Below are 104,068 nucleotides of genomic sequence, written 5' to 3'. Positions count from 1 at the left end.
AACAAAGCCTTGATATTTTTTTAAATAATAAGCAAAATGATAATGTGCCATTTAAACAGTTCATGGCATGATCCAGCACGCCACTGTTCCCCTAAAGCACAGGTGTCAAACAGGCGGCCCGCGGGCCAGATCAGGCCCGCTAAGGGATTGAATCCGGCCCGCAAGACAACACACAGACAAGCGCAAGAGAAAAACAAGCTGCAGGTTGAAATATGTCAACTTGATGTTGCCAAAGCCAGGTGCCTCTCACAAACACACTGTACTTGTATTTCTCTCTCTCTCTCTCTCTCTCTCTCTCTCTCTCTCTCTCTCTCTCTCTCTCTCTCTCTCTCTCTCTCTCTCTCTCTTTTTTTTTTTTTCCACTCCTTTTCTCCCACTCTGTCTCTGTCTCTTTCACTCTCTGTGTCTCTCTTTTTCTCTTCCATTGTTGCTGTTTGTCTCTTTCTCTCTCTGTGTCTTTTGACGTCTTTTGCTCTAACTTCTTTTTTTTTCTTTTCTCTTTCTCTCTTCATACCCTTTGCGCTTTCTTCTCTCTTTTCTCTACTTCTGTCTTTCTATTTCTCGTTGGATTTCTTTCTTCCTCTCCCTTTCTTTTCCCCCTCTCTCACAACTTTTTATTTTTTGTTTCTCACGCTCTCCCTCTCTCTCTTTTTTATTCTTTGTCCCGCCCTCTCTCCTTTTCACAACCCTCTTTCTCTTATTTCTTTATCTCTATTTTTCTTTCTCTTTAATCTACTAGTCCGGCCCCCGACAGAATGTTTGTTCTATTGTGTGGCCCCCGAGTTAAAATGAGTTTGACACCCCTGCCCTAGAGGGTGCCAATGGCTAATGGACTTAAGAATCCCCACACCAAACCACCACTCCTGCCTCAACACATTATGCTCCATAACGACCTGCAGTGACAGCTTCTTTTGTCGATCATTGCTCTACTTACTGATGCAGACCCGCCTGGCCGTGCTTGTTTCCCAAGTCTTTAATGCCCGTACAGTGCCCCCAAAAGACTTCTCGTATTTTACCAGCCGTGAGTTTTGGAATCAGTTTTGTGTAGTCCGTTGCATCCCTTACCCCCACTTGTGTTAATTCTTTTACCCCTACTAAGCTGTCAACTTGACTTGCGTGTCTGCCATTGGATCTTCTCAGCCAAACCCTTACATCAGGTGCAATCTGAGAGCCTAAATGCAGTACAGAACAAAGCAGCTGATCAGAAAATTATTGAGACTTGATCATTATTTGAAAATGATATATATGAGGTTTAGTTAAAGCACAAAAACAAGATTTGGATTAACTATAAAAATGGTTATTTGATTGAATTTTATTTTCAAATTAATCATTGATTAAGAAATTGTGTTACAACGCTTGAGTGCATCAATGTACGATCACATATATGTTTTATGTGTACTGTCCAGTTTTTAAAATCAGAAGACTTAAAGTTACGGCCAGCAGGTGTGTCAGTTGTCCAGCTGACAGAGTAGCGCAACCCCACGCTTGATCCAGTGCTGAGGGCGCTTGGCGGTAGGCAACAACATCGGAATGACAAAATTAGTGGAGTGACCCGTTGTAGAAAGTGTGCCCCGTCTCTCACTTGTTTTATAGAGAGGGGAAACATAACGATTGTCGGATTCCCCTGGGATGTCTTTTGCTGCAGGATGGAAAAAAGACAAAGATACATTAACAACTGACAACTTGAATGTAAAGTGAGATTTTTTTTATCATTTGAAGGCACGGAAAAAAAAAAGAAATGGCAGTTTTTTCATATTAAATCATAATGCATACTGGGCTTTATCCAGATGATGGGCATTGTGTCAAAGAGGATTTTGGGATACTGCTCCGCTAAAACTCCTCTGATGGTGGAAACAACACAGTTGGAATTTTTTGTTAAGCCGCATTTAAAGTAGCTGTCTAACAGTTTGAATATTTTCATATTTGCAAGAGGTCTTTTGTACCTTTCTTTGTCCCAACGAGCTCCATCAATGAACAATCCATTTATGTAGACGCCATCTTCTGGAGGTGTGCTTGACTGTTCAATTGGTAAAACCTAAGGGATCAAATCGCACACTGAATGGCTGAAAGAAGTCAGTTATAAGCATTAAAATCAGAACATCTGGTTCATGGCTATGGAATAATAGTTTGTGTTGACCTCAAAATCAAAACCCAACAGGTCAATCGGAACATTGTATTTCCTAGCATAGTTCTGCATGGCTCCTGTAAGAAAGGCCTGGGTGAAGAAAAATCCTGATAGCCAGAACACACTGGGTTTACCAGTATTGAACCAGTCCTACAAGAACAATAAGTACGATTAATGCAACAAAAAATACATGAAACTGTTGAGTCTGTTTTGATTCACCTGCAAAAACCTGAGCCTAGCAAGAAAGTCATTAATGTAGCTGCCCAGGGGCTTGAGGCTCGGGTATGAGCGTTTAGCCCATTGCTCTGGAACTTTACTCACAGCCAAACAATTGGCAATTCCCTCCAGCTCTGCATCCATTACCACAAAACCCTTGAGGCCTTTAAGTAAGTTCTGAAGACTCGCACGGATGGTACTAGAAAGCCTGAAAAGCAGAGACAGGCCAGATGAGGTATTTGACTTGACGCTGAATCCTCTAACGGAAGTTTTTTTCCATACATGTTGTAGCGCTCCATTTCTTGAACAAGCACAGTGTTCATACTCTCCATGTGGAGCACTGGGTACTCTGACAGCGATACTTCAATGTCAAAATAATTTGGTATCTGATGAAATGAGACAAAATAATTTATCCTTCTGATGATATGATTTATGTTGAAAGACATTAGCATTTGGTAATTCCTACAGATAGACAATCATTCATCATATACCTTAGTAAGGATGTCATTGGCTATTTCGTAGAGTGCATTGTCACTTCCAGAGCTGCTCCCTCCTTTAGAACCTCCCCCATGGATGAGGAGCAGTGAATCAAACAACAACTTGGTCTGCTGCAGGTCTTTGGAAATGTCGACATTTTCATGCATCCCAAATATTTCTGGATGCTGGGTGAGTGGAAGCTCCTGGTTTGCCAGAAATTTACAGTTAAGCCAAAATAATTCTTACATGATAAACTAAGATTCCACGTGTAAAGAAATCCTTTACCTTTATGAATCGGAGGTAGTCATCATAGGACAATTTAGGGGGTGCCACATATTCACCGCTAGGTGAGAAAGCATAGGAAGGTTTTTCCACAACGTCCGGGTTGTAGAAGTCTGCCAACATGGTGTTGAGGAGTCGCCGATCCCAGTTGTCAGTTACCCGGCCTCCATAGTTGCACTCTCCAGTCAGGTATGTTATGGCCTCAAAAGGCACTTTGTCGTATTGATTGATAAACAACTACAGAAGAAGGACAAGGACAATTACCACATGAGGTGTGAGGAATATTGTAAGTGTGAATGAATACCTGGAGTTGTCTAATACTGATGTGAAGGTCGGTCTCATTAAAACCATAAGGAATATTCCAGCCAAGTGGGCCAAACTTCCTTCTCTCCTGAACAAGAGCATGGAAGAAGCAAAGACCATACAGCAGCTTTTCCCAGATCTAAAAGTCAACACAAATGAATTGGTGTCAGAAATGAACCTGTAAACTATGGCAAAGTTTTATCAAAACCCACTTACGCACCAATTCTTTATTAACACAGTTATCAAAGAAGTTTTTGTCACAAAGAGGGTCTGACATGTATGACTGCAGTATGTTTAATCGCAGTCCCGTTGGAGGCTCGTTAGTCATTTTTACTCCATTCTGTAGAAGGGTCACTGGAAACTAATTTAAAGATGAGGCAGAATCAAATCCTGACCTATGAAAGGTCGAACCGTTGTACATGATGTACTTCATGTTCCATTTTACCTTGGGCGAAGGATAGCTTGTGAGCCAAAGTCGAAAGTCTTCATGGCAAATCACAGGACTGAATTCCTCACAGATCTTTTCCAGGGTGGACATCCAGGACACAGCCAGATGGCAATTCTGCAAACACACCCATGTCCCATTCTGCATGGCTGTGGTGATCATTTTGGAAGCAATTGGGCCTTGGCCTTGCCCCAAAGAAATGGACTGAAAGTTTTTCCCATCCATTTCCTTATCAGCAGCAAACTTCAGTAAGCCTGTGAAGCGTGAATGTGTTGGTATAAATCTTTGAGTGTTTGCACTTTGTGATATTTTAGAAGTAAACTGCAAAACTTACTGGCCATGGGATCAGCACCAGGAGAAAGCACAAACACCAGCGGGATGGTGGCATTGGAGTCCAAGTAGCTCTTGCTCAGGTCGAAGGGAGGAGGCTGCACAAATTTTTTCCCCAGCTTTGAGACAACATATTTGTTCACAGCTGGAACAATCTTGTCAGGCCTAAGACAGCGGACAATGATCATCTTCTGTAGTTCGTTGAGTTTTTCGTCCCAGGGTGAGGGCAAAGAAACATTGCTTGGTTCTTTGCTGTCAAAAACAGGCCTGAAAAGTTCAGGGCTTGAAATAAGAGCATCTCTGTGGAATAAAAACAATAAATTCTTTTTATTTATTATTATTCCTGCTAAAATGTAGAGCAACTCAAAATTCTCTTTAGTTTTCTTACCTCACTCCTTTTAAGCCAGGAAGTTCGTTAGCTCTACAAATTTCATTCCAGCTCTTATCTTGTAGCCAGGTGGGATCAGGATTAGCAAGGGTGTTTTGTAGGCCCACGCCTCCCGTCATCAAAAAGATCAAGTCAGAGTACTCAATCTCACCTTTTGCTCTGAAGAAAATATCAGTATTTTACTTATTCAAAAAATAAATATAGAGAAACGGACCAAATAAGTCAATTATTTTTCCTAAACCTTTTGTGACACTCACAGAAGCAGATTACAGCAGAGGATGAAGGAGAAGAGAAGTTTATCCTTCTCAAACAGGGATCGACAAACATTGCAGAATAAATTATAGGTGAAGTGGTCCACCATGTACATGACCCTCTTTTCCAGGATCTTGGACTTTTTACTAGGAAAAACAGATTCTATTCAATATAGCACACTCCGATTTGTGAAATATGGACATATTCTGACAATTATATCATCATTACAAATTATCTTTTGACTCATGATGAAGAAACACTGCAAGGATCACTCACCTGTCATTTATCGAGTTGATGTAAAGGTTTACAAACCAGGAGAGAGAGTATTGATACATTGGGTCAATGTTGGTCAGATCGGCGATGGTGAAGAAAAGAACAGATGAATGTTTGGCAACCGATCTATAGCACTCTCGAGACTCAGCTATCATAATCTCTGTCTCCTCTGCGATCTGAAAGAATTTGTTAGACATTTCAATCAAAAAATAAATCAGTCACATCAACATACACAACTGATGTTGCTACTACATGCCTTTTGTTTTTTGGTACTCTCATTGGACATGTTTTTTGCCGAATCCAAAACCTGAATGGCACGCTCATCCTCCAGAATATTTCCTTCTGAGGACGAAAGTGTCTCAAGAATCCTGTCCTCAGTTTCCTTTAGTTGTCTGTTATTTGCAGCTGACTGCAGGATGAGTGCATTTCTCTCCTCTTCAAGCTCTGGTCTGCAAAAAAGAAAAAAACAAAGAAGACCAAAGATTTGGGTGACGACTCAATGATTACGTACCGTCTTTTAGGACCAAAAGTCGTCGAATGCAAAAGTCATTTTTTATAGTTTGGCCGGGGGTGCGACTTATCTGTGAAATTTTTGACACAATATTACCGGGTTTATCATTTTGTTATTTTCACACTGAACCGCAACCCTGGGGAACCATAACTGAAAACACTGAACAAAACTGCACCGAAAAGAAAATTATATTCTGCAGAATACAAGTTGCAAATAGTGAAATATGCAGCTGAAAAGCAGAAAGAAAGTTTGGAGTCACCAATAGACTTGTAAAAGACTAGCGAGGTGATGATGGGTGTTGATAATGAGTCTTTCAAGATGCCATGTGGGGTTTTTCCCCAGAAATGTGACTTATATTCTGGGTCCGTATCTTCACGACTATAGGGCACACAGGGTTATAAGGTCCGACCCCCAAAAATAGATTTTCGTCCTATTTTCCATACATAAGGCACAGCAGACTATAAAGTGCTACAGTAGGAACGTCAACAAAACAGTCAGATAGTTCAGTCAAACTTCCATCCATCCATCCATTGTCTTCCGCTTATCCGAGGTCGGGTCGTGGGGGTAGCAGCGTTAAAAGGGAAGCCCAGACGTCCCTATGCCCATCCACCTCCTACAGCTCATCCGACGGGACCCCGAGGCGTTCCCAAGCCAGCCGAGAGACACGGTCTCTCCAACGTGTCCTGGGCCGCCCCCGGGGCATCCTGCCGGTGGGACATGCCCGGAACACCTCCCGAGGGAGGCGTCCAGGAGGCATCCTTATTAGATGCGTGAGCCACGTCAACTGGCTCCTCTCAACGCGGAGAAGCAGTGGCTCTACACCGAGTCCCTCCCGGATGACTGAGCTTCTCACCTTATCTCTAAGGGAGAACCCAGACACCCTGCGGAGGAAACTCATTTCGGCCACTTGTATCCGGGATCGAGTTCGTTCGGTCATGACCAAAAGTTCATGACCATAGGTGAGGGTAGGAACGTAGATCGACCGGTAGATCGAGAGCTTTGCCTTTCGGCTCAGCTCCCTCTTCACCACGACGGACCGGTACAGGGTCCGAATGACGGCAGACGCTGCACCGACCCGTCTGTCGATCTCCCGTTCCATGCTACCCTCACTCATGAACAAGACCCCAAGATACTTGAACTCCTCCACTTGGGGCAAGACCTCCTCCCGACCCGGAGGGAGCATACCACCCTTTTCCGACTGAGAACCATGGCCTCGGACTTGGAGGTGCTGATCCTCATCCCGGCTGCTTCACACTCGGCTGCGAATCGCTCCAGCGAGAGCTGAAGATCACGGCCCGAGGAAGCCAACAACACCACGTCATCTGCAAAAAGCAGTGACGCAATGCTGAGGCCCCCAAACCGGACTCCATCCCCGCGAAGGCTGCTCCTAGAAACTCTGTCCATAAAAGTTATGAACAGGATCTGTGACAAAGGGCAGCCCTGGCGTAGCCCAACCCTCACCGGGAACGAATCTGACTTACTGCCGGCAATGTGGACCAGACTCTGGCACCGGGCATACAGGGACCGCACAGCCCGGATAAGACTGTGCGGTACCCCATACTCCCGAAGCACCCCCCACAGGGCCTCCCAAGGAACACGGTCGAATGCCTTCTCCAAGTCCACAAAACACATGTAGACCGGACAGGCAAACTCCCATGCACCCTCAAAGACCCTGCAGAGTGTATAGAGCTGGTCCAGTGTTCCACGGCCAGGACGAAAACCACACTGTTCCTCCTGAATCCGGGATTCGACTTCCTGGCGGACCCTTCCTCTCCAGTACTCCTGAATACTGGAGAGAAGGAAACTTTTGAAATATCAATCAAACTTATTAACTCTTAACATTCCGACGGCTCGCAAAGAAGCTAATACGTGTCTCAGACACGTACGGACACGGTGTCTGTACAATGTCACCAATAACTTAAATGCGTCATTCCAGATATTATTAAGAAGGTTAAACACTTGGGATTCAAGAAATGCCAACCATTTGAGTAGACAGCAAAGTAAGTTTTTCATTCTTTATCATGCATATTTTGGCTGGTGAAACTTATACTGGGCAGCACGGCTGCGCAGTGGTTAGGGCGTGTGCGGCACAGTTCTGAGGTCATGAGATCGAACCTTCCTGTGTGGAGTTTGCATGTTCTTCCCGTGCTTGCGTGGGTTTTCTCCGGGCACTCCGGTTTCTTCCCACATTCCAAAAACATGCATGTCAGGTTAATTGGCCGGTCAAAATTGTCCCTAGGTGTGAATGAGTGAGTGTGTTGTCTGTCCGTATCTGCCCTGCGATTGGCTGGCAACCAGTTCAGGGTGTCCCGTGCCTATTGCCCGAAGATAGCTGGGATGGGCTCCAGCAACCCCGCAACCCCTACTGAGGATAAGTGGTGCAGATAATGGATGGATGCATGGATGGAAACTTAAACTCCGGAGTGGCTAATAGTCTGGAAAATACAGTAATACCTTTCCTTGGCAACCACAATCCCCAATAGCTGATCTTCCAAGCCTTCGGGCGTGATCATGAAATTGAGCAAAGAGACCTTGGTGGCAAGTTCTGGTAGATAATGAGGGTTTCTCAGCTTGGTAGTAATGTATAACCGAAATTGGTGGGAGTACTCAATAACACTCTCCCCCAGTTGTATGCATTCCACACCACCTGAGTGAATGACAGCAATTGCAATTTCTAAATTAAAATTTCAATTTCTGTTGCCCTCGTCGCAGCAGTGCTTTATTTCTGGCACCTTGTTTAAAAGTTTGCTTAAGGAGAAGAGGCTCCAGGGAGGGATCCAGTTCCTCTCCCACATTTTCAAGCAGCAGGGGGCTTCCAAACTGAAGACAGTTTTCCAGGGTTCTCATGTGGTCATTATCCGTTAATTTGATAACATGCAGCTTGTTATCTTTCTCTAAATTCTTCACCCATTTGTTGGCCTGACCTTGAGGGTCGATCATCAGAGGCCTGAAAGAGAAGGCATACAAAACGAGGGACTTGGGACATAATAATTCAAATCTTTCACAAGATCATTATGGCAAAGACTATTCGTCTTTCCGACTTCTCTATGCAATGCATGACCATAGTCTGAATAAAGATTCTCACCATCTACGTGAATAACTGGTTATGACACCATTATCAATGGAGAATGAGTCAGTGGGAAGGCCTGCAATGATCCATGCCCTAATTTGAATGGGATTGCCCAAGGTCCTACTAAGAGAGAAGTCATCCGATGATGGAATGTTCTTACGCTACAGGATAGCAGAAAAATGGTGAAGTGAACATACAAGTTTAAAACTATACAGGCAACATAAAATTAAAACTTACTTGACACAATTTGATCCAGTGATTGGTGCAGTCCTGTCTAAAGTTGGCAGTGAAAGCTCCCAGGTAGGCCATGACACCAGCAGAGACAAGGACATCCCCGGTGAGGTTTTCGCTAGTGTTCTGAAGATCTTGAGCAGCTTTGGACCATCTGAGGTAATACCAACTACTTAGTGGCATATTTTAACCTTCATACTCCTTCAAATAAACATAATTTTGGAGGCACTCATTACCTTGTCTTTTCTCCACCCAGACCACCAATGAGTTTCTCCGCTCTCTCTAACTTCTGTTGGCATAAATCCCTTTGGGCTTCCAGTTTGGCCTTTTCTTCTGTCTTTTCCTCAGAGGTCCTTTTCAGGTCAAGCAAACGGTCTTCGACATCTTTTAGTTTCACTCGCTTCTCTGATAGCTCAGCCATGGCAGCGGATAGAGTTGCTTCTGCCTCTGCTTGTTTGGCCTTTTTGGGAGCCACAATCTGAAAGCATAAAAGTGATTGTACTGTTTTAACAGCACAAGACACTACAATTTTAAAAGAAAGAAAAAAATAAAAGCACACCTTCACCACCCGGTCATAGGATTCCATTGCTTTGATCCACTTGCAAAGGCCCTCGGCTGCTGAGGAAGCTTTTGCCACCTTAGCAGGGCTGAAGTCAGGATTAGTCATGAAGGTAGAACGTATCTTCAGCATTGATTCTTCCTGTAATAGAAATAGTGCAGATATGTATTGAATGTTTCTTGATCAGGCATTGCTAAAACAATCGTATGATAACTTACTGGTATATTGTCCTTATCATAATCTTTAAGATCCCTTAAAAAGTTCATGTCACCAATAAGCTTCTTGCTTGGACCCCAGTAGTCCAAAACCTAAACAATCAATAAGGTGTAAGTAAAACAAATGTAAGATTTTGGGTATCTTACTTTTATGACCCCCAACCTTTTTCCCTGATCCAGCAGGGTCTGCAACCTTATCTGGAGGAATTCCTCTCATTACACACACAGCTGACATAACTAGCTTCACTCCAGCTGGAGGGTTTTTCATCGACTTCACCACTGTGATGTCCGCAGGCTGTAATAAAAAAGTTAACTGAAAGTAAAAGAACAGGTCACATGCAAGTTGACCAGTGCCCTGCTCACTATGCTCTGACCTTTAGGGTGTTCAAAGCTGCAATTGCTTCCTCCAGGGCAGGGATGGCCTCAGCCAGTTCGCTGTCACATTCGTCCTTTAGAGCTTGAGCCTCAGCAGCTTGAACAGATGTAGCTTCCTCTTCAACACGCACTAGTTTGCTTGTTGCTTCCACCTCGATAGACTCCACAGCAATAATCTACCACAGGACCACAGCACACTTGAAGTTTTTTCAAACCAAAATTTGTCGTAGTTCAACTCATTACCTTCATCATTCTTTCATTTTCCATCTGTGCCACTTCCAGTTTAGGCTGTAAGTCTACCAATTCCAGTTTCATCTCACCAACCTTTGAGAGGTGCAGGAGGAAATGTTTTACACCAAGTGTAAATAGGATCGGGGGAAGAAACTGGTTGAATTAAATTGTGACAAGTACCTGAGACTCAGCAAAAGCAAGTTTCTCAAGACCATTGACGTATCGTTCCTTTGCCATAATGATGGCATTTCTTTTAATAGTAAGGAGCTGACTAAAAGCTGTCATGAGCTCCAGATACGATGTGGGCGTCACATAATTATGGCGACCTAGCTCAGAGAGAAATCTGCAAAACAAACGTTCCATCCAAAAGCCCATATGTTGAAGTAATTTTATTTTTTACGGTCATGACATACCTCTCTGAAAGTAGAGTGGCAGAAGTATGAAATATTTTGCAGATGTGTATGACTTCCTTCCTTTCATCATCTTTCATGTCAAGTGGCTTAAGAAAAGAGTTGGCAACTCGCTCCAGGGCCTCCTCCGGCCAAGGCTGTAAACCGGTGCATTATTGTCTTAAAAATCAGCTCTAATTGCAGTGGATCAAATAATAAACATGTACCTGGAACCAATTAATAGTGCAACAGTTGATAAGAGAGGGAAATTGCCGCAAACGAGTTCGAAAGGCTTCACCAATAGGGCTAAATGCCACAATGATGTGCAGGTTTTGCTTGCAGCGGGCCAAAAAATAGTTGAACAGTGTTAAAGAGCTTAATTCTACGCTCTTATCCTTGGCTTGGGCAATAGGACGCACTGTCTGTCAATAGGAACACAACAATACTGTCAACAAATAACGATGGAGACAAAAGCGACATTTCAACAATGACATAACAACTCAAATGTAATGCTATACCTCTATGATATCCTGTTTTTCATCTGTAGCAAAAATATTGGGCACTTCTCCAGTATTCAGGACATTGTTTACATCTTCAAGAAAAGCCTCATCTTTGATCTGAGTATCAGTGAGCAAAAAAACAATTCTTTCACCTTTCATCCCTGCATCTTTGAGAAGCTTCTGTAATATGTGATGAGAAAATAAACTTCAAAAGCAAAAACAAACAACGAAAAAAAAAAGAAAAAAAAGATTATGCTATATGATGATCATTGGCCACAATGCCGACCTTAAGGTCATCTCTCCACTCAAGCATGCCATAACCCTTTGAGATATCAGGTTGGAAAAGGTTCATCTTGGCCATGAATGTGCCCAAGCGAGTGATTGACCGGCGTCCGCTTCCTCCTACTCCTACTAAGAGGGCATGTCCTCCTGCCTGCGTTAACACGCGGCTTACACGCGACAAGTGCTCCAAAACATACCTGCAGTAGATACATTTTTTAGGAACCCAACATCATGAAGAACATGTAGCTGTGAATTTCATTTAGAAAGGTACATATAAAAGGGTTCTTTGCAAAGATAGACGAATGCAGCAATTCCTTGTAACACCTTTATAACATGACAACTCATTAAGTCGAATTTAATTTATTAAGCGTTGTCACGTTTATAAATTACCGAAAGATGACGAGATTCATGTGGCTCTTATTCATCTGGTTGTATTCAAGAAGGCATGCCTCCACCACTTCAACAAAACTTTCTATGGAAGGCACCTCGGCATATAGGCGGTCCTCAATATTGAGGTCAGGGTTCATATAGTTGCCAAACAGTAAAGTCTGCAAGTCTTGCTCAATCAACTGACAAGAAACAACAAAGCAAAACTGCATTAAACTGTTGCATTTTTAGAAACCTTAATGATTCTAATTTTGGGCAGCTTTAAAAAGTATAAAAAGTTACGCCTATCCAACCTAAACTAGATTGTCTTTTGAAACACTCCAAAACCAAAGCCGACATACTTTTGGGCCTTTTTTCAGATGATCAAACACTTGATTGAAGGCTTCGTTGAAGTGATCTTTGAGAACCTTGGACATCAGCTGATAGAACCATGCCCTATCTTTTTCATCCACCAGACGGTCGTAAAACACACGGAAGACCTCATGAACAAACAAACGAATCATTGTGCGCTTATTCTCCAGAGATTTGCTCTTCACAAGAAGGCATCCATGGATAACGCGTGAGAAGTCCCGTAGATTAAAAGTGTAATGAGACTTGGCTGGTGTTGGAAGCAAATTCTCCATTGCTTGCTTGTAGACCTTTGGAAAGAAATTTAGACAACTAAAGTACTGGAAAGATACGTCTTTGTTGTCCTGGAATTTCAGTGTGTTTGTCAAGTGCAGCGGACTCACGTCCAGGGTTGCTGTCACCATTTGGCTGCCGATGGTGAAATATTCCGTTGAAAATTCATTATTCTTAAAATAGAATGACACCATACTGGAGAAAATGCGAACCATGGTGTCATCACTGAATGAATTGATGCTAAATATGTTAAAGTGCCGTAAGAAGCGAGACGTCACAGCATTCCTTCCCCCACCAGGAGGACCCATAGCAGTAATGATGTGGATGTCAACTAATTTGATGCTAGAAGTATCCTTCAGGTGATACCTGTGAGGAAATAATATATTACTCCAGCTGTGTTGTTTGGTGTTAAGCTGTCAAAGGCTTCTACCACTTTTTGTGGTCCATAAGCTGCCGAAGAAGCTCTATGGGTGGCTGAGCTCCAAACTGCTCTAGTGCTGGCATATTCACATCATCGATGAAGATGAGGTATTTCTTGCCCAGGGGCGGGCCAAACACACCCTTCCGTCTCTTGTCTAATTTAGCCATGATGATTTTCTGGACAAGCAAAAGTCCAGGAGAGTCATAGTTGCAAGAATGTTTGCATTCATTAGTGGGTGCATCTAACCTGGGTTTGGTTGGCAGTGGTGCGGGCTGAAAAGTTAATTGAGAAGGGTAAAAAGACATCCTCGTCCAAACCGTTCATCAATTTTTCCATGACATACACAGACTTTCCAGTGCCAGTTGGGCCAGCCAAAAGCAAAGGCCTAAACAGAAAAGAAGATATTTAAACCTTTAACAAAATCATATGCTTTCACACAATTCGTCTGTTAGCGCACTCACATTCCATAAGTGATGCATATGTCCATTAGGAAAGTGTAGCGAACTGAGTCAATGGTGGGAACAATGATGTCCTGCACTTTGGTAGTTTTATCCCCTAAGCTGACATGTTTTAAGGTATCATTCCAGTGAACCCATTTGCCCTTTCCTTTAAACTGAACAAGACATTGAATGTGATTATAAAAAGAGTAATCCAAAGGTTACAATTCAAGAAACATCATATACAGAATTATGCCATCTGTTGGTACCTCGTAGAAATAGTCATAGACCAGGCCTTTCTCATCCACAGGGCACTCCCATTTTCCCACAATTTCAGGAATTGGGTGCTCAGCTGACTTTCCAGACTCTGCGTCCCTGACAAATTTACTAAACCTCTCCCTGCTCTCTGAATCACAACTGCCACCAACAGACCACACCAGGGCGAAGGAGAACGCGGCCTGCAATATCAAAACATACATCTGGTCCATAAAAATCCCTACAGAATCATCAACAAGGTCACTATTTGTGCAACTGTGTAATAATATATTAAGACAAATCATGTACCATGATCCAAGTGCGAATAGTCTTATCATTTTTCTCTGTCTTTAATGGTTTGATTAAGAGTATCTCAAAAAGTCTGCATAGAGAAATAGACGTATTCCAGTTGGTCGTGGGAACAACCTCCTGTGAACAAAATCATATGTAAAAATAAATGTTGATTTTGGATTGGCAAAACTCCTTTGCTCTTTGCTGTTACTTACTCGACACTGTTTACGCAATATTCTGAAAGCAGGTGGCAGCAGCCAACGAAACAGTTCTAGCAGCAGATTTTTGGAGTGAGGACTCTGCAAAATCTCGGGAAGTGTGTTTACCCAGGAAAGAACTAAAGGCTCCCAGCCCAACTGAGAAGGTTCCATATAGATCATACCACATCGACTAACTGTGGCTGGCTGCAGTAGGAAAGAGACATTTTCAAACCCTGACATTTATGAATAGGTTTGGGTAGTAAGCACTAAATTGCAATGGAAACTTTAATGATTCATTGACTTATTTAATTACTCCAAACTTACAGAGGCCTGTGAGAGATCCATCGCTTCGAAAATTAAACTCATTTGATTGGACATCTGAATAATTTCTCCACTCATTAGACATAGCTGTAATGTAAAATAAAACTCAATTTCACATGTCAATATTAACAATAAAAATCACCAATGTATGTTTAGTTTCATTGAATATGTACTTTTTTGTTATCGTCCAGTACGGTGTTCATACTCTCAATCCACAGCGTGTCTATGGGACCATCAAAAACCACCCATTTACGCTCTGGCGTTTCAGCTGATGCATACTCACGAAATGTGTTGGCCACAACCCCGTCCGTCCACTACAGAAGTAAAAAAAAGTATCAACTCTGAAAATGCATTAATTAAATACATGAAGTGCCAATGTGTAAGTCCACCTCATGAGAAACAATATCAAACTGTCCAAAGAGCTGCCCCATTGTGATTGCCTTAGGGTTCAACGTCCTGAAAACGACCTTTTCCTCCTTTCCGTAGCCTTTTTCATTCATCAAAATCAATGTGTCAGCAAGCACATGGAGCACTTTTGTCTTCCCTGAAAATGACTCTCCTACCAACATGAACCTTAAGCAAAAAAGTTGTAACTTGAAATGCCACACTTAAGCTAGTTGCGGCTAAGCCCAAATGTAAACACATAGCATCCAAAAGAGATAACCATAAAATTTAAAAATGTGCATACCCATGTCGGACCATCATCATCTCATAAGTTTGTATCATCTTTTCTAAGAAGATCTCTGTCGATTGTACATTGTGTTTTTTACAGCACTCTGTTGCAACTTCTAAAAACAACTTTAGAAGAAATAAAAGTATATTACATTGAAGTAGGTGACAAATTGCATATTAAAAATGTGATTTTTCACGATGCAAAATCAAAATAAATTGTTAAATTGTTATTTCAAACCTCATAGTCAGACACAGGAAGGGTGATGCCAGGAAACAAATCACTAGTGATTCCGTTGAAAAGTAGAATATCATGTGAAAGGAACTTGGGCTCGTTAACATCTTTTATAGATCTCAGAAGCTAGACATTAACACAGAAATCCATACATAACACAGAACAAATATGTTTGTTCAAAATATAAAGCAATGACAGTATAAAACTGAGCACATGTACCAATATGTCCTCTTTTTCGTCTGGATACTTGAGCTTGAGGTATCCTGCAGCCACAAGTACAGCTTTGACAGCCCTCATGCCATAATCGTAGTGAAACTGTGAGGAAAGCTGCTCTGAACAAAGCCTGTAAGTCATTGCAATCTTGACTGACAGAGGTTTGGCATTGAGGAATCCATAAGAATAGAGAGAGATTTCCGCTATTAAAGCATAGTTGGGCACCATCATGGTAACTGTTCGAAACAACACCTGAAAAACATGAAAACCGCCACCATGTTCAGCTCAACAGAAGAATGTTCATGAATGACCTATTTCAAAATCAATACATTCGAATACATGATTTGTGATAAAATTCCCAATATGTTGTATTTGATTGAGTAAGCAGACCTTAAGGTTGTCAGGAAGTTCAGAGCGTCCTGCATAACCAGGATTCATTGTGATGGACACAAAACAGTTGGGGTTGAGTTTGAGCACAGTTCCTTCAAAGTCAAAGTACTCCAAATTCATTTCAATGGCTCTCTGGATGCAGAGAACTTGCTGGGCCACTACAGACAACACCTCAACCTCAATGCGGTTGAATTCATCAAAGCAAGCCCAGGCTCCAGAAGAGGCCAGACCTTTGAAAAACTGACAGCGCACACCAGAACACAAATAAATGTATTAGAAACATATGAAGAATTTCAAATGACTTTTTTCTCTCTGATGTTACTTTGCCCATTGCAAGGTAGTCCAGTCCATCAGAACAGTTGAAAACCACACATTGCACAGCTAATGCTTTGGCTAGATCCTTGGTGGTTTCTGTCTTTCCAGTCCCAGCTGGACCTTCGGGTGCCCCACCCAAATGGAGGTAAAAAGCACCAATCTGCATATGTATGGAATATTTTTTTTAGATGGTATAAACCCACTTGCCCAAAAAATTGATTCCTTATCAGTTTTGTGTATACTAGCGTTCTGTAGCATCTGTCAGTAAGTGGCGTGATGACCAAACGTGGAGAGTTTCCCAGATACTCATAGGCATACTTTACATCACAGTTCATGATTCGAACTCGAACATCCCCGTTGCTCCAATAGTAGCGAAGTTGAGCTAGCCATCGGAAATCAGTTTCACTTTGGACACCTACAATATAGATAATACCCCAAATTATACTTGTATTTTCTTTTAAGAAAATGTAGTGAAACAGGAACAGGATAGCGAATTTTGGCATTTACAGTGCATCCGGAAAGTATTCACAGCGCTTCACTTTTTCCACATTTTGTTATGTTACAGCCTCATTCCAAATTGTATTAATTTAATCTCTTATCTCAAAATTATACACAAAATACTCCATTATGACAATGTGAAAAAGTTTTTTTTTACTTTATTTGAATTTATTAAAAATAGAAAACTAAGAAATCACATTTACATAAGTATTCACAGCCTTTGCCATGAAGCTCAAAATTGAGCTCAGGTGCATCTTTTTTCCACTGATCATCCTTGAGATCTTTCTACAGCTTAATTGGAGTCCACCTGCAGTAAATTCAATTGATTGGACATGATTTGGAAAGGCACACACCTGTCTATACAAGGCCCCACAGTTGAGTGTGCATGTCAGAGCACAAACACCAAGCATGAAGTCAAAAGAATGGTCTGTAGACCTGCAGGACAGGATTGTCTTGAGGCACAAATCTGGGGAAGGATACAGAAAAAAATCTGCTGCTTTGAAGGTCCCAATGAGCACAGTGGCCTCCATTATTCGTAAATGGAAGACATTTGGAACCACCAGGACTCTTCCTAGAGCTGACCGGCCTTCTAAACTGGGCGATCGGGGAAGAAGGGCCTTAGTCAGGGAGGTGACCAAGAACCCGATGGTCACTCTGTCAGAGCTCCAGTGTTCCTCTGTGGAGAGAGGACAGCCTTCCAGAAGGACAACCATCTCTGCAGCAATCCACCAATCAGGCCTGTATGGTAGAGTGGCCAGACGAAAGCCACTCCTTAGTAAAAAGAACATGGAGGCCCGTCTGGAATATGACAAAAGGCACCTGAATGACTCTCAGACCATGAGAAACAAAATTCTCTGGTCTGATGAGATAAAGATTGAACTCTTTAGTGTGAATGACAGGCGCCACGTTCGGAGGAAACCAGGCACCGCTCATCACCAGGCCAATACCATCCCTACAGTGAAGCATAGTGGTGGCAGCATCATGCTGTGGGGATGTTTTTCAGCAGCAGGAACTGGCAGACTAGTCAGGATAAAAGGAAAAATGAATGCAGCAATATATAGAGATATCCTGGATGAAAACCTGCTCCAGAGCGCTCTTGACCTCAGGCTGGGGCGAAGGTTCATTTTTCAGCAGGACAACGACCCAAAGCACACAGCCAAGATCTCAAAAGATTGGCTTCAGAACCACTCCGTGAATGTCCTGGAGTGGCCCAGCCAGAGTCCAGATTTGAATCCGGTCGAACATCTCTGGAGAGATCTGAAAATGGCTGTGCACAAACGTCTCCCATCCAACCTGATTGAGCTTGAGACTTACTGCAAAGAAGAATGGGCAAAACTGCCTAAAGATAGGTGTGCTAAACGTGTGGGATCATATTCAAAAAGACTTGAGGCTGTATTTCCTACCAAAGGTGGATCAACAAAGTATTAAGCAAAGGCTGTGAATACTTATGTAAATATGATTTCTTAGTATGGAGTATTTTGTGTAGAATTTTGAGATAAGAGATTAAATTAATACAATTTGGAATGAGGCTGTAACATAACAAAATGTGGAAAAAGTAAAGCGCTGTGAATACGTTCCGGATGCACTGTATATCAATGATGCATGGTGTTACCGGTGATGCTCTATAATCCAAACCTTGTGCTTAAATCATTTACGTACCATGCTCAATGAGCTCCGCAAGAACATCCCTGGCATGGACGTCAATTGTTACCAGTGCTCCCAAAGTAATCCGAGTTTGTTTCTCCAATGTCCCTCTCACCAAACCCACAATGTCATTCAGTTGTATCTGAAGTTGCTGTGAGTATTTTTTCAAACCCTGGTAAGGCAGTCAAAGACAACCTTTCTATATATGCTTACAAGTTTCACAAAAGGGAGGCAGTTATTCAGACGTCAGAACAATTGATTAGCATTTTTGATTGTGAAAATTTCACGTCGAGTATTAATTGTTCATTAACTTACTGGAATCCCCGCCCTGATGGCTTCATGTACCTCCAATGTCCAGAACATCTGCGAGGTACATATCACTACCTGTCCTGGCCACTCCTGCACCCACTGGGTCCGTGAGGTTTCGACATAGGCCTGTCAAGACAACACAGCTTGAACTGCATCGTATCTTGTATTTACTCAATTTGTATGCATTTTCAAGGAGTTAGAAAAAAATGTTTTTTTAGTAGTCATCTCACTGTTCTGGATCGATCCACTTCATCTTGAACACTGAAGATCATCCAGTTTTCCACCTGCACTAACCACTTCTCCACTGCTCCTTTGGCATCAGATGTGGAGATTAATTGGGTTAGCTTAACACGCTCCCCTTCACTGCTGTACATCGCCTGGGCAGGATAGTCAGTCACTAAACAAATTGCATTTGCCAACAGTTTTACTTTGATGTGCAAGTACGTGACTACTAACCTGAATATCAAGGTTGGGAAGGAAGTCTAGCTTGGCTATACCCTCAAAGCATTTCCTGAGATGAGGCTGCACACGCAGTGGATCTTTGGTCTCGGAAAGAATTTCCAGCATTTCATCATTAGACAAAAAGAAGAACCTTGGTGGAAAACAGGAATGAAAAATGAATGATACAATTTGGGATTTACAAAAACTGGTAGTCCATCTATATTTTTATTTTTTTTTTGTTCACCGTGGGAAAAATAGGCGCTTCTTCTCCAAGTAAATGTTCAGTCCTTTCATGATAGTGTCCAAGTGGCAATTGGACTCTTGAAGTTTTTGTAGTAGGTCAGGCATCGAAGTTGCTTCTAAAAGCTAGTTTAATACCATGTGAATATCTTGTCATCAATAGTCCATTAGAATTTGTAAACTTTCAATATTGCCATAATGACACTGACCTTTGAATCCTTAACACAGTGACCCATGACCTCCTTCCAGTTTTTATCAACAATTTGGAAGAGTCCTCCTTCTTCTGGAATTTGCATCATAATGTCGGCAGAAGAGAAAATGGGCTCCAGGTAGAGCCATTGAGCCTGCACCTTCAGCCACTCATCAAGCGTTTCCTGGATGCGAAGAAGATGCTCTTCCCAAATCTAAATCACAATCAAATCTTTTGAATAGTCCGTTTTGCACATACAAGTTATACCATTATAGGTCAAATGTAACCTTGATCTCTTCCTCCAAGGACTTAGAGAACGGCGAGTTCCTCATTGTCTGGGTTTTTACAATCTGGTCATCAAGCAATGCCTGAATTTCATCCAAGGCAGTCAGGATGGACACACCAGTGTCTCGGTATGGCTGATGCTGAAGAGAAACACCATCCCAGGCAGTCACCATATTTTTCATGGCTTTCTCCATTGAAAATTCCTACATAGATGTGGTGGGTAAAAACATGTGGTGAAAGCTTTTTTTCAGAGGTGGGGGTCTTTTTAGCTCATGTTGCAACACATGAATCCTTACTTTACTTGCTGCAGCACTGACTGAATCAAACATTTCCAAGTAGGGAGTCAAATTTTGCTTGAGAATTTTGCGTAGGGTTGTCCCGGCATCCGGAGTGAGGTCATACCCAACAATCTCTGACATCTGCTTCCAGTGGCGATCCCTGATGCCCGGATTACACAGGACTGACACTAATGGGATGTGCTCCTTTATGATAAAAGTAATACAACGTGAAAAAGACGCATGGACATGAACCTTTCATTAACACATTCAATAAAAAAAAATGTTTGATACCTTGAGTTCTTTGACCTGCTCCAATACAGTGAAGCACAATCCCGAAGGACTATTGGCCTTGATTGTATCTTCTTCAAAATGTCGTCTGGACAATCCAGTTGTTTTCTTGTTATCTGGTTGACTCTTAATGTTTTTCTGCTGAAAGTGTTTCAACATTTTGAATACCTCCCTGAAGAATTCGTCCACTTTTACTTCCATTCCCTCGCCATCTAAATCAGCAAAAGAGCCGTCCATCCAGCTACGCCCAGAGAGACTATTAGAGCAAAAACAAATGGGCAAAGAAGAGCCAAACACGGACCTGCTTTTTGCACGTTGCCACTTAAGGAGCAGACCAAACAACTTATGGTATTGCTCAACACTGTCTCTGATGACCTCCACTTCTGGGTAATGTGTTTGGTCCCAATGATGAAATACCTCGTCTCTATGAATGTCAGTGATTGTTTCTTCTGCCACCTGGAGAAGGTTCTGAACAGTCCTGACTTCCATCAAAAACTATAAAATGAAATACAGTTTTTTATACTTTATTAAATGTTTTAAAGTTCCCAGGTCTTACTCTTCTGTAGACGATATACAAGGTTTTAAAGAAAAAGAATACTAGTTCAAGTTATTTACATCAGCTTTTTGCTAGACTGAGAAAAAAACCACCAGAGCAAAACAATCTCCCATTACCTGCTGCATCATATCAAGCTGAGAGCAGTGAAAGAACTCCTCGACTCTTCGTTCCAATTTCGCCAGACAAACTTTGACCTTTTCTCTTTTATCAAGCATCTCCTTCTCCCCTTTCCTTTTGGCCTCTTGCAAAATCTGAAAACAAATATCGACGCTTGCAGCATTCTTAGCAATACAAAAAAGTATATTTTGACACAAACGTTGGACTGGAGAGAATTTACCTCGTCACTAAGATCAAAAACCTCCTGAATTTTCGCTGGCCATAAAAAGACCTTTGAATTGAGTTCCAAATCTTCATATTCAAATATGTCAATGTCCAGGAGGTAATTTAGCCTGCTGTGGGCTTTCTGTCAAATAATAAGAGCCATAAATAAATCAGGGAACTCAGGAATGTTAGAAACAGTTAAGCAACAGTAATCTGCACCTCAATCCTTTCATGAAGAACATCAATAGTATGCATCTTTGTTTTCTCGATGAATTCTATCATTTTACCCATGTCATCTGTGGTCTCTGGCACATTCAAAGCATTTCCTCGTATGGTTTCAAAATCAGAGCAAATCCTTTCAAAAGAAAAACGTAAAGAAAGCCTGTTCAATATCTGGCAGAGGAAGAGAATGCTGGTCCTCAAGATCCATAATCCTAAAAACTTTTCATGTTTCCTTTTGTTCAACCCAGCTGATTAGATGAACAGGATTACTAAGACTTTTAACTACCTGGAGGTCTGCTATAAGCCATAGAAAACAGGGACCATGGTTCTTAAGACACAGGGTTGTGTTTCCCTTTACAGATGGACAACTTCACCCAAAAATGAACAACTCACTGTAGATTTTGCTCCGTGTGTTCGGCTTTTATTTTTCTCAAAAGTATTTCAGCACATATTTTTGCCTTTTGAGAGAGTCCCTGGTTCAGAACCTCACAATTCAATTCGATCATTGGAAAGTAAACCTTTGCAGGTAAATTGCGGAGTTTTTTTGAAAAGTCGTGAAACTCTTCCACAATCTGCAAACGCAAGTCAGATAGCATGGCACAAGACAGTCAGCAGAAGGTAAAGGCCAAAGACATTTCTGAAATACTGTATCCTCACCTTTACATATTCGGCAAACGAGTGACTTTCTTTAATGAAGTTCTCGACTCGTGTCTGAGCAGTACCGTTGACTAACCAGTCATAGTTGTGAACTACAAAAATAATTGCACATTAGAAAGTCACACACAAATATTTCTTAAATATGTGGGATTATTTCATCACCGTAATTCTGAAAGTATCGGTTGGGTTCTTCCATATGCTTACGCACTGTTGCTGAGACAGTCAAATGAGCCCATGCCAGTGTGTGATCAGGGGCTTTGGCATCTACATACGCCAATGTTGATTCAGACAGCCACGACTGAACCGTTTGTACTTTCTTAAGATCAAAAAAATCTCAGAATAAACTTTAAGATGTACATTGAGGCAAGGTTATTTGGAAAAAAAGAAGTTAGCTCACCTGCAGTGTATTTGTTATAATGTGAAGAATTTCAAAAACATTATCTTCAAGCTCCAGTAAAGTGGGATGGACTCCCATCTTTTCATCAGTAATAGTCAAGGTCATAGAAAAGATGGGTAGGAAGTGGTCGTTGTCTGGATGAAATGGGTAAACAAACCCCTCTATGCTCCTCTGAAGCAGGTTCTTCAGCTGGCAATCCATTGGAAAGAAGAAAGAACAAAGCAACCGTCTATGAATTCCATCTTACAATCCATAAAAGAACCAAAGATGAAAAAGAGAAAGACTATGGATATCGGATTATGCGGTTTCGCAAACTTCACCTGGTTGGAAATGAGCATACATGCACAATCAAAGAAGGAATACACCATATCTTCTTTTACTGAACCCAGTGTTTTGGGGCTGGTTAATAAATTAATGGCTTTAGGGAACCAGGTATTCATGACGCGTTTCTGTGCTGTCTCACATTCTGCAGCCAAATCTCTATGCAATGCCTTGACATCAATAGGGCCCAAAGACCTGGACAAAGATGAATTAAAGCCCTGCTCATCAACACGAGAATATGCTTTTGGTCTCTTTTGCCCTTGGCTGTTTCCATACCGATATCCAGTAAGATCGACCAAGGTCATTGAAGAAAAGGTCACATGTCCAAGTTCCAAAATCGTTTGCATTATGGGATGCAAAACGTGCAAATTTGCCTTCATCAGGTTCCGGTGAGTGACAAAGCGCTCGTGTCGAGATTTGGAGAATTCAAGAATCCTAAAAAATAAATATACCTCACAAAGGTGCCATATAAACTTGATAACAATTCACTCAATGACAAATAACATTTTGGCCACTCACTCGAGTGGGAGGGATGCTAATTTTTGCAGAGGAGTTGCTTCACTTTCTGGATCCTTCAGGAATGTGTCCACTTGAAGAAGTTAATGCATTAGTTTTTGTTTTTTCTTATGTAACACACATCATTGTGAGAGAATATTATCAAAACCTGTATGTTTGATTATGACATCATGGAAGTTATCACAGACTTCAGTAAGGAGTTGATTCAGGAGTTTGTTTTTCTGAAGATTGTCTTTAAGTTTATTTGGGATCTGCCTGTCAATGGAGTCCAACCACTCCTGTGGGATTGGAATCACCGGGCGGCTTTCAACACATTGTCTCAGAAATATATAGTTCATCTGCACACAAGGCAACTGTGTCACAATTTTACTAATCACAATACTACCATACTCTTTTGAAATTTCCTTTCAAAAAGTAAACTCACCTTCTTTGTCTGGTCCTCACTTTGCATCTGTAAGGCAAATGTTAAAACACATTAATTAGGTTTACATGTATTTTGTTGTCACATTTGCATGGACAGGAATTTTTACTCTTGGAGATATTTGAGGCTCCGGTGATGGAGTGCGCACAACTCTCTCCCTCTCTTTGGTCTGTTTGTATGCTTCCACCGCTTGGGACACAGCCATTGAGCTGGTTCTTTGCAGGAAGCCAATTGGCCTGCAAAAATGATCGACATATTGGCTGCAGAACAATCACACTTTGTATGTATGTGTATCTGTTTTTTGCATATCTGTGTGTATTTTTGCTAAAGTACTACACTAAAGTTAGTTAAACTACTGAAGAAAAAGTCCAAATGATTTTTTCCCCAACATACCTCACTAGGTCTACTGAAACCAGTTTAATAATAAAAATGACCCAAAATGGGATTAAAAATTGAGAATTCAAAATATCTCTCATCTACTTTGTTTAATATACTGGACTGTCTCAGAAAATTAGAATATTGTGATAAAGTTCTTTATTTTCTGTAATGCAATTAAAAAAACAAAAATGTCATACATTCTGAATTCATTACACATCAACTGAACTATTTCAAGCCTTTTATTATTTTAATATTGCTGAATTTGGCTTACAGCTTAAGGAAACTCAAAAATCTCAAAATATTAGAATATCATGAAAAAGTATACAAGTAGGCTATTCAACTAATCACCTGAATCATCTAATTAACTCGAAACACCTTGCGAGGTTACCTGAGCCTTAAAAACACTCAGCTTGGTTCAGTAAACTAAATCACAAGTATGGGAAGGACTGCTGATCTGACTGCTGTCCAGAGGACCATCATTGATACCCTCCATCAGGAGGGTAAGACACAAAAAGAAATTTCTCAAAGAGCAGGCTGTTCACAGAGTGCAGTTTCAAAGCATATCCACAAAAAGTCTGTTGGAAGGGAAAAATGTGGCCGGAAACGCTGCACAACCAAGAGAGATGACCGCAGCCTTAACAAAATTGTGAAGAAGAGCTGCTTCCAGAATTTGGGGGAGCTTCAAAGACAGTGGGCTGAAGCTGGAGTCCAGGTATCAAAAGCCACAGTTCACAGACGTGTCCGGGAAATGGGCTACAATAGCCGTATTCCCATGGTCAAGCCACTTCTGAACTCAAGACAACGGAAGAAGCGTCTGACTTGGGCTATGGAGAAGAAGCACTGGACAGTTGCAGAGTGGTCCAAAGTCCTCTTTTCAGACGAAAGCAAGTTTTGCATTTCATTTGGGAGTCAAGGCGCCAGAGTCTGGAGAAAGGCTGGAGAGGAGCAAAATCCAAGTTGCTTGAAATCCAGTGTGAAGTTCCCACAGTCAGCAATGGTTTGGGGAGCCATGTCAGCTGCTGGTGTTGGTCCACTGTGTTTCATCAAGTCCAGAGTAAATGCAACTGTGTACCAAGAGATTTTAGAGCACTACATGCTTCCATCTGCTGAAAAGCTCTATGGAGATGAGGATTTCATTTTCCAGCATGATCTGGCACCTGCCCACAGTGCCAAAACCACCAGTAACTGGTGCACTGACCATGGCATCACTGTCCTTGATTGGCCTGCTAATTCCCCTGACCTGAACCCCATCGAGAATTTGTGGGGTATAGTTAAGAAGAAGATGAAAGACACCAGACCTACAGATGCAAATGAGCTGAAGGCCGCTATCGAAGCATCCTGGGCATCAATAACACCTCAGCATTGCCACAGGCTGATTGCCTCCATGCCACGCCGGATTGATGCAGTAATCCGTGCAAAAGGATTCCCAACCAAGTACTGAGTGCATCAATGGACATTTTCAAATGTTTGATTTAGTTTTGCTGTTATAAAATTATTTTTTTACTTGGTCTGAGGAAGTATTCTAATATTTTGAGATAGGATTTTTGAGTTTTTTTCAGCTGTAAGCCAAAATCAGCAATATTCAAATAATAAAAGGCTTGAAATAGTTCAGTTGATGTGTAATGAATCCAGAATGTATGACATTTTTGTTTTTTTAATTGCATTACAGAAAATAAAGAACTTTATCACAATATTCTAATTTTCTGAGACAGTCCAGTATATATATATATATATATATATATATATATATATATATATATATATATATATATATATATATATATATATATATATATATATATATATATATATATATATATATATATATATATATATATATATATATATATATATACATATACATATATATATATGTATATACCAGACTATACTACCAATTTGTCCAGAAATTTGAAATTGCGCTTTTCAATCTTGTGTGCCTTATATACCGAAAATACAGCAGACAATTTTGAAATGGATAGTTGCAATCACAAAATAATGTCTAGGGTAACTGTTTCCCCTCTGAGTAACCTTTAGAGCAGGGTTCAGGAACCTATTGCTCGTTTTTATGAAGACATACTGTTTGGAGACAGGATTTGACCACAGCACATTTCTCTGTGGTGTTCCAAAATTGGGGACAAAGACCCCAAATTTGGAGCATGCGAAGCCGAGAGTATTCTGAGACAAAGTGGTTTTGTCCAGTATTCATAAGGCACTTTTTTAACTACAGTTTAGCCAGGGTGTCACACCGACTTACCCTGTTTTGGCAGTAGGTCGCTAAAAAAACTTTAAAGGAAAGTTCATTAAACCATTTATGTTCTCTGTTGAGACACTTTATGTTGAAAACCTACAAACAAACTGTAAATGGGTGAAAACGCCAGCAAACCATCCAGAACAGTTTGAATGAGTGAGCAGTAGAGGTGGGCAGATATCTGCATACAGAGCTAAACACTCCCTTCTCTCGCTCAGTGCAGTCTGCGCCAAAGGTAATGCGACGATATATTTTTCATTTGCAGTATTTTTACAAACAACTTGCACCTTGTTTTGAAACCACTTTTTAAGACAAAAATGACGCTCAAAATGAGCTTCACACATTTAACTGAGGGAGGGAGACACATTTTAAATGGTTTATTATTGATATGGGACACAGGCTCTGGCATTATTATTATTTGATAAATTTGATCGAATCATCACAGGGAAATAAATTGCCTGCTTGATTAGCTTTTGTCTAGAGAGTGAGTTCAACCTTTTTTTGTTGAATTTTGTCTTAAAATGTAAGGTGTAGCTCGCTCAATTATTTTTCTCTATTTTTTAATTTTTTAAAATATTTTTTTGCTTTTATGGCTCTTTGGGTCAAAAAGGTTCCCGACCCTGCTCTAAAGTGATCTATGAGTGCCCTTTTGTGGTTGACCTGTTAATTGATGATTGTTGCTAAAAGGTAACAAAAAAGAAGGGCAGAACTTGGACGGCAGCTTAGATGTTACTTTCAACAACAACTTTTTTTGTTGCTTTTGATAATAATCGTCCTTAAGTATGAAACACATTTTTGTACAAAATTGTGTACTCTTGTTTTAATTGTTTTTAAATCATACTGCATACAGTAACTGTTTTTCCTTTGAGAAACATATACAGTCGTCTACAAGGGTCTTCTTGTGGTTAACGTGTTAAATGAACAATTATTTTTTGTGCTGAAAGCAGATGTCATAATCGTCATATTGTTGGGAGTAACGACGGTATAGATTTTTTTTCCAGTAACAGGGTAATGGTAAATGGTCTGCATTTATATAGGGCTTTTCAAGTCAATGAAGACCTCCCAAAGCACTTTACAATGTGCTTCACATTTACCCATTACAAAACAAACAAAACACAGTCTGAACACAAAATTGCAGGATAAAGTACTTCCAAATAATGGTTGTATATAATTCTCGTTACATCTGCATTGTATATGGTATGCTGGGTGCATGACACCAGACAGGAGAACCTTACACATCAACACAGCCCAGCAAATAATCATCTCTCAGTCTGGAGGACATTGCCAGCTCTCACTACAATTAAGAGCCTAAATCATTATTTAGGACTCGTTTCACCCCAACCACACCTTCTTTGACCTGCCGCCCTCTTGTAGACGCTACAGGTCCCTTAAAACAAAGACTAACAGGCCAAGAGACTGTTTCCTCCCCAGATCCACAACCGCTTACGCTTATGAATGACCTATATTTCATGTTGACATGTCAGCTTGTTCATGATGCGAGTAAAAGTATTTTCATTTCTTAGACACACTGTTTCGGGGTATGGATTGATGTTTGGGCTATACTAGAAGCAGGCCTTTTCCACTTCCACCATTTTCATGCTACACTAGCAATTAGAAACGGTAAAAAAACATTTTTCCTAATTTTTTCCACCTGTTTAGCAATGCCAAAAGTAAGATAAAAGTAGATATGCCCAGAGGAAAAAGTAAGCTTAAGGGCTTTTTTTAACTCAGTTGGACATTGTTAAAGGGACAGTGTGTAATATTTAATGCCTCCTAGGGGCACGCAAAATTTTCATTCAGTTAAAAAAAAAGAAAATCATTGATTGGAATATTAGGCAAAAAAACACGAACTATCATATATATGTTATTTATCATAAAACATAATTTGTCGAGAAATTCACATTTCTTTTACTTAGTAATCCATACCTAGAGGTCGCTGCAGTGTTTGTCATCTACACTGTGCTTTGTGGTATTTTGTTTTCATCCGCATTAGACAACAGTGTCATCTAGTGGTCAAATATTACACACCGGGGCTTTAAAACATGCTGGATAGAGAAAATATCAAACTAATTCGTTTTTCCACCGTGACAATGCCGTTATCGGTACTTACGGTCAAAGCAGTGCGTTACTTTGGCTCCAGAACGCCAACGGCGGCGTGTCTCCGCACACCTGGCGCCGTTTTCATCGGAGCAAAAGCTCTCCTCTTAGTTCATTACGTCGCGTCTTTTGGGATCATGTCACCATTTAAAATAGCAACAACCACATCGTTAAATAGTCAAGTCAACTCATGTTTATTTGTACAGCTCTTACTCACAATGAGTCTCAAACGGCTGCACAGACCATTAGGAATTACGAATGCAGTTTCTATCAGTTCACCGGAAGAAAAGGCAATATGGTGAACAAGGCAACCGACTCATGTAGTTCGCGAAAAACGGCTCAACGAGCTGTCTCTTGGAAGTGGGAGCCGGCTCCCCACCAATCTAGACGCTATTTTTCTCTTATTATTGGTCAATATGCATTTTTTCTCAGGGATTCTGTGCTGTTGACTTTGAATTTGTTGGGTATAAACGGGTTGAAATTGTTTCGTGTGTTTTATCTTTTCCTTTGTAGATGTATAAATATTTTAAGTTATGCTTCTTGAGTATTTCAGTGTTAACGTTTAAGTGTTAATTTTGCTCTAGTTTTCCTCTTTTTAAGTCATTCATAATAATACATAATAAACGGGAATATGTGGTTTTTAAAATCAAAACAAACTGAAGAGCCATTTGAGTGTCATGGTCGCCTTGGCGACCGGTCTGCCCCGCCCCCTGGGCACCAGCTGAAGCAGTTCAACTAATCGCGTGTCTGCTATTTAAGGCTGGATTGTGGGCTTTGCGGGTGCTGGCTCATTATATACACATTGTCCGTTCTGTTATGCCTTGTCCTGTTTTGTTGAGTTGGAAGAAGCCTGTGTTTGCACGTTTTGTTAAAACCTGTTTGTTCTGTCTTGTCCCTGAGTTATGGACAACTTTTATTTTGGATCGGAAGTTTTGGATCGTCACGCAATTGAGTTCTCCCTTCCTGCCTCCTGCCTCCGTTCTGGTCCGGTCACCCCTTCCACCTCGTGACATTGAGAGCATGTTTAGTAAGCCAAACTGAAAAAGCCAGTTCTATAAAAAGAGTTGGAATTCCCATCTCTAACGGACAATTTGAGTTAAATTTAATTTATTCAAATCACTTCACATTGTCTACTGCTTATTGTTATATTATTATATTATTTATTGTTCCTTCTTTATGCACTTCAAGTGTAGGATAAGTTTGTTCCTGCTGAGGTGCATTAAGTATTAAAAGATTCTATAACATTACTACCCGTTCTTCTTTATTCAACTGACTTAAATACTGCTCAGACAAATTCAAAATCTTTGACGGACAACTCTTTTTTTCTTAATTAACAGAAATGGTTAATTTCCCTTTTAGCTAGTTACTTTTACGATAGAGTAACTCCGTGACTAACTCAGTTACTTTTCGAAAGAAGTAGTATGTGACTAAATTTATTTAGTTTTTAAAGTAACGTGCCCTTCACTGGTCATAATGTTGATTTATGTTCTATCAATTAAACTATTTTAATTCAAATGTGTTGATTTATCCTTTATCCAACCGTAGCTCTTACAGTGGTTTTAATTCCATGCGCCTTATAGTTCAGTGCACCCTATACATGAAAACAATTTAACAAAAGAACTTGGGAGGGGTCATTGACTTGAAAAGCGCTATATATATATATATATATATATATATATATATATATATATATATATATATATATATATATATATGCAGACCATTTACCATTTTGCTTTACAGTCCAGTGTGGAATATACGGTACAACTAGCAAACACATAATTAAAGTTTTTGGCAATGAAAATAACTTTTTTTCTGAAAACTTACATTGGTAAATGGAGTCGCTGTTGTTGCACTTTCCTCCATCGCTGTTTCATAAGTTGATGGTGGGTCTCGTGTCTCTGCTTACTTGACATTTCTGGCACCAAATTATTTTTTAATTGCTGATTATTTCTTAACTCATTCAATACAAGAACATGTGGACATGTTTTGAAAAGCATTGTCCCTGAGTGCCAAAAAGTAAAATTATGTTTTTTCTTGTTTCATTAAAAAAGAAAGAAAAAAGTATTATAAATGGTTCTGTGGAGCTCATCTGTATGTAGCATGCCTCTTTAAATGATTTCAGTATGATAAATCACCAGAAGTGGCTTCGATCAAGATCAAATCTGTGTCCACACATCGAGGAAGCCTCTACTTCCTACTGTTGTTTCCCTTTTCTGGCAAATGAATGTGAGCGGGTGGCCCAATTGGCATAATGAAGCACTGTGGTTATAGTCGCTAGATATTGGACGAATAGTAATAGGCAGTTACTTCCTTAACGGAGCTTATTCTGTTAAAAAAAAAAGATGACCAAGTCCCATCGTCATCATCTGGTCGGAGAGGGATGACATTTCTTGACACAAAGTTTATCCATCGTTCATGCATAGTTCATGCATCTGTTCAGTGTTCCTTTATCAAAAGGATTATTTAAATATTAGAAGTATCACAAATGCAAAATAAAAGCCTTAACATGAACGCTCTGCTTGAAATGCATTTCACCCCAAAAATATCTGTTTTTCTCATACGTTTTCTTGGAAACAAGTTTCTTGGAAAGAAGTTTCTTCATGAAAGTTAGCAATGTTTAACTGTTGTTTACTAAACAATTATTAAAAAAACAGAAACGTTTTTTAATAAAGGTGGCTTTTAAAAATGGCAAAAAATGGCTGGCACTAGTTCTCCCAGTTTGAGAAAAACGTCTGGCATTGAATGAGTGAAGCGGATTAGTACCAACATTGCATTGGCATTTTTTTTTTACAATTTTCAATAAAAATGGTGATACCCAAATCATTTTCTGGAAATGTACTTACGTTTAGATCGTTTGACTTTTTTGCGGCGCCCTAATATTTTACCACAAGTCCTTCTGACTGTATCCCAGTTGACTTTAGTGCGGCGTGTTTCAGCGCGTGGTCGCCATGGATACAGCACCACTGAGTCGCTGCACAGTAAAAAGGTGGAGCCTGTCGCCTGCACGTACTTTTTCTCCATTTTGTGTTCAACCCAGGAATTTACAATGGGTTAATCTGAAAATAACCAATAAAATAACCAACGTTATTGCACTATTATTATTATTACTACCTTTTACATTATTATTATTATTATTATTATTGTTATTGTTATTATTATTGTTATTGTCATTGTTATTGTTATTATTATTATCTCATCTCATCTCATGAGCTACACCGCTTATCCTCAGTAGGGTCGCGGGGGTGCTGGAGCCCATCCCAGCAATCATCGGGCAGTGGGCAGGGGACACCCTGAACTGGTTGCCAGCCAATCGCAGGGCACACAGGGACAGACGACTCACTCGCTCATTCACACCTAGGGACAATTTGGACCGGCCAATTCACCTGAAATGCATGATTTTGGAATGTGGGAGGAAACCGGAGTGCCCGGAGGAAACCCACGCAAGCACGGGGAGAACATACAAACTCCGCACAGTAAGGCCGGGAGCTGGATTTGAACCCACTCAGGAGGTTCCCATGACCTCAGAACTGTGCCGCACACGCGCTAACCACTGCGCCGCCGTGCTGCCCTATTATTATTATTATTATTATTATTATTATTATCTCATCTCATCAGCTGCACTGCTTATCCTCAGTAGGGTCGCGGGGATGCTGGAGCCCATCCCAGCAATCATCAGGCAGTGGGCAGGGGACACCCTGGACTGGTTGCCAGCCGATCGCAGGGCACACGGGGACAGACAACTCACTCGCTCAGTCACACCTAGGGACAATTTGGACCGGCCAATTCACCTGAAATGCATGTCTTTGGAATGTGGGAGGAAACCGGAGTGCCCGGAGGAAACCCACGCGAGCACGGGGAGAACATACAAACTCCGCACAGTAAGGCCGGGAGCTGGATTTGAACCCACTCAGGAGGTTCCCATGACCTCAGAACTGTGCCGCACACGCGCTAACCACTGCGCCGCCGTGCTGCCTTATTATTATTATTATTATTATTATTATTATTATCCATCCATCCATCCATCATCTGCACCGCTTATCCTCAGTAGGCTCACGGGGGTGCTGGAGCCCATCCCAGCTATCTTCGGGCATTGGCCAGGGGACACCCTGAACTGGTTGCCAGCAAATCGCAGGGCACACAGAGACAGTCAAACTCACTCGCTTATTCACACTTAGTGAGAATTTGAACCGGCCAATTAACCTGACATACATGTTTTTGGAAAGTGGGAAGAAAGCGGGGTGCCCGGAGTAAACCCACGCAGGCATAAGGAGAACATGCGCTGCCCTTATTATCATTATTATTATTTTATTATTATCATTATGTTGTTGATTTTTTTCGGTTAGTAGTTGTAGTAGTAGTGTTAATATTAGTATTATGAGTTCTAGTACTAGTATTAGTATTAGTGTTAAGATTATAATAATTATTGTTAGTATTATTTCCGGGTAGTAGTAATCTATGTCTTGTTTTCACATCATCATCGCTCATGATTCAGATGGTTTAGTTCTGGTCGCAATGACCAAAAAATAATGCTAGAGGACAGCAAAGAACTCTCAATGCCTTAGACCGTACAATAATCAGGTGATTGAGAAGGAGAAGAAGAAAGCGCTTCCGTCGCCGAGAGCTCGTAGCAAGTTGCTAATGCTAAGAAACAACATCGTTTGAAGGTATTTATTCCCTTTGCCGTTTTGACTCAAAATAAGTAATTGTTAATTTCATTTAAGGAAAAACACCCGCATGAATGTCTTTGGTTGATTTAAAACCACCAAGCATGTTTTGCATGAGTTTGTTTTAATAGCGGCGCAGTCGTAGTCATGCTTCATTGTTGTGTTGTTATCAGAGGCCCAGCTGTATATTTCCGGTGCCGTGTTGCTTTTAAACACTATTTCCCCATTTAAAATAATGATAACGTTTTACTTTTGATTCTTAATCCAGAAAACCTATACTTTCTGTGTTTTGAGGACATTGTCATCATGAGCTATACAGACAAACCAGACGACATAACGAGGGACGAATGGATGGATAAACTCAACCATGTCCACATTCAGAGAGCCGACATGAACAGACTTATTATGAACTATTTGGTGACAGGTGAGGTTCTTTCACAAACCTCGAAAGGTAAAATAAACAATGCGATATTAAATCCTGCTGTCTTTACACAACAGAAGGTTTCAAGGAAGCGGCAGAAAAGTTCAGAATGGAGTCGGGGATTGAGCCAAGTGTGGATTTGGAATCCCTGGATGAGAGAATAAAGATCAGAGAAATGATTCTTAAGGGACAGATCCAGGACGCCATTTCGTTGATCAACAGTCTGCATCCAGAACTGCTTGATACAAATCGCTACCTTTATTTTCACTTGCAGGTAATGTCATGTATCTGTTATAAACAGTAAACACCGGCGTCACATGTTTTGATTATCTCACAATTTAGCGCTATTGTCTGTATCTACTGTACCCGTCAGTCGTGCTCGCCTTGGTTATTACACATTGCACTGAATGTTATTTTGTAATTCATGATGTTAGCCTCCACCTCCTCACAAGTTACTTCTTACAGATTCAGAAGGTTTACAAAAAAGTCTCAAGTCTCGCAATCAATTGTGATATAAACATTTGTCATTGTCCAGTAGCATTATATCATTTACATGATTGATAGTTAATAAGCTGCACAGCATACACATTATTAATTTGATCTGGTCACGGTGAGAAACTGATATTCAATTAACTCATAATGGAGTTTGGAATTTTGAGCAGTTTTAGAATTGTCTTTGTTGTCATTTATAACAACATTTGTGAAAATTGATTAGACATGGTAATCCACGATAAACTTGTAATAAAAGACAAAATTATGATTAGAAAATGGTAAATAGGAAAATATTTATAATATAGTGCTTGGAGACTGGCCTAAGTTGTAAGTGCATGAGAACAATATTGCAATGAAAAATAATGCAATTACATTAGCAGCAATATATCCCCCCCAAAAAGATGCAAGAATTGAAATATGAATGCACACTTTTCTAATTATAGGCATAGTCTTGTGTGTTTGTTTGGGGTATTGATGGCCATGGTAAATAACTATTCTACGACCCTTTTAGTCCTTGTTTTAAGGGATCTGGAGAGTCTGCCATAGGGCAGCAAGTCAGAGAGGTAGTGGCCAAGGGAGAAGGGGACGGCAATAATTTAGTTGACTTTGGTGTGGTGTCACGAGCCAATAATGTTCCCCAGACAAGGCAGAGAGCAGCCAATCATTATTGGGACTCTTAATTTGTGAACTCAACTCGCTGTCTTATTTTCCAATGATCTGTTTTGACTTATGTTAGCATATATATAATTTGCCTTTACAGCAGCAACATCTTATTGAGCTCATTCGTTTGAGGGAGACAGAAGCTGCCCTTGAGTTTGCTCAGTCCCAATTGGCGGAACAGGGGGAGGAGAGCCGAGAATGCCTCACTGAAATGGAAAGGACTCTGGCCCTGCTGGCCTTCGACAACCCGGAGGAGTCACCCTTTGGTGATCTACTTAATATGATGCAGAGACAAAAGGTAACGATCAACTATAAAGGCATTTACCAATTACTTTCTTTCAACGGTTCCATTGTAATATGCATAGATAGTTATTTTCTTAACTATAAATGTGACCTGTATTCTGGCATATGTAAGCAATGTGGCTCAAGTGCATTTTATTTTCTGCACAATACTTTAAACCTATTGGTCAAATGTAGTCTCTGCATCATTCCTATGCTAACGCTGCAAACTAGGACTTTTTTTCTATACATGAAACATTTTAGGACATTGTGTGTTCCATGGATGCACACTTCTCAATTGAGAAACGCACTGCTAGTAGTGAATGTTTGGTGGGATTTTTCTGGTGCTAGTATTTTAATATTGTTTTCAAAGACTTAAAGGTGTTTGAATTTTGATCAAAGTGATTGTAAATGCTTGAAATTGTTGCCATTTTTCTGCCTTCTCTCAAGGTTTCTTAATTTTCCACATGTTAATATTTTTGGATTTTTATTTGCCCTCATGTGGCTTTCAGAGCAGTAGATTTTGTAACGGTGGTTTGAGACTTTTTGTATTTAAGGGCTATACTGAGAAACATGACTTAACAAGTCTGAGTTAAAATTATGCTGAGACCGCTCTCTAGTGGCTCTGCCATTGCATTTCTTTTTCCCTGGTGAATTACAGCAACCCTTTAGTTTGTATGGCATTGACATTTGAAGCATCATTAACTCCCACGCTCCCAAAAGGACAGGTGCATGCTAAACCTAAACTGGGCAATATGAAATGAGTATGAGTGCAAGGATTATGTATCAACGATGGACATTTATCATTGGCCATTCAAAAATAAAAGGGACAGTGTCATAATTACTGCCTCCTAGTGGGAGAAAAAAAAACTTGCATTTAATAAAAAACACTGATTTGATTACAAGGCATAGATATATGAATTATCATAGCAATGTTATTTCTTATGCATATTCAAATCTGTATTTCTTTTACTTGGATTGTCTGCAATCTTCCTACATTTGGCACTGGTTCCGTTCACATTAGACAATACAGCTCCATCTAGTGGTCGCATATTACACTCTGGGGTAGCGTTTTCCAGTGGTAAATTGTAATGGGAAGAACCTTCTGCAACTGGAAATGTAAGCTGTTTATTACCGTCATTTTACCAAAAACTAATGTAGGAAGAGATTTGCCCCCAAAACATTGACACATGTTATTGTTCAGGTACACAAATATATTTACGATTTATTCAAGATCTAAAAATGGCATGTCTCGATAAATGCACACGCAAGATTATAAATCGCTAATTGCAGATATATTTTTAGCTCTGCAAAATACATGATTCACACCGAATGTCTTCTTTTAACTGTAACGGAGAGATTGAAAAATGTAGCTTTTGAAAGTCCTAAGTGCTTAAATTTGGCCATGAAAAAGTTGTACTAATCCTGTATATTGTTGACAATCTTTATGAAATCACAGTGTATTAAATTAGAATCACAATCTTTCATTTTACTCTCCTCAGTGATCCATAAAATGATGTACTACCTTATAAATGCTAGCAAAATATAAAGTTTGGTCTAATATGTTTTAAATATATTTGGTTTTCAGGTGTGGAGCGAAGTGAATCAATCGGTGCTGGACTATGAAAATCGTGAGTCAACACCCAAGTTGGCCAGACTGCTGAAGCTGCTGCTGTGGGCTCAAAACGAACTTGATCAAAAGAAAGTCAAGTACCCTAAAATGACAGACCTCAGTAAGGGGACCATTGAGGAACCAAAATAATTCAAGCATTAAATGGACACTTTTAAGATGTTGTTTTGTACTTCAAGAAAAACAAATACTTTTTGGGCCCCATAATATTTCACTTGCGAACTGGATTAATACAATTTTATAATAACCTCTCACTCAACAAAACTTCTTTATTTCACTTGGCGGTATAATTTAGATTCGGGGTCTCCAACCTTTTGCAAGCCTTGAGCTACTTTAAGGGTTCGTACAGGCGCGTAAAATCCTTGTAAATGTCTCAATGAAATGCTTGAAATAGGAAAATTGGCCCTGAATGTCCTTGAAATGTGCTTGAATTTGGCCATGCAAAGGTGTACAAATCCTGTACATTGTGTTACTAATTAGCGCATAAGGCACACAATTTGATATGCATTTCTAAAATAACAACTTATCCTGTTGTTACTAAATTATGACCAGGTTATTAATGAACCCTGGGTTAAATAGGCTCAGGCAACCTCTAAAACAAAAATCATTTTCCTAGTCAATCACAATGACCCAGCACTGGTGAGCGTTTTTCAGAACACGTCTGCAGGCACCTCAGCTGTGCCTACGGGGCACCCTGGTGCCTGCTGGCACCATGTTGGAGAGCCCTTATTTAGTTATATTGATTGAAATCGGTATTTTTTTTTTATATTTACATGTACACTATTTTTTTCTGTCAATTGGCAGGGAAAGTTGGTATTGGAAGGTATATAAAGCCTAAATTAGGCTCTAAGTCCTTGTGTGAATGTTAAGGGATTCTAGTAAAAATGATTAGCCGCTACACTTTGCTACAAAAATGGCTGAACATGTTTAGGCACCTGCACAGTGCATGAGTGAACAAAGCTGCTCTATCATTACGTATATCCTGTGTGCTTCCATTTACTGTTTGCAATAAATGCAAGGATTTCAGTGTACCAAAAGCGTGGGAGTATTTGATAGCAATGAATGCGTATGCGCAGGTAGGACGAGTCGTGGGCCAGAGGCCTATTACTAGGGATTGACCAATATGGGATTTTAGGACCAATACAGATTATTAGTATAGTAATATCTACTTACGAATTAAATTCTTTCTGGGAGTAGCTTTGTAACCTGAAAACCTTGTAAGAAAAGGCATTTTGAATGTAAATGTGCTGATCAGTTACGATGACACGTAAAGCATGCTGGGAGCACGCATGCTCACTGGCAGGTTTGTTTGCGTTCAGGAAACTCTGAGAGTGGCTAATAGGTGCGAGTACTGTATTTTTACTTTGTATCCTGAAACGCCTTTGTCACTAAAGGCAATATTTTTCCCATTTAAGACCTTATCGATCAGTCTCCACCAGAAATAAGTTAGCTACACTTTTTACGCTATCGATCGCACACATGCTTTTCTACCGCGGACTTTTCAAAAGCTCAATATTATCAACGGTCTTGTCTCACACGCATGTCAGGACTCAGGAATTAGCAAAGTTGCCGCTCTAATTAATGTTATTATTCCCTCTTTAGTGGCTCTGACCCTCTGTGTTCATTTGTTCAGAAGGCGCCCAGTGGGTAGGGTGTGAAACCGAAGGCAGGAGAGAGCGAGAGAAAGGCTCAGCTGTATCTGAGCCTTAATAATCGTCCGATACCAATATCCGTCAAATTCCCAAATATCGGTTTGGATAATTTGCCTGCCGGATGATCAGTCAACCTCCACATATTATTATCTGTTTCAGGGCTTAAGCACATATTTTACATATTCGGGAGGAATAAACTTTATGGTGCGCATCAATTCCAAGACGGATACTTGGGTCAATAATGCCTTCTGCCATTTACTCAAACCAACGCGTTTAGGGGCCGGTCACACAGCAGTTTGCGGCTGAATCACGGCCAGAAATTTCTGCCTGTGAGGCGGACGCTATTGGACGCTTTGAGATCGCCATAGAGACGAGATACAGCAGTGCTTAACACGCAGTGCTTAACACGCGGTCGGAAATTCCCGCGCGAAAAAGTTTTGCGCTGCTCATTTCTTTGGAGCGCGGGTACACAGCCTTTCACAGGCGTATCGAGGCTGAACCACGGCCTTCTGGCCGTAAAGCAGACGCTGTTGGGCGCTTTGAGACCGCCATATAGACGAGATACAGCAGTGCTTTACTCGCGGTCGGAAATTCACACGCGGTTAGCCGCGCGAAAAAGTTTTGAGCTGCTCAAAACTTTTGAGCTGCTCAAAACTTTGAGCACGTGTTAACCGCGGGCGGCACACGAGGTAATGACGCGGAAAGACGTGCTCTGGCCGCGGCCAGGGCGTGGTTACACATGGGTAGGACGGGAAATTTCAGCGGGTAATCGTGGGTGGAGCATGGTAATAGCATGTTCTGCGCCTGTATCGCGGTGTTATTACGTGAAATTAGCGTGTTACGCGTGTGACAGCCAAACGCCTTTCTCCGCGTATATACAGCGCGATTTGCCGAGCACACGTCAGTTGTGCTCGAGACGTCAAGGGGTGGAAATGGATCCCCGTCACCGCAGTGACCTCGTCTTAATCCATTTTTATTTCTTGACATTTATTTTCATTTCATAACAAGATAATAAAATAAAAATGAAAAACTATTACAATAATAACGTATTGGCTTCTTCGGTGCCATAGCTTGAAATCTTGATCTTCACGGGACTGTGTCTTGATCGGTTATGATTTCTAAAGCCCGGTGTTATGCCGAAAAATACATCCCTGCCGAGATTTGCATCCCCTCGCTACTACAACCACTTTTACCTCGTTTTATCTCACTTTTATATCACTTTTAGGGAACGTAATGGCGAACATATAACCAAAACCACTTCGTCTTGCATTTGTTGGAAATGTAATACAACTTAAACCATTCCGTCTTTGTTTTTGTTGTGAACGTAATCGAACGGTAATGCACACCGTATATAAAATCCTCCCCCCTCGCGTGAACGCGCATTCTGCTGCGCTTCCAACAAAATCAATCGTATTCTATATCAAACGCTTATTAAAACAATAAAGCGAGCTAATTATAACAATTGGGAGATCCTAGTCTATATAACGCGTTTATTTAAACAAAGTGCGATCGTATTCTACAAAATGCGTTTGTTAATGCGGATGAAAAAGTCACCAACGTCAATGCACGCTTCCAACAAAAGCGATCGCAGCAGAATGCGCAGTCACGCGAGGGGGAGGGGGGGTGGGGGGGTTGCGTAGGAGTCGGATACGGGCACAACACCGGCTCGGGAGCTTTTATACCCGTGGTCCACACGAGAAAATGACGCAGAAATGACGCGATGAGGAAGCGGAACAGTCCCCGGCGTCTGTTTTGCGGGCATACCACCGATGAACAGCAGGTTGGCCAATTTTGCGCATTTTCCATCGCGGGCAACCACGGGCAAAAAAAAAACGCAAAGTTTTAGCCGTGATTCAGCCGCAAACGGCTGTGTGACCGGCCACTTAGTGAAGAAGGACCGTTATTAAAGGTACAGTGTGTGCTATTTGACCACATGATGTCGCGTTATTGTGTTATGAAACCCTAAACGAGTGCTAAAAATCAGGAGGAAAAAAAACACAAACTCCGGAGACTCGGTTGTGCTTTTTAATTTTCTGCCCTAGCCTTTCGTGAATGAAAGAACAAAGTGAAAGGAATAATAAAGGGAAAAAATATATATAAAATGACAGAAACAGAAAAGATAAAAGAAACAAGAGAGAATAAAAGAAAGGGGAGGAGAATAACAAAATGGAAAATGAAAGATGAAAAAACAAAGGAAATCAAAGACAAAATAGAAGACAAAAGTAAGAGCCAAAATTGGAAGAAAGATGAGAAATGGAAAAAAGTCAGAAAAGAGAAATGTTAAAAGAAGAAAAATGAATTTGAAAAAAAAACAGGAAACATAAATGCATTTCCCATTACCATAAGAAAAAGTCAAATAAAAGGTTGAGGGGTACCCTTAGCAGAAAAATGGCTGACAAATATGTCGGCTCTCTATAGGCGATCATCAACGTATGTTAACTTAATACACATTACTCCATCAATGAGTATTTTGAAAATACATTTGGTAAATAGTAAATGGACTGCATTTTTATAGCGCTTTAAGCAGTCACTGAAGACCTCCCGAAGCACTTCACTCACACACACACCCCCACCAATAGCAGGGTCAGCCATGCAAGGAAGAAAAGGAACAGAAAGAAGAAAAAAAAAAAGAAAAACAGAGAGGAAAAGGTGAAATGGGATAAAAGAGAAACATATAAAGTAAAGCAAGATTAAAAAAGAGGGGGAAACATAGGCTTTAGTGTGTTTGTGGCAGCAAGATGGCCGACAGGGATGTCAGCTTTTCAATCAATGGATTTGATTAGTGGGAACTCAAGCAAAACCAATTGAGAACCACTAAACTAGACTATATGCTTCATTTTGAAAATAGTTTGCCTTGTAGCTTAATTTTTTATTCATTCCGTTTGACACCCCTGTTGTAGAAAGCTAAATGTGTAAGTGTGAAGTCATTTGTCATTTGTAAAGCACCTTGGGAGGTTTTCAGTGACTGTTCAAAGAAATAGAATAGAAATGCAGTCCATTTACCATAACATAATTACAATAGCTGCTGCCGTTTTTTTTTTGTTTTTTTCCCCATTTTAATGTGTTGATAAACAAAGTAAACACAAATAGTCTAGACTGTTTTTTATATTTGCATTATTCGCCTGAAGTCAACATTCTGTGTCATATAAAGCATGGTTTGATTCTGCATTTGGCTGACTAATAATTCCAATGTGTCAAACTGAGAAAAGTACACTTGTGTGTTTTTTAAGTTTTTATCGTCATAATTGGTACAGCGCCATCTGTGTGTTCAGACTTATTTCACTCAAGTGCAAGGCCAACATTGTTGACCGGTAAAGTCGAAGCATTTTTAATTTTTTCCGAACTATGTACAGTAAAAGTTTCAAAATATACAAACATTGAACCATAATATATCATGATGGGTCGCTCGCGAGCCAAACGGCTTTTTGAAGTGAACGAGGAATGCCTACTCCCTTTGACTCTCTTTCTCCCTCGCGCTCTACATTTCCTCATCTCTTTTCTTCTCCTTTTCTTTCTTTACCTCTCCTCATTTCTTTTTAAATCTCGTCCTTTCTCTCGTTTTTTCTTTCCCTGCCTCTCCCTCTCTCATTTAATCTCATACCTTCTTTCTCACTCAATCTTTCTATCGCCTCTTTCTTTTTATCTCTCTCTTTATCTCTTTCATACTTACTGCCTTCCCTCCTTCCTCTATCTCTTGAAGGCGCTCGTGACTAGTCCACATGAGTGACATCAATTCTGTGTTGTTTGCTTTGAAAGTTTAAATTAGGTACATGTTTAAAAGAACCTTAAAATCACATTTTAAGATAATAGGGAGCCAATGTAGGTTAGCTAAAATCAGGGTAATGTGATCAAACTTAGTTAAAAGTCTCGCTGCAGCATTTTGTACTTGTTGAAGGCACTTGATTTTGGACTTCGGGAGACCGGAGAGTAGTGCATTACTGTAATCGAGATGGGAGTTAACAAACGCATGAATTATAATCCCCGCATCCAACTGAGACAGCATAGGGTGAATTTTAGCAATCTTGCGAAGATGGAAAAAAGCGGTTCTAGTAATATTCTTAATGTGTGTTTGAAAGACGGATCAGGTCAAATATGACACCTAAATTTTTGATTGAGTGACTCTGGGTGATATTACATTTGTCAATGTCCAGAGTAGTTTTTTAGAACAAGTCCCAGCATTTAGATGGACCAATAACTAACATTTCGGTCTTTTCAGAGTTAAGGCGCAAGAAGTTGGGTGACATCCATTCTTTTATCTCAGTGAGGCAGGCCTCCATATTTCCACAGTTTAGTGTGGCAGATTCCTCCATCGGAAGATATAGTTGAGTGTCATCTGCATAGCAATGGAAACTGATATTATACTTGCGAATAATATCACCTAATGGAAGCATGTAAATGCTGAAAAGAAGGGGGCCAAGTACGGAACACCACAGGTAACACTAAAGGGCTTGGATGTCATTTCACCATATTTAACACAGTGCATCTGAGAGGTATGATCTGAAGGTCTACTAGTGATCCTAAGAGCCAAGAAGAGATCCGCAGGTTTGAATGCGTTCTACATTCGAGCCCCGGTGCTGTGGCATGCTCTTCCCCCCGAGATTCAATCTGCAACCCCCAGTGAAAATGTTTAAATCTAAGCTTAAAACACACTTCTATTCTATATCACATGAATAACCTATATTTTATGTTGACACTATCTGTGTACTTTTTGCCCTCATGTAGATTTTAGATCAGGGGATGGTGTCATAATCTGTGGTCTGTGCAGCCCTTTGAGATTCTATACAATAAACATGACTTGACAGTGTACTGAAACTAGAGCTAAGATTTATGGCCCGAGCCCGAACCCGAACCCGAGGCAATTTCGGGCCGGGTCGGGCCTGAAATGTCAGTCATACGGTCGGGTCGGGTCGGGTTCGGTCCTGCTTTTTTTTTTTTTTTTTTTTTTTAATTAATTAATAATGTGTTAAATGTTCATTAAAAATATATACTTAAACTATGTATGGATACTAGACCAAGGAATACTTGTTATAAAATAAATAATTTGGATAAAACGGAGAAGGAGCTGTAATTGCTTTTAACGGAGCCAGAGCATGCTCTGTGCACGTGACGTGACGTGAATGCTGTCCTCTTAATAATCTTCCCCTCCGCAAATTCGCGTGATTTTGGCCTGGTATCCCCGATATGGAGTCGGACCAACAAGAAGTTAAGGATAAACTCAAAAGAGGAGAACTGACGAGGAAAACGCACTCTGGTAAGAGTCAAGTGTGGAGCAATTTCAAATTGATAGTAGAAAATGATACACAGACTTGCGTTGGCTTCGCTGAGTGTCAATGTGGCAATTTGCTCGCATACGATAGCAAAAAGACTGGGACCTCGACGCTGATCAGACATTTAAAAAGCTGTCCTGGCAAAAGTAATGAACGTCAGACATCTATATTATCATTCGTCCCAAAGACTCTTAAGGACGTACTACTACTGCTGCTGTGGATTATGGCCCAATGATCAAGTCGTCAAAATGACGGACGCCCTTAAATGTTTTCGCTACCTCGAAAAAAAAACCGTCAATGACAGATTGTCGCTTAATGTGACATCTGCAGTGCAGACACAGAAATATAAAAGATGTAAATGTTTATACAGTTTTATTTAACTTAGGCCTAGATGTTGTAACAAAAGGCAGAGTTTAATTTGTTATCATAAATCACCCCTCCTTATAAATAAAATATGTAATTTCGGGCCCCTCGGGCCGGGCCAGCAAATCCAGTTAATTAGTCGGGCTCGGTCCGGGTCGGGTTTATTACCCCTCGGGCCTGCGTCGGGCTCGGGTGCTTTTTTTGGGCCCGATCTTACCTCTAACTGAAACTGCCTTTTCTACACTCGCATACTCATCTCATTAGCTGCACCGCTTATCCTCAGTAGGGTTGCGGGGGTGCTGGAGCCCATCCCAGCAATCATCGGGCAGTGGGCAGAGAACACCCTGAACTGGTTGCCAGCCAATGGCAGGGCACACAGCGACAGACAACTCACTCGCGCATTCACACCTAGGGACAATTTGGACCGGCCAATCCACCTGAAATGCATGTCTTTGAAATGTGGGAGGAAACCCACGCAAGCACGGTTGAACATACAAACTCCGCACAGTAAGTCCGGTAGCTGGATTTGAACCCACACAGGAGGTTCCCAAGACCTTAGAACTGCGCCGCCGTGCTGGCCCAGTCGCATACTAGTTTTGCATGTTTCATTTTTTATTGGTAATTTTAACATTGAAATAGAAAAAAAACTGAAGAACTCTCTGTTAACCGAAAGAACAGTTTTTTAAGAGCTGAAAGTGGGTTATCACGCTGATTTTGTTTGAAATGACTCATTGTTCTATTCAAACAAGCCCGCTAGAATCACTTCCTGGTTGACTGCCCTCTGCCGACCACAAAAAGACGCGCAGGCTAAAAACCTGACACGTGGATTTCTCCTCGGCGGGGCATCTGAGGGACAAACGCACTCCCTTGCTCAGTTTCCGGTTTGACGGCCGTGAACAGTTATTTCTTTCCCCTTGAAGAGAAATGCGCCCCTGAACGCCAAAAGCCCCCCCATTGTTTCCCTGTTTTTGCTGCCAGAAACCATTTTCGAAGGCGACCACCGAGGCTGCGCCACTCACATCTGGGACTGTCAGCGCGCTAGTTGAATGGCACTGGTTCAAAAACATGGCAAGAACATCGCTTCAGATTTGCTCTGTCACAAGGACAACCAAGCGACCGACAAGAACGGAGTCAGTGGAAGTCACAAGAAGTGGACGGAACACAACAATAACTGGTCAAGGTAAGCAAACGTTTAACACATGTACGGATCCTTTCGTAGCTGTGTGATCATAACTCGACGGAAACGCAAACAAACGCTTCTTCTAGCAGTAATCAATTAACTGGTTTGTAGTTGCTAAGCTAAACTTTAAGGTCGTTTAGTTGTTGCTTTTTGCTCCTCCTGATTACTGTATTTGTGTATGATAAGGACGCTAGCTTAGGCTGTGTGTTTCCTTTCAAAATGAGTCAATCCAGTGGTTCTCTACTAGTCTGACTTAAGGACCCACCACTTGACCCTAATGACAAGCTTCGAGCCATTTAAGAAGGAAAAAATACACCTTTCAAATATATCCAATGGAAGGATTGAGCAGTTTAAAGCATATATAGTATACTACTTTTTCATCGTTTTTTTCCCCTATAAACAAAATGACCAGCCAAACCAAAACGACTTCAAGTAACTTATATACAGTACACGCATACAAGCAACCCACTAAAACTGCTTTAAAATTGCCTCATAATAAAATCAATTCAAAACATTTATAAAGCATATGTCATCCATAATTATTTTACACTGTAAGTTAATAACGATTAATATACCGGTAAAAAGCTAAAAGTCCGACATTTTTAAAACATTTATGGTACCTTTCACTAGCACACCAATTCATACACAATTTTTGTATTTCACAATTGTTTCCTTCCTCGACTTGATTGTTGTGGTCGCTGCTTTCCACTTTTCCTTCCCCCTTTTCACAAACTTTCACAGGTCCAATTATAACTGGCAGAGGAGGGAAATTAAACCAATAAAATGTTAATGTGCCGATTGACTGAACAGGAAGTAAAGATCAAGCAAGAAATAATCGCCATCTACTGTGGAATCGACCCACTGTTTCTCCTTATTGTTATTTTGCCATGGCAAAGGCCCCCGACCCACCAGTGTAGAAGCACGGACCTAAACAGATTCCCAGTCTTATTTTAAACGAACTTTGCGTATTATGGAGCCATGTTGATTTGAATAAAGAGCAAAAATATGTGAACTCCTATATGAACGTGTGTTATTTTACTATCACATGTCGCTGTATTGTGTTGTGCAACCAAAAAACAGTGCTAAGAATGCAAACTATGGAGACTCCATAGTGACCAACCACAAAAATAACTGGTCGAGATAAGCAAAAGTTTCACCATGGTAAGTTTCATTTGTAGCTTTGTGTCAATTTCTCAACGTTAAATTAAACGATTCTTCGATCAATTTAATGGTTTGCAGCTGCTTAGCTAAACTTACCGGTCATTTAGTTGTTGAGTTGTGCTTCTTATATTTGTTTGTGTCGGACAAAGGCGCTAGCTTTTAGGTTATGTGCTTCCTCTTACATGAATTACAGTAGTTTTCAACTTTCCCAATTTCAGGACCCACCATTTTACCCTAATGAAATTAAAATTATTGCCATGTTTCTCAACACGTCTACTTAAATATGATGCTGACACTGGTCTCTGGTGGCTTTGCTTTGCTGTTTCTTCTTTCCTTGTGATTAACGGAAGCTGCCATTAGTTTGTATATCATCATACTGCAGAGTCATTACCCCAATATGGGTAGCGCCCGAGAGGACAGGTGCTTAGTACACCTAAACGGGGCACTTTGAAATGTGTATTAGTGCAATTATGGACCATGCAAAAAAATAGGGTAGCGTTCCCCAGTGCTAAATTGTCACAGGAAGAACTACCTACAACTGAAAATGCAATCTACATTTTATTGCCATTTTTATCCAACTCATATACAGGGAAAATTTATCTCTGGTACCAGATACATCTGTAAAATTGGATTTCAAAGTCCTCAGAAGTGCTTGAAATTGGCCATGAACTCTGAAAATTAGCTACAATGTTTTTGGGGTGTACTAAAACCCCATCCATCTATCCATTTTCTGTACCGCTTACCTTCTCTAGGTTTGTGTGGGCTGTCTTTTGCGAAATACCATCAGTTATCTTTGGGCAGTTGGCATGGGACACCCTGAACGGGTTGCCAATCAGTCATATCACACACTGGGGCAACAACCCAGTTTCTCATTCACAACTAGGGACAATTTTGACGCGCCAATCTACCTGCCATGCATGTTTTTGGAATGTGTGAGGAAGCCTGAGTGCCCGGAGGAAACCCACGCAGGCACGAGGAGAACGTTCAAGCTCCGTACTGGGAGACCAGTAGCTGGAATTGAACCCTGGACCCCCGCACCGTGGGGCTCCGCGCTTACCACCCAGCCGTACTAAAACTCAACTGTTAAAAATGAATTCAAGGAGATCTATATATCTATATATTTTAAAAGGGGATCCTTTTTCCTTTGCAGGCCAGTGGCGAGGGCATGGACAGTGGTGCTCTTGCTCGGTACGTGCCTTCTGTACTGTGCCAGGGTGGCGATGCCCATCTGTGCAGTCAGCATGGCGCAGAAGTTCAACTGGACCAAGAAGGAATCTGGCATGGTCCTTGGCAGCTTCTTTTGGGGTTACTGCTTTACACAAGTGTTTGGAGGCTACGTCAGTGACCGGTGGGCCTTGTCATGCGTTGATGATGGATCGCGACGTTGCATTTTCACAATCACTGGTTGATGCTACTGCTGTTTTTGTCCTTGCGCTTACAGTGTTGGAGGGGAAAAAGTTCTCCTGCTTTCCGCTGCGGCCTGGGGCTCCATGACTGCTTTCACTCCTATCTTGGCCCAATTTTGCTCCCAACCAATCTTCTCAATGACACTGGCCCGCTTCCTCATGGGCCTTTTACAAGGTAAAGTATTGTCATTGAACTACTGGACACCCAATATTCCAATGTTTGATACAACCCTGTCATCCAATTCAATTGTTTGTTCATTACCTAAATTGTCCCTCATTTTTTATTGGAGTTATTTAAATAGCAAATGTTTTCTAAATATGTGTATATTTAATGAAATGTATCATTGGTTTCAAGTAAATATTTCCCAAATTGATTTTTGGGGGAACAATCGTGTTACAATCTACTAAAAACTTAATTTTTAAGATATTTGATTCTCACATGACATTGAAAATGTATGTCATTCATCCCCCTAATTAAGTTGCTGCTTTGCTCCTTGTTGCAAAAGCATTGCTCTATGTTCCAGCTTCGTGTGGTCTTTTCCTGTATGTGTGTACACATAAAGAAGTACAAATTGCTGTAATTTTGCCTTGGCAACAGAAATCCTGCAAAGCAGCCACAGAGAAATTAAAGTATTCCTGAGCTTTTGTAATGCATAGCTAAATAGGATGGCTCTCCAGCATCCAAATAGTTCTGGTACTCATTGTATTCGAATGTTTGTATTTCAGGTGTTCATTACCCCTCTTTGGCAAGCCTGTGCTCTCAGAAGGTGGTGGAGAGTGAGCGAGGCTTCATCATGAGCACTGTAGGCAGCGGCTCCTACCTGGGGTGAGTCACCTCTTGCGTAAGGAACATGTTTTGCGGGGCTGGGGGTGATCATAACATGTGCGCCTGTTTCACATTTTGCAGGACCCTCGTTATCGGTGGAGCCGGTTCCCTAATGCTGGACCTCTACGGCTGGGAAAGCGTCTTTTACGTCTCAGGTCTGCTGGCAATATTGTGGGCATACTGCATGTGGAAATACTTACTCCATGGAGAAGGCAAGTCAGTTTTTTTTGTGCTGTCAGGTGTCGTTTTATATTGGCGCAAATAAGGTTAGTATCCATTGATCACCAAACACGTGTGTTCTTTTGTACTCACAGGGCCAATCATCACTCTGGAGTCCCTGGGAAGTAGTGGCTCTCAGTCTAAATTGACCAAAAGGCATTGGTCACGGCTCTTCAGGCAACCTGCAGTCTGGTGAGAAATTGATGATCGGATACGTGTAGAAGTTAAACTGGCGGTTATTTGCCCAGAGTTGCACAGTTCAAGGCTCCGTTAGATGCTGCATCCGGTTGGTTGGTTAAGACAAGAACCATATGTCTGTTTCATCGATGCCATTGTTTCAATTAGTATTTTCCCTTAAAACCATTGCTATATACAACATTTTGAATCTTAAGTCAATAAGAGCGTATGACCAGTCCTCATCAGATTTTTATGAATTGTTTGTCAAATGTCTGACTTTTCAATTGAAATATCCAACCAAAAACATTATAGTTTGTATTTTCATGTAATCGGCTTACAATTGACACATTCTTCGTACATATGATTTTTCAACTTCCAAGCCAAAGTGTCCCCTTTTTCTCTACCATATGTTGGCCTGAAGCGGGATGGGCGCCAAAAGACTGTACTTGCCCAAGACACACCACAGAAAATGGTGCCCCTATGACCTTAGTCGTTAAGGGATCCAACAAACCAACCAACCAAACATAGTGTGCGCAATTTCTTACTCTATGTCAGTGTTTCTCAATTATTCTCTGTCGTGCAATTGCATACCTGCCAAGTACTACGGTTTTGCCGTAATGAGTACTGTTTTCTTGAACCCACTACTGTGTTACGGTTGAATCACAAAAACTACGGGTTTCCCCTTAAAAAATTAAATAAGTAAAATCGTAAAAAACATTCCACCGCAAGATGGAGACGAAGTACCATTTCAAACAAAAGTCTATTGGCGCTGCCAGAATCAACTCCTTGCCCTGAAGAATTCTCGCGCCGGTGTGATGAGGGGGGCCCTATCGTGGATGCAGTGCGGAGCTAAGGCTAAGCAGAATTATAAGTCTTCGGTGCTGTCTGTAATTATGGTAAATGTGAACTCTGTACCTAATAAGACAGACGAACTGGCTGTGCTGGTTAAAAATAAAGCGCACAGGAAGTGCAGTTTGCTGTGTTATACGGAAACGTGGCTCACGTCTAGCATCCCGGACGCTAACATAGAGCTACCTGGAGCAACCGGTAGCTACCGGAGCTAACGTCCTCTCCGATTCCCGGCTGCGGGAATCGGAGAGGAGGTGAACTCGCTAACACGAGGTGGTGTATGCCTGGGCACAAATATTTAAAATATAAGTAAGTAGGGGGAGCCTCTGTACATAGAGAAAATATCCAACTTTCAACTTTTTAAGGACACTTCAAACGACACAATGATTTGATTGAAGATTAACAGGCGAGAATGATGGATTTCAGACCAGGTTTGAAATTAAACTGAAAACTTGAATATTTAATACCAAAATAAAACGCAAGATACTTCACACCCTGTGTGTGTTTATACAGCTATTTATCACGTTCTATCAATACCTGTTTATGATTTCATGTATGTTTCTCTATTTTTCTTTGCTGGACAGCGCCGTGATCATTGCTCACCTTTGCACAGCAAGCACCTTCTTCACTTTGTTGTCATGGCTGCCTACCTTCTTTAAAGAAACGTTCCCTGATTCAAAGGTAACCTGAGGACAAACAAGCACGCCCAAATAGCTTGTGTTGATAAAATGACATCATCCCCAAAAAAATCGGCCCTTGTTCTTGCTTGTCCATTGTAATATAGTCTGGCAGTTATGTTGCCATACCTACATTTCCGCCCTTTATTGACAACAAGTTATACAGCTAACAAATTGTTATAATTCAATATAGATATAATTTATTTTGTACGCAGGTAGACGTGCCCCTCTAGAAGAATGACATGTCGGTAATTCTCAAATTTGTTTCAGGTCCTTCTTTTGTTTAAACTTAAATACAAAACTTTTTCTATACGTTTCAAACAAATTCAAAATTTTACGAGAAGACATTAAAAATGAAGCTAAAACGTATCTAAACTGATAAACAACTAAATGTGTTTTATGGTAAATTGATATTTTGCCCCACCAGGGTTGGGTGTTCAATGTCATTCCTTGGTTGGTGGCAATCCCCTCATCAGTCTTTAGCGGCTACCTGTCTGACCACCTCATAAGTCAAGGTAAAAGAATCAACACATTTTTAAAATATTTAAAATATCGTTGTTTTGCTCAAGTGTCTGTCTGTATGTAACCTCAATAGGCTTTGACACGGCCTCAGTGAGGAAGTTGATGCAGGTATAATCTTTGTCCAACAATCTAGCTCTGAATATGTGTTGTAACCTTTATAGATTTGATCCAGTTTATTCTTTTTTGCTAGTTTTTTTCAATGGGGATCTCCAGTGTGTTTACCCTGCTTTTGTGCGGGAACAGCACTTTCTCCTGGGCCATCGCGTTTGTGTCGGCCACGATGGGCCTCACCACGTTCAGTCACAGGTATGGCCATTCTGCGGACATTATTGTGTCAACATGATGAAATCTGTGATTTGTTATTTGAGTCATAATTTTGCTTTTCTTTTTTTGTGTATGGATATACCCTTGCTCAGCAATATGGTGCATTTACCGTGGTTTCCCCACACATTTACAGGGGGGGGCTGTTCCACACATTAGTAGCACGGTGTTATCCAACTATAACTAAATTTCTTATTTTTCGAATATGAATAATCGATAGTCTTTTCATTTCAGTCAAAAATCATTTTTGTATGTTGAGGCATTCCAGAATAGCTCATCATGTCCCTCTCTTTAGGAGAACTTGTGTCAAATGCTCATTTTCTGTAGGATTGATTGAAGTGGAGCTAGATAGATATTCTTTATTCATCCCCGCAGGGAAATTCACATTTCCAGCAGCATCCCTGAGCTGAGAACAATACAATAATAAAGCAAAAAGAATACAATATACAAATACCCAAAGTGACGTGCAAATGCCCACTGTAGCGTGTTATACAGAATATCTAAATAGTGCTACACAGAATACATATTGCAATAAAATTCGGTAATATGCAATGTAGGGGGTGTGGGAAGCCTTTGGGTTGTAATCCTGCTACGTTATTTTTTTCCAGACAGATTTTTGGAGAGAAAAAAATAGGCAAACACATTTTTTTGTGTGTGTGTATTTAAACTCTCATAATTCTGTGCCAGTAGTACTGTTTTTTCCAGACAATAAGTGTACATCGGACACTGTGGTTAGCAGCACAGGATCTCCGCAGAGGACCGTGCTCTCTCCGTTCCTATTCACTCTGTATACATCGGACTTTAAGTACAACTCTGAGTCCTGCCATGTGCAAAAGTTTGCCGATGACACTGCGATCGTGGGATGTATCAGAAATGGGCAGGAGGAGGAGTACAGGAAATTGATCCAGGACTTTGTCCGATGGAACGACGCAAACCACCTGCACCTGAACACCACCAAGACCAGGGAGATGGTGGTGGACTTGAGGAGAACTAGAACTTCTTGTAACCATCAAAGGAGAATGTGTAGAATTTGTCCAGACCTACAAATACCTGGGTGTGCAGCTGGACAACAAACTGGACTGGACTGCCAACACAGAAGCTCTATGTAGGAAAGGCCAAAGCCGACTTTACTTCCTCAGAAGGCTGGCCTCCTTTAAAATCTGCAAAAAGCTCCTGAAAATATTCTATGAGACAGTTGTGGCAAGCGCCCTCTTCTATGCGGCAGCGTGTTGGGGAGGCAGCGTCAAGAAGGAAACCTCTCGTCTCAATAAACTGGCGAGGAAAGCGAGCTCTGTTGTAGCTGAGAGACGGGCACTGTAAAAGCTGCGGTCAATCATGGAAAATCCATCGCATCCACTACACAGCATTCTCTCCAGACAGAAGAGCAGTTTCAGCGACAGACTGCTGTCACTGTCTTGTACTACGAACAGACTGAAGAGCTCTTTTCTTCCTCATGCCATGAGGTTCTTTAACTCTACCCGGCAGAGTAAAAGCCCACATTAAACCACACCCCCTACATTGCATATTACCGAATTTTATTGCAATATGTATTCTGTGTAGCACTATTTAGATATTCTATATAACACGTTACAGTGGGCATTTGCACGTCACATCGGGTATTTGTATATTGTATTATTTTTGCTTTATTATTGTATTGTTCTCAGCTCAGGGATGCTGCTGGAAATGTGAATTTCCCTGCAGGGATGAATAAAGTATCTATCAGTAGTTTGTTCATAGTTAGGCCGGTGTGCAACTTATTCTCCCGTGAGACTTGTATGTGAAATTATAAACGCATTATTACATCATTGAGTTTTAAATTGTTATTACTGGTATCTCTTCACATGTTATTTTTACTCTAAACCGCAAGAGGGCTCTCTAGGCCTGTGTCGCTAATTTTAACCTTGAACTGCTGTCGGTGGACATTTTTCGAAACGGAGGAAGTGAAAACTTATAGTCTTGTGGTAGTGGTTTACCGGTAAAAGTAACACAGAGGATGAATATTTAGATTTAGTAATTTGGAGTGGAGCTGATAGTTTGGTAAGTATGCTCTTTATGCTAGAGTTAACTGAATAACCCTGAATTTGTTATTTTGTTACTAACGTGCGTGTCTAAGATATGCATGTATATGTAACATTGGTATACCATGTTATATATTTATTTTCTTCTTTTTTTTAATTGCCTTTCAAGATGTCATGCATGTGTTTAGTGTTGGATTTTATCAATTACGTTTATCCAAATAATTTATCTTGTATTCCAAGTACGACTTAACTATTTATTTTTTGGCTAGTGCGACTTATAGTCCGCAAAATACGGGACCTAAAAAGATTTTCACTGCAGTTAAGAAAACATCAAAGTGTTAGCTTCGTAACTATGCGGATACTCCAAATGGTTAATATACAGCTGTAGTTGTATTTTGGGTGCACCTTTTTTAGTGTAGTGTGTAAGGGGGTTAAAAACAAATTTCAGATCGTATCATACCAAAATCCAAGTATTTATCTTTTATTTTTTTTATTTTTAAAATTTAATCAATTTTTTTTTTTTTTTTTTTTTGTTAGTAGCTCAAAAAACCCACCAACCACTAATTGACAAAAGGAAACACTCAAATATTTGCACAAAAAAGCTATACAATTATACACAAACATGTGCCCTAAGGGAGTAGGCTGAAGCTTTTAAGTGCTTACCTCATTTCATATTTCCCTTGAGGAGAAGACTTCTTCAAAATCAAAACAAGAAAACCAAATCTTGCCCGACTTAAAGAAAATTAGAAAATAAAGAAGTTACATTTGAAACCTACAATTGTAATGGCTCTTACGACATAGTACGCAAAGAAACTCTTAATATACGAATCCTCTTTAGCATATTTGAAATACGTATCATGTATGATTTTATTTTAAATTAATATGAATTAGGGACAGTTTGGGGAATCATCCAAATATTTCCATAAATAAATTCCTTTTCAGGGGGCTGTAAATGCCAAATAACATGATATTAGAGTTGACTCCTTTTCTTTTGCTGCAGTTTCTCAAGGACAAGTACATTTTTCCAAACTATATTCAAAACATCCATCACAATCAAACATTTTAAAATAAGAATTGTAAATATTCATACCTCCCACAAAAATGTAATATAATACAGTATTCTGTTGTATAATAGGGGTAGGACGATATGCTTCGGTCACGATTTGATTGTATCACGATACAAAGTTGCCGATTCGATTTATATCCCGTTTCTCGATAATTGCCATTCTACAAGTATTGCGATTTCGATTCCTTGTAGAACTGTCAATTTTATCAATCGCCCAAAATAACCTCACGATATATACATGAACATGTACCTGTATATGTTTTTTTGTCCCACCCTCTATTGTAAAACTGTAAGAAGATCAAAATATGGTTACAAAATCTATTTTGACTTGTACCTACATCACATCTTTGAAATACAGTACATTTAATCATGCATTTTGTCCCTCTTTAAAAAAGTGTTTTGAACACTGATTAAAACAGTAATTCCTATTTATTTTTCTCTGTTATTATGTGCTGTCAATTTCGTGTTTGTACACCTGAACATTTTCTATATTTAACTGTAAATTATGCAGAATCTTACAAATTGGACCTGATAAACTAACAACGTGACTGCTTTGCCTTTTTTTGTTGCACATCTTGCGTCCGACATTTAGACACAAACACTTTCAAGATGACCTTTTCAGATGGTAAGTCATTTTGAAACCGCTAAGTGGACCCACTTTTCAAGATAAAACTCGAAAGTACCGGTACTTAAAATTGGTGAATAGTTTTGACACTGCACTGCAGTTGCTTTTTTGCATAGCAACATCTGACATTCCATAATATTCATGTTTGTGTCATCATTTCTATACTGGATGGGGCACATTCCTATGGCGCAAGAAATAAAATGGTGGCGGGGTTTTCCGTTCTTGCATTCCGTTCTAGGGTGGTTCAATAACAAATACCAGCTCCGTGGTTTTCTTCCGCTTCTGTTTGAAAACAGTTGCTGTGATATAAATAAATGAATTTCGGTAATGGTATAGTAAAATCTGAAAGCAAGTAAAACTATTTGGCCTTTTTTAGTTTTCGATTTAGAATTGTCTTAACTGTCATAGATTTCAGTGTTCTTTGTTAACAAGATTAGACAGGGCACTTCAGGCTGAAAATGTAATAAAAGACTAAATAAAATTAGGTGGTGCTTGGAAACTGGCCCACGTTGTTCGTGCATCAAAAGAAATTGTGCAACATTGTGCAAAAAATCTAGAAATAGAATTTACAGTATACATTTTTGGGCAATATGCTTTTTCACAGACTCAAAAGTTGTATACATTATTTACGCTTGTTATTCATTGTTTTTTTGTCGATCAATTAACACATCGAGTGGCATTAACGGTTTTAGACATCAAAGAGCCATACCTTAACATAGGTAGGGGGAATCCTATCTATTCCTCCCCAGAACATGAAAAAAACAACTGCTTCTTATGTATATTAATTCTTTTACAGATTTCTTTTAAACACATTGAATGCCATTGACAGATTTAGATGTCCATCCGTCATTCTTGAACTAGGGAAAGCCTATTTTTTTTCTCCCACAGACATGAAAAATATGAACATTGCTTCATGATAAATGTTATGCTTCACCCACATGTATTTTTAAAAAAAGCAATCTGTGTTAAGATTAACATATTTGATGAACAGTATTATCGTTATGTCTGGGGAGGAGGGATAAATTAGCTTCCTCACTTAAGAAATGGAGGTTTTGACGTCTGAAATCGTCAATGGCACTCAACTGGTAAAAAAGGTAGTGTTTTGCATGTCATTGGCAATTTATAACAAAGGTTACATCTAGTTAAAAAACTGAAATTTGATGTCTCTGTCACCAGCACTCTTTGTTAAAAAATATGGCTGAAGATAAAGATTCATAATAAAGATATTGTCATCTTTTTAATGTGTAGGGGAGGAATGAATAAGCTTCCCCCTAGTTTTAAATGGAGGTTTGTAAATTTGCACTCAATGTGTTAAGGGATTGAGCTGACAGCAATTTTCTTTCTTTACAGTGGTGTATCAGTAAACGTTCAAGATCTTGCTCCCTCATGTGCAGGGGCTTTGTTTGGTAAGTCGATATAATACAGTATGGATGAGGAATTCCTAAGGCGTATCATTTTGCATGAAATTTTAATAGAGCCTGTATTTCTTCTTTGACAGGTGTCATGAACACATGTGGCGCATTCTCAGGTGAGTCTCTTTTGTTTGACCACTGTAGAGAAAACATCATAAATCTGTCCTCCGATTTTCTTTGTCTACTAGTCAGGTCTAATAATTAATCCAGCACTCAAAGGGCTGACTTTGAGCTTATATGCACGCTGTCATGAGCATCGCCTCTGTGACTTTAATTTTTGTTTCATCGAGAAAGCAGCATCATGGCTGCTTCAACCAATGTATAATGGATTACTTAAAATGTCAGAATGTCCCTGAGCCTGTGAGGGATCTGCTATGAACTGTGACATTTTCCCAGTTGCGATGTGATGCTGTGACAAATCGTTATCTTTTTTTGCCTAAACTATCCTTTTTGTGTGTCTGTGTGTAGGGGTCCTCATGGTGTATTTCTCGGGGTATCTTATCGAGTCCACAGGCTCGTGGGCGTCCATGTTCAGCCTCATCACCGTTGTCAACCTGCTTGGCTTGTGCATCTTTTTGGCCTTTGCCGAGGCTCGCCGTGTTGACGTCGACCCCAGCAAAATACGACATAACCACGTCCATATTTGAGTACTTTTCATCGGGCCGGACATTATTGCTGTTTTGTCTGCATTGGGAGGTCTGTCTGTCTTTGTCCGTCTCTCTTCATCAGTTTTCCACAATCATACAAAAGCACACGGTTGTGTTTGCCTAATGTTGCTTACATACTAGAGATTACGTAACCACAATTCATGACCGGTGTGTCAGGGACCGGTCATGAAGTCTTGTAATTATGATGCAATTGTGTGCTGAGCGACCTTATCAGGTGGGGTGCAGTAAATTGTTCAATTTCAATTTGGGTATTACTTTCCGATTAAAAAAAGTGCAAATAATATTGCTAAAATAGGTCTTTGCGCAGTGGTCGGCAACCTTTCCTCTACCACCGTCCAACCCCATAATAACATTAATAAGGATAACAATAATAATAATAATAATGGGCTTAAACCCACAGATATTTCTAGACCACTGCTGACCTGAATGACTTTGGAAAACGCATTAATAAGTAAGCCATTTTGATACTGTGAGTAAAAATAATGTGATGATGAGATCTAATGCCATTTCCTATGTCGTCAACAGTACTCACATTGCCAGATTCTATTCGACTTCTGTTGCATATAATGTTGAGCAAAAGAGTTTGGCAATATTTGTCGACTGAGCAACCATTGCTCAAATACAGTAATTTACCACAAAAAATTGAGTTTATTTAGGTTAAAAAAATTAGGTGTGTACACAAATGAATACAGTATAGGCAACAAACTTTTTTTTTTTTCTGTGCGACCCGGTACCAGATGACCGGTGGTTGCCTCAAACTGTCCTAGAGGTAGCATCTCAAGCCTGAGCTCGACCTGATCTTGATTTGTGCCTGGGTTGCCCCTCAAATGTCAATCATTAAGTTCAGGTTCTGCCTGGCTTCTGTCTCACCGATTCTTTTTCCTTTAGTTTCCACCAGTAATTATTCTCCTCTGTGATCTGCTGCTCTCTCTCTAATAGAGCTGCAGTTGATTCTTAAGACAGTACTGCTGCCGTGACTTATTGCCCAATTTTCAACCTGTCAAAATGACGGATGGCCTTAGAATGTTCCCGTCAACTCTTAAAAAAAAAACATCAATGATGGAAAATAAATAGTGGAAATATAAAAGATATAAATGTGTATCATGGTTTACTGGTCCCTTTACCGCACGTATTATTGGGGCACCAATGAGGACGGAACTCTTAAAAGCTTACTCCAATGTTAATGGTTCCTCGCCTGTTTTGGGGTCTTGGCAAAGTTGGCACCAGTCCATTCCTTAATGTTGTCGACCCAGTTCTTTTTCGGTTTCCCTCTCTTCCTGCTCCCTTGGACTGTGCCCTGTAGAATGTTCTTGGCCATTCCTGGTGATCTTGTGATGTGACCATACCACTGAAGTTTCAGTCTTTGCACAGTTGACATCAGTTCTTCGTAGGGTCCATTGTGGCCTCTGATTGTTATTTGTCAGATGGGCTAAGTAGCTGATACCTAGAAGTTTTCTGTAGCCTCACATCTCCATAGCCTGGATTTTTTTTTTTACCAGTTTTGCTCTGAGAGTCCATTTCTCGCAGTGCTTGCATGAGTCTGATCTTTGATTTCATTGCTATGTTCATGTCCCTCCACATGGGTTTGATTCTTACAATTGCGGCTGCGGTTTGACATTTCATGGCCATGATTTCTGGTTCTGACCCCTCTTCTGATATGACCGCTCTAAGATATTCAAATTTGACGACAGGTTCTTGCTCTCTGTGGTTAATGGTGATGTTTGTGGAAATACCTTGGGAAGTGATGGTCATTACTTTTTTTTCTGTGCTGATTTCCATCCCATACTGGGTTAATGTTTTCTCCAGGCGATTGACCAGATCTCCGAGATCCCAACCGTCTCCTGCCAATCTGGCAATATCATCAGCAAAACAGGGGTTAGGTATTTTGTGTCCCCCGATACTGACTCTACTTTCATTTTGCTCCAGAGCTTCGGACATGATCCTCTCCAGCAAGATGTTGAATAAAGTTGGAGACAGAATGTAGCTTTGTCTCGCACTGACTGTGGTTTGAAACCATGCTACAAGGGTACCATTGATCAGTACCGCACTATTTACATTGGCATAGAGTTGTTAAAAGGTCTGAACTAGTTTCAGGCCCATGTTTCACGCCTGGTGGCCCATAAAGCGGCTTGCCATATTCTGTCAAACGCCTTCTTGAAGTCAACAAAGATGTGATGGAGGTTTCTCTGGTGTTGTTGGAACATTTCACATTGGATGCACGGATTAAAAATCTGTTCTGTGGTGCTCCTTCCCTCCCTGAAACCTGCCTGTTCTTTGGCTAGGAAGTTTTCAGCCTGTGGTCTCAGTCTGTTCAGTAGGACCTTTAGCATAACTTGGCTGGTGAGACTGATGGTTCTGTAATTGAAGAATAGTTGGTTTCCTTTCTGGTAGCATCATTACTAGGGATTTTGTCCATGCAGATGGCCACGGTCCTGTTTGCCAGATCTTTCTCCAAATCTTTGTCAAGATCTTTAAAGGTTGCTCACCACAATTTTGTCTGAATTCTGATGGAATGTTGTCATTTTCTGGAAACTTTTCATTCTTCAGTGAGTAAATTGATGCCTCTACTTTTTCTCGGCGGATAGAGAAATCGTCACTTTCCCCTGGGCCGGAATACTTAAGGACCTCTGGATCTTCCTATGTCGGTTGGTTGTAGAAAATGTTTATACAGTCTTGTTAAACTTGAATTTGTTACAGAAGACGGGCTTTAATTTATTAATCTAAATCTACTCCTCTTTCAAAGTCCCACAAATGGAATATGAAAATTGGGATTTGCTTTGGGATTTGTCCTGCAAATCAAGTTCATTGGTCTGGTTCAGGCGGTGGGCCTAGGTCTGGTTGGGCTGGATTTTTTGGCCTGATCTTTCCTCTTATGTATGTTCATAGCAGATAAATTAGTTGCAAGTAATTGTTTTGAGAGAGATCTTTAGAATTTTCTCCAGCCCCCATTTTGTGCCTGACTTGGCCCTTATTTATTTTGGGTTGAATCCAATCTCTTTTTGTACAACTGCCTAGAGACGCCGTTGTAGAATAGAATAGAATTGCCTTTATTGTCATTGATATCAACGTTGAGAAACATTGTATGCAACGAGATTAGACATGGCACTCCAGGGTAAAACATGCAATAAAAACTAAGGATGAAAGGCTATCCAGGATAAAAAAGCAAAAACAATACAACTTAGTGCTTAGAAAAACAGCCAAGTTATAATAATAAGGAAAAATAGATTAAATTAAGGGCAGCACGGCGGCGCAGTGGTTAGCGCGTGTGTGGCACAGTTCTAAGGTCTTGGGAACCTCCTGGGTGGGTTCAAATCCAGCTACTGGACTTACTGTGCGTAGATTGTATGTTCTCCCCGTGCCTGCGTGGGTTTCCTCCGGGCACCCCGGTTTCCTCCCACATTCCAAAGACATGCATTTCAGGTGGATTGGCTGGTCCAAATTGTCCCTAGGTGTGAATGAGCAAGCGAGTTGTCTGTCCCTGTGTGCCCTGCGATTGGCTGGCACCCAGTTCAGGGTGTCCCCTGCCCAATGATTGCTGGGATGGGCTCCAGCACCCCCGCGACCCTACTAAGGATAAGTGGTGCAGCTAATGAGATGAGATGAGATTAAATTTTTAAAAAAAATGTAGTGTTAATGAAGCACTGAACATTGTATGTGTAAAGTTTTACTGACTGAAAGGTTTGTATGTTTGACTCAATCAAACTAGTGGACTGTAGACTTCAGGTGTTTCCTTTCCCCTTAAAAACCAATTTTGTCACGTATCATTGGTTAAAACAATCTAAATGAATTAATAATGTGGGAAAAAAAGAATTGTTCATAAAGAATTACTCCCGTCTGGGCGCGGGAGCCTCCAAGATGTAAGCAAAAAATCAATATATGGGTGAGATTTTGTCCATAGAAAAATATGTCTTAATTGTTTCAATCTGGACATTTGTACTAAGTCTTACAAACACTTAAGCATGTTTTTGGTAAAGATGTAACAATATCCAAATGTCACTGCACGATAAGTACCGCTATGGGAACTCTACAATGTGATGACTATTATATAGATAAGAATTTGTCAATATATTAAGGCTCACTATCCTGCTTTTGGGTTAATGACAGCAAATAGAGGATTTTGCAATGGGCAAAACATTCCTAATCAAAATGAAACTGCAGGAATAAACGCACCACCAGAGGAAGCTAGGACCTTACACTTTTAATATAAATCCCCGCCTTTTGACACAGTTTATTGTGTCAATTTCATTAATGCAATCTTGTTTTTGAATCTCGCATTGTAAGTTGTTGTTTTTTTTAAATTTAATTTTTTTAATTTTCGATTTCTTCATATTTGGGATTTTTAGAAGTTAATCTGCATGAAAGAATGTTTTGAGTCTTTGCGTACCATATTACAGAAAACAAATGAAGTACCCATTTGTTTAAGTCAATGAATTGATTTTTAACAAATTCTGTGAATTATTTTTTTTGTATATTGGTTTTATTTGCTTTTACTTAAAAGTTTTTATCCGAACCTTTTTTTTGTATCCGTGCTTGGGTTTCATGTTTTCAAGCTCTTGGTTTCTAACATCCTTGTGCAGCGTGGCCTTGTCGTAGAGTTTATAACAGGGTTCGCTCGGATGCTTGAATTCCTTGAAAAAGCTTGCATTTTAATGTTATGAGTTCAAGGTTTGAAATTGCTTTAATTTTAGGTATAGTGCTTGTAAATGCTTGAATTGGTTGCCATGTTTCTTAGGTTAGGTGTTGGGATGGGGTTTGGGCTTCAAAAAAAGGTTCTACATTTATTATATGGGTTCAAAATAGGATTGGGGCTGGGGTTAGACACTACGGTTAAGGCTCCTTTTTAGAGTATTAAACAAAGATAAAGATTCTGAAAGAGTGTTGGGGCAAAGTTTACATCTAGTTTGGTGTAGGTTTAGGAATTAGGATTCGAGCCACATATTAGGGTTCTAAACTGAATGTAGGTTTTCCAAATAGGTTTAGGGCTGGGGTTATGGCTTGAAGCAGGGTTAGCGCTAGGATTACAGCTAAAGCGAGGTGTAGGGCTAAGTTTAGAATCAAGGGTTTAGGCTGCAAGCTCAGGTTTTGAACCAATTTTAGGGTTCCAAAATAAGTTTGGGGCTAAAGCTAAGGCATAGGCTCTTGATCTTTTGATCAGCGCTGAATTTATTTTTTGATGGTACTGGAAATATTGGAAAATTGGCTTTGAAAGTCCTTAAAAGTGCTCGAGTTTGACAATGAAATCGAGCTACAACCCTGTTATAAACGTGTGAAGCGTTTGCTTGTTCTGCCTATTCAAGTTTTTTGAGCTGTTGGCTGCGTGTTGACGTCCTTTAACAGTTCCATATCACCATGGTTACATGTTCTTTTCTGGTGATGAGCTGAAGCTTTGTTTTTTTTTAAGTGCCGTCCAACCTGTTAGTTGTCTCGACAAACATGTAAAAGTAAAAAGACCAAAGTTACTGAAATTCTATTTTTGGTTTGTAGAAATACCTCAATTGATTATTTGTTTCATGCCTCAAGATGCTTGTATTTTAGAGGGAAACAAATATTGTTTCCAGAAAGCAGCTATGACTCATCCCGTTGTCTTAGTTGGGAAATATTTCTTTATTAGTTTGGTATGATAATTTGCACACTGACATGAAGAATGTTGCCCCGTGTGTGTTACGAGAGTATGTTTTCAGAGCAGAAAGTATTTCGCCTTTTTTTGTGCCTACAGCAATTGTAAATACCGTACTTGAAGCGTTTGCTGTTTTAGTGTTGCAAGTTGTCGGAAGGAGTTGTCAGACTATGCAGTTAAGATTTTTGTGCCTGCGTCGTAGTCACTCTGATGTAGAGGTAAGATCTTAAGCCCGGGTCCGACCTGATTTTTTTTAGGCGAGATTTTACCTGTAATCTACAGTGATCACTGTTCAACTGCGACATACATACATTTTGTATGCTTTTTTTCCCCACACATTTCTTGGCCAAATTATTGTTGTTTTGTATCAAAGTGAAAATCTCATTCCTATTTTTCTGGGCAAGGGAAATTATTTTTACGCTTAACATTCTTGTAATGTTAATTAGTAAGGTGACACATTTTTTTTGTCTCTGTTTAAAAAAACATCCAAATGCATCACTTTTTTACTGCACTTGTTGTGTTTTTATCCTTTAAGCTGGAACATTTAAAGGGATACTGTGTAATATTTAAATACAACTTGTTGCTGTATTGTGTAGTGCAGAGGTCTCTGGCACAGAAAATAGCTCACTAGTGCTATTCCAAGAAACTTGATTTAGTGGCTGACTGTGCCTGTTTTACTTCCAACTTCCCACAATTATAACCTATTAATAACATAGCAACAACATGCTAATAACTTGTTATTTTAGAAACTACTATCATAAAGGTAGTCCTTCCTGACAATTAGTCACAATAAGTAGCGCTTAGCTTATAAAAGGTTGCTGTAGAGTTACTGAAAGCAAGGACAACAAACAAAAAAAAACTACAGAGACTCAAAGTGACCAAACCCTGCACCGTTTTTATACATACAATTTCTTCCAGCCTTTCACAATGTTTCTGGTTTGGGCAGAAAGATCACAGACAAACACGACAGCTCCCTCTTAGTGAGCCCTGTGTTATAGAAAATACTTAAAGTATATATAAAGTACTTAATAATGCACGTTTACATGACTGTATACATTTTTGCTTTTCCATTCAAATCCAAAAACTTTTTTTACGTTTTTTCCCTCCACCCCCTAAACACTGTACTACTAAATACTAGGTATACTAGGTACTAAATAATACACAATGTCCCTTTAAAGAAATAGTTACTCATATTTGACAGGTCCTCTGAGGTTTATTTTTTAAAAATTTTTAAGGATTGTAAACATGTGTGCAGTATTATGAAATGTAAATGATGCTGTTATTTAATAGTATGTATTTTAATAATAAAGCATATTTTGTCAACAGTTGTAAAATGGCTCCACTATTTTTCATCTTCATGTTTCCATATCTGCCGCTAAGTGGCAGTAGAACGTCGATTATAAGATGAGTGCAAGACTTCTTTTTTATTTATTTATTTATTTTGCAGCTCACAACCGATTTGACCTCACCTCTGTATCCATCCTTGCATCGCCTGTATGACCGGTTCAAGAAGTAAGTCCTGGTTCCATTTGGGATCCCAAATTCACCTCAGTAGGACGTAGAGTATACGGTGGGACCATATGGCAAGGAATTGTGTTCCATGCTGGCACTGTCCATGCATGAATGGCCAGACACTTGTCAAAGCAACCCACTCCAATCTCTTGGGACCCAACAGCTATGTTGCCATAGAAACAAGTGGCCAAAAAGAGAAATGGAGAGTCACCAAAAAGTATAAAGTTACGAGTCGTGGGGTGATAGAGGATATTGTTCCTTGAATGCTATTACTCTTCTCAGTAACAAGCATGGGTAATACCAGCCTGTTATTTGGGGGTGCTCAAACACCCCCAAATTCAACCCAAACACGTCCAAAAACTATAGCATTTTTAAAAGGCTCTATTCCTTAATAAATGACAGGATATGATGCATTTTTTAGTAATAGAAACTTGTGAAAAACACAGCATTGGAAATAGTCAATTCATGGTTTTTTGTATAGCCCTTAATCACAAAGAGTCAAAGACTATAGCAAATTACAAACTATTATGACACCATCACCTGATCTAAAACCTACATGAGGGCAAATAATACACAGATATTGTCAACATAGAATATAGGTTATTTATATGCTACAGAATAGAAGTGTGTTTTAAGCTTGGTTTAAACATTTCCACTAAGGTTGCAGACCGACAAGAATAAAAAAGAAGACACTAAAAATGAATAACCCCTCTGCCTCAGAATTGTGCATTGCGAGTTCTTGGTTTCTTTATTCAATTTAGGCACTAGGTGGTTGTCCTCAGGCTCACTGGCTCGAGAAATACTCCACTGCCTTGAAACGGTTCAGTCAATTTGATTCCTAGCAGCGTTCTCGCCTCCTAGTTCGCTAGTCTTTCGCTCAGCTTATGTTCTTTGCAGGCTTTGATGTATTACAGTAAGAGTGTGTTATATTTTTCATATATTTGTATATAATTTATGTATTAAATGTTTTGTATATAGAGCACGGTCACGTGAATGTACCTTACAGGCAGCAGTACCTGTCAGTATAAAAGGAAGTGCCGTAAGGCCCACAGGGGGGGCTCAAACACGGTCTGTAAACGCAGCCCTGCCAGTCAACAAGATATTACAATATTATAAAGTGGTTTTATGTTTAACTGCTATTTTACCGCCCAACTGTTATCAACTTATAATGGTCCTTATTAATCCGTAGTGATAGACTCTTAGACGCTGCTCCGCTTCCGACTGCTCACAAGTAAGAATGGGTTGTTGTAAAGGTTGATCCCGCTTCCGTAGGCAGGTAGCCCTTCCAGAGGGAAGTGTCCATGTGCTAGAGCAGTTTAAAAGGAAGATGTTAGGTGCCGTGGACGCCACTGCTGGCGTGGGTTGTAGCAAACCTGCTAGTCCGGCTAGCATTAGCCCTAAACGGCTTGCTAACCGCGGTGAGCCAATCCAGACATATAAATTCAGCCCCCCAGCTAGTCCCACTCCACCCCGGTCAACTAGCTTCCGCACCCTAGTTCTAGGTGACTCCATCACCCTTAATATAAAGCTCAGCACCCCAGCCACGGTTATGTGTTTTTCTGTGGCCAGAACACCCGACATTGAGGCTAATTTGAGGGAGCTGACATGCAAACCTAGACAACAGGAAAAGGCTAGCTACATCGATATAGTCATTCAAGTCGACTCTAATGATATTAAAATGAGGCAATCTGAGATTATAAAGAAAAATATTGCTAACACCTGTAATCCCGCCAGAAAGATGAGTTGGCATTGAGTAATTGTCTCTGGCCCCTTGCCTGCGAGAGGCAATGATGAGAGGTTTAGCAGACTACTCTCGCTCAACCAGTGGCTGGCAAGTTTCTGTAGTCAGCAGGGATTTAGGTATGTGGATAACTGGCTTGCTTTCTGGGGCTGAACTGACCTGCTGAGGAGAGACAGCTTTCACCCTAACTGGGAAGGTGCTCTCACGCTTTCTAAAAACACAGAGTACTGTTTAAGCCTTCAATGACATTGTACACTAGTGCAGGCCAGGTCACAGGTGATTAGTGAACCTGTAACCACGGGTGTGGAGTTTGTATTGCTAGAGCTAACTTGCGCTATGCTAGATTCATACAATACACACGTTTTTGTAGTTTAGAGCGTTCCATTGCCTGCACCACACACCCTGATCTGTACTATTCTATAGCATCTTCTGTGCTTCTTACAGCTGATTCCCCCTTGTTAGGTGAGGAGGGAGAAGACACATTACTTTCTTCTGCTATTCATCCTGTTAATCCACCTGTCAACGATATTCCTGTGGTATGGAATTCTGGACATATCTGCCGCCATTCAAGGCACAAGACCGCAGCATGATCTTTTAGAGGTTACCACTAAGGTTCAAAACTCTGTAAAGGGTTCAGCTCGGTCCACAGTGCTGAAGCTTGGCCTTCGGAATATTCCAAAGCTTTACTTGTCAATGACTTTATTAGTGATCAGAATCTTAACCTTATTGGCCTTTGTGAGACCTGGTTAAAACCAAATGAGTTTGTAGTGCTAAATGAGGCTTCTCCCCCTAACTTTGTGAGTTCGTACTTGGCATGACCGTGCAAAAAAGGTGGCGGTGTTGCTCTTATATCAGAAAGTATGTTGAAATTTACTCCTGGTACCTTTACTGTTTTTAAAACGTTTAGAGCACGTGTTATGAGGTCCTTAATGTCAACACCAATTTATGTAGCTGTTGTGTAGTGCCCACCTGGACCATGTTCAATTTTTTTGGATCAATTTTCGGAACTGTTAGACTTAGTAACTTGTGTTGTAATTATTGTTGATTTTATTGTTCGAATAAACTCCCCATCAAATTCACTTAATATTGCTTTTAAATCACTGATTGATAAATTTGGTTTTAATCAAACAGTTGATGTGCCCACTCATAAAGATGGGAATACTCTAGACCCTTCTGACCTGGGGTGTAGTAGCCTCAAATGTTAGTGTTACCGTATCCCAATGCCATCTCTGGTCTCTATCTTGTTAAGTGTGAGGTGCTGTTTATTGTGATAACGAAAATTTGGGCTTTAGTAGTCGCAGTATCCACCCTGCAACGGCATTAGCTTTAAAAGAACTATTACTTACGGCAACTGCGGCTTTCCCTTCGTACATTGGGTCTGTTGACTCACTTACAAACGACTTTAATACTGCTTTGGTTAATGTTTGCGATTCTGTGGGGCCCTTCAGTTTTAATTTTGACCTAAGAAGCATACACCTTAGTTTTATTGAAGAAACCAGGTCACTCAAACAAGGTTTCAGGAAACTTGAATGAAAATGGTGCACTACAAAGCTGGAGGTCTTCTGACTGGCCTGGTGTGACAGCTTGCTCAAATATAAAGTAGCTCTTGCCTCAGCTAAAGCATTGTTTTCCTCTAAGATTATTGTTATACATAGAAATAGTCCGAATTTTTTTTCTCGACACAATGGCGAAACTTACCAGACAGCAACTTGACCCAAATAGTTTTACTCATTCTGGTAATGACTATGGTATTTTTTAATAAAAAGATTCAACTCATTCCGAAAGAAATCTTAATGAACGCTCTGCAACTCCGTCTTACCTCAAAGATGCGGAAGTGTTAGGTCAGGACCGTGTCGGTGAAAGTGTAAGGTCAGGACCGTGTCGGTGGCTGTTCAGAAACGTCTAGTTTCAATAATTTTTACCTTGATAGTCTTACACAAATGGTCAGTAGGGCCAAACAAACTACCGTAAATTCCGGACGCACCCACCACATTTTAGGGGGATGACCGCCTTTGTACTCACACAAGCCGCACCTGTATATAAGTCGTGTGCGCCCACGTTAAGACTTGTAACACAATCACAACATTGACCCAAACCCTACTTTGAGTCCCGCAATCTTAACTTGGTTTGAACAAATTTATTGACACTAAAAACAGAAAACAATCATGACAATCTCAACAGCAATTAAGCACATTCACAATATTATATTCCAATATTACGTTTTTAACAGCAAACACAAAGTGAGGTTTGAACAAACCTTCTCGAAAATCAAACATATTCACAATTTCATTATATAACATCTTTAACTGTGCATAAAGTGCTCAGTTCAACAACCACAGCCAGCAAAATGAACGGAAAATGATACCGGTACTTAAGATATGATGCAGACCTGCAGAGTCCAGGTGCCGTTAAAAGTAATCCAAGGAAAAAAAGTGTATATATCCAAAGGTAAGGGTGGGAAAAATATACATCCACTTTTGTCTGCCGTGTTCACAAACAATCACCTTTACCTGTCCTCACTTCCCGTCATCCACCGCGTCTGTTACGCCCCTTCTTTTTAATTGGTCAGTGCAAGACTTATCAGAATAAGTGTCCAAAATAAATACATTACAAAAATATACAGTTGCAAATACATATTATACATGGTTACACATATTTACAAAGAAAGACTGTACACCGAGAGAGTTTTCAAAGCTTTAATAATAAAATTATAACTTTCATCCCAAACTGTTTCTGTGAAGGGTAGCAAAACGCTACTAACAACACGCTCGCAATACAGTTAACGGGTCTGTTGAAAAAAACCTACCGTACAATTAGAAATTACAGTAAACCGTTCTCATCTTCCTCCTTATAATTGTCGTCATCAAAGTTGTCCTCCTTTAGTATGGGGAAGAGACTTCGTCGTATAGAAGTAGTCTCACGCTCCCTTGTTCAAAAACACGCTTGCAACACGCTCGCAAGGTAAAGTGCGTGCAGTAGCTCTGTTTCCTTCTTTATAGGACTTCTCGATTGCGTTTAGCTTGTAAGCTGCTTCATGTGCCTTGAACTCGAGCGCCGCTGGCGGCTGTTAGAAAAATTACATGAATTGGCCGCATCACTGAATAAGCCGCAGGGTTGAACGTTTGGAAAAAAGTAGCGGCCTATCGTCCGGAATTTACGGTACTTGCCTGCTTGATCCGTTTCCAGCTTTACTGGTGAAAGATCTGTTTGGGATCTGAGGACCTTCAGTTTTAAATATTATTAATATATCGCTATCCTAGGGCAGCACGGCGGCGCAGTGGTTATTGCGTGTGCGGCACAGTTCTGAGGTCGTGAGATCAAACCTCCTGTGTGGAGTTCACATGTTCTCCCCGTGCACTCCGGTTTCCTCCCACATTCCGAAAACATGCATCTATGGGGAATTGGCCGGGCCAAATTGTCCCTAGGTGTGAATGAGTGAGAGAATTGCCTGCCTGTGTGCCCTTTGATTGGCTGGCAACCAGTTCAGGGTGTCCCCTGCCCACTGCCCGAAGATAGCTGGGATGGGCCTCAGCACCCCTGCCACCCTACTGAGGATAAGCGGTGTCGATAATAGATGGATGGATATCGCTATCCTCGGGTATTGATCCGGTAGCCTTCAAGTCTGCCGTATTTAAACCCACGTTTAAGTGACCTAACTTTGATCCTGAAAGCCTAGGTAGTTATAGGCCAGTGTCATCTGCCATTTTTTGCAAAGTTACTTTAAAAGGTTGTTGCACAGCAACTAAATGACTTTATGTCGGAAAATAATCTCTTTGAAACGGTCCAGTCAGCATTTAGGGCAAATAACTCTACTGAGACGGACCTGGCTAAAGTAACCAATGATCTCCTCTTCGCAATAGATTCCAGTGCTTTGTCAATGTTACTGCTGCTGGATCTCAGTGCTGCTTTTGATATTGTCGACCACAACATATTACTTGTTCGTCTGGAATGCATCGGTATCTCAGGAACTGCACTCTCGTGGTTTAGGTCCTACTTGTCAGACAGGAGGCAATGTGTTAATTACAGCAATCTGACCTCTAAACACTTTGATGTCCCCTGTGGTGTTCCACAGGGTTCTGTACTTGTTCCCCTTGCTGAGTTTATCCACGAGTATAATATTAGTTTCCATTGCTATGCAGATGACACTCAACTGTATGTGCCACTAGAGACAACTGGACAGTTTACTAGTAGAAATCTGGAGGCTTGCCTTACTGAGATGGAAGATGGAAGTCACTTAATTTTTTGCGCCTTAACCCAGAAAAAAATGAAATGTTGATTATCAGTCCAGCCCATTGTCCTGAGTTTTTTGCAAACTGCCCTGAACCTAGACAAATGTAATCTCACCCCTAGTGACTTGGTCAAAAATCTAGGTGTTATATTTGATCGTAATCTGTCATTTCAGTTACACGTTAAAAATTTTACTAGAATAGCTTTCTAACACCTCCATAATATTGCAAATATTTGTCCGATGCTGTCCCAATCAGATGCAGAGGTTCTAATTCATGCGTTTATCACTTTTCGGCTTGATAACTGTAATGTATTGCTTTCTGGTCTCCTGATGTCTAGCATCAAAAGTTTGCAGCTGGTTCAGAATGCGGCAGCGAGACTCTTGACTAAGACCAAAACATTTGAGCAAATTACTCCTGTATTGGCCAACTTGCACTGGCTCCCAGTCCACTTAAGATGTGACCTTAAGGTTCTCTTACTAACATACGAATGTTTGGACGGACTTGAGCCCTCTTATCTCTCAGATTTGATTTCTCCCTATGTTCCTACACGGAGCCTCAACTCTGAAAATGCCAGTCTACTTGTGACTCCAAGAGCCAAGAAGAAGTCTGCAGGCTCGAAAGCGTTCTCCATCCAGGCCCTGGTGCTGGTTTTGGAAGAATTTTCGGAACTGTTAACAGACTTAGTAACTTATGCGGACAATGTTGTAATTATTGGTGATTTTAATGTTCACATAAACTCCCCATCAAATTCACTTGCAATTGCATTTAAGTCACTGATTGATACATTTGGTTTCAATCAAATAGTTGATGTGCCCACTCATAAAGATGGGAACACTCTAGATCTCGTCCTGACCCGAGGCGTAGTAGCCTCAAATGTTACAGTGTTACCGTATCCTAATGCCATCTCTGATCACTATTTTGTTAAATGTGAGGTGCTGTTTACTGTGATAAGGAAAATTTAGGCTTTAGCAGTCGCAATATCCGCCCTAAAACGGTGTTAGCCTTAAAAGAATTATTACCTACGGTAACTGCAGCCTTCCCTTCGTACACTGGGTCTGTTGACTCACTTACAAACAACTTCAATACTGCTTTGGTTAATGTTCTTGATTCTGTGGCGCCCCTAAAGTATAAATTCCGACCCAAGAAGAATACACCTTGGTTTACTGAAGAAACTAGGTTACTCAAACAAAGTTGCAGAAAAATTGAACGAAAATGGCGCACTACTAAGCTGGAGGTTTTTCGACAGGCCAGGTTTGACAGTTTGCTGAAATATAAAGTAGCTCTTGCCTCAGCTAAAGCTTCGTATTTCTCTAAGATTATTGTTGAACATAAGAATAATCCGAAATTTTTGTTTGACACAGTGGCGAAACTTACCAGACAACAACTTAACCCAAATGGTTGCACTTATTCTGCTAATGACATTATGGAATTTTTTGATAAAAAGATTCAACTAATCAGGAATGAAATTTTAAAAGAACGCTCTGTTTCCTCCTCCTATATCAAAGATGTGGAGGTGCTAGGTATGGACTGTGTCAGCGGTTGTTTAGAAACATTCTCCAGTTTCAATGAATTGTCCCTTGATAATCTAACACAGATGGTCAGTAGGGCCAAACAAACTACGTGCCTGCTTGATCCGTTTCCAGCTTCACTGGTGAAGGATCTGTTTGGGATCTTAGGACCATCAGTTTTAAATATTATTAATATATCGCTATCCTCGGGTATTGTTCCTGTAGCCTTCAAGTCTGCCGTCATTAAACCCACGCTTAAGCGACCTAACCTTGACCCAGAAAGCCTAGGTAATTATAGGCTAGTGTCAAATCTGCCATTTTTTTGCGAAATTACTTGAAAAGGTCGTTGCACAGCAGCTAAATGACTTCATGTCAGAAAATAACCTTTTTGAAACTGCCCAGTCAGCATTTAGGGCAAATCATTCTTCTGAGACAGCCCTGGCTAGAGTAACCAATGATCTCCTTTTAACAATAGATTCTGGTGCCTCATCAATGTTACTGCTGCTGGATCTCAGCGCTGCTTTTGATACGGTCGACCACAACATATTATTGGTTCGTCTAGAACGCATTGGTATCTCAGGAACTGTACTCTCGTGGTTTAGGTCCTACCTGTCAGACAGGATGCAATGTGTTAACTATGGCAATCTGACCTCTAAACAATCTAATGTCCCTTGTGGTGTTCCTCAAGGCTCTGTACTTGGCCCCCTTCTTTTTAGTATTTATATGATCCCGCTTGGTGACATTATCCGCAAGTATAATATTAGTTTCCATTGCTATGCAGATGACACTCAACTGTATGTGCCACTGGAAAAAACTGGACATTTAAGTTTTAGAAATCTGGAGGCTTGCCTTACTGAGATTCAAAGATGGATGTCAAATAATTTTTTACGCCTTAACCCAGAAAAAACTGAAATGTTGATTATTGGTCCAGCTCACTGTCGTCAGTTGTTTTCAAACACTACCCTGAACCTAGACAAATGTAATATCACCCATAGTGACTCGGTCAAAAATCTAGGTGTTATGTTTACTGTGATAAGGAAAATTTAGGCTTTAGCAGTCAAATAATTTTTTACGCCTTAACCCAGAAAAAACTGAAATGTTGATTATTGGTCCAGCTCACTGTCGTCAGTTGTTTTCAAACACTACCCTGAACCTAGACAAATGTAATATCACCCATAGTGACTCGGTCAAAAATCTAGGTGTTATATTTGATCCTAATCCGTCGTTTCAGTTACACCTGAAAAATATTACTAGAATAGCTTTCTACCACCTCCGTAATATTGCGAAGATTCGTTCGATGCTGTCCCAATCAGATGCAGAGATTTTAATTCATGCGTTTATTACTTCTCAGCTTGATTACTGTAATGTATTGCTTTCTGGTCTCCCGATGTCTAGCATTAAAAGTTTGCAGCTGGTTCAGAATGCGGCAGCTAGACTTTTGACTAAGACCAAAAAGTTTGAGCATATTACTCCTGTATTGGCCAACTTGCACTGGCTCCCAGTCCACTTAAGATGTGACTTTAAGGTTCTCTTATTAACATATAAATGTTTGCATGGGCTTGCACCCTCTTATCTCTCCGATTTGATTTCCCCCTATGTTCCTGCACGGAGTCTGCGCTCGGAAAATGCCGGTCTACTTGTGACTCCAAAAGCCAAGAAGTCTGCGGGCTCGAGAGCGTTCTCCATCCGGGCCCCGGTGTTATGGAACGCCCTGCCTCTGGAGATAAGATCTGCAACCTCAACGGAAGTTTTTAAATCGAGGCTTAAGACACACTTCTATTCCAAAGCATATGATTGATGCCCACCTCATATTCTGTTTTGTCCTGTCTTTTTCCGAAGCCTGCCTGGCTGATACGAAGGTGAAGGATGATTTGGGATGGGTCAGCGGACCGGCGTCTGACCTGCAGCATGTCAACCCCTGCATTTACCAGCTGGCAGAGACGGGAGGCAGCGTCGTGGCCGTCATAGACTTTCTGGACTGGTTTGCAGGCTGGGGGCGTCGTTGATGTCATGCACTTTCCGGACATTTTCAACATCTTACCTAATGTTTACTATTATGTGTACAGTAATGCTAATTGTAATTCACCCTGGTCAATCCTGGAAGGGGGATTACCACATGTGAGGTCCTTTCTCAAGGTTTCTCTTTTCTCCTCACACTGAGGTTTTTGAGTTTTTCCTTGCCCGCATGCTGGTTTAAGATCAGGTAATTGTGTAATTTTGTAACAGTAATCCTGTGCAGTCCTTTGAGACATTTTTGTGATTAAGGGCTATATAAATAAATTTGACTTGACTTGACTTGGTGCTGTGGAATGCTCTGCCTCCGGGGATAAGATAAGATCTGCAACCTCAGTGGAATTTTAAAAATCTAGACTTAAGACACACTTCTATTCAAAAGCTAATGATTGATGCCCACCTCATATTTTGTAATGTCCTGTCTTTTTCCGACTGCCGGGCTGGTGGTGATATGAAGGAGTAGGACGATTTGGGATGAGTCAGCGGACCAGCGTCTGGAACTGAAGCATGTCAACGCCTGCATCGGCCAGCCGGCAAAGATGGGAAGCTGCGTCGTCGCTCTTATGGACTTATTGGACTAGTTTATAAGCTTGAGGCGTTGTTGCTGTCATGCAACTTCCGGACCAATTTCAACATGTTACCTAGTGTTCTTTATTGATGTTTACTATGTTTGTGTACTGTGACCCAATGCTAAATCTCTTCCACCCTGGTCATCCCTAAGGAGGGATTACCACTGTAAGGCCCTTTCTCAAGGTTTCTTTTTTCCTCACGCTGAGGCTTTGAGTTTTTCCTTGTCAGCATGTTGGGGGTAAGATCAGGCTATGGTGTCATTGTAATCCTGTGAAGTCCTTTGAGACATTTTTGTGATTAAGGGCTATACAAATAAATATGATATGATATAAATTGCATTTACTTGAGTAAGTTTTGTGAATTTTTTAATTCTGTAAGTATTTTAAATCTGTTTTTACTTTAGCAGATTTGTGAAGAAGAAACAGTACTATTACTCTGCTACATAATGCTTTATTCGACCCGGTTACTTTAGTTAGTTTGCGCATTTCTCCTTGGTTTTTTTCTAACGTGTACCTCTCCCTGTTGGAGCCAGCTTTGCTGTTCAAGCCCCGCCCCTTTGTGTGCGCGATCCGCCAAGGACCTCAAAGATAAAAAGAGATGAATAACTGCTCAGAAATCAAACTTTAACTGTATTAATGTGATTTTATTAACCACACACTTTCAAAAAGACACTACACACTCTTCTGTTCAACAGCAGGGGCTGACAGCTTTCACTGGTTTACCCCTGCCGCATCATACAGGTGCCCTGCCCATCCCTTAAAATGCATCCAAACAGCCCACTATCCTTTTACAACACCTCTCCACTCAACAATAGTTCTAGCTTCAACGACATTTAGACCTCTCATAACACCATCCATCCACGTCAATCACGACCTTCCTCTTGGCTTCCTTCCATTTATTTCTGCTCTGAAGATTCTCTCCAACATTCGCTCCTCATCTATCCTCTCCATGTGTCCAAACCAACCGAGTACTTCACACGCTTGCTCAGTTCCACTACTACTCCAGTTCTGTCTCTCACAATTTAATTTCTCAGTCTATCCAATCTTGTCACTCCCAACATACTCCTCAAACACTTCATCTCAAAAACATTTAATTTCCTTCTCAAATCTGCATTCAGGCTCCAAGTATCTGCTCCATACAACACAGTCGGCACAATCACTCTCATACAGTCCCTTTTAACATTCATACTCATACTCTTGTTCCTCATCACTCTCCTCAGAGCATTAAAAACCTTGCTTCCTTGATTCACTCTTTGCAATACCTCGCACTCCATTCCACCAACTGCAACCTTATTTGTAACGCCACGCCCACTCCATGTGAACACTTAATCAGCTGACTCTTCCCAACATTTACACATAACTTACGCCTATCACACACTGTTCCCAACCCTATTATCAACCTTCTCAATGTTTCCTCAGAATCAGCCACAAGCGCTGTGTCTTCTGCAAACAACAATTGACTTAACATGCCACACCGTTCTTCATCATCTTCGCACCTCTGCCAAACACTCTTGCATTCACCTCTCTCACCACACCATCCATGTACCACTCACTTGTCTCACTCCCTACTCTTACACATGCTCTGCTGTTCACATAAAAACTCTTCAATGCTTCCAACAACTTTCCACCCACTCCATACATTACCATCACCTGCAACAACGCCTCTCTATTAACTCTGTCATACGCCTTTTCCAAGTCCATGAAAGCCAAATAAACATCCTTACCTTTAGCAAAATATTTCTCACATCTGTGTCGTACTGCAAACACCTGATCCACATATCCTTTTCCTTTCCTGAAACCATTGTGCTCCTCTATCACCACCTCATCAGTCATTCCTCTCACTCTCTTAATCAAGACTCTTCCATACAGCTTACCCGGCACAGACAACAAACTGATAAGACAAAATAAAGGCAAAAAGAGTGTGCATTTCTTAAACGCACTAAAATAAACTTTTTTTCTTTCTTTAGGTTTGGGTTAGCGTGGGTACTGCACTTCAAACAGAATGTTACTTACTTTCACCATTTCCATCAGACATTCTTGGTGATCAGCTCCCCCAAAAGCTCCAAACATAAAGTCGTCCCTAGTATCGAGTACTGTAATGTGTTACTAATAAAAATTCTGTACCTCAATTGACAATACGATATGGTGTGTTAATCCGTTGCTTATTAAAATCAGATCATGACTAACGACATCCCACAACTGCCAACTATTTCTCTTTCCCTCACGATTTCACATACAACTCTAAATCCACCAGCTAATTCAATGTAGGGTGGGCATGTTTATATTCACAAAGTACAACTAACTACACTTACTTTGTGAGTACAAGCACGTTAAAGTGTTTTTTCTCTTGGAGATATTCTCCCTACTGTACATACTCTCAACCAAGGTGTATTTAAAATCAAACTCAGAAATCAGAGGGCTGCTTATTTGCACATGTTTGGTTGGGTCGGGAGTAACAAATGGTTGGCAGGGAGTGGGGGGTGGCTTGTCCAGGAATGAGAAACGAACCCAATTAATAGGGCAAACGTAAGCACAGACCCTTTTTGGACAGTACCTAGAAATGGAGATTTTCGAGCGGTTTGAAGCCCAAAGACAAAACAGGTAGGTTGTGTCTCAGCTAAGTTTGCAAGCTCTCAAGATTGCACAAGCCAAAAAATAAGTAATGGTTCACCACTTCCACAGGTTGGTGTACGCATTTTCTTCTATTTCTTTTATTATGGGGCTATTTCAAGGCAGTTTAACTGGTAGCCAACTACTTTTTTAGGTAACTTTCCCAACACAATTCATGATTGAGCGACCTTGCCACCATAAGTGGCACGCTTCCCTGACACAAAATTGGGCCATTAAAGCAGACACAATAGCGACAAACGCCCCGCTATTTTATTAGGAGTGATGGGAATTCCAGCTCTGTTTAGAGAACTGGCTTTTTCGGCTCGGCTGACCGCTTCTGAGTGGCCCGTCTGGTTGTTTTGCTTTAATACCAATTAGTATGTAATGTTAACCACGAAATGACTTAAAAGGGAAAAACACATCATTAAAAAAAGAAGAAACCTATAAAAAAGAACCATAAGAAGTAAAAAGCTAGGGGAATAGAAACAAGAGAAAAAGAAAAAGGACAAATAAGAAAAAGACCCAAAAAGCCAGGAAAATGTAAATGGGCAAAAAGGTTTTTGGGGGTAACACTAACTGGTGTATTACCAATAATAATGTAACATTATGCGCAAAATAATCATTTAAAAAAATATACAAAATAATAATCGCATTTATTTTCACATTGAAGTTTTAACTCATTTTAATTTGAACTTTGTTATATTAAGCAACTTTAAAGTCAAGCAAATGAGAATCTCTGAAAAACACAGCAAAATACAAATTAAAAATATTGACTCCTATGCAACAACAAATAAAATATGAAATACGATAACACATTTTACATTTACTGTAAAACACTCTTCCCCTGGCTAAGAGCAGTCTGGCATCCTGCCAGAATACGCGCCAGTGTCCCTCTCCCACCACATAGCCTGCACTGTGGGTCCTCCATCAACCCCCACCTGTACATCTTGGTTGGTGTTGGAAGGGTATCGTACAATGAACGGAGCAAGAAAGAGATCCAGAAAGGTTCCAACCTCCAGAGTTCTGGCCAGGTGATCCTTCGCTTTGGAAGTTCCCACTTCGTCCAGGCTCCTTGGACTCCAAACTCCACAGCCCTGGACCACCTGCTTTCCTCCTCCAATTGGCGGACCTCGGCCTGCACCATGTCTTTCCTCTGCCTTGGATTAGCTTTTGACCATTGCCGGAAATGGGTAGACCCTAGTCCCTGATGCCCTATGCATTTCCGATGACATCTTTCAACCTCAGCCTGCCTTCTGTCTGATGTACTTGGCTGTCTGCTGCCCATTTACACCCAGATCTTGTAATCAAGCCCGCACCCCTAACCATTTCATCGCTAGAATCTTTGAGCATCATGAAAGCCCTAAACTTGGCCACCTTTATTTATTCAACTACCGAAGACAGGGGAAACTGCAGCTGCCCCGACCTGATGTAAAGCCCTAATGATGTGAAGCTTGGTGGAATCCCAAGCCACCTGCGGAGATGTTTATTTGTCCTCCTCTCAATTCCTTCGGCCGCAGTCATAGAGATTTCATAGATCGTTAGCAGCCACAGAAGTCTTGGTAGGAGACCGTACTGGAACAACCAAGTCTTGAACTTGCCTGGATTCGAAGTTGAAACCTGCTTGTGACCTTCCCACTCCTGATCACCGTGCTTCTTGACTTTCTAGACTTGTATTTCATCCTAGCCCAGGTTGCTACATCGTCAAGTGCCTTCAGGATCCATCTTGTTTGCACATGTGTTACTGCTGTAATAGTGAGGTCGTCCATTAAGCATCTCCTCGTCATCGGCCCTCTGGTCTCCTTCACCGTGGCAGTGATGAGTAAATTCATGCCCATAACAAACAGAATGGGGGAGATGGCTCAACCCGTGACGATTCCCTTCTCCCAAGTCTTGCCACTGGGTGGTAAACTGTGTGGTTTGGAACCGAAATTTGAATCCACTGAAGTAGGAGGTGATTATTCCCCTTATGTGCTCTGGGATATGGTAATGCTTCATAGCAGTGCTGATGAGATCATGGGGAATTGACCCATATGCATTGGCCAAGTCTAGCCAGACAACTGTTAAGTATCCTTTGCTTTCCTTGGCCTCGCGGATCAACTGGCTGATGTGTGCTCCAGACATCCAGAGGACCCTGGGATGCCAACCCCAGATTGATTAAGAAGGGAAAGAAAAAGAACATATATATACATACATATATATATATATATATATATATATATATATAAGTCATGTTCATTTGTAGAGCCCTTAATCGCAAACTAGACTATTATTACACATCCCCTGATCTAAAACCTACTTGAGGGCAGGAAAAAAACTCCAAAACCTCAACATGAGTAAAATGAAGAAACCCTGAGCAGTATGAAATATTTAAATTATAATATAAAAAGAAAAGAAAATCAAAAGGATGACCAGGTTTCAATTGATGTAGCATCAACTTTACAGTACAAGACGTTTTTATGTGATTTTTGATGATGAACTCTGACATAAATGAATAATTAACACATGAGTGTGATGATGAAAATGTGAATGTATAATTAACAAACAAGTGAAAGGAATACTCTTATAGCTTAATATCCAAATCATAATGAACCTCACTTGACCCTAACTGCTTCAAGGACGTTAACAAGATGGCTTCTTTATAAACATGAAGAAAATCTACAGTAAATAAAATAAGTATTTGAACACCCTGTTATTTTGCTATTTCTCCCACTTAGAAATCATGCAGGGTTCTGAAATGTTCATCGTAAGTGCATGCCCACTGTAAGAGACATAGACTTAAAAGAAAACTCTGTGTTTCTCAGTGACAGCCCAAAAACCTGATTAATTTAGAGAAGATCTTGTTGGAGGAGTGAGCCAAGATCCCTCCTGCACTGTGTGCAAACCTGGTAAAAGACCACAGGAAACGTTTGACCTCTTCAATAGCAAACAAAGGCTACGGTACCAAATATTAACATTCTTTTTCTCAGGTGTTCAAATACTTATTTGCAGCTATACCACACAAACAAATTGTTAAAAAAAAGCATGTGTTGTGATTTATAGATTCTTTTTTTTTTAGTTTATCCATCTCACCGTGGGCCTGCGCCTCAGATGAAAATTTCAGACTCCTCCATGATTTCTAAGTGGGAGAAAAAGTAAAATAGCAGGGTGTTCAAATACTTATCTTCTTCACTGTATGTAAGTATGTAAAAAGACAATGTTGGCTTGTTGTTTTTCGGAGTAGGGTTGGAATACATTACCGGGTGTGGGTGCAGGGCCTTTGGTAAACTTTGTGTTAAACGTGAACAGGCTTCCCAAGAAGATACCATAACGATATCCAGCTTGGCCTGTAAACACAGTATGCTCATCAGAGCAACATTGGTGTGAGTAACGCCGAGATGCCATTTCGGTTTCGCACTTAACAGTCGACACTGGAGAATACCCTTGATCAGACGGATGTCATCTGAGCTGCAAAAAGCGATTAGATGGGGATGGGCGGCGATCACCTGGTCTGGTCAGGCTCTCGTGGTTCACTCTAGGTGCACGTCCAATCCCACTTTGAACTTTAACATTTTTCACAAGACGTAAATGCACGTTTTTTACGGACTTTGCACAAAATATGGTTGTTAGTGAGTGAGGAGCAGAATGACGTGAAAATAATAATTTTTCAGAATCTGTAAAATACTGTTAATATCCCGATTTAAATATGTGGTCATTTTTTTAAATGGATTAACAAATGATTGACACAGTGATGTTAGATATGATAATTTGTCCATATGATTGTTTGAAGAAGCGTCCAAAGTTTTGGGGAGAGGTCTCTTACAGTATAAGCCATTGGCCTTCACCTGTCATCCCTTTTATTCTTTTCAGGTGATTTGTTCATTTTGTGATGTGATGTTTGTACCAACATGACTGAAAAAAAAAGAAAATAAATACTAACCATACAAAATCCTTTTGGTTATACTAAGCAAATTTAAAGTCAACAACACTAAATCCCTGATAAAAATGCATATTGACCAATCACAACGGAAAATCACAGTCCGTCCTGTCGTAGGTCATTCCTCTCATACAAGACTCTGAGTTAACTACAGCAATATGACCTGGGAACCTGTCAGTGTCCGCAGTGGCATTCCCAAGGGCTTTAAACCTTTCCCCCTTCTTTTTAGTGTTTATATGCTTTCGCTTGGTGATATTTTCCGCAAGTCGAACATAAGTTTTGTTTGCGATGTAGATGACACTCAACTTTATCTACCACTCGAGGCAACCTCTCCTGTGGTAGGCCTCCCTTGGCTAGTTAAAAAGATGGATGTCACTTTATTGTGACTTGACTTGAAAAAAAAGCGTCTCGAAGGGAAGCAACTCTTGATTGGATGTTAACCTGCTCTCGTCGTTCACGTGGAAAAGCTGGCTATTAAAGGCGTTTCGTTTGCGAATGACACATCACTATTAATTTGCAGACAGAAAGCAGAGTGCGTCAAACGGGGACGTCGACACCCCCACCCCAACTTGTCGGCCAGTCAGACTAACCCACTAAAGACAGACCCCTTTGGAGAGCCAGAGATACATGTAAATGAAATAGGCCCATTAATTAGTAATTAACATCAAGTTAATGACATTTCACTGCGTCGCCTTCTCCGCTGCGTCCTTTCTCCTAGCGGAGCGCTTGTCTTTGCTTCCTGAGTTGAATGCTAATTAGCGCCCAACTCCAACGCCGTAAAAGGGCCACCTCATAATGTCGAGTCCCGCTCCAAGAGTGGTCATTGTGTGGGAAGGATTAATCACTTTGTGGTAATAGATCAGGAGGCATTATAAGTCTGCCGCTCCTTAGAGATATTGGAGGCCGTTGATGGGGTTTATGTGCTAATTGCGTTGCGTCTTTTAGCTCACTGTTGGAATATCCCTCGTGACCTACTACTACTTTTAACCGTTTCTGACGAGATGAAATTCACTTTTTTTTCTTAATCCTGCTTTCTTTTGCCAAGTAGTTAAAGTCTGGAAACGTGATAGGTTGGAGTAAAAAAAAGGGTTTCGTCAGCTCAATACACCTGCTCAGAAAGAGAAACTGTTTAGAGTCGTCAAATCAAATTCATTTGTAAAGGAGCCGATGCATTCCCACTCAAAAGTGCTGTTTAAAACAATTCAGTGTACAATAACACAATAAACCTCCCTCATTTTCCCCAACCCACCAGCCTGGAACACATAATATGCACAAAGATTAGGAATATCTAGTACACACAATGGCTAAAATAAAATAACAAAATAAACCATAATATAAATACAATATGATAGAGTGGTAGCAGGTTCGATTCCCGGCTCCTCCGTGTTATATGTCGAAGTGTCCTTGGGCAAGACACTGAATCCCTAATGCCCCCGATGAGCAGATAGTTGCCTTGCATGGCTGAGACTGCTATCGATCCGTTAGTTCGTGTAAAAATAGGAAAGTATGAAGCACATTGTAAAGCGCTTTGGGAGGACTTCATTGACTTGAAAAGCGCTATATAAATGCAGACCATTTACAAATTATGGCAAGGCAAAGACTAACCATGAGAGGAAAGGGGCCTGAGGTTGGCTTATCCGCATTGAAAGGGATGTCCTCAGGAAAGAATTTCCAGCCATTGAACCACATCCTACCCGTGTTGGCCCCACACACATGAAGATACACTGAAATAAAATAACAAAATTTAAATGCAAATAAAAAACCTGAACATTTGAAATGAAAAGTAAAACCTTATGTTTTGAGGTTTGACGGACCCACCTGGGGGAAACAGAAACTCGAATAGTGGTGTTCAAAAAGAGGGATTGTATTTAGTAACAAAATGAGGTACAAAGCAACAAAACATGGGTTCACAAAACAAAGAAATATCCAAAGAAAACCAAACCTGACAAAGTCCAAATCAGAAACTAAGATTGAAACTGGGAATGGAAAATGTAAGGAGAAGAATAGCAAAGAAATCACTATCTGGCTTGGTGGTGAAAATAAAAAAGGCCCGATGACATGTGCTGTTCAAATATCCATCTCGCAAGCGTAGATAGAAGGAAGTAACCAGTGCTTGCATAGGTCTGATCTATGACTTCACTGCAATGTTCGTGTCCGTCCGGATAGGTTTGGATCCGGCAAGTGCGGCTGTGGTTTGAGTTATCCTGGCCATGATTTCTGGATCTGACCCCATTCTCATATGATAGCTCCAAAATATATACATTTGGTGACAGGTTCAAGCTCTTGGTGGGTGATGGTGATGTTTGTGGTAATACTCTGGGGGTTCTTGGTCATTACTTTTGTTTTCTTTTCTGTGCTTTTTTTTTTTTTTTATCCCATACTGAGTTGATGCTTTGTCCAGGCGATATATTAGATCTTCTGAGTTCCTGTTCTTCTTATCGACAAAATGGAAGTCAGTGACGTTTTGTCCCCCAATGCTGACTGTCCCTTCATGTTGGTCCAGGGCTTTGGTCATGATCCTCTGAAGGAAGAAGTTGAATAAAATTGGAGAAATAATGCAATTTGACACCAACTGTGGTTAGAGGACACACACCAATGGTACAACACTAATGGCTTTGGCATAAATGAGGTAAGTAAACACCTGTAAACACAGTAAAATCCTTTTCCTTAAAAGATGGCCTTCCATGTATGGTGCTAGACCATTTCTACAGGTGGTTTGCCTTGAGATTTCTTGAAAATGGAAAAAGTGTGCTTTATCCTCATAAAAGTTGGAGAAATGTTGCTTTAGACCAGACCTGGGCACTCCGGTCCTGGAGGGCCGTATGTTCTGCATGATTTTTGAGGTTTCTCTGATCCAATACAGGTGATTCCAATCACCAGTATCGTTAACGAGCACTTGCTAGCTTGCTAACGAGGTTATAATTTGTATCACCTGAGTTAAAGAAGAGCAAACTTCAAAATCTGGCAGGACGTATGGCCCTCCAGGACTGGAGTGCCCAGGTCTGCTTTAGACCATCTTCAAGATTTTTCCTTTCAGGGTCATTTTTTTTCTTCTCTGACGCGAGGCTTTGGGTCATTATGTTCCGATACTTACTCGACTCGGTCAAACAATGCCGAAGCATTCTGACCATAATCGTGCACAGGGAACACACAGCCAAATATGCTGATTTTCCCTCAATTAGACCCCATCAGCTGTTTGCCTCCTGCCGCACATATGGCCAACGTTAAATGTACAGAGTGAGCCGAGGCGGCCTTTGAGAGGGGCGTCGTTTTAATGGAAGCGCCCGAGGGACGGGCCCCGCACCTGCGCAGTCGTATCATTAAACCATGTGAAAATTTGAACTGGCCAGATGAGGACAATGAACAATGTGTGTGTTTGATCCCTACTTGAATATTATGATAATGATTTTGGTGGAACTACTAAGTTTTGAATCAGGAACAACTTCTTGTCATGTACCATATTTTCTGGACTACATGACGCACCCCAAAAAAAGCAAATCTGCCAGAAATTTTAAAGTGCCCTTATAATCTGGTGCGGTTTACAGACCGCAAAATATGCTGCATAAAATTGGAAATGCATAATTACAATAAAATTATACTGTATACAGTGTAACGATTTATTTTAGTAGTGGAACCAGCTTTTATTTATGTGCAGTTTTTTGGGGGTTAATGTATTCATTTTTTTATGCAACCATGGCTCTTAATGTAGTTTTAACTCTATGCACCTTAAACTATCTCATATTTTGGTGATGCGCTTTATAATCCGATGTGTCTTTTAGTGTAGAGAATACGCTACTCTCTTACTCTACGGGTAAATGCTTTTAACTCAAATGAAGAGAGTTATAACCTTAACTGAAAGTAGAAAGACAAACCACAATCATGATTTTGTATTTTTATGATTTTGTATTTTTAATTTGCTTAATTGTAAAGGGACAAACTCGATTTAATTTCATGAAGCAGATTAAGGCACATTTTTGATAGACCTTAGAAGGGACAGTGTGTCTTATTTAGGGCCTGCTAGTGGTAAAACATCATCAAAAACAATATTTATCTAAATCGTAAGCAAAAATACATTAACTATCATACAAACAAGCATTCGTTTAAATCTCTCATATGCTGTGAGATTTGTAGTTTTTTTTTTTACAAAACCTGAGCCTCATCTGACATGATTGTCAGCAATCTTTCTGATATAGGTTGGTTGGTTGGCTGGTTGGTTGGTTGGATTCCTTAACTGTAGGGTTGTAAGGTCACCATTCCCTGTGGTGTGTCTTGTGAAATTACAGCCTGGTGGTGCCCATCCCTCTCCAGGCCAACATACGTTTTCAGCCCCCCAAAAATATGAAAACATCGTGTAAGGCTTGCCAAAGAATAAAAAGATAAATGGTGCGCTCCGATCACTCTGAGTCTCTGTAGTTTGCATTATATCTTGTGATTTTTAGCACTTGCTCTACACAATACAGCAGAGGTAAAATGTGCGTGAGAAAAACATAGATTTGGTCTCGAATACAATACTTAGGCAACATATGAGGGGAAAACGGTAATGTAGTCCTATCTCTGTTTTGGGGCATTTTGAAAAATATGTTAAAAAATATTTGCATTTTTTTTGCACATTCCATTCAGGCAACAATTAAAAAATGACAACAAAATAGAGATAAGTCTTCTGAGAATAGTAGCAATGATATGCATTAATGAAAAAACAAACATGCCAACATTTAAAAGTAAATATTAAAAATCTCTTAAGGCAAAGTAAATGAGTATGTCATAAAATGCATTGAATATCTTGTTCCAAATGCAAAATATTTTGTCTAGTTCTGTTGATAACAGGACTCTGATGGAGGACGGCAGGCGTTGTTTTGAGAACAAGGCCCTGATGACGTAGAAATGCTCGGCGTTGTTTTGAGAAGCCCCACATTGGGCTTTCTTGGCACGCCGATGGTAGGAGCCGGCACACCATCTTGCGGGAGACATGGGCCAAGAAAAAAAGAGCAAAAGGACTTCAGAAGAGGTCTTCCCAGAGACTCCAACGACACTAATTCGCCCGTTTTCGATGGAGTACACTTTGTTAAATTGTTAATGAAATTGAATCTGCCCCCGTGTGAAAATGTCTGCTTTCTTGTTCATCTTTTCCATCAAGAAACGAGCGCGCATAAATTGTTGGGTGAATGTAGGTTGTGTTTGGTTAATGGAGTCAGATAACTACTGTAATTCGAAAAATTTGGTAAATGGTACATTTTGATATTTAATTGCCAACACTCATGTATCTGTTTTTTTTTTACTAAATTTGATAAATATCTTGAACATTAAGATAAAAACTTGAATAAAAAACTTGCAAGTGAAGAAAAATCTATCCAGCTATTTAAAAAGGCAGAAATAACAGTGGAGAAAGAGCCTCAGGTCTGACAAAAGTGAGCTCCCTATTCACATGTTACTATTGGAACGCGGCCACGCAAGTGCAGTTCAGTTTTTGGTGTAGAGAACAGCAGAAAACATTCCCCAGGTTACACAAAAATGTTGCACCTTTTTTATTTTATGTTTGTGCATGTATATTAAAAAGGGCTAAAGCCACTGAAGTGAAACGTTTTGGATTTCATTATGTGGCAGTATGTAATTTCTAGTGCCTACAGTGGTACAAAAAAACTTTCATTAAGTAAAAATCAAACATAGATTTGAATATTAAACAAAATACATGGAATATCACCACAATGTTAATTTTTATTTAAAAAAAAAAAATCAAAAGTCAAGAAATTGTCAAGTCAAGTCAAGTCATTTTTATTTGTATAGCCCTAAATCACGAAGAGTCTCAAAGGGCTTCACAGATTATTACACTATATTACACAGACTATTTTTTTCAGCCGACGAGAAGAGTAGGTTATTCATATGCTATGGAGTAGAAGTGAGTTTTAAGTTTAGATTTAAACATTTCCACTGAGGTTGCAGATCGGATCTCAGGGGGAAGAGCATTCCACAGCACCGGTGCCCGGATGGAGAACGCTCTCGAACCAGCAGAACACTTCTTTGCTCTTGGGATCACCAAAAGACTGGCACTCTCAGATCGTAGGCTTCGGACCGGGACGTAGGGGCAAATCAGATCTGAAAGATAAGAGGGAGCAAGTCCATGTATGATTTTGTACAATACTAAGAGAACCTTGAAATCACATATATGACTAACTGGGAGCCAATGCAGGTTAGCCAAAATTGGTGTTATGTGATCGTACTTTTTTGTCCTAGTTAAAAGCCTCGCTGCGGCATTTTGTACCGGCTGAAGTGACTTGATTCTAGACTTCGGGAGACCAGAGAGTAGTGCATTACAGTAATCGAGACGGGAGGTGACAAACGCATGAATTATAATTTCCGCATCAGACTGAGACAGTATTGAACGGATTTTAGCAATGTTACGAAGATGGAAGAAAGCGGTTCTAGTAGTTTTCTTTACATGCATTTCAAAGGATAGATCAGGGTCAAATATGACACCTAAATTTTTAACTGAGTCACTCTGTGTGATGTGACATTTGTCAATGTTCACAGCAGTTTTTGAGAATATATCACGGCATTTAGATGGACCAATGACTAACATTTCGGTCTTTTCAGAGTTAAGACGCAAGAAATTGAGTGACATCCACTCTTTTATCTCAATGAGGCAGGCCTCCAAATTTCCAGTTTAGTGTGTGAGATTCCTCCAACGGAAGATATAGTTGAGTGTCGTCTGCGTAGCAGTGGAAGCTGATATTGTACTTGTGAATAATATCACCTAATGGAAGCATGTAAATACTGAAAAGAAGGGGGCCAAGCACTGAACCCTGCAGAACACCGCAGGTAACATTAAAGGGCTCAGATGTCATTACACCATATTTAACACAGTGCGTCCTATCTGAGAGGTAGGATCTGAACCACGAGAGGACGGTTCCTGAGAGACCAATCCATTTTTCCAACCGTTCTAGTAGGAAATTGTGGCGCACTGTGTCAAAAGCAGCACTAAGATCCAGCAGCAGCAAAAGTGATGAAGCGCCAGAATCCATTGCCAGTAGGAGATCATTTGTTACCTTGATCAGAGCTGTCTCAGTAGAGTGGTTAGCCCTGAATCCTGATTGCATGGATTCAAAAAGGTTATTCTAGGATATGAAAACATTTAGAAATTGTATTTATTTTACATAATGAAATCCCTTCCTCGAACCCGATGCCATGTTTGTCTGGCATTTTGTCGCTACGCTGTGTTCTATGCACTGGTTTTTCGTTTGCATTTATCAATGCAATTCCATCTAGTAGTCAAATATTACACACTGGGGCTTCAAAATGCAGCTAAGTGAGCAATTAAGGGAATTTCATTATTTGACATCGTTTTGTTTTTTCACGTCATTCTTTTTTCTTAAAAAAAAAAAAATACCCTAATGTAGTCTGTTGTCTTTTAGCCAGTATTTAGGGTAGGACGTTGGTTCCTTAAGTCAGACCAGTTGAGGACCACCAAACAAATACTGACATTCGAAAAGGGGTGTTTAGACGTTAATATTCAACTTACAGTTTGTTCCCTTTAATATGCTGCCTTTAGCTCTTGGACAAAACAGTACATTAAAACCTCTTGAAAAAAGGTATTGAGACCCATCACAATCGTAATATCAGTGTAAAACGACTCGTTGCCTTTTTGGGGAGCGTCAGATGGAGGCGTCACAACTGTGTAAATAGGGACAAATCTTTTCTTTACCCAACACTACTAATTAATTTCCGTTTGATCTCGTCAAAGATGCCGATCACACATCTTTTATCCTGCTGGATTAGATTAAATATAGATGCAAACAGACTTTATGTCTGGTGGTCCCATGAAAATATAAATTAAAATAAGGGAGGACTAGGGTTAGGTGTTTTCTTTTGTGCAGTTTAATACACATTTCATTTTAACGAGACTAAAACATGTAAAATAAAGCCCAATAATGTCTGTGTGTTTTGCGCACTTCACTAAATTGATAAAATATTTGAAATAATATCTCCATTGTTAACAGTTTTGTGCATGTTATTGAAAAAAAGTAATTGCGTTACCTCGCAGATAACTGACACATAAACGTGGCACTTTATTCCGAAAGTGACTAGTCACACATGCAAACTGTTTAAAAATAGCCATATGATTAAACAAATACGTGAACTGTTCATATTTCTTTGTTTGTACAATATTAAGAGCTTGCAAACTAACTGAGCCAAGACACTCCATATCTATAAGATTTTCTTCTTCATTTTTAGGTAATGTCCAAGATGTTTTGTTTTTTTCTCATAGCATGGCTTATCGCATAAATAATCTTAAGGGCAGGGTTGGGGGGCTTCACGGCGGCTGAGCAATTAGCGCGTCCATGACACAAGTCTTGAAGTCTTGGGTTCAAATCCTGAGCGGAGTTTGCATGTGCTCCCCGTCCTTGCGTGGGTTTCCTCCCGGCACTCCGGTTTCCTCCCACATTCCAAAAAAACCCAGGTCAAATGCCCGGTCCAAATGGTCCCTAGGTGTGAATAAGCGGTTGGTAGTATGTCTCTGTGTGTGCCCTGCGACTGCCTGGCAACGAGTTCACCTTGGAAATCACAAAGCAGATTAGAACTCATACAAGAGAGTGTAGTTCTGCAAATGTGAGAGTATGATGTTTTATGTGAGAGCAAGTATGATTTACTTCTCAAACAGCCTCTCATATTAGGCCCCGCCCAACTCATCTGCTCCTGCTTCACATCCCTCACACCACCAGATCACCCCTTTTTTTCCCCCTGCATGCTCTTTGCAAAAGTTTGGCTGTCAATCAGCAGTGGCCTCAGGCAACAGGCACTGATGAAAAGACCCCCGAGACAAGAAGACCCAAATTAGATTTCAACAAGGATGTTGAATATTCATAGCGGGAAACATCTAAAGGTAAATGCTTTTTGATCTAGGCACACAAATATCACTTGTGTGCGTTCCCGGGTCCTGGTGCTCTGGTTCTGATGGAGTTTCGCAAAAGCCCCTCTCCTCCCCCCAAGCCTGGTCTGGCCCCCGCGCCTGTCCTCTGCTCGCTCCTTCGGGGCCTTTGGTGGAATAATGATGTTGGCCATGCAAAAAGAGCTATAACGAATGTTTATTCTGAAGGGACCTAATAGAAAGGGCATTCACGCTAAGCACTCGGTAATTAGTATTTAGCAGAAGTTGACTGCACGATTGCACACAAGCGGACGCCAGGCTTCATTCTCGGTATCAAATTTTCAGCGCGGCAAACCTTTAATAGCGTCAGGCAGAACACGAGGCCCATCTCACTTGTCGACAAGTCTGCGATCGCAGCCACAAAAAATTAACATTCGAGAAAAATACATTCATTTTCATGCTTGTGCTTTTTGAAAGCTGCAATACTTTCAGAGAAAGAATGATACATCAACATTTTGAGGCAGACATTCTGACATTCAAATCTGAACTTGTTAAGTACCAGACATTCCTCTCAAATGGGCCATCCCATTTTTGCCATTTTGACTCATTTTTGAAGGCTTATAGAAAAAAAAACTCTAGCTTTATAGGCATAGCACATATCAAACAAAGCTCGAACCCTCATTAGAAAAAAAGTATGATTCTAGCCTTAACCATTGTGTAGTAAACAACAGTTGAATATCGCTGCTTCTTGAAAATACTGGTTTTCAAGAAAATTTATGAGAAAAACAGCCTATGTAAAAGGATGCATTTCAAGCAGAACTTTCTGTGCTTGAAATGGTGATACCTCCGATATCTAAACAATGCTTTCCATAAACACAAGGGCACTTTTCTAACAAAATAACATTTTATTGCAAGAACACTGAACTCAGGCATGAATGATACATGAACTTTGCAAGAACTATTTCACCCCGATGTTTCCGTTGAAGTGATCACATGATTCGGGTCGTTATGACGATCGCGGCCGTGCACTAACCGTCTTCCCTCTCTGCCCCTTCCCTTCATCATCTTTTTTAAAAAGAATAAAGCTTTGAATCATCAAACGGTCTGTACTTATCACTTCATTTTTTCCTCACCACACTGCGCATACAAGGCCTGCACTGCCATAGCATGTTATACGGTAGACACAACAAGGTACAGTGTCTTAACAAAGATCTGATCAAAAATAGTCCTGCCATCTAGTGGTGATTTGTCATACTGAAATAGTTTCCAGAGGCTTGGTACTGACTGATCAATAGCATCAAAGCCATTAGAATTGTTAAAAAAAAACAACAACAACATCATATTTTTATGTTTTGGCACTTTGTGACAATGCTTTTGAACGAGTTAAAGGGATAACGTGTATTATTTAGCGCCTCCTAGTGCTAGAAAACTTCATTAAAAATATAGATTTAAATAATAAATAAAAACACATGAACTATCATATAAACATGCAGTTTTTAAATTTTCTCTTGATAATGTCTTTTATTGTACGCAACATGAGTCTCACCTAAAGGGAGCCGACATAATTGGTGCTATCTTGCTGCTACTGGAACTCCCTCAATCTAAAAACCTTGTGAAACGCAACACTGCAGGTGATGCACTTAGTTACTCAATAGCTTAAGGCCCTTACAACTCAAAATATTGTTCTGGTCTTTAGAGAATTTAGAAAGGCAAAACTTTAAAAATATACAGTATTTTGTAACATTAGTGTGTATGGTTTTATATTTTTTGTATTTTTATTTTGCCTGATTCAAAATGAATGAACCATGTTTTCAAATCATGACACTGGTTGAGGCACATTTGCTGACATTTTTGATCAAGCTTTAAGGGACAGTGTGTAATTTTTAGCACCACTTTTTGTTAAAAAAAATATTTAAGCATACCATTTATAAACAAAACAAAAATACATGCAAATACTATCACTGATAAGTCGAGAAAATTGCATTCAATTTTCATAACATGAGCTTCACCTAAAGGAAACTGACATCATTGTCCGCCATCTAGCTGTTACGGGTACCCCTAAAACAAAAACCTTGTGGAAGGCTGGGCAAAAAAAAAAAAAAGTAAAATGATACATGAGTCAATGTAGTGGGGCAGCACGGCGGCGCAGTGGTTAGCGCGTGTGCGGCACAGCTCTGAGGTCGTGGGAGCCTCCTGCGTGGGTTTAAATCCAGCTCCCGGCCTTACTGTGCGGAATTTGTATGTTCTCCCCCGTGCTTGCGTGGGTTTCCTCCGGGCACTCCGGTTTCCTCCCACATTCCAAAGACATGGATTTCAGGTGAAATGTCCCTAGGTGTGACTGAGCGAGTGAGTTGTCTGTCCCCGTGTGCCCTGCGATTGGCCGGCAACCAGTTTAGGGTGTCCCCTGCCCACTGCCCGATGATTGCTGGGATGGGCTCCCGCACCCCCGCGACCCTACTGAGGATAAGCGGTGCAGCTGATGAGATGAGATGAGATGAGATGAGTCACTGTAGTTTGTATTCTTCCTTCCTGATTTTTAGCCCTCTTGTTCGATTGTGCTACACCAGGGGTTTCCAACTTGGTGCCAGGAGGAAATAGATAGCACCTGAGCAGCTGGTTAACTGGTTCTTGCTCACCAGAGTTGGATCATTTTCTAGGAAATTTGATGACAAATCATTAATATGACAAAAAATATGAAAAAGAAAACGTTTTAGTGGGTGACTCTGCTTATATTAACCTTACTTTTAATAGTCAAAGCTTTGTAATAACATCGTAATAACATCATGTCAACACTATATTAGGAACATAAGTTGCTATTTTTGAAAATGCATTTAAAATTCGTTGCGCTAATTAGTCACAGAAAAGTAGCTCTTGGGTTCAAAAGCGTTGGTTATCCCTGCATGAAACAATACAGCAACATCTATTTGTGAAATAATACATATTGTCCCTTTGAAAGGGACTTCAGTTTTTTTAGACGTGATTTTAGTAGGGCTTTTTTACTAAAAAGCCACGCCATGAGAAGAACGGTGGTAACAATCAAATAACATACTACCAGGAACAGATATTACTGCCTTGTTAGTAAGTGGGTAAGTAAGTAAAATAAGTAAAACATGAAGCTCATTCATCACGAATCCCTGGGTAGCATGTGGCTGACTGGCTAGCACATCTGCCTCACAGTTCGGAGGGTCGTTTTCAATTGCAGCTACTGGCCTCACTGTGCAGAATTTGCATGTTCTCCCCATGCCTGTGTGTGTTTTTTCCTGGGCACTCCAGTTTCCTCTGAGTTTGGCAGATGAATTCTCCAGCCAAGATCCATGACCTCCCATCATTGTAAGACTTTGCTGCGTTCGAGGCCTGTATCCCGTGTTTTTGCAACCCGATATCAGTGAGAGAATGGCAGTCAAAGTCGTCACTTCCCACTTGTCTATGCGTACCAGCTGATCTTCCCTCTCATCTCGTAGTTACACCTCAAGTTGAAATGTTTTATTTATTCTACATATTTCTACAGCATTGGAAACATTTAAAGTGTTTGTGTTATGTTTGCCCAAACCATATTAAAACAAACATTTATCCCCCCCTCATCTTTTTCATTTTGGAAACTTTTTTGGAAACGCGTCAGGAACCACTCGGCAGCGGATCCTGAACCGCAGGTTGCGACCCCCATTTTAGTGGATTGATTTTGTTCTTTCATCCTGTTTAAAAGTGATGGATTTATAGCAGCACTAACTCATGGAAATTCACCCTCATCCCCTCTTTTAACTTGCCTTTCAATGACGTAACTCGTTCTCTGCTAAGTATGACGTGTAAAGCCGTCAATGGCGGTCAACGCGTTCATGTGTATTTTGCTTTTTGACTACACTTGTTAAATGATATTTCCTTAAAGGCCATCCTCCTGCAGATAGCCTGAAGAAATCCCCTCGCTTTTATTGAGGCAGAGATGGAAATGTGTTGTGTGAGGTTGGTGGTAGGCTGGGGTGCGACGGGCGGGGCTTTGCGAGGCTTCGCTTGCCTCGGGCACTTTTCCCCACAGAGAGGGACTCGCCGGCTAGCGGGAGCGGAACACGGGGGCCGACCGGCTAATAGTCCACGTCAAGCTCCATCACGGCGGCCGCCATTTGTGTCTCTGACGGCGTGATTCGGGAAGACAAGTGGACTCTCAACCTCCCCAGTTTCTCTAAAAGTTTTCCGCAAAGAATATCTTACATCATGACTGTTGTCTTGTCCAGTGTTGGGCACGTTACTTGAAAGCAGTAATTAGTAACAGTTACTAGAAATGTTCCCTCTAATCTTCATTTTTAAACATGTCTAAAACCTGAGATCAACTCAAGTTACATTTTGCTGAGTCAGGCACACTTTTAGAACCTCTCCCTACCTGGCCTGATGCTGTATCCCAATGCCAGGTAGAAAACGATAGCTTATGCTTCCTCTAGTTTGATAGTAACATAGTTACACCCCTATTTGAAATGTAATATAAACGTAAGAGCACAAGAGAGGGCAAAATCTATGTGCCCACCCTTACCACATGCTAAAAATGACCGAGGCAAAGAAGCGAAGCTCAGTGTTGAGTTTTTTTGCAGAAAAGGATCATACCAAGTGTAATTTATGTGGTAAAGTGGTTTGCTACTGTGGCAACTCTACAAATAAACATAGACATGTGGAAAAAGCTTAACGAGCTGCAATCAGTAATACAAACAAGTAACTGTTCCTCAACAAAAACCCGTAAATCCGTTGATACTTTGGCAACAAAGCCAACGAGAGACAATTGACTTTGTATTAGCATTACTGACTTTAATTTCAAAATACTGTGCAATGGTTAAAGGTATTTTAGTTCTTCAGATTACATTGTTATACATATTTCTATTTATGCTGCTTTTTTTGGTTTGACTCTTTTGGCTTTTGTTCTGAAACAGTTGTAATATAGATATTTCAATTTTTTTCATTCTGTTAAAGATTGCATTACAGTTATACCAACATATTAATATTGTGTCTAAAATATTTTTCTTGTTTTTACAAACTAACTCAAGGGGAGAGACTTCAATTATTCAATGATCATGACATTTCCAAGCATCGGGATCGATTAATAATACCATGTAATTACTTGAATCGGATCGATACGAAGATTCCTGGGTATCACCCAACCCTACTGTAAATTCTGTGCTCATTTTTGCCTCATTGATGTTGGTGTTGCTGTATTAGCCACATCCCCTCCCCATCCGGTGCCCAGCATTTGCTACTGGCGAAACACAACCAAATATGCACGCAAAAGCTCACCCACTGATTTTAGTATTTTACTTTATAGTTGTAGTCACAGCTCCGCTATGAGTATATACAGCAGGGAGAATATATCTACTGATACAATATGCTTGAGATGGCACCACAGTGACAATATTTAGTTGTACTACCTCCACGCTTCCTAACCGCTGATTGCGGCCAACGGTGGTTTGATACATCGTGAGCAAAGAGGGAACAATTTAAATCATGATCTGCTTTTATTAATGTATTTGGTCCCCATTAGGGAAATTAATTTTCACCAACTGTACTTGGAGGCGACAGTCAGTGCTGTCGCAGCAGAGCATGCACCAACTTACCTCTTACAGCAACTGGTATTAAAAAAAGAGGGTGTCCCATCTCAGTACCAATCAGGCCCGACCCTGCTTAGTTTCCTGAGATCGAGCGTTCTCATGGGGGTATGGCCGTAGAAAGGTCAATTGATATGAAATGACAGTTTAGAAACAACATTTTATTAAAAATGTGTTACAGTACAAATTGTGTTCCAGGATCGCGTTCTTTTGTAACATATTAGTCCCAACACTGGTCTTGTCTCTCAGTCTGTGTGGCTGTATTCTACCAGCAGCCCACTCCCTTGCTTACAACATGATGGTCAGTCCATTGCCAGGCAATCTGGTCTGCGATGTTGTTAACACCTAGCCAGCCAAAGGAAAAAAAAATAAATCTTTGAAAAGATATGACGATTTGCCCGAGTGGTTTCACATTGTTTTATTTTATTTTTTTGCCTTTGTTTCATGAGTGAGATCGGCTAGCCAAGGTGTGTGCGTTGGTGTATAAGGTGGCGTGTTAACCTGGGGCCGTGTATAGCGCTTGCTGTGATGCCGAGTGTCACCGTGGTCCAGCCTAAGCCCTGCAGCCACGGTAACCAGCTGGGAAACTGACAGCTTTGTCTCTTGCTCTCACCTACACTCTTTCTTTGCCCGCACGTGCACGCGCACACACTTATTCGGCGCACTATTGTGGCCCCAGGTTTAAGCAAACAAATATACAGCTCCCTCCCTCAAAAGAGGTACATCACACGTTTCCACAGACCAGTGAAAAGCTGCAGGCAGACCCTCTCATGGCGGCTACAAAGTGCAAAATTAATCTCGTGGATGGAGGCCGGGTGCACAAAGATGTGTGTCGTCTATTATTAACGATAATGAATTATATATTCATTTATCATTATGCTGAGAATATCTTTGTACAGTTTGGATTTTTTGTCCCATGTCTGTGAAGATTTTAAGCAGATATTCATGACTGATTGATCTGTGTCCTCTAATCTTTATAAATGTTATGTCTTACCTATTATCCGTTTATCACTCGGATAATAAATCAAGAATGTTGCTTAAGATCTATGATCAGCCATCTTAAAGGATGTAATGTTCTGAAATGGAGTTACATTCAAATAAGATCTCAATTTTGCAATACCCATTATTTTAAGGGGCTTTGTGTATTATTTAGTGCCTCTCAGTGCAAAAAAATCAATCCATCCATTAAAAAAAACAATATTTATTTATGTATGACAGGCAGAAATGCATCAACTTCCATATAAATGTACATTTTAGTATATTCGTAGGTTAACATCTGCTTCATCTGCTTTCTCTCTCTCTCCCTCTCTCCCTCTCTCTCTCTCTCTCTCTCTCTCTCTCTCTCTCTCTCTCTCTCTCTCTCTCTCTCTCTCTCTCTCTCTCTCTCTCTCTCTCTCTCTCTCTCTCTCTCTCTCTCTTTTTCACCCCTTTTCTCCCACACTGTCTCTGTCTTTTTCACTCTGTGTCTCTCTTTTTCTCTTCCTTTGTTGCTCTTTGTCTCTTTCTCTCTCTGTGTATTTTAACCTCTTTTGCTCTAACTTCCTTTTTTCCCTTTGTTCTCTTTTCTCTTTCTCTCTTCATACCCTTTGCGCTTTCCTTTCTCTTTTCTCTCCTTCTGTCTTTCTATTTCTCTTTGGATTTCTTTCTTCCTCTTTTTCTTATTTCTTTATCTATTTTTCTTTTTCTTTAATCTACTAGTCCGGCCCCCGACAGAATGTTTGTTCTATCGTGTGGCCCCCGAGTTAAAATGAGTTTGACACCCCTGCTTTAACTCATAATTATGAAAAATCTAGAAAGCTACATTCAAATTAAATTTGATGCATAACTGTCTGAGCAATGAAGTTTCAAGAAATTGGATAGCTAATTTTAAGTTACCAAAGACACTCGTTCCTTTTTTACGACTTAGGAACGACTGTAAACTCTAAACATTTAAAATAATTATTTTTTTCAGATTTTCAAAATTTAAATACTAAAAAAAGACCAAAAGCAAATACTTCTGGTGCTGAATTTGAACATTGTGGTATAGAATTGGTTAAAGTGGATGAGAAAGACAATAAGTAGATTTACATCTTGCAAAACCGTGAATATTTTGGGATATGGAGCAATGAATACAAAGGCGTAATCAGGTCATCAGAATGACAAGACGTATGACAAGCACCTTGAAATCATAATATGTGTATTGGTGTAGGGAATTTGGATGTTCGATAAAGTATTTATACAAATAATAGATTGATCGATTAAATTGAAGCTCGCTTGGGTGAATTTGGATGATTGCTCCACAACAATTTGGAGTGAATTATGCTCACAATTTTTGAAAAGTCAACATATTTGAATCAAGACAAACACACTCTTAGATATAACGAATTTTTATTACAAATCATCGACAGAAAAAAACTTGAATTCGTCAGAACATGAAAATAAGGATAAGAAAAAAGACAGAGAGATAGAAATACAGCATAGTTGTCTTAATTTTCACCTTAGGCAACGGTGCGTTATTATAATTTGATCTCATTCCCCTTTAGTCACACCAATCGATACTTGGAACCATTGTGACGAACTTTCGTTTCCGGTCATTGATGTGGTGATGGATGTGGCTGGTTCGCAGGGTACTGGCCAGTATGCAGTCGTCAAGTCTGTACAGAATACAATTCAATCACTTTAAATCATTGAATTAGAGCTATCTTGGGATTCAATGTTCATATTGTGACATGATCCTTTGACATTGCAAACATGTAATATCAATGATACGTTTTTCTTGTGCGCAAACCCACATGAGGGGGGCGGGAGAAAAGTGTGTGGAGGAAGATGTTGTGAGGGAGACTGGCGGCCTGATGCTGTCTCAAAGTTGATTACCTTACATTTAACCTGATTCATAGAACCAAAGCAAATATTTTGGCCATGCACATTTAAAAGAATAGGACAAGTGAAAGATTTTCCTCCTTACTATTCTACACTAGGGATTTAATCCATCCGTCATCTTATCCTCAGTAGGGTCACGGGGATGCTGGAGCCCCTCTCAGTGGGCAGGGGACACCCTGAACTTGTTGGCAGCCAGTCGCAGGGCACAAAGGGACAGACAATCCACTCACACATTCACACCTAGGGACAATTAAGACGCGGCAATTAACCTGACATGCGTGTTTTTGGAGGGTGGGAGAAAACTGGAGTGCCCGGAGGAATCCCACGCAAGCACAGGGAGAACATGCAAACACTGCACAGGAAGGCTGGTGGCTGGATTTGATCCCATAACCTCAGAACTGTGCCACGGACACGCTAAGCACTCAGCTGCAATACAATTATCATAAAAAGCAAATAAAAAAATCAAGCGATTTTATGCAGAGGTAAAACATTTTTTTAGCTTGACCTGAACACATTTTAGTGATACATGGTTGTCATGCATGGATGGGATTGAATAGACAATACAACCATACGATTTTCAGTGAAAATAGCATAACACAAAGACAACACATCGCCATGGAAACATGGACAGGGGTGAACATCTTCGAGTCATATGTGTTTTATTGTAACTGGTTTGTGTGCGCAGGTTCTATACGTCACACGTCTTCTCCACGTGCTGCAGCGTGATTCTTCTCTCTTGTAGGTCAGAAAAGAGGAAAAAGATTGCCAAAAACGTTTGAGCTCACGCCCCATCCAGGAAACGCGATCGGCAGCATTTGCAAACACACCTTCACACACACACACGCATACTTTGACACCGAGCTCTGAAGGTTGCCATGAGTATCCAGGTGTCTGGCGGCGCTGTGGCGGCCTTCACCTGTCAACACGGCGCAAATCACTCTGACCAGAAGGTGTGCAGGCGCCACATTAGTGGCAACCATTGAGAGCGTGCACGTCCGATCTTGTGCTTATTCCTAGAGGGTGAAAAAAAAACAAAAGTGTGAAAACAACAAAGCAAGTTGCAAACGGATGAAGAAAGCGACAACGGCACCTGTTCGTTTCCCCAAACGGCGTTGACACTTTTATGGCCTGGGCCCGGTCTGGCGACGTGCAGCTACCCCGGCTTCTGTGTCAACACACTATCTCCCAATGGCGCACATGCCCGCTTTTTTGGGGGTTCCGTCATGTGGCCAGATGTCCACGTTGACGCAGCGCTTAAGGCGGTTGACTGGATGAAACAGCGCCTTGGCTGCGGGTGAAGCGGGATTAAAACAGTGCCTGAGGCGCCTGTGTTATATTGAAAACATCCTGGGCTGCTTTGCAGGGAGATTTGCATACATTGGAGTCCGCGCGGTGGCGACCCATCTGCTGAAGTGCGGCTCCCCCACACCCCAAACAACAAAGTATGTTTAAATATTTCACATCGTCATCCATTGGGAAAGGGCGACTTTAAAACGTGGACTGTTGTGAGTAATATGAAATACGCCGAGATTGGCACAGCTTGGAATCTCGCTCGACTCCCAAAAGTGGCTCGGTTAAAGCTTCGGTAAATAACACCGCTTCCGGCCACAAATGTGCAAAATGTGAGGAGAATATAAATATCATGCGTGAAAATGGAGGAATGGAAAAAGTATAGCGAGTTCATAGAATTGTCCCAATCCGAACTGCAGGATTGGTTTCAGGTGCCAATCATACCAAGCGTATTGCTAACGTGTTTGCTTTGTTGGACTGGTTTTTCGACCACGCAGCAGACCTTTTGCAGTTATTACCTATGTCTATTGTCGATGTTGACTTTTTATTGTCTGTTGATGCATTTGCAGCCTGGACATCCTGAAAAGGGGAATCACCTCATGTGCAACCCCCTTCTTATGGTTTCTTCATTCGCCTCATGTTGAGTTTTTTGAGTTTTTCCTTGCTGTCATGTAGGTTTGAGATCAGGGGATGTTGTCATGGTGGTTGGCGCAGCCCTTTGAGACTTTTTGTGATTAAGGGCTATGAAAATAAATGTGACTTGAATTAGCGGGTAAATACAGACGGAAGCACATTTTAACAATACTAATTTGATTTGTCATCTCAAAGATCATACAGACCAATTTCAGTGGTACAAGAGCAGTGTGGCAAACAACCCACAAAACAAATTCCAGTTTGTTTTATAGGAGTCATGATCGGATGAATCAACTCCTTTGATATTTTGGGTGTTTTTAATTGTCAGTTCCTTACTCCAACCAGCACCTTCCCACATCTGGTGAAAATTGCCACTATCTGCTAAAACGTTCGGACCAATCACTGTTAATTTTTGTTCTGAACTATGGTTGTGAAATAACTATAGTTAATGTTTATTAAGTGAAGTTAATTTGGAAAAAAACACGTATTAGAAATAAGTAATGATAAATGTTAAGACGACTTTTTCTTTGATAATTTGAATGACCGACGACGAGCGGTTTTTGAACACACCAAGAGTCCAGGGCAGAACAAGACTGGAGGCTTTGCCTGGGAGAGGCGTGGTCTTACATCTGGATGAGAATCGCCCCTACCAAACTTTTATTTTATGAGAAAAGGAATTGCCATTAATTGGTAAAATATCCTTGTAATACTGCCTACAATTGCGATTGAAAGGGCTTCAAATCAAATTACATTTGTCCTTCAGACAAAAAAACAGAATCCTGATGCTGTCTGCCATGAGCAAGAAATTGGGTACCTCACTCTGCAGAGCTACTCTCACACTACACTCAGCACAGTAATACGTAACATACTATTTGTATGAAAAAATTTCATAATGAAATGTAAAAACTTGGAAGAAAAAAATTCTTAATTTGTGGGGTTAAATGGGAAATGACTTTTAGACTGAATTCTAACCATTCAATGTATTTTGCATTTTAAATTTAGGCAGTGTCTCTCCTGTATTAATGGAAATACCTGCCCTGGCTGCACGTCACTGCAGAAAGTATACTTACACCTTGATACACAGAACAGAACAATTTTGGTCAGGACATACATGTGTGGAAGATGTTGTCAACTAAAATAAAACATAAAAAGACAATAAATAACAATATAAAATAGTTTCACCAAAACACATTTTTTACTGAATGAAAACAGATCAAATTTAATCAAATCTAATTTATAAAGTGCTTTTTCAGTTTACTGTACAATAAGGCAATAAAATCCCCTTTTTTATCCCCGCCCAACAACCCGTAGCACCTTATACCCAGATGCAAGCAATGGTTAAAAACAATAAAAACATAAATAAATAGTAATATAGATAAAATATGATTATGACAATGCACAGATTAACCATGTAAGGAAAGGGACCTGCTGGAGGGTTATCTGCATTGATAGGGATGGCTGCAGAAAGTCTCAGAATTACAGCATTTGAACCACATCCTACCAGTGTGGGGCTCCCAAATGAGGAAACACTGAAATATAAAAATCAAAATACAAACTACTTCAGAACAAAACATAAAAATGTGAAGTAAATGTCAAGTATGATACAGTAAAAGATTAGAAGTTACAAAAATCAAAACTAAATGAAAATGATCAAGTCAAAGCCATATTAGAAAAAGAACCAAACCTGCCCTAGTAACTGTGTTTAACTGGTACAAAAAACATCAACTGAAATCCGATTAATTACAATATGAAGTTAAATAGTTAAAAAAAGGTTTAATTAAAATAGAACCAAAATCTACTCAGAAAAGCGATTTTGGGAGATAAAACTACGCAGGGAAAGGAAACATCGACAAACTGGTTGGCCAGCCCAGACCCTCATTATTAAATTAAGGCTATTAGCTTGGCACATTTAATGGCACTGTAAAATGAGATCGTTGGAGTCGTATATCGGTGTACTCAGCTCCCGTTTGGGAGGTCAGGTCCATAAAAATAAAGAAGTCGCACTAAGACTAAAGTTTCTTGGCAAGTATCTGCCGAATGGCAAAATTGTATTCCCGCAAAGACTCATCTCCCTTTCTGTGTTTGCATGTCCCCGCTCATACGTAGTAGTCCGGCATTTGTATTTTATCATATTATTTTGGTTCCCAGCTCCTTCCCCCATGTGTCATTCAAAGCAAGTGAAACAGACTTGAAATGAAAAAACATGCTCAGGGCAACTGACGTTGGATGCAACAGGAAGGTGATCTAACGACGGGACCGTTTGTGTGTAGGCTGGACAGGCTGCTGCAGCCTCCGTCCTCACACGAACACACACACATTGACACCAAATTTCCGGAAAAGAAAAAAAACACAGCCAAGATGGACGTGAGGAACATGTTGCCTGCACGGGGGAGGATTTTGGAAAGAAGAATGTGGTCAATCTGTTTATTTGCCTGCCACATCCAAGAGGAGTGAAAATCTCATTTGCCTTCATTATTTTCCTTCTTTAATTTCAACGCTGGTGTCAGATAACAAAAGCAGTTTTATAATTGTCTCTAATCTATCTATCTATCTATCTATCTATCTATCTATCTATCTATCTATCTATCTATCTATCTATCTATCTATCTATCTATCTATCTATCTATCTATCTATCTATCTATCTATCTATCTATCTATCTATCTATCTATCTATCTATCTATCTATCTATCTATCTATCTATTTATCTATCTATCTATCTATCTATCTATCTATCTATCTATCTATCTATCTATCTATCTATCTATCTATCTATCTATCTATCTATCTATCTATCTATCTATCTATCTATCTATCTACCTACCTACCTACCTACCTACCTACCTACCTACCTACCTACCTACCAACCTACCGGCTGATCTGTTTTTGTCGGGTCTTTAACTCCCTCTGGCGGACAAATTGAGTACTGCCGCTCCAGACCACTAACCATTCCAAGCAGACGAATCTAATCTTTTATATGCCCAGCAACGCCTGTTCATTTTGCAAGTGAAAATCTAAAATCTAAAGCACATGAAAGGGATTTTTTTTTATTAAATAACGATTTTGCTCATTCACAGGGACAGTGTGTAATATTTAGTGCGGCCTAGTGGTACAAAAAAAAACGTTCATTCAGTAAAACAAAAAAATACATTGATTTGAATTTAGGTAAAAAAATACATGAGTTATCCTGCCAATGTTAATTTTTATTTAAAAAAATCATAGGTGAAGAAATTTGTATTTCTTTTACATGGTGGAATTGCTTCATAGAGGTCGCTGTTACGTTTGTCCGGCATCTTGCTGTTATGGTGTGCTCTGTGGCACTGGTTTTGTTCGCATTAGACAGCAGTACCAGCTAGTTGTCAAAAATTACACACTGGAGTTTCAAGTTTAAAATTTTTTGATTTTTTTTTTCAAGATAGCTGACATTTAACATTATAATATGAAGCTATGATTTAGTATCACACAATTATTTTGCCTCATGGCAGTGGGTGATAGCGAAACAACAATTCTGATTAGGCACACCCTTTAGCTCCAAACAATAAATTTAGTCAAAGTATTAGCGAGTTTAAAGAAAGTCAAACCATCCAGGGTTGTTTGTACTGTTGCATGGACTTTTTTTATATATTGAATTTAATCTTAATATCCTTTTTTGAATTTTCTTTATCGTCATTGATATCAACGTTGTAAAAAATTGTATGCAACGAGTTTGGACATGACACTACATGGTGGACATGTGATACAGATTTCAAAGAGAAAAATAGACAAAAGACTATTGGGATAAAGATGCTTTTATTCAAAAGGTATAAGGGTTAGGGCTTAGCGTTAAGGATTAGGGATAGATGTTAGAATTAAAGGGTTGGGTTTAGGGTTTGATTTTGGGTAAAGGTTAGAAGGTTAGGTGTTAGGGTTAACGTCAGACTCCAAACAGTGCAGAGAATTAATTTATATGTTAAAGGGACATTGGGTAATATTTAATACCTCCTAGTGGTACAAAAGCACTTTCATCCATTAAAAAAAAAAATTAAAAAAAAATAAATAAAAATAAATATATATATATAT

The 104,068-nt window shown here is 40.3% G+C and overlaps 3 protein-coding genes and 1 pseudogene across 4 annotated transcripts; 3 read left to right on the top strand and 1 right to left on the bottom strand.

Moving 5' to 3' along the window:
• Positions 1–1,418: 1,418 nt before the first annotated feature.
• On the bottom strand, positions 1,419–30,435 carry LOC148370288 (dynein axonemal heavy chain 12-like). Its single transcript, XM_088329841.1, has 73 exons — positions 30,347–30,435; positions 23,903–24,029; positions 23,797–23,823; positions 23,521–23,710; positions 23,376–23,445; positions 23,133–23,291; positions 22,856–23,051; positions 22,536–22,724; positions 22,301–22,454; positions 22,139–22,230; positions 21,875–22,053; positions 21,479–21,614; positions 21,276–21,401; positions 21,042–21,189; positions 20,684–20,864; positions 20,386–20,623; positions 20,113–20,298; positions 19,819–20,019; positions 19,551–19,745; positions 19,346–19,467; positions 19,117–19,252; positions 18,891–19,037; positions 18,667–18,786; positions 18,367–18,523; positions 16,452–16,624; positions 16,217–16,369; positions 15,895–16,134; positions 15,511–15,756; positions 15,298–15,417; positions 15,076–15,185; positions 14,777–14,960; positions 14,561–14,701; positions 14,391–14,474; positions 14,082–14,270; positions 13,885–14,004; positions 13,590–13,778; positions 13,345–13,496; positions 13,130–13,268; positions 12,893–13,059; positions 12,573–12,828; positions 12,183–12,479; positions 11,845–12,023; positions 11,459–11,651; positions 11,191–11,352; positions 10,900–11,094; positions 10,697–10,830; positions 10,464–10,626; positions 10,296–10,376; positions 10,052–10,228; positions 9,841–9,972; positions 9,681–9,770; positions 9,463–9,603; positions 9,140–9,381; positions 8,910–9,057; positions 8,688–8,833; positions 8,335–8,549; positions 8,057–8,249; positions 5,348–5,540; positions 5,095–5,267; positions 4,824–4,964; positions 4,567–4,725; positions 4,183–4,478; positions 3,849–4,102; positions 3,624–3,764; positions 3,405–3,542; positions 3,104–3,337; positions 2,833–3,021; positions 2,624–2,727; positions 2,345–2,549; positions 2,138–2,275; positions 1,944–2,035; positions 1,774–1,841; positions 1,419–1,639 (listed from the first exon to the last, which is right to left on the bottom strand). The coding sequence occupies exons 1-73, from the start codon at positions 30,433–30,435 to the stop codon at positions 1,449–1,451; spliced, it is 11,832 nt and encodes a 3,943-aa protein (XP_088185967.1). The 3' UTR covers positions 1,419–1,448.
• A 2,611-nt stretch (positions 30,436–33,046) lies between these two features.
• LOC148370287 (glucose-induced degradation protein 8-B homolog) lies at positions 33,047–37,705 on the top strand. Of its 2 annotated transcripts, none has more exons than XM_088330090.1 (5): positions 33,047–33,186; positions 33,481–33,610; positions 33,685–33,881; positions 34,860–35,057; positions 36,627–37,705. In XM_088330090.1, the coding sequence occupies exons 2-5, from the start codon at positions 33,493–33,495 to the stop codon at positions 36,798–36,800; spliced, it is 687 nt and encodes a 228-aa protein (XP_088186216.1). In that variant the 5' UTR covers positions 33,047–33,186; positions 33,481–33,492; the 3' UTR covers positions 36,801–37,705. The 2 variants fall into 2 exon arrangements, with proteins under 2 accessions (XP_088186216.1, XP_088186217.1); XM_088330091.1 differs by having other exon boundaries at positions 33,099–33,186; positions 33,455–33,610.
• Positions 37,706–44,765: 7,060 nt separating this feature from the next.
• Positions 44,766–64,019, top strand: slc17a9b (solute carrier family 17 member 9b). The gene is made up of 13 exons (XM_088332767.1): positions 44,766–45,130; positions 47,442–47,639; positions 47,733–47,872; positions 48,424–48,523; positions 48,605–48,735; positions 48,838–48,934; positions 50,353–50,449; positions 50,873–50,960; positions 51,041–51,075; positions 51,158–51,273; positions 56,348–56,403; positions 56,496–56,525; positions 56,878–64,019. The coding sequence occupies exons 1-13, from the start codon at positions 44,997–44,999 to the stop codon at positions 57,054–57,056; spliced, it is 1,401 nt and encodes a 466-aa protein (XP_088188893.1). The 5' UTR covers positions 44,766–44,996; the 3' UTR covers positions 57,057–64,019.
• Positions 64,020–65,533: 1,514 nt separating this feature from the next.
• Positions 65,534–66,193, top strand: LOC148370285 (uncharacterized; annotated as a pseudogene).
• The last annotated feature ends 37,875 nt before the right edge of the window (positions 66,194–104,068 follow it).

The sequence above is a fragment of the Urocampus carinirostris genome, chromosome 3, assembly GCF_059441175.1.
Source record: "Urocampus carinirostris isolate Australia breed hairy pipefish chromosome 3, RoL_Ucar_1.0, whole genome shotgun sequence".
Classification (NCBI taxonomy): domain Eukaryota; kingdom Metazoa; phylum Chordata; class Actinopteri; order Syngnathiformes; family Syngnathidae; genus Urocampus; species Urocampus carinirostris.
The sequence above is the reverse complement of the archived record's forward strand: the minus strand, read 5'-3'. Positions and strand labels throughout refer to the sequence as shown.

What these genes read in the sequence shown, in the direction of transcription:
- LOC148370287 (XM_088330090.1), top strand. Translation starts at nt 33,493, where the DNA reads ATGAGCTATACAGACAAACCAGACGACATAACGAGGGACGAATGGATG. An exon ending in ACCTTTATTTTCACTTGCAG is followed by an intron (nt 33,882 to 34,859) that starts GTAATGTCATGT and finishes TTGCCTTTACAG; the next exon opens with CAGCAACATCTTATTGAGCT. An exon ending in ATATGATGCAGAGACAAAAG is followed by an intron (nt 35,058 to 36,626) that starts GTAACGATCAAC and finishes TTTGGTTTTCAG; the next exon opens with GTGTGGAGCGAAGTGAATCA.
- slc17a9b (XM_088332767.1), top strand. Translation starts at nt 44,997, where the DNA reads ATGGCACTGGTTCAAAAACATGGCAAGAACATCGCTTCAGATTTGCTC. An exon ending in CACAACAATAACTGGTCAAG is followed by an intron (nt 45,131 to 47,441) that starts GTAAGCAAACGT and finishes TTTCCTTTGCAG; the next exon opens with GCCAGTGGCGAGGGCATGGA. An exon ending in CACATGTGGCGCATTCTCAG is followed by an intron (nt 56,526 to 56,877) that starts GTGAGTCTCTTT and finishes GTCTGTGTGTAG; the next exon opens with GGGTCCTCATGGTGTATTTC.
- LOC148370288 (XM_088329841.1), bottom strand. Translation starts at nt 30,435, where the DNA reads ATGTCAAGTAAGCAGAGACACGAGACCCACCATCAACTTATGAAACAG. An exon ending in ATGATGATGGTCCGACATGG is followed by an intron (nt 14,961 to 15,075) that starts GTATGCACATTT and finishes TTTTTGCTTAAG; the next exon opens with GTTCATGTTGGTAGGAGAGT. An exon ending in TGGATCTCTCACAGGCCTCT is followed by an intron (nt 14,271 to 14,390) that starts GTAAGTTTGGAG and finishes TTCCTACTGCAG; the next exon opens with CCAGCCACAGTTAGTCGATG.